The sequence below is a fragment of the Oncorhynchus nerka genome, linkage group LG24 (assembly GCF_034236695.1).
Source record: "Oncorhynchus nerka isolate Pitt River linkage group LG24, Oner_Uvic_2.0, whole genome shotgun sequence".
In the NCBI taxonomy this organism is placed as follows: Eukaryota; Metazoa; Chordata; class Actinopteri; order Salmoniformes; family Salmonidae; genus Oncorhynchus; species Oncorhynchus nerka.
In genome coordinates this window covers 92,756,981-92,893,823 of record NC_088419.1, presented here as the reverse complement: position 1 = coordinate 92,893,823, position 136,843 = coordinate 92,756,981, and the positions used below count along the sequence as shown (strand labels likewise).

The 136,843-nt window shown below is 45.9% G+C and overlaps 1 protein-coding gene across 1 annotated transcript; it reads left to right on the top strand.

The window, feature by feature from the left end:
- Positions 1-18,901: 18,901 nt before the first annotated feature.
- On the top strand, positions 18,902-109,594 carry hs2st1b (heparan sulfate 2-O-sulfotransferase 1b). The gene is made up of 7 exons (XM_065009448.1): positions 18,902-19,282; positions 98,633-98,865; positions 100,678-100,763; positions 105,607-105,745; positions 105,880-105,977; positions 106,642-106,799; positions 109,171-109,594. Exons 1-7 carry the CDS (start codon positions 19,159-19,161, stop codon positions 109,395-109,397), a joined length of 1,065 nt encoding a protein of 354 aa, XP_064865520.1. The 5' UTR covers positions 18,902-19,158; the 3' UTR covers positions 109,398-109,594.
- Positions 109,595-136,843: the final 27,249 nt, after the last annotated feature.

Sequence of the window (136,843 nt, the reverse complement as noted above, 5' to 3'; positions counted from 1 at the left end):
TTAAAATGTAATGCATTCATCTCGGATTTTAATTTGAAGCATTTCAAACAATATGTTTCTTGTTTTGATCAATTGCAAAGACATTGGCAACTTTGTATTTGTAGTCCACTTTGTTGTGAAGTTATCTGCGGTCACAGAGAGGCGGATAAACCATGTGATTCTGTGTATAAAGTTATGCGGGAGGGCAAATAAGCATCTAACGACACACGCTTGTTTTACGAGCGGTCTGCAATTACGACTGTTTTCAAGAGCAACATTAGTTTTGACACAGTTTTTAAAAACCAGAGGCGCAACATCGCGAAACTCTCGGGAACGCTTGTAAAGCAAACCAAACAGACAAGGCCGGGGTTTGAGAAGTCATTGAGAGGAATTAAAAATTATTCCTTAGTTGTTCTTTTTTTCAAAATCTAAAGGCACAACCTAGATTCGATCCAATGTCTTAAATCGGTAAACATATTATTACCCCAACCTCATAAAAGTGACAAACTGACACGTTTTCATTTTCGTCAAAAACAACTTATCGAAGGAGTGCCTTTGATTTGATGTCCTGAGCTTAGCCACATATAGAGCAATGAGACAGATATTTCACTGGACGTGTAAATGTGACGCTTCCGCATGGATTTTTCCACTCACTACCAAATATATGGTAGTGAGAGGAAGCGCACTTGCGGGCAGTGGGCGAGAAGATGGATCGAGATGGATTTTGGTCGATATTGTTACAAATGTTGTCATCGATGAAACATTTGCTCTTAATACAGTTTCCTGTTCTCAAATCTACAATCTGCTATGAACAGAGGTGTGTAGACTTTACCCTTTGCAAAAAAAAAAAAAAATCACGTTGTGTATGACTGCAAAGGTGAATTGGGTTATGGCACATGCGCACTTCCCCGAGTAAGCGTTCCCTAACGAAATATGCAGATGATGCTAGAACGCGCCAATAGGATCTCTCTATCGCGTACTTGGCTCTGCCCACAATGACTAATTTGGTGGTGGTCAGGCGGTGGTCTATCTTGGTTTAGTTATAAATCTTTGGCTTCGTAAGCCAACGTCGCCATGACGTTAACTATAAGCGTGACCAGGGATTTATATTGGAGAAGCAGTTTTATCCTATGTTCATACTGTACTGTCTTTGGTTTTGGGAAAGATTTAAGATGCTTCTACGTAGGTTCTATTGATGCATTTAGCCACAATATGCTTTTGGGAAACCAGGCCCAGAGTGAGGTTGTGCAGAAGGAATCAATGCGCTTTCAAATCAAATTGTATTGGTCACATACACATATTTAGCAGATGTTATTGTGGGTGTAACGAAATGCTTGTGTTCCTACCTACAACAGTGCAGAAATATCTAACAATTTACAAATTAATATACACAAATCTAAAAGTAAAAGAATGGAGTTAAGAAATATATAAATATTAGGACAAGTAATGTCACAGTGGCATTGAATGAAATACAGTAGAATAGAATAAAGTATATACATATGAGATGAGTAAAGCAGTATGTAACGTTATTAGAGTGGCCAATGATTCCATGTCTATGTATATAGGGCAGCAGCCTCTAAGGTGCAGGGTTGAGTAACTGGGTGGTAGCCGGCTAGTGATGGTTATTTAGCAGTCTGATGGCCTTGAGATAGAAACTGTTTTTCAGTCTCTCGGGTCCCAGTTTGATGCACCTGGACTGACCTCGCCTTCTGGATGATAGCGGGGTGAACAGGCAGTGGCTCGGGTGGTTGTTGTCCTTAATTATCTTTTTGGCCTTCCTGTGACATCGGATGGTGTAGGTGTCCTGGAGGGAAGGCAGTGTGCCCCCGGTGATCCGTTGGGCAAACAGCACAACCCTCTGGAGAACCCTGCGGTTGTGGACGGTGCATTTGCCGTACAAGGGGGTGATACAGCCCGACAGGATTCTCTCAGTTGTGCATTTGTAAAAGTTTGTGAGGGTCTTAGGCGCCAAGCCTGATTTCTTCAGCCAGTTACGCCTTCTTCACCACACTGTCTGCGTGGGTGGACCATTTCAGATTGTCAGTGATGTGTACAGCGAGGAACTGCCTCCTCCAATGGGCTGTTCTGTCCTCACTGCCTCCTCCAATGGGCTGTTCTCTTCCACACTGCCTCCTCCAATGGGCTGTTCTCTTCCACACTGCCTCCTCCAATGGGCTGTTCTCTTCCTCACTGCCTCCTCCAATGGGCTGTTCTCGTCCTCACTGCCTCCTCCAATGGGCTGTTCTCTTCCTCACTGCCTCCTCCAATGGGCTGTTCTCTTCCTCACTGCCTCCTCCAACGGGCTGTTCTCTTCCTCACTGCCTCCTCCAATGGGCTGTTCTCGTCCTCACTGCCTCCTCCAATGGGCTGTTCTCTTCCTGACTGCCTCCTCCAATGGGCTGTTCTCGTCCTCACTGCCTCCTCCAATGGGCTGTTCTCTTCCTCACTGCCTCCTCCAATGGGCTGTTCTCGTCCTCACTGCCTCCTCCAATGGGCTGTTCTCTTCCTGACTGCCTCCTCCAATGGGCTGTTCTCTTCCTCACTGCCTCCTCCAATGCTGAGAAGAGGGCCTGTCTTTCACTATCTATTCAATGGGCTGTTTGCAAGTTGCACTACATGAAGCAACTCACCACCATTTAGGTATTCCTCGCTCAACCCCAATACTATCCCATACAGAGCTACAGTATTAGACAGTGTTTCTAATAAAATACACAAATAGCTATTTAACAAGGGGAGGTGCACGATGATGATATTTGCACAAGATGATATTGTACAAGATGATATTTGCACAAGGGGCAGATCTACAGGGGGTAAGAAGGTGGAGGTGTTAGGGGTGTGTCCCATTCCTTCTGGTTATCAGACGGAGGGACTCATTTTGGATCGCTCTTAGTCTGGAACCGCCCCCTCGACCTTTCCGTGAGACGACAGGGTCATTAGAATCAGCCCTTAGGATCAATGGGACTCAGAAGGCCACCCATGGAGGAGTAAAAAGTTCTGATCAAATCACATTTTATTTGTCCCATGTTTCGTAAACAAGAGGTGTAGACAAACAATGAAATGCAGACTTATGTGTCCTTCCCAACAATACAGACTGACAGGCTCTTCCCAACAATGCAGATGTACGGGTCCTTCCCAATAATGCAGACTTAAGGGTCCTCCCAACAATGCAGACTTACTGGTCCTTCCCAACAATGCAGACTGACAGACTCTTCCCAACAATGCAGACTGACAGGCTCTTCCCAACAATGCAGACTTACGGCACATCCCAACAAGGCAGACTTACTGGTCCTTCCCAACAATGCAGATTGACAGGCTCTTCCCAACAATGCAGACTGACAGACTCTTCCCAACAATGCAGACTTACTGGTCCTTCCCAACAATGCAGACTTACAGGCTCTTCCCAACAATGCAGACTGACAGACTCTTCCCAACAATGCAGACTTACTCCACATCCCAACAATGCAGACTGACAGACTCTTCCCAACAATGCAGACTGACAGGCTCTTCCCAACAATGCAGACTGACAGGCCCTTCCCAACAATGCAGACTGACAGGCTCTTCCCAACAAGGCAGACTGACAGGCTCTTCCCAACAAGGCAGACTGACAGGCTCTTCCCAACAATGCAGACTGACAGGCTCTTCCCAACAAGGCAGACTGACAGGCTCTTCCCAACAAGGCAGACTAACAGGCTCTTCCCAACAAGGCAGACTGACAGGCTCTTCCCAACAAGGCAGACTGACAGGCTCTTCCCAACAATGCAGACTGACAGGCTCTTCCCAACAAGGCAGACTGACAGGCTCTTCCCAACAAGGCAGACTAACAGGCTCTTCCCAACAAGGCAGACTGACAGGCCCTTCCCAACAATGCAGACTGACAGACTCTTCCCAACAATGCAGACTTACTCCACATCCCAACAATGCAGACTGACAGACTCTTCCCAACAATGCAGACTGACAGGCTCTTCCCAACAATGCAGACTGACAGGCCCTTCCCAACAATGCAGACTGACAGGCTCTTCCCAACAAGGCAGACTGACAGGCTCTTCCCAACAATGCAGACTGACAGGCTCTTCCCAACAAGGCAGACTGACAGGCTCTTCCCAACAAGGCAGACTAACAGGCTCTTCCCAACAAGGCAGACTGACAGGCTCTTCCCAACAATGCAGACTTACGGGCTCTTCCCACATCCGTTTGCATGGTACGAGTCTCTGTGTCTTCGACTGAGCTTTCAGTCCTGACTGTGTCCAGTTCCCATTCCACTGAGACATTAACATCCCTTGGAACCCACAGTCTCACAATGTCCCCCCACCCTTCTCCTGAAGGGTAACCTAGGCAACTTTGGTTGTTTTTTTCCTCAGGAGTACCGTGTTTCTTTGAAGGGTAGTATGACTGACTAGGCACAAATAAGTCAGCGCTCATCTCAACTCAGTCTCTTGTCCCCGTGCCAGTGATTTGATGCTTTGAAACAACCCCAAAGTAAGGTTTGAGCCTGTTGTAGTTTACCACGGCACGATGTACTACTTCATACAGCACTTCTGACAGTTTATTTTCGCTAATTTTAAAAGGACCCTTTTTGAATTTCTTCATCAGTTTGAGTGACAACCCCCTTTTGTCCTCTGATTATCTCTAAGCCACACATTCATTTATCTTCATATCTCTGGGGTGTCACCTTGTAGATTAAAGTATCGCGTTTGTTTGCCTGTGGCTTTTAGGTGATTTCTCTTTACAGCTTCCCGTACAGTGCTTAAATTACCCTCGCACCTTTCGCACATACTGGCTGCATTCCAAACACTTAACAGACACACCCTATCCCCTCAGCCCTCAAATTAAGTGAACACTTCTGATGACGTATCATGACGTCTTAACGAGTATACACTTGCAGGGCATGGGGCGAGGGAGGAAGGAATTGTAACGGATGTCGTCTGGAGATAGAGAGGAGGACCAAGGTGCAGCGTGGTAAGTGTTCATGTCTTTTTAATAAACAAACTGAACACTGGAACAAAACAATAAACAATGTGAACAAAACAAAACAGTACCGTGTGGCCCAAACACTCACACGGAAACAAACACCCACAAACCAAAAGTGAAACCCAGGCTACCTAAGTATGATTCTCAATCAGGGACAACAATTGACAGCTGCCTCTGATTGAGAACCATACTAGGCCGAACTCAAAAACCAACATAGAAAAACAAACATAGACTGCCCACCCCAACTCAAGCCCTGACCATACTAAAACAAAGACAAAAACAAAGGAACTAAGGTCAGAACGTGACAGGAATTCATTATAAAAAATGGACCGCCCTTGCCTGGAAATTTATCAGCGTCGATTGTGTTTTCAGCCACCGGTAGCTTGTGGGTGCTTTATAGGTGCTACAGTCAATTATGATTGCATGTCTACATATATTACCTATATAATTATTAATATACGCCTACTGTATGATAGCTAGCAAATGAATTAGCTAACTAGCGTTAGCCTGCCTAGCTGGAACTTCTAAAGGAGACAAATGTTTTATTTCTACAATTTCCAAAAGATAACCAAACAAAAATATCATTACTTTTACGAGATGTGTTTGTGCATTAGTAGCACAATTTCTAACTTGTTTACATTCCTTTTAACTTATACTTGTATGTTGACTCCATATTGACGTTGAGATTTGTCTTAGACGTACAATCATCGCAAATTGAATTATGGAGTGTTTCAGGCCCCGAAGTGAACATAATTGTACACTCACAAACTCCATTAAAAAACGGCTTGGCTAAACATTTGGACTGACCACAAATATGGCCGCGGGGATTCCCCCAAGGGCATAATGGGAGGGTAGGTGGACGAGGGAGTGGCTTATATGAGTTTGAAACGCAGCCACTGAAAAAAAACATCATGTTTCCCTGCCTTTTGTTGTGTTCCCATAACCACATCAACCGGTAAAGTCATTTCAGCTACCAAACAGCACCCTGTGTGAACCCCTATGGAAGATTGAACACTACTCCTGTATGACATCACATATGGGGCGGCAGGTAGCCTAGTGGTTAGAGTGGAGGGGCGGCAGGTAGCCTAGTGGTTAGAGTGGAGGGGCGGCAGGTAGCCTAGTGGTTAGAGTGGAGGGGCGGCAGGTAGCCTAGTGGTTAGAGTGGAGGGGCGGCAGGTAGCCTAGTGGTTAGAGTGGAGGGGCGGCAGGTAGCCTAGTGGTTAGAGTGGAGGGGCGGCAGGTAGCCTAGTGGTTAGAGCGTTGGACTAGTGTCATGACGTTGGCCTCTTTGGGTTTAGCAAGCCCCATCCCCCTCTCCCTGCCTCCCCTCTTGCCTCCTTCAACTAGGCTGTTGTGGTCAGAGAGACGTCGTAAATTCCTGAGAAGACCCTGCCACATAGCCACACAGTAGAGAGAGAGAGTAGATTTTCATGGAGAACAAAGGAAATCCTTCCACCTCACAGAACTTGAGGTACAAACAAATTTCATGTTCCGGAGAAAGTATAATAGATCGGTGAAGAATCCAGCTACGAACTGGTCCGTTTTTCACAACTTGGGAAGCTCATGGGAGACGGTGTGGCCACATCACCATAACGCTGTTTATATAATAGCCTCAGATATGAGGTTTACATCTAATTGTTGTATAAGATGAATGAGTGAAGACGATACTGTTTGTATAATTGTGTAATATGATTTTGGACTGTTTAATGAAGAAAAATACAATTCCCTTTTGATTTGAACTAAATCAGAGGACCGCCCCTGAGCCCAGTTAGGGTCAGACATCCTGGGACAGTGCTCTTCCGCCCTTCCAAATAAAACCCCCACTCTGGTTTTCAATCAGCAGACCGAGCTTACCCCAATTACGAGATGGCTAAAGGTTGCAGACCATGTTTTTCTCCATTAGGAGGACAAAGGTTGTAGACCATTGCTGAATCTTTTAACCATACCATGTGATTAAACTCTTAGACTATCGATACCGACAGAATAAGAACAAGTCTTTGATTTTAATTACTAGTCTGCAGCTAGGAATTCGGTATCATTGCTGACAAGGTACAAATCTGTCGTTCTGCGCCTGAACAGGCAGTTAACCCACTGTTCCCAGGCCGTCATTGAAAATAAGAATTTGTTCTTAACTGACTTGCCTAGTTAAATAAAGGTAAAATGAAATTTTAAAACATTGAACACGAAGAACGACAACCGGCGAAACATCCATTTTATAACGAATGTCACTCTGAACAATCTCCTCTAACCACAATCGAGAGAGAGGGAGAGAGACGGACAATTCTACAAAATAAATTGACTTTTCACCAGCGATCAACACTGAGCGTAAATATATATATATTGATTGCAATTGTTCCCGAATTAGTGAGCGTTCATGTGCAAAGGATTAGCATTTCAATTGTTATAATTATCACTCTGTAGTGACTTCTTAGTCGACCCCCACTCCCCCTTTTGTCTAACAAGCCGCCGTGCCGGTTTAGCCCACTAGGGCACATTCTACCTATCATTTCATGTAACCACATTTAACTTGTTTGTTTTGTTTATGCATTTCTGTGAATTACTTAGTTAGTAATAAATAAATGATTTAAGACAATTGATGTATGGATGACTCATAGTTAAGACTGGGTTCGTTCATTCCAAACAATTTACGATGTTTGGAATGAGACTAACGTGAGGTAAAGTAAATACTGAATTAATTCGAAGACTAATTGATAAGATAAAATATCAGAAAAGTTATTTTAGGAAATGATAACTTTGTAATCTGAATATTTTTCCTTGGTGCCCCAACTTTCTATTAATTACGGTTATACATGATTAATCAATCTAATCGCGTAATAACTAATTACGGAGAATCTTTGATAAAAAAAAAAATCAGTCTTCAGTTAATGATGGTAAAGACACGAGATTTATGACTCCCCGTGTGAGGAATCTAAGAGAGAATTAGACTTTGCTGTAGAATTCTATATATCAATTTTGCAAACAGAATTGTACAAACAGACTGCTTTGTATACATTCAAACTGGTTGTGTGTGTGTGTTCCCATTCGAAGGGGCTCCAGAGCGCCTCCAGTAGTGGTTTTTAGCGTCAGAGCAATGAGTGATACATTCCAGATTTAGTCTGTTAGGCCAAACGGTACTATTTCTGTCGGTCAATATTAACTTCTAGAGCCAGTAAGGTTAGAAATCGGTGTCCGAGCCGAAGTATTTTTGTCCGCCTACCACACTACACCAGTGTGGACAGACTACAGGCATAGCCGTATTATGTACCGTGTCGCTCCGGTCAACACAACGCTAGCAGAGTATGCCGAATGGTTTAATGTGAGATGTCACTAGTAAACCCACCCTTTCCATGGTAAAAGGGACCCTATTTTGTGCTTAGAACGTATTATTTCTGAACAACGTCGGATTACGAGATGCTAAACTATCAGAGGGGGAACATGTTTCACTTCCTGTGTTCCGTTTAAATTCCTCCGCCTTGCGCGACGGAAGTCCCGCCCTATCCAGGTATGATTAATCATTATCATTGATTAATTCAATTTGCTTTTGCATTGATTAATTCAATTTGCTTTTGCAAATTCATTCACATCCAACTTCCACAGTATTGTCCAGTACTGATGGTTCATTAACATCTATAAATAGAATAAAATCGTTTTTGCAGCTCCCAATATATTCCAAAACCAAACTTTGGAAAATTAGGAAAAACATTTTTTTCCTTTCAAAATGTTCTAATAATGTGCAAGCTATCAGAGGGGGTAGTCCCCACTCGCCCGCTAATTAGTGAACCTCCACCCGCGAATGGATTGATCTCTGACCTCAGCAGCGATACCAACCGTAATTATGCCATTTGTGGAAAAGCAGACAACAACGCTTTCCAAAACCAACCATCGGGGGCAGGCCTCGTAAAGGTTCTCTCCAGTCTAGCCCTGATGTCTTTCCAAAACCAACCATCGGGGGCAGGCCTCGTAAAGGTTCTCTCCAGTCTAGCCCTGATGTCTTTCCAAAACCAACCATCGGGCGCAGGCCTCGTAAAGGTTCTCTCCAGTCTAGCCCTGATGTCTTTCCAAAACCAACCATCGGGGGCAGGCCTCGTAAAGGTTCTCTCCAGTCTAGCCCTGATGTCTTTCCAAAACCAACCATCGGGGGCAGGCCTCGTAAAGGTTCTCTCCAGTCTAGCCCTGATGTCTTTCCAAAATCAACCATCAGGCGCAGGCCTCGTAAAGGTTCTCTCCAGTCTAGCTCTGATGTCTTTCCAAAACCAACCATCGGGGGCAGGCCTCGTAAAGGTTCTCTCCAGTCTAGCTCTGATGTCTTTCCAAAACCAACCATCGGGGGCAGGCCTCGTAAAGGTTCTCTCCAGTCTAGCCCTGATGTCTTTCCAAAATCAACCATCGGGCGCAGGCCTCGTAAAGGTTCTCTCCAGTCTAGCCCTGATGTCTTTCCAAAACCAACCATCGGCACAGGCCTTGTAAAGGTTCTCTCCAGTCTAGCCCTGATGTCTTTCCAAAACCAACCATCGGCACAGGCCTCGTAAAGGTTCTCTCCAGTCTAGCCCTGATGTCTTTCCAAAATCAACCATCGGGGGCAGGCCTCGTAAAGGTTCTCTCCAGTCTAGCCCTGATGTCTTTCCAAAATCAACCATCGGGCACAGGCCTCGTAAAGGTTAGCCCTGATGTCTTTCCAAAACCAACCATCCAGGTCTAGCCCTGATGTCTTTCCAAAACCAACCATCGGGCGCAGGCCTCGTAAAGGTTCTCTCCAGTCTAGCCCTGATGTCTTTCCAAAACCAACCATCGGCACAGGCCTCGTAAAGGTTCTCTCCAGTCTAGCCCTGATGTCTTTCCAAAATCAACCATCGGGGGCAGGCCTCGTAAAGGTTCTCTCCAGTCTAGCCCTGATGTCTTTCCAAAACCAACCATCGGCACAGGCCTCGTAAAGGTTCTCTCCAGTCTAGCCCTGATGTCTTTCCAAAACCAACCATCGGCACAGGCCTCGTAAAGGTTCTCTCCAGTCTAGCCCTGATGTCTTTCCAAAATCAACCATCGGGCGCAGGCCTCGTAAAGGTTCTCTCCAGTCTAGCCCTGATGTCTTTCCAAAACCAACCATCGGCACAGGCCTCGTAAAGGTTCTCTCCAGTCTAGCCCTGATGTCTTTCCAAAATCAACCATCGGGCGCAGGCCTCGTAAAGGTTCTCTCCAGTCTAGCCCTGATGTCTTTCCAAAACCAACCATCGGCACAGGCCTCGTAAAGGTTCTCTCCAGTCTAGCCCTGATGTCTTTCCAAAATCAACCATCGGGGGCAGGCCTCGTAAAGGTTCTCTCCAGTCTAGCCCTGATGTCTTTCCAAAACCAACCATCGGCACAGGCCTCGTAAAGGTTCTCTCCACTCTAGCCCTGATGTCTTTCCAAAATCAACCATCGGGCGCAGGCCTCGTAAAGGTTCTCTCCAGTCTAGCCCTGATGTCTTGCCATCGGAGATTGGCATCTGTCCAATACCGCAGTGCACAGCTGAAGCACGAGCAGGTAATGGGAGACATAAAGGGACAGAGGGAGAGAACCGTGAAACCAATGACAAATGCAGGAATGGGAAAGATTCTGCTAGCTATGGAACTGCACTTGAAAACTGAACAATTAAATGTAATTGCAAAAACGTATGACGATGAACAAGCACAAGCTCTTCAACAAAATCGTCTTCTACAGGAACAAAATCAATTTAGCCAAAACTAAATACGATGATGTCCACGCCAAACTAGATACATCTGAAGAGTTATCTACAAACAGGAGCGCTCAACTTGATAACATGCATGAGGTTTTGTTGAACGTTACTCAGAGTAACACGATTCTACTCAAAACGCTGCAGACCAAAGACGATCAGTTAATGAACACAATGACAAAGTTGGATGACAAATCAGAAGAACTCATTGAAGTCGCTGACCAAATGAATGATGAGAGAACTCGGGTGATGAAGATGGAAATATTGATTTCTAAGCAAGCGGAGGAAATCTCCTCACTGAATCTCTCGCTCCGTACTCAAGACCTCTATCTGCAAACCACGACAGATAAGTTTGAGACCGAAAAGGAGCAAGTGTGACACTCACGTGTCCAAAATCAGCACTCTAAGCGCTGAAGTGGACTCTGCAATGCAGCAGAATACCACTCTTAGGTACCATCTGACGGTCATTAACAAAGACTGCCAGTTTATGGATCAAAGTTCTGTTCCTTCTTTCCACTAAAACCCATCTGATTGTGGGTTGTACAGAGTGGTTCGTGTTTTGTTCATTTGTAAAAGATTGCAGGCTGGCAGAGAGCCCCCCCCCCCCCCCCCCCCCAGAGCCCCCCATGACAAGGTCTATCACAGGCCGCCCTTTTGAGAGGGGAGCTGTAGACTTAATGAGCTTGTTTACAGAGACGGGACGAGGTAACAAACACATAATGGTCGTGTCAGATTACTTTACTAGGTGGTCAGAGGCACACGCCATACCCAATCAGGAAGCATTAACAGTTGCCAAGAAACTGGTAGAGGAATTTGTGTTGAAGCTAGGCGTATCCATAGTGACCAGGGGTGAAATTTTAAATGAACTATTTTTTTTAGAGAAAAGATGTAAAACGGACTCATTAAGTCTACAGCTCTCCTCTCAAAAGGACGGCCTGTGACAGACCTTGTCATGGGGGGCTCTGGGGGGGGGGGGGGGGGGGGGGGGGCACACAGCACTTACACCACTGCTTTATGGCCCTCTGCTAGCCTGGCCAGTTAAATCTTGCTCTAATTTTACTCGTTGAGTTTTTCAACACCTAAATAGCCCCCTGTTCTATCATTGTGGATAAAGGTTAAGTATCTCCTGTACGAGTTCCTCTGGTACAACCCCTCTCCAGATGATGTCATCTGTCTCATAGTTTTAAAAATCACTGGCTACTTTAATATATGGAACGCTATTATCACTTTAATAATGTTTACTTATCCCGCATTACCCATCTCATATGTGTATATACTGTATTCTATACTATTCTACTGTATCTTAGTCTATGCCGCTGTGACATTACTCGTCCTTATATTTATATATTCTTAATTCCATTCCTTTACTTAGATTTGTGTGTATTGGGTATATGTTGTGAAATTGGTAGATATTACTGTACTGTCGGTGCTAGAAACACAAGCATTTCACTACACCCACAATAACATCTGCTAAACACGTGTATGTGACCAATAACATCTGCTAAACACGTGCATGTGACCAATAACATCTGCTAAACACGTGTATGTGACCAATAGCATCTGCTAAACACGTGCACGTGACCAATAACATCTGCTAAACACGTGCATGTGACCAATAACATCTGCTAAACACGTGCACGTGACCAATAACATCTGCTAAACACGTGCACGTGACCAATAACATCTGCTAAACACGTGCACGTGACCAATAACATCTGCTAAACACGTGCACGTGACCAATAACATCTGCTAAACACGTGCACGTGACCAATAACATCTGCTAAACACGTGCATGTGACCAATAAGATCTGCTAAACACGTGCATGTGACCAATAACATCTGCTAAACACGTGCATGTGACCAATAACATCTGCTAAACACGTGCATGTGACCAATAGCATCTGCTAAACACGTGCATGTGACCAATAGCATCTGCTAAACACGTGCATGTGACCAATAGCATCTGCTAAACACGTGGCCAACTGGCACATTCTCTCTCTGTCTCTCTCTCTCTCTGTCTCTCTCTCTCTCTCTCTCTGTCTCTCTCTCTCTGTCTCTCTCTCTCTCTCTCTCTCTGTCTCTCTCTCTCTCTCTCTCTCTGTCTCTCTCTCTCTCTCTCTCTCTGTCTCTCTCTCTCTCTCTCTCTGTCTCTCTCTCTCTCTCTCTCTGTCTCTCTCTCTCTGTCTCTCTCTCTCTCTCTGTCTCTCTCTCTGTCTCTCTCTGTCTCTCTCTCTCTCTCTCTCTCTCTCTCTCTCTCTCTCCTCGTGTTTCTGGAAGAGGACTGCCCCCTACCTTCTAAGTCCTGCCTGCTCCGATCTGGTGAAAACCTCGTCTAAACGTTTCACATCCTCCTGGAATGTAGGACCAAACACTACGATGTCGTCTAAGTACACCAGACATGTTGTCCACTGTAAATCAGCCAGAACCAGGTCCATGAGACACTGGAAGCTGCTTGGAGCATTTGTCAACCCAAACCCAATGACCTGGAATTCAAAAAGCCCTCGCTTTGTCACAAAAACAGTTTTTCAGCCATCCTCGGGATGCATCTCGACTTTGCCGATACCCACTGGCTAAGTCTAAAGTGGAAAACCACTGAGCTAGCGAGTCCAAGGTCTCGTCGATCCTAGGAAGTGGATAAGCATCTTTAACCAGTGTTCTCGTTTAACCTTCTGTAAAATCGCACAGAACCTGATTGAGCCGTCCTCCTTTCTTACTAACACCATTGGTGGTGTCCATGGACACTGCCGGATGGGTTAACTTTTCCCCTTTCTAACATGTCCTGCAAATGCTTGTGAAACTCTGCTTCCAGATGAACAGGTACCCACCTCAACACTTGTTTGATAGGCCTGGTGTCCCCTGTATCAATCCTCGTGTCGCCCAAGTAAAAATAAAAAAATAAAAGAAATGACCAGTGTTAAATACATACCTTCCCACCAATTTCTTTTTACAGCTCTCAGCTGCACCTCAGTTAGCTGGCTGAAATCTATGTCCAGCTTTTGGATGAACTGTTTTTACGTCCCACTTTGCTGTGGAGGGAGAGTATGGCAGCTGGTTAGAATCCTGTAGTCTACCTATTTTTTTTTTCACTTTACGTTTTCTGTCCTGAAAAAAATAAATGAAAAATGCACAAATCCAGTCAGCATGTTTCGATGGCTCAAAATGGCGCTGCAAAGCCACTTTGGTGGGAAAATGGAGGGAGAAGTCGAAACAACCTGGGAACAGCAATCAAATAACCACCAACCGAACGACAGCTGGTGGTGGATCAGCCGGGTGCCACGGACAGACGGATTGACCAGCCGGTGCTCATGCCAGAATCTTTCGAGGGGAAGGAAAGCAAATGGACTGTTTGGATTAAACAATTTGAGTTAGCAGTGAAAGTGAATGCTGTTGTAATCGTTCTTTGTATCCTGAGGTTAAAGTACTACAAAATCTCAAAGAGTATTTCCTCTCAGCAACAGCATGAGAAAGTTCAAACTATTTGCTGCTCGCCTTCCATTCACTGCTGTTAACTCAAATGTGTTAATGTGTCAAATAGAGTCTAGTGTTTTCATGTGTGGTTTAGGCCCGGGCCATCACAGTAGGTGTGAGCAGAGCATGTTGAACATCTGATACATACATCTCAGGTCTTAGGTCAGCAACAGCCTGTCTCACTGCCTGTGTCACACCCTGATCGGTGTCACAGCCTGATCTGTGTCACACCCTGATCGGTGTCACACCCTGATCTGTGTCACACCCTGATCTGTGTCACAGCCTGATCTGTGTCACACCCTGATCGGTGTCACACCCTGATCGGTGTCACACCCTGATCTGTGTCACACCCTGATCTGTGTCACACCCTGATCTGTGTCACACCCTGATCTCTGTCACAGCCTGATCTGTGTCACACCCTGATCTGTGTCACACCCTGATCTGTGTCACACCCTGATCGGTGTCACACCCTGATCGGTGTCACACCCTGATCTGTGTCACACCCTGATCTGTGTCACACCCTGATCTGTGTCACACCCTGATCTGTGTCACAGCCTGATCTGTGTCACAGCCTGATCTGTGTCACACCCTGATCTGTGTCACACCCTGATCGGTGTCACAGCCTGATCGGTGTCACACCCTGATCGGTGTCACACCCTGATCGGTGTCACACCCTGATCTGTGTCACACCCTGATCTGTGTCACACCCTGATCGGTGTCACACCCTGATCGGTGTCACACCCTGATCTGTGTCACACCCTGATCGGTGTCACAGCCTGATCGGTGTCACACCCTGATCTGTTTCACACCCTGATCGGTGTCACAGCCTGATCGGTGTCACAGCCTGATCTGTTTCACACCCTGATCGGTGTCACACCCTGATCTGTGTCACACCCTGATCTGTGTCACACCCTGATCTGTGTCACACCCTGATCTGTGTCACAGCCTGATCTGTGTCACACCCTGATCGGTGTCACACCCTGATCTGTGTCACACCCTGATCTGTGTCACAGCCTGATCGGTGTCACAGCCTGATCGGTGTCACACCCTGATCGGTGTCACACCCTGATCGGTGTCACACCCTGATCTGTGTCACACCCTGATCTGTGTCACACCCTGATCGGTGTCACACCCTGATCGGTGTCACACCCTGATCTGTGTCACACCCTGATCGGTGTCACAGCCTGATCGGTGTCACACCCTGATCTGTTTCACACCCTGATCGGTGTCACAGCCTGATCGGTGTCACAGCCTGATCGGTGTCACACCCTGATCTGTTTCACACCCTGATCGGTGTCACACCCTGATCTGTGTCACACCCTGATCTGTGTCACACCCTGATCTGTGTCACAGCCTGATCTGTGTCACACCCTGATCGGTGTCACACCCTGATCTGTGTCACACCCTGATCTGTGTCACAGCCTGATCGGTGTCACAGCCTGATCGGTGTCACACCCTGATCGGTGTCACACCCTGATCGGTGTCACACCCTGATCTGTTTCACCTGTCTTGTGCTTGTCTCCAACCGCCACCAGGTGTCTCAGTTTTCCCCATTATCCTCTGTGTTTTTATACCTGCGTTTTCTGTTTGTCTGTTGCCAGTTCAGTCTTGTATTGTCAGGTCTTACCAGCGTGGTTCCCATTTTTTTCCTGTTCTCAAGTTTTTGTTTCTAGTCTTCCCGGTTCAGAACTTTTACTGACTCTGACCTGGTTACGAACCTCTGCCTGCCCTCCTGTACCTGGTCCACTCTGATCTGGTTACGAACCTCTGCCTGTCCTCCTGTACCTGCTCCACTCTGACCTGGTTACGAACCTCTGCCTACCCTCCTGTACCTGCTCCACTCTGACCTGGTTACGAACCTTTGCCTGCCCTCCTGTACCTGGTCCACTCTGACCTGGTTACGAACCTCTGCCTGCCATCCTGTACCTGCTCCACTCTGACCTGGTTACGAACCTCTGCCTACCCTCCTGTACCTGGTCCACTCTGACCTGGTTACGAACCTCTGCCTGCCATCCTGTACCTGGTCCACTCTGACCTGGTTACGAACCTCTGCCTGCCATCCTGTACCTGCTCCACTCTGACCTGGTTACGAACCTCTGCCTACCCTCGACCTGCCTTTTGCCTGCCCCTGTGTTATAATAAATAATCAGAGAATTTAACTATCCGCCTCCTGTCTGTATCTGGGTCTTATCCTGGGTCGTGATAGCCTGACAGTAAGCAGCAGATTACAGTGAAATATGCTGTAATATTTTTTAAGAGAAATGCCATGACAGTGGAGGTGCAACTTAGAAATAGCCCCAAAAAAACCCACAACCAATACATTTTCACCCGCGACATCGTTTTCAAAGTATCCCAATTTGGCGGGAAAACCGTGAACATGGCAACAATGCTTTCAAGACTATTCGAAACTCAAAACCTCAGAGTTAAAACATTTGAGTAGCTATATTTTTGCATAGAGGTTCCTATTGGTTGATTCTGATACCACAGATAGAACAATGAGACAGATATTTCACCGGATGTATAAATGTGAAGCATCCGCTTGGCTTTTCCACTCACCAAATATGGTGGTGAGAGGAAGCCCAGTGGCCGGCAGTGGGAGAAGATGGAATTGCACATGCGCACCTCACAGAGTAGGCGTTCCCTAACGGAAATATGCAGATGTACCAATAGGATCTTGCTAGCTCCTGCTTGGCTCTGCCCACCTCCTTGCTTGTTCTGCACACTATGACTCATTTAATTCACATTGGAAACGACAGGCTGTGGTCTATCTTGGTTTTGTTATAAAAAATCTTTGCTGATACTTTCCAAGTGTTAAACTTTTTGCAACAACTTTGCAATACGAAAATGGCAGAGTTCCGAGTTGTCTTGAATTTGGCATGAGAACGAACCAAGCGCTATTGTTACATCAAAGATGGTGGATAAATGATGACAGTTCACTCAGGCCGTTTACCATTGAATAAAATGCTAAATTCCGGTCTGCTCTCCCATAGTTCTTATTATACCCAGCGAGGAAGAGAGCCCTAACTAACAGTCCTAACCCGGAAAATCTGTCAATGAGAAAGTGTCAAATTTGGTCTACAACAAATAATGGCCTACTTGCTACCGGAGGTTTATTTGATTGAATATAAGTTTTGTAGTGCTTAAGATGTTGAGTGTACTGATATACAATGCCTTCGGAAAGTATTCAGGCCCCTTGACTTTTACCACATTTTGTTACGTTACAGCCTTATTCTAAAATGGAATAAATTGTATTTTTCCTTCATCAATCTACACACAATACCCCATAATGACAAAGCAAAAACAGGTTTTTTAGAAATCTTAACGAATGTACACACACACACACACATATATATATAGAGTGCCTTGCGAAAGTATTCGGCCCCCTTGAACTTTGCGACCTTTTGCCACATTTCAGGCTTCAAACATAAAGATATAAAACTGTATTTTTTTTGTGAAGAATCAACAACAAGTGGGACACAATCATGAAGTGGAACGACATTTATTGGATATTTCAAACTTTTTTAACAAATCAAAAACTGAAAAATTGGGCACACAACTGGCACATTCTCTATCTCTCTCTCTGTCTCTCTCTGTCTCTCTCTCTGTCTCTCTCTGTCTCTCTGTCTCTCTCTGTCTCTCTCTCTCTCTCTCTCTCTGTCTCTCTGTCTCTGTCACCCTGTTTTGCAAGGAGGAATGGGAAAAAAAAATTCAGTCTCTCGATGTGCAAAACTGATAGAGACATACCCCAAGCGACTTACAGCTGTAATCGCAGCAAAAGGTGGCGCTAGAAAGTATTAACTTAAGGGGGCTGAATAATTTTGCACGCCCAATTTTTCAGTTAAGTAATCTCAAAGCTTGCAATATTTCTTATATTGAGGAAACTCAAATTTAGCTCCTAACATCGTTACAAGTTTACACGGAACCCAAACTGGCTGCGCGCGTGCGCCATCGCGCATAAATGTATTTTGTCCCCCCACACAAAATGCGATCACGACACGCAGATTAAAATATCAACACAAGTTCTGAATCAATTATATTAATTTGGGGACAGGTCGAAACGCATTAAACATTTATGGCAATTTAGCCAGTTAGCATGCACTTGTTAGCTAATTTGTCCTATTTAGCTAGCTTGCTGTTACTAGCTAATTTGTCCTGGGATATAAACATTGAGTTGTTATTTTACCTGAAATGCACAAGGTCCTCTACTCCGCCAATTAATCCACACATAAAACGGTCAACCGAATCGTTTCTAGTCATCTCTCTTCCTTCCAGGCTTTTTCTTCTCTTTACTTTATATTATGATTGGCAACTTTCATAACTTAGGTGCATTACCGAAACTGGCCTCGATCATCTTTCAGTCACCCCCATGGGTATAACCAATGAGGAGATGAGATGAGCTTCTATAAACCAATGAGGAGATGGAAGAGGCAGGACTTGCAGCCGCGATCTGCGTCAGATATAGGAATGACTTGTTGGCGCACACAAGCAGTGTGGTGCAATAATTGAATAACATAGATTTCTAAATTTATTTTGCAATGCAAGAGGTGTAGTCAGCCTGTTACTATAATGTTCCTTCTTAATTGGCTTGGTAACGTTATAGAAAATGGTTTATTGTATAGATATGGCAACTAATCTCCTGCTGTGAAAAAAAACATGTTTTGCTCGTTTTCTGTCCTTTTTGGCGGTGCGGGTTTCGCGTTATCATTCTCTTGAAATGTACCTGTCCTGGCAACCCTGCTTGAATGCGCGCGGTGTGTATAGCAGGCTGCTTTTCACCGGAGCACGGATGAAACGACGGACGGAGCGGAGAGAATTTGGACTGCGAAGAGAACAAGACCTAACGTTGAACTGATTTGATAAGTGTCAGATATTAAATTAGTGGGTAGTATTAGTTAGTTTTTTAATCCCTTTATAAGTGAACGCTAGTCTCGGACATTCCCATCGTTTGCGTGCATTGATAAACACAAGACTTGACTTCACCCTGTCTCTTATGAATATTGAATTCGCGGTATGAATTGTTTACATCTGATAGTTTGATGGGGCTTTTAAGGATTATGATGCCTCCCAAGTTACAGCTTTTGTCTATTTTGGTTTTTGGAGTGTCGATGCTCTTCATTGAAAACCAAATCCAGAAATTGGAGGAGTCGCGGGCAAAACTGGGTAAGCATTTGAACGTTGTTGTGCACACGATATTTTATAAAATATCAACACTAGTTACGTGCTAAGTGTTTGTAAACATTGTGTTTGGAGAATTACAATAATCGATTTTAGTTTGGAAAGCTATCTTGGGGTTTTGGGGTAACGTTTAACTAGCTTAAGATAGCTTTCCAGCCAAGAGTGCAGTTTTGCATTCTAATCGAGCTAGCTTGCAGCTGGTTACCTAAAGGCAACTCAGTAGCTAGTTGACCGGCTACAATTTATCCCCTGTTCCCACATTTGGCTGATGTTTTCCAACAACAAACTAGTTAACTTAATACGTTTTAGTATTTACCAGAAGATACCCGAACCTACCGTTACGCTTTTTTTTACACTGAGCTGCACTGGGGTCAGAACGTAATCATGGTTTCATTAACACAAGAGATCAACATAGCAAATTGGTAGTGATGAACCAATGGAAGACCATCCCATTTCAATGACCGAAGGGGAGGGAGGGGGCATTGGGTGATGCTAATATGGGTGAGGGACATGGCAGGATCAAAGTTGGGGAGAGATTAACTTTAGGAAAATTGCGTTGCTATTGAAATTTCGAAGTTCACTAGTTTCCGGTAACTATAGTTTCCAGGCCATACTAGATTTACTGTTGATACATAGCACTACCAAGCTGTTGCTAGCACCAACATGAGGGTGACGCAAACGTGGCTATACAAATTTACGTGGAAAAGGATCTCGGCCTTCAGACACGATGGAGTCGGAAAACATACCGCAATGCAGAGATGTGATATGCCACTGTACTCCAAATTGTAACTTTATCCACACTGATACATAGACAAGATTGAAATACTGCTAGTTTTCCTTGAAAAATTCCCCTTTTGTCCTACTGCTAGCTAGCATGAGGTGGCTACTGCTAGCTAGCATGAAGATGAAAGTTGCCGTTTCGCCGGTAAAAATGTGCAGTGTTTCAATCTTCTCGTTACAGCTGCATTGTAACTCCGTTGGCTGGAAATCTGTGTCGTCTTGTTCAAATCAAGCTAAAGATGGAGCAGGAATGGCTCTCATATCTATGCGTGAAGTATTTTGATTTGAAGAAGCTAGCTGTCACAGCTATAGCTGTGTTGATATGTTGTTTCCCATTCCCTTAGAGGCAATTCTGCATCATGCAGTTGTCCCCACCTAGGTCTGATCCAAAAGATTTCCCCTTCCAACAAATAGAATGTCAGGTTATCGTTTCACCTGGGTATGATACTGCTGCAGAGAGAACACGCCCTATCCACATGGACAGGGCCGCTGTGGAGAGGGTCAAAAGGTTGGACATCACCGAGGACCTGTAACGGTCCCCTTCACACCGACAGCATGGTGATGAATGCTCAACAGAGCCTTGTTGAAGAAATTAGTCTTGGCCCCCCAATACCCTCCCTCACAAACTTACACAGATGCACCGTTGAGAGCATCCCGTCGGGCTGTATTACCGCATGGTAAGGCAATTACACTGCCTGAAACCGCCTTAAGGGTGGTGCGGTCAGCCAGACTCGTCATCGGGGGCACAATGCCCTCCAGGACATCTAAAGCAGCCAGTGTCATAGGAAGGCCAAGAAGATCTTCAAGGATCTCAGCCACCCGAGCCTCAGTCCTGTTCACCCCGCTACCATCTAGAAGATCTACAAGGACCTCAGCCACCCGAGCCACGGCCTGTTCACCCCGCTACCATCTAGAAGATCATCAAGGACCTCAGCCACCCGAGCCACAGCTTCTGTTCACCCCGCTACCATCTAGAAGGCGGAGATAGTACAGGTGTATCAAATCCAGGATCAAGAGACCTCTATCTCCAGGCCATCAGACTAGCCAGGCCTCCGCCCAGTACCCTGCCCTGAACCTTATTTTATTGCGCTTTATTTACCTAGGCAGGTTGGTTAATAAGAACAAATTCTTATTTACAGTGACGGCCAAACCCAGATGACGCTGGGCCAATTTGTGCGCCGCCCCTATGGTACTCCCAATCACTGGCCGCCCGGTTGTGATACAGCCTGGAATCGAACCAGGGTCTGTAGTGACGCCTCTAGCACTGAGATACAGTCCCTTAGACCGTTGTGCCATTCTGGAGCCCAGAACCTTAGACTCTACCCGGCTACCGCCCGGTACTCTACCCGGCTACCGCCCGGTACTCTACCCTGCCACCGCCCGGTACTCTACCCTGCCACCGCCCGGTACTCTACCCTGCCACCGCCCGGTACTCTACCCTGCCACCGCCCGGTACTCTACCCGGCCACCGCCCGGTACTCAACCTGGCCACCGCCCGGTACTCTACCCTGCCACCGCCCGGTACTCAACCCGGCCACCGCCCGGTACTCAACCCGGCCACCGCCCGGTACTCTACCCGGCCACCGCCCGGTACTCTACCCGGCTACCGCCCGGTACTCTACCCGGCTACCGCCCGGTCCGCCCGGTACTCTACCCTGCTACCACCCGGTACTCTACCCTGCTACCACCGGTACTCTACCCTGCTACCACACGGTACTCTACCCTGCTACCACACGGTACTCTACCCTGCTACCACCCGGTACTCTACCCGGCTACCGCCCAGTACTCTAGCCTGCTACCGCCCGGTACTCTACCCGGCTACCGTCCGGTACTGTACCCTGCTGCTGTTCAATGTACATAGAATCATTGAACACTGATCACTTTTAATGTTTACACACTGTTCTACACACTTTATATCTATATACTGTATTCTACACATGGCTCATCCTGTATAACTAACTACTGCTTGATATACACACATTTTCTATTCACATTAGCTATATACACACCATTCACACGTGTGTGTGTGTGTATATATGTATATATATACATGTATATTTATATATGTATATTTATATATGTATATTTATATATATGTATATTTATATATGTATATGTATGTATATTTATTTATATATATATGTATATTTATATATGTATATTTATATATGTATATTTATATATGTATATTTATATATATATGTATATTTATATATGTATATTTATATATGTATATTTATATATGTATATTTATATATATATATGTATATTTATATATGTATATTTATATATGTATATTTATATATGTATATTTATTTATATATGTATATTTATATATGTATATTTATATATATATATTTATATATGTATATTTATATATGTATATTTATATATGTATATTTATATATGTATATTTATATATGTATATTTATATATGTATATTTATATATGTATATTTATATATGTATATTTATATATGTATATTTATATATGTATATTTATATATGTATATTTATATATGTATATTTATATATATATATGTATATTTATATATGTATATTTATATATGTATATTTATATATGTATATTTATTTATATATGTATATTTATATATGTATATTTATATATATATATTTATATATTTATTTATATATGTATATTTATATATGTATATTTATATATGTATATATGTATATTTATATATGTATATTTATGTATGTATATTTATATATGTATATTTATATATATGTATGTATATTTATATGTATATTTATTTATATATATATATATGTATATTTATATATGTATATTTATATATGTATATTTATATATTTATTTATATATGTATATTTATATGTATATTTATTTATATATATATATATGTATATTTATTTATATATATATATATGTATATTTATTTATATGTATATATATGTATATTTATTTATATGTATATATATGTATATTTATTTATATGTATATTTATTTATATGTATATTTATATATGTATATTTATATATGTATATTTATATATGTATATTTATATATGTATATTTATATATGTATATTTATATTTATTTATATATGTGTGTATATTTATATATATATGTGTGTATATTTATTTATATGTATATTTATATATGTATGTATATTTATATTTATATGTATATTTATTTATATATGTGTGTATATTTATATATATATGTGTGTATATTTATATATATATGTATATTTATATGTATATTTATATATATGTATATTTATTTATTTATTTATATGTATATTTATGTGTATATATATATATGTGTTTTATATATATATGTGTGTGTATTTATTTATATTATATTCTGGACTCTGGTCCGGAAGATAATTTCCTGCAATTCTATCCATCTTGCCATGGGGATTTGTACTGTGTATTTAAATATGATATTCTTGACATAGCTCCAAACCATCTCTACTACTGTACATACCATTCTTAGTATCTCAACTACTGTACATACCATTCTTAGTATCTCAACTACTGTACGTACCATTCTTAGTATATGTTTTGTAAATTATTCACGTGTTGATTCAGGGCCTTCAGAATGTATTCATACCCCTCGATTTATTCCACATCTTGTGTTACAGCCTGAATTCAAAATGGATTAAATACTTTTTCTCTTTTTCCCAGCTACACAAAATAACCCATAATGACAAAGTGAAAACATGTTTATAGACATTTTGTAGAAGCACTTCTGACATTGACTACAGCTGTGAGTCTTTCTGGGTAAATCTTTTAAGTGCTTCCCACACCAGGATCGTTCAACATTTGCCCATTATTCCTTTCAAATTGGTTGTTGATCAAAAGCTAGAGAAACTATTTTCAGGTCTTGCCATATATTTTAAAAGAGATTTAAGCCAGAACTGTAACTCGCCCACTCAGGAACATTCAGTGTCTTCTTGGTAAGCATCTACAGTGTATATTTGGCCTTGTGTTTTAGGTTATTGTCCTACTGAAAGGGGAATTTATCTTCCAGTGTCTAGTGGAAAGCAGACTGAACCAGGTTTTCTTCTAGGATTTTGCCTGTGCTTAGCTCCCTTCCATTATAAAAAAAAAAAAAAAAATTATCCTGAAAAACTCCCCCAGTCCTTAATGATTACAAGCATACCCATAACATGATGCAGCCACCACTATGTTTGAAGATATGGATAGTGGTACTCGGTAATGTGTTGTATTGGATTTGCCCCGGACATGAGGCTTTGTATTCAGGACATAAAGTGTATTTCTTTGGCACATTTTCAGCAGTGTTACTTTCGTGCCTTGTTGCAAACAGGATGCATGTTTTGGAATATTAAAAAAAAAAGTTCAGTACAGGCTTCCTCCTTTTCACTCTGTCAATTAAGTTAGCATTGTGGAGTAACTACAATGTTGACCAAGCCATTAAACTCTTAACGGTTTTAAAGTCACCATTGTCCTCATGGTAAAATCTCTGAGCAGTTTCCTTCCTGTCCGGCAACTGAGTTAGGAAGGACGCCTGTATCTTTGTAGTGACTGGGTGTATTGATACACCATCCAAAGTATAATTCACAACTTCACCAGGCTCAAAGGGATATTCAATGTCTGCTTTACATTATTTTTTACCCATCTACTAATAGTTGCACTTCTTTGCGAGGTGTTGAAAAACCTCCCTGGTCTTTGTTTGAAATTCACTGCTCGCCTGAGGGACCTTACAGTTATCTGTATGTGTGGGGTACAGGGGTGAGGTAGTCATTCAACAGTCATGTTAAACTCTATTATTGGACACAAAGTGAGTCCATGCAACTTAGTATGTGACTTGTTAAGCACATTTTTACCCCTAACTTGTTTAGGCTTACCATAATAAAAGGGGTTGAATACTTATTGACTCAGACATTTGAAGCGGCAGGGTAGCCTAGTGGTTAGAGTGGAGGGGCGGCAGGTAGCCTAGTGGTTAGAGTGTAGAGACGGCAGGGTGGCCTAGTGGTTAGAGTGTAGAGACGGCAGGGTGGCCTAGTGGTTAGAGTGGAGGGGCGGCAGGGTGGCCTAGTGGTTAGAGTGTAGAGACGGCAGGGTGGCCTAGTGGTTAGAGTGTAGAGACGGCAGGGTGGCCTAGTGGTTAGAGTGTAGAGACGGCAGGGTGGCCTAGTGGTTAGAGTGTTGGACTAGTAACCGAAAGGTTGCAAGTTCAAATCCCAGAGCTGACAAGGTGCAAATCTGTCGTTCTGCCCCTGAACAGGCAGTTAACCCACTGTTCCTAGGCCGTCATGGAAAATAAGAATTTGTTCTTGACTGACTTGCCTAGTAAAATAAAATTTCAGTTTGACATTTTTTAAAATTAATTTCTTTCTCGTTGCACCCTCTATAACATCTGCTAAACTGTGTACACGACCAATAAACTATTTGTTTTGATCATGTCTTGTCAGTTGTCTGCGAAGGCGAAGCCATAACCATCCCAAAGGATCATCCTTCCTGTTCCTCTGAAGCGGGGTAGAGACAGAGCTGCTAGTCTAGACTAGCCGTCATGCTCCCCTTCGGTGTTATTTAATGTTGTAGAGACAGAGCTGCTAGTCTAGACTAGCCGTCATGCTCCCCTTCGGCTTTATTTAATGTTGTAAGTTACATTTATATTTTTTTAAATAAGGGAGGGTGGGGGGTGTTTGTGTGTGTAAATATAACAATCAATCGAGTATATCATGACTAATGAACCAATGAATAATGGACAGAAAGCATGTTTTAATTCAGATCTAATTTGTATTTGTCACAAGCTTCCTAAACAACAGGTGTAGACATAACAGTGAAGTGTTTAACTTTTCCAACAATGCAACCAAAACAACAAAAAAACAAGGTTAAAAAGATACAATAATTAGAACTAGTAACCCGAGGAATAAGTACACAGCTTTCAGACATCTGAATTTTCATTATGGATGAGATTGGGGGGGGGGGGGGGGGGGGGGGGGAGCTGAAATCCAATAATACTGTATTTAAAGGGGATTAAATGTGGACGGCTGCTGTATCTGGAGAGGTGAAAGGTGATGAATGAGCAGAAATGAGGAAAATCCCCATCGTGCTGCCAGTCTGTCACTATGGCCCAGTCTCTGACACATCAATGCCTGCGTCCCAAATCACACCCTATATTCCCTAATATAGTGCACTACTTTTGACCAGGGACCCCCTCTAGGTATTTCAAACTCTGAATAGGGGTAAACTGTACAGATACTTTTACATATAGTTCTACTATGCAGGCTATCAATACAAATGGATGTTTTTAATTAAAAAAAAAAAAAAAAAAAAGAGATCTATCTTTTTTTTTTTTTAAATGCATTTCACGTTATGATTTGCTGCACAGTGACGAGTAGGTCACGCTAGCTCATTGTGTGAAACGCATTGGAGCTACCATGAGCAGCTTCCTTGTGGTACTGCATATAATACATGCAGTACCACTAATACATTGCCATTAAGGCTATTGTTAAGGCCCACCACACCAGGAAGCTGCTGACACAACCCTGGAAACAAAGAGGATTATAATAATTGTTACTAGGTAGCTTAAGACCTTTGTTGGTCCCTGCTGAGCTGCAACAGATTGACGTTGGGAGTATCCTAGTACTTCATAGCAGTACTTCATAAGGGGGTTGAGCAGGGACTGGTTGAGGGCAGTGTCCAAGGATTAAGTTTGAGTGGGAGAGGAAGGCTCTATATTAATAGATGGTAGTAAGTAGGGCCGGGACGATACCTCAAGTTTTTGCTCTGATGGAGGGGCCTGGGTAGAGTTTTTGCTCTGATGGGGGGAAGCCTGGGCACAGTTTTTGCTCTGATGGGGGGGCTGGGCAGAGTTTTTGCTCTGATGGGGGGCCTGGGCAGAGTTTTTGCTCTGATGACGGGGTGGTCCTGGGCTATTTGGAGGGAGAAAGAAGAGCAGGATGTCCATATTGTGTTTGAGTAGACAATTACAGTGGCATTACCCATCATGCCAATGGGTCAACCCTTTTGACCAGATGTGACTATCCTTTCTGATTGAACAGGATTCATCTGCCCAGCGATGTTTGTAGAGTGCATTTTGCCATGTGCACTACTGATCATTAAGCCCCTCTTTTGTTGCTGTCCTAACAGCTTTTTGAAAGCACACAGATGACACAGGGGCCATTTACCTAGGATACATGGCTGAATTCACAAGAACAAGGCATGTGCTTTATATTTGAATATGTCTTAAGTCTGGTATGTGAGCTGCAATGGGTTTTATACTTGGCAAGGTTACTTAAAAAATAAATAACAAATTGTAAATTTCATTGTAAAACTGAACCCAATGGGGATGTTTCCTTCGTGTCCTCAATGCATTTCCCCACTTCTTTAGCAAGGGCTTTCGTTGTGGAGTGGATTGTCTTGGTACCCTGGCAAGTCTCCTTGGCAAAGTGGGCTTCATGGAGGGGAAGAAAGGAGTGAGAGGAGGGGGGGGGGGGGGGGAGAAGGTGGAGCGATTTGACAGACGCCTCTCACACGGTTCAGTAAAGCCCTGTTCTTTTCTGGGCCTGGTTTTCATGTCTGTTCAATCTGGATCTCTGCTCAGCAACCTTATCACGAAGACTGCAACTTTTCAGTTGAACCTGATTGGAGCCATTTTGTATTTTCTTGGATGGTTGGAATCCCAGCAAAATGCTCTCTGATTTCTTGTTTTAAGTGGTGCAGAGACAGAGGTAACTTTTTAATGTTTTGGTTCCATATATTTAAAACATCTAATTTTTCTGTATTTTTAAAAATAGTTTGAACTGTTCTAGGGTTAGGCTATTATTGCTGCACGACGAAGTTATCTCTGCGAATCATCGTAATGTTTGTGTCAATTAATCCTGTAAGGGATATGTTGTCAACTGGTGATTAGACACGGAAATAAAATACAAAATTCATCAAATAATAATTGTACAAACCCCATCTCTTGTCCCACTACTTGCCAGCCCCAAAATAAGGTTTTGTTTCTGTGTAACTGATTTTGAATTATTCATGTTTTTGCTCACTGTAACCAATCGTCTGAGCCCACTGGAGTAAGTTTGGTTTGTGATTGGCAGCACATCCATTATGATACTGGTTAGCTGAGTGATGAATGGAGGTGTGTGTGTGTGTGTGTGTGTGTGATTAATACGACTGCAGCAGGAGTATTGTCTTTCTGACTGTCAATAATAATCTTTTATCAGGAGGCTGGCTTTTGGTGTTAATCAGCAGTGCTTTGATAAACGAGCTGCCGGTCAAACTGCAAATGTAGTGGTGAGGAGAGCGATGCCAGGCCAGACCACACATCCTACTTCGACAGGACTTCTTAATCTGCTGCTGTGGGCAAACTACCAAACAAACTGGCACACCACGATGAGAGTTCAGGTTTGATTTCTACCGGTTTTGTCTTCTTCCTCTCAGCCTTGTGCAGTTTAGACTGGATGGACGGACGGACGGACAGAGACCGACCGAGACAGACGGCAAGTGGAGGATGGTCATCGTTCTCTTTTTTAGAAACAAATGACTCCGGTCTTATTGTAGGTTTTGGGTGTTTTGTCAAGTAACAAAGCCTAACACTTCCCCTTTCTAGGCAGATATGAGTAATTCATCTAAACTAGTGGAAGTGAGTGCATAAGCACTATGGAAGACATGGTACCCTAAATAATGAGTCTCTGACGGAAAAGAAAGGAAGAGTGAATGCCTCTTCTCAGCTGAAGGCATGCTGATTCCTGTCTCAAACACTCTGCATGGCCCCGAATGCCTCCTCCCTGTCTCAGCTGGGGCGGCAGGGTAGCCTAGTGGTTAGAGCGTTGGACTAGTAACCGAAAGGTTGCAAGTTTGAATCCCCGAGCTGACAAGGTACAAATCTGTCGTTCTGCCCCTGAACAGGCAGTTAACCCACTGTTCCTAGGGCCGTCATTGAAAATAAGAATTTGTTCTTAACTGACTTGCCTAGTAAAATAAAGGTAAAATTAAAAATGTAATTCCTGTCTAACTCTGTATGTCCATGTTCACATTCACTATCCCTCAATTAGGAATGTGACACATTATTTTTTTTTCTTAACGTTTAAACTATTTTTTTTATTTGTATTTTTAAATCTGGTTTTCTTGTAAAATGATAAATGATTGCATTCCACATGAATTCACAATGTTGCTGCTGTAACGGATGTGAAACTGCAAGCTTAGTTAGCGGTGGTGCTGGTGTAACGGATGTGAAACGGCTAGCTTAGTTAGCGGTGGTGCTGAGGTAACGGATGTGAAACGGCTAGCTTAGTTAGCGGTGGTGCTGAGGTAACGGATGTGAAACGGCTAGCTTAGTTAGCGGTGGTGCTGAGGTAACGGATGTGAAACGGCTAGCTTAGTTAGCGGTGGTGCTGAGGTAACGGATGTGAAACGGCTAGCTTAGTTAGCGGTGGTGCTGAGGTAACGGATGTGAAACGGCTAGCTTAGTTAGCGGTGGTGCTGGTGTAACGGATGTGAAACGGCTAGCTTAGTTAGCGGTGGTGCTGGTGTAACGGATGTGAAACGGCTAGCTTAGTTAGCGGTGGTGCTGGTGTAACGGATGTGAAACGGCTAGCTTAGTTAGCGGTGGTGCTGAGGTAACGGATGTGAAACTGCTAGCTTAGTTAGCGGTGGTGCTGGTGTAACGGATGTGAAACGGCTAGCTTAGTTAGCGGTGGTGCTGGTGTAACGGATGTGAAACGGCTAGCTTAGTTAGCGGTGGTGCTGGTGTAACGGATGTGAAACGGCTAGCTTAGTTAGCGGTGGTGCTGGTGTAACGGATGTGAAACTGCTAGCTTAGTTAGCGGTGGTGCGCGCCCGGGTATGGGCGAGGGGACGGTCTAAAGTTATACTGTTACACTGCTAGCAACAATATGGGTCTCATGGTGCATCCCGTTCAGATGGTTGCCCATTACACCTGTACTACCATTTGACTCACTATGCTGTGTTATTTTCTCCATGCACTTCCTATCGCTGAGTCTACCATTTTAAATTACACAACCCAGGCCTTTTATAGCCTATTATCTTGTTGGGCTATAACACAGAAAGTTATGTTTTGTGATAACTGCACAGTGATTTTAATTTTATGGAGGCAAAAAGTGGGATTTTTTTTTTTTTTTCTTGATAAGGTTCCCAATTTTAGTTTAAACGTTCACACCCCTACCTTCCATCTCAATCTCAGCTGGGTATCCCCATTCACTATCCCTCAATCTCAGCTGGGTGTCCCCATTCCATTACGTCATCAGCAACTTGACAGATTTTAATGTTGTATAATGGGCTAGTCATTGAGTGGTAAAACAGGCTACGTGGCAGATTCTGCAGGCGTTTCATCTGAGAGATCCTTCTAACCTGTTTTTATTTTATTTAATTTTTTGGGGTTGGGGGGGGGGACTTTAATAAGATACATGTTTAGTCCTGCTTGATAATGCTTAGGCATGGATCTCTGAGTGTATGTTTCTCTGAATGCGTTTGAATTTTGTCTGGTGAATTCCTTTATAGTTTGGGCCTTTAAATAAAAAAAACAAAATTAGTTTAGTAATTTGTCAAATGTATCCATAATTGATCATGCCCTTGCAGCCAGGCTACCGTACTGAATTGATGACCTATCACATTCCAGACACGATCAGGACTCTCGACTAGGAGCTGTGATTCTGAACTTGTTCCACTTCCTGCTATTACACACGTAACTTCTGATGGGGAACAACAAACTGTTTGTGCTCCAACATGACCCGGGACAGGACAGCTATATTGATCCAGAGAAGAGGGGAGTGATGGTGGCGATAAGGAGAGGGAGAGCAGAGATTACAGTGGCCTTCTCTTTCACCGGCTGACATCCGATCGCATCGCTTCTACAGGGCTACTCTGTGTCTGTTCTCTTCTACAGGGCTACTCTGTGTCTGTTCTCTTCTACAGGGCTACTCTGTGTCTGTTCTCTTCTACAGGGCTACTCTGTGTCTGTTCTCTTACAGGGCTACTCTGTGTCTGTTCTCTTCTACAGGGCTACTCTGTGTCTGTTCTCTTCTACAGGGCTACTCTGTGTCTGTTCTCTTCTACAGGGCTACTCTGTGTCTGTTCTCTTTTACAGGGCTACTGTGTGTCTGTTCTCTTTTACAGGGCTACTGTGTGTCTGTTCTCTTTTACAGGGCTACTCTGTGTCTGTTCTCTTCTACAGGGCTACTCTGTGTCTGTTCTCTTCTACAGGGCTACTCTGTGTCTGTTCTCTTCTACAGGGCTACTCTGTGTCTGTTCTCTTCTACAGGGCTACTCTGTGTCTGTTCTCTTCTACAGGGCTACTCTGTGTCTGTTCTCTTCTACAGGGCTACTCTGTGTCTGTTCTCTTCTACAGGGCTACTCTGTGTCTGTTCTCTTCTACAGGGCTACCCTGTGTCTGTTCTCTTCTACAGGGCTACCGTGTCTGTCTGCCTAGTTCTGTGTGCTGCCTTGAGCTTCAATTCTTTATTTCGGTTTACTTCACTAAAATACTCTCAAATCTTTAAAAAAAAAAAAAAAATAATCCTTTGGTCTTTTCTGAGCTTTAGAGGATGGTATTTTAGATATGGGGATATCTATGTAAAAGGACGCATGAGCATCAACATGTGAAGTCAAATGAAACCGAAGAGTCAAAATTTAAGGCATACATTTTTTTCAACCATTTTCTATCCTAAATGTGAGTAAGTCTTTGATTCTTGGGTCAAACTAATGGAAAAGGGGTCTTTTTTTAAAAGAAAATGTCTACTAGAAACAGTCTTAAAAGGTATTGGAAATACATCAACACACCATGTTGAAGTAAAGACCCCTGACAACTATTTTGGTTCGGACCAGCCTTGATTTGGCCCAAACAGACTTCTAGATTTGGTTCAGTCCAGATCTGAACCAGTCATAGATATTTGGAGAGCACAGTATGTTACAGGCGAGCACAGTAAAGTATAGTTCATTACACAGTGGAGTACCACACGAGTTGAGTACACTGTAATATTCTGAACTATACTGTACTTTAATGTCTAAACTTGTGAATGATCTATGATTGGTTCAGATTTGGTCCTGACCAACCCAATTTTATCTTGCTTGGGGGCGGAGCTCATTAAAATAATAGAATAATAACCAAATATGCGATTAACCACTTATTTGCACAGACTGGTCATGTGGAGTATAGTCTCTGTTGTTTAATTAGTACATAGTTAAAACCTGCATTTCAAGAAGGGATCCCTTCTTCTTAACTAAGTTACTAGAAATTAGCCTTTTAAAGCTGATATAAATAAAGATGTATTTTTTAAAAAGGTTTGTCACCTTTTTTGGACCTCACCAGTTTGCGTCTCTGAGGGTCATAAGCAAACAAGGAAAATGCTTCTCGTGGCTGGTGATTTTAATGCAGGGAAACTGAAATCTGTTTCACCTCATTTTATTATTACCTCGTACCCCTGCACATCGACTGGGTACTGCTACTCCCTGTATATAGCCATGGTATTACCTCGTACCCCTGCACATCGACTGGGTACTGCTACTCCCTGTATATAGCCATATTATTACCTCGTACCCCTGCACATCGACTGGGTACTGCTACTCCCTGTATATAGCCATGTTATTACCTCGTACCCCTGCACATCGACTGGGTACAGCTACTCCCTGTATATAGCCATATTATTACCTCGTACCCCTGCACATCGACTGGGTACTGCTAGTCCCTGTATATAGCCATGTTATTACCTCGTACCCCTGCTCATCGACTCAGTACTGCTACTCCCCGTATATAGCCATGTTATTACCTCGTACCCCTGCACATCGACTCAGTACTGCTACACCCCGTATATAGCCATGTTATTACCTCGTACCCCTGCACATCGACTAGGTACTGCTACTCCCCGTATATAGCCATATTATTACCTCGTACCCCTGCACATCGACTCAGTACTGCTACTCCCTGTATATAGCCATGTTATTACCTCGCACCCTGCACATCGACTCAGTACTGCTACTCCCTGTATATAGACATGTTATTACCTCGCACCCTGCACATCGACTCAGTACTGCTACTCCCGTATATAGCCATGTTATTACCTCGTACCCCTGCACATCGACTCAGTACTGCTACTCCCTGTATATAGACATGTTATTACCGCACTCCCTGCACATCGACTCAGTACTGCTACTCCCCGTATATAGCCATGTTATTACCTCGCACCCTGCACATCGACTGGGTACTGCTACTCCCTGTATATAGCCATGTTATTACCTCGCACCCCTGCACATCGACTCAGTACTGCTACTCCCTGTATATAGCCATGTTATTACCTCATACCCCTGCACATCGACTCCCTGTATATAGCCATGTTATTACCTCATACTGCTACTCCCGTATATAGCCATGTTATTACCTCTACCCTGCACATCGACTGGGTACTGCTACTCCCTGTATATAGCCATATTATTACCTCGTGTATATAGCCATATTATTACCTACCCTGCACATCGACTGGGTACTGCTACTCCCGTATATAGCCATGTTATTACCTCTTACCCCTGCACATCGACTGGGTACTGCTACTCCCGTATATAGCCATGTTATTACCTCGCTACTCCCTGCACATCGACTGGGTACTGCTACTCCCCTGTATATAGCCATGTTATACCCCTGCACATCGACTAGGTACTGCTACTCCCTGTATATAGCCATGGTATTACCTCGTACCCCTGCACATCGACTAGGTACTGCTACTCCCGTATATAGCCATGTTATTACCTCGTACCCTGCACATCGACGACTAGGTCCAGCTACTCCCCTGTATATAGCCATGGTATTACCTCGCACCCCTGCACATCGACTAGGTACTGCTACTCCCCGTATATAGCCATGTTATTACCTCGTACCCCTGCACATCGACTAGGTCCAGCTACTCCCTGTATATAGCCATGGTATTACCTCGTACCCCTGCACATCGACTAGGTACTGCTACTCCCCGTATATAGCCATGTTATTACTGTATATAGACATGTTATTACTACCCTGCACATCGACTAGGTCCAGCTACTCCCTGTATATAGCCATGGTATTACCTCGTACCCCTGCACATCGACTAGGTCCAGCTACTCCCTGTATATAGCCATATTATTACCTCGTACCCCTGCACATCGACTGGGTACTGCTACTCCCCGTATATAGCCATGTTATTACCTCGTACCCCTGCACATCGACTGGGTACTGCTACTCCCCGTATATAGCCATGTTAATACCTCGTACTGCTACTCCCTGTATATAGCCATGGTATTACCTCGTACCCCTGCACATCGACTAGGTACTGCTACTCCCCGTATATAGCCATGTTATTACCTCGTACCCCTGCACATCGACTAGGTCCAGCTACTCCCTGTATATAGACATGGTATTACCTCGTACCCCTGCACATCGACTAGGTACTGCTACTCCCCGTATATAGCCATGTTATTACCTCGTACCCCTGCACATCGACTAGGTCCAGCTACTCCCTGTATATAGACATGGTATTACCTCGTACCCCTGCACATCGACTCAGTACTGCTACTCCCTGTATATAGCCATGTTATTACCTCATACCCCTGCACATCGACTCCCTGTATATAGCCATGTTATTACCTCATACTGCTACTCCCCGTATATAGCCATGTTATTACCTCTTACCCCTGCACATCGACTGGGTACTGCTACTCCCTGTATATAGCCATATTATTACCTCGTACCCCTGCACATCGACTGGGTACTGCTACTCCCCGTATATAGCCATGTTATTACCTCTTACCCCTGCACATCGACTGGGTACTGCTACTCCCCGTATATAGCCATGTTATTACCTCGTACCCCTGCACATCGACTCAGTACTGCTACTCCCTGTATATAGCCATGGTATTACCTCGTACCCCTGCACATCGACTAGGTACTGCTACTCCCCGTATATAGCCATGTTATTACCTCGTACCCCTGCACATCGACTAGGTCCAGCTACTCCCTGTATATAGACATGGTATTACCTCGTACCCCTGCACATCGACTAGGTACTGCTACTCCCCGTATATAGCCATGGTATTACCTCGTACCCCTGCACATCGACTAGGTCCAGCTACTCCCTGTATATAGCCATATTATTACCTCGTACCCCTGCACATCGACTGGGTACTGCTACTCCCCGTATATAGCCATGTTATTACCTCGTACCCCTGCACATCGACTGGGTACTGCTACTCCCCGTATATAGCCATGTTAATACCTCGTACTGCTACTCCCTGTATATAGCCATGGTATTACCTCGTACCCCTGCACATCGACTAGGTACTGCTACTCCCCGTATATAGCCATGTTATTACCTCGTACCCCTGCACATCGACTAGGTACTGCTACTCCCTGTATATAGACATGTTATTACCTCGTACCCCTGCACATCGACTAGGTACTGCTACTCCCTGTATATAGCCATGTTATTACCTCGTACCCCTGCACATCGACTAGGTCCAGCTACCCCCTGTATATAGCCATGTTATTACCTCGTACCCCTGCACATCGACTAGGTACTGCTACTCCCTGTATATAGCCATGTTATTACCTCGTACCCCTGCACATCGACTAGGTCCAGCTACTCCCTGTATATAGCCATGTTATTACCTCGTACCCCTGCACATCGACTAGGTCCAGCTACTCCCTGTATATAGCCATGGTATTACCTCGTACCCCTGCACATCGACTAGGTCCAGCTACTCCCCGTATATAGCCATGTTATACCTCGTGCCCACATCGACTAGGTCCAGCTACTCCCTGTATATACATGGTATTACCTGCACATCGACTAGGTCCAGCTACTCCCTGTATATAGCCATGGTATTACCTCGTACCCCTGCACATCGACTAGGTCCAGCTACTCCCTGTATATAGCCATGGTATTACCTAGCCGTGCACCCCTGCACATCGACTAGGTCCAGCTACTCCCTGTATATAGCCATGGTATTACCTCGTACCCCTGCACATCGACTAGGTCCAGCTACTCCCTGTATATAGACATGGTATTACCTCGTACCCTGCACATCGACTAGGTACTGCTACTCCCCGTATATAGCCATGTTATTACCTCGTACCCCCTGCACATCGACTAGGTCCAGCTACTCCCTGTATATAGCCATGTTATTATACCCCTGCCATGGCTATACTCCCTGCACATGTATTACCTCATGTTATTACCCCTGCACATCGACTAGGTACTGCTACTCCCCGTATATAGCCATGTTATTACCTCGTACCCCTGCACATCGACTAGGTCCAGCTACTCCCTGTATATAGCCATGGTATTACCTCGTACCCCTGCACATCGACTAGGTACTGCTACTCCCCGTATATAGCCATGTTATTACCTCGTACCCCTGCACATCGACTAGGTCCAGCTACTCCCTGTATATAGCCATGTTATTACCTCGTACCCCTGCACATCGACTAGGTCCAGCTACTCCCTGTATATAGCCATGTTATTACCTCGTACCCCTGCACATCGACTAGGTCCAGCTACTCCCTGTATATAGCCATGTTATTACCTCGTACCCCTGCACATCGACTAGGTCCAGCTACTCCCTGTATATAGCCATGGTATTACCTCGTGCCCCTGCACATCGACTAGGTACTGCTACTCCCGTATATAGCCATGTTATTACCTCGTGCCCCTGCACATCGACTAGGTCCAGCTACTCCCTGTATATAGCCACACCCCTGCACATCGACTAGGTCCAGCTACTCCCTGTATATAGCCATGTTATTACCTCGTACCCCTGCACATCGACTAGGTCCAGCTACTCCCGTATATAGCCATGTTATTACCTCGTACCCTGCACATCGACTAGGTCCAGCTACTCCCTGTATATAGCCAGGTACCCCTGCACATCCAGCCAGCTACTCCTGTATATAGCCATGTTATTACCTCGTACCCCTGCACATCGACTAGGTCCAGCTACTCCCTGTATATAGACATGGTATTACCTCGTACCCCTGCACATCGACTAGGTACTGCTACTCCCCGTATATAGCCATGTTATTACCTCGTACCCCTGCACATCGACTAGGTCCAGCTACTCCCTGTATATAGCCATGGTATTACCTCGTACCCCTGCACATCGACTAGGTCCAGCTACTCCCTGTATATAGCCATATTATTACCTCGTACCCCTGCACATCGACTGGGTACTGCTACTCCCCGTATATAGCCATGTTATTACCTCGTACCCCTGCACATCGACTGGGTACTGCTACTCCCCGTATATAGCCATGTTAATACCTCGTACTGCTACTCCCTGTATATAGACATGGTATTACCTCGTACCCCTGCACATCGACTAGGTACTGCTACTCCCTGTATATAGCCATGTTATTACCTCGTACCCCTGCACATCGACTAGGTCCAGCTACTCCCTGTATATAGCCATGGTATTACCTCGTACCCCTGCACATCGACTAGGTACTGCTACTCCCCGTATATAGCCATGTTATTACCTCATACCCCTGCACATCGACTAGGTCCAGCTACTCCCTGTATATAGCCATGTTATTACCTCGTAACCCTGCACATCGACTAGGTCCAGCTACTCCCTGTATATAGCCATGTTATTACCTCGTACCCCTGCACATCGACTAGGTCCAGCTACTCCCTGTATATAGCCATGGTATTACCTCGTACCCCTGCACATCGACTAGGTCCAGCTACTCCCTGTATATAGCCATGTTATTACCTCGTACCCCTGCACATCGACTAGGTCCAGCTACTCCCTGTATATAGACATGGTATTACCTCGTACCCCTGCACATCGACTAGGTACTGCTACTCCCCGTATATAGCCATGTTATTACCTCGTACCCCTGCACATCGACTAGGTCCAGCTACTCCCTGTATATAGCCATGGTATTACCTCGTACCCCTGCACATCGACTAGGTCCAGCTACTCCCTGTATATAGCCATGGTATTACCTCATGTTATTACCCCTGCACATCGACTAGGTCCAGCTACTCCCTGTATATAGCCATGGTATTACCTCACCCTGCACATCGACTAGGTACTGCTACTCCCGTATATAGCCATGTTATTACCTCGACTAGGTCCAGCTACCCCTGCACATCGACTAGGTCCAGCTACTCCCTGTATATAGCCATGGTATTACCTCGTACCCCTGCACATCGACTAGGTACTGCTACTCCCCGTATATAGCCATGTTATTACCTCGTACCCCTGCACATCGACTAGGTCCAGCTACTCCCTGTATATAGCCATGTTATTACCTCGTACCCCTGCACATCGACTAGGTACTGCTACTCCCTGTATATAGCCATGTTATTACCTCGTACCCCTGCACATCAACTAGGTCCAGCTACTCCCTGTATATAGCCATGTTATTACCTCGTACCCCTGCACATCGACTAGGTCCAGCTACTCCCTGTATATAGCCATGTTATTACCTCGTACCCCTGCACATCGACTAGGTCCAGCTACTCCCTGTATATAGCCATGTTATTACCTCGTACCCCTGCACATCGACTAGGTCCAGCTACTCCCTGTATATAGCCATGTTATTACCTCGTACCCCTGCACATCGACTAGGTCCAGCTACTCCCTGTATATAGCCAAGTTAATTTCTAAGTTTTAATTGCTATTCATTATTCACTGTGTAGTTATTCCTCAATGCACTTTTTTAAATTGAAATGTTTTGTTGTAAAAGGACCTAATAAAATAAGCCTTTCTCACTTAGTCTTCACCTGTTGTTGATGAAGCATGTGACGAATACCACTTCATTAGCTTCTGCTCGTCTTGTGTTAGGGTTCTATTGTGCTAGACCTAAACAGATGGTGTGATGTCTCGTGTTAGGGGCCTATTGTGCTAGACCTAAACAGATGGTGGGACGTCTCGTGTTAGGGTTCTATTGTGCTAGACCTAAACAGATGGTGGGACGTCTCGTGTTAGGGTTCTATTGTGCTAGACCTAAACAGATGGTGGGATGTCTCGTGTTAGGGTTCTATTGTGCTAGACCTAAACAGATGGTGGGACGTCTTGTGTTAGGGTTCTATTGTGCTAGACCTAAACAGATGGTGGGAGGTGTTGTGTTAGGGTTCTATTGTGCTAGACCTAAACAGATGGTGGGATGTGTTGTGTTAGGGTTCTATTGTGCTAGACCTAAACAGATGGTGGGACGTCTTGTGTTAGGGTTCTATTGTGCTAGACCTAAACAGATGGTAGGATGTAGGGTTCTATTGTGCTAGACCTAAACAGATGTGTTTGTGGGTTCTATTGTGCTAGACCTAAACAGATGGTGGGAGGTGTTGTGTTAGGGTTCTATTGTGCTAGACCTAAACAGATGGTGGGATGTCTTGTGTTAGGGTTCTATTGTGCTAGACCTAAACAGATGGTGGGATGTCTTGTGTTAGGGTTCTATTGTGCTAGACCTAAACAGATGGTGGGATGTCTCGTGTTAGGGGCCTATTGTGCTAGACCTAAACAGATGGTGGGATGTGTTGTGTTAGGGTTCTATTGTGCTAGACCTAAACAGATGGTGGGATGTCTTGTGTTAGGGGCCTATTGTGCTAGACCTAAACAGATGGTGGGATGTGTTGTGTTAGGGTTCTATTGTGCTAGACCTAAACAGATGGTGGGATGTGTTGTGTTAGGGTTCTATTGTGCTAGACCTAAACAGATGGTGGGATGTGTTGTGTTAGGGTTCTATTGTGCTAGACCTAAACAGATGGTGTGATGTCTCGTGTTAGGGGCCTATTGTGCTAGACCTAAACAGATGGTGGGATGTGTTGTGTTAGGGTTCTATTGTGCTAGACCTAAACAGATGGTGGGAGGTGTTGTGTTAGGGTTCTATTGTGCTAGACCTAAACAGATGGTGGGATGTGTTGGTCCACAGGGGAAAGTCTTGGTTCATTTCATGATGTAGCCTCATGGGGGGGGGGAGTCTGCGTTTTCCAGTTGAAGACATAGTAGGGGGCATGTGCTGTAGCACCAACCTGTCCAAAGCCCATTTCCCCAAAGCATTGCATCGTGGGCACATCTCTCTAACTGATGATTTTTCCTGCAAACGATTAGACTAAATGTAAATCTCTCTCTCTGCTTATTTTACCCACTGCTACTCCCTGTATTGCTGTTTGGTACCTGTCGCTTTGTTTCAGGCGGAACATCAGCTGCTGTCGGATGATTTGTCCTTTATCTCCCACTGAGGTGGGCGGCCTAGTGGAAACAGAACCATTACACTCTTTGCTAAACTTAAAAAATGCACACCTTTTTTGGGGGTTTGATTTTGACTAAGAATTACAAAAAATATATATTTTTTTTAGGAAGAACAAAGCCGCAATGGATTTGTCATTGAGGCTAGGTTACTCAAATTAGCGTGGAAAATGCTGATGTCTGTTGACATCCCAGTTTTTCTCACCAATTTCAGTGAGCCAGTGAGTTGTACAGTAGATTGTACTTTTCTTAAAGCTTGGGCAGTAGCATCACTAAGCCAAAGCCTATTGGATTGAACACATCTGCTATGGTGAACCACTGAGGTGGTTATTGAAAGGACTCTATCTGGGACGCAACAAGTAAAATATGTCTGTGACAGCTGCTCAAATGATTTACGAGGTTGTGATTGGCCTTACCTCTATTTATGCCATCTGCTCTGTCTGTAGAACAGCACGGGAGCCTGCATACACCACATTATCCAATCTGCTCTGTCTGTAGAACAGCATGGGAGCCTGCATACACCACAATATCCAATCTGCTCTGTCTGTAGAACAGCATGGGAGCCTGGCCTGCATACACCACAATATCCAATCTGCTCTGTCTGTAGAACAGTATGGGAGCACGTCCTGCATACACCACATTATCCCATCTGCTCTGTCTGTCTGTAGAACAGCATGGGAGCCTGCATACACCACAATATCCAATCTGCTCTGTCTGTAGAACAGCATGGGAGCACGTCCTGCATACACCACATTATCCAATCTGCTCTGTCTGTAGAACAGCATGGGAGCCTGCATACACCACATTATCCCATCTGCTCTGTCTGTAGAACAGCATGGGAGCCTGCATACACCACCTTATCCCATCTGCTCTGTCTGTAGAACAGCATGGGAGCATGGCCTGCATACACCACATTATCCAATCTGCTCTGTCTGTAGAACAGCAAGGGAGCATGGCCTGCATACACCACATTATCCAATCTGCTCTGTCTGTAGAACAGCATGGGAGCCTGCATACACCACATTATCCCATCTGCTCTGTCTGTAGAACAGCATGGGAGCCTGCATACACCACATTATCCAATCTGCTCTGTCTGTAGAACAGCACGGGAGCCTGCATACACCACATTATCCCATCTGCTCTGTCTGTAGAACAGCATGGGAGCACGTCCTGCATACACCACATTATCCAATCTGCTCTGTCTGTAGAACAGCATGGGAGCCTGCATACACCACATTATCCCATCTGCTCTGTCTGTAGAACAGCACGGGAGCCTGCATACACCACATTATCCAATCTGCTCTGTCTGTAGAACAGCATGGGAGCCTGGCCTGCATACACCACATTATCCCATCTGCTCTGTCTGTAGAACAGCACGGGAGCCTGGCCTGCATACACCACATTATCCAATCTGCTCTGTCTGTAGAACAGCACGGGAGCCTGGCCTGCATACACCACATTATCCCATCTGCTCTGTCTGTAGAACAGCATGGGAGCCTGCATACACCACATTATCCCATCTGCTCTGTCTGTAGAACAGCACGGGAGCCTGCATACACCACATTATCCAATCTGCTCTGTCTGTAGAACAGCATGGGAGCCTGGCCTGCATACACCACATTATCCCATCTGCTCTGTCTGTAGAACAGCACGGGAGCCTGGCCTGCATACACCACATTATCCAATCTGCTCTGTCTGTAGAACAGCACGGGAGCCTGGCCTGCATACACCACATTATCCCATCTGCTCTGTCTGTAGAACAGCACGGGAGCCTGGCCTGCATACACCACATTATCCAATCTGCTCTGTCTGTAGAACAGCATGGGAGCCTGGCCTGCATACACCACATTATCCCATCTGCTCTGTCTGTAGAACAGCACGGGAGCCTGGCCTGCATACACCACATTATCCCATCTGCTCTGTCTGTAGAACAGCATGGGAGCCTGGCCTGCATACACCACATTATCCCATCTGCTCTGTCTGTAGAACAGCATGGGAGCACGTCCTGCATACACCACATTACCCCATCTGCTCTGTCTGTAGAACAGCATGGGAGCATGGCCTGCATACACCACATTATCCCATCTGCTCTGTCTGTAGAACAGCACGGGAGCCTGTCCTGCATACACCACATTATCCCATCTGCTCTGTCTGTAGAACAGCACGGGAGCCTGTCCTGCATACACCACATTATCCCATCTGCTCTGTCTGTAGAACAGCACGGGAGCCTGTCCTGCATACACCACATTATCCCATCTGCTCTGTCTGTAGAACAGCATGGGAGCCTGGCCTGCATACACCACATTATCCCATCTGCTCTGTCTGTAGAACAGCATGGGAGCATGGCCTGCATACACCACATTAGCCCATCTGCTCTGTCTGTAGAACAGCACGGGAGCATGGCCTGCATACACCACATTATCCCATCTGCTCTGTCTGTAGAACAGCATGGGAGCCTGGCCTGCATACACCACATTATCCAATCTGCTCTGTCTGTAGAACAGCACGGGAGCCTGGCCTGCATACACCACATTATCCCATCTGCTCTGTCTGTAGAACAGCATGGGAGCCTGGCCTGCATACACCACATTATCCCATCTGCTCTGTCTGTAGAACAGCATGGGAGCCTGGCCTGCATACACCACATTATCCCATCTGCTCTGTCTGTAGAACAGCATGGGAGCCTGGCCTGCATACACCACAATATCCAAATTGTAATGTCACTGTGTGAGTGGCGCAAATACTGTCTCTCCAATGTACTAGAAAAATGTATGAACGTTTTCACATATAATAATTAATGTAAGATCCTTGGGTGTGCCTTGAATCTTTTTACACAAATCTCCCATTGTCATCATCAGTCTGCAGCAATAGATGTGTATTTAATTAGCGTACGCGCACACAGAAGTCTAGCTCCAGGAAAACATCAGACTGTAGGTCAATGTTATGAGACTGACAACATCATTCATTAAAACACCTGTTTTTAGTTATAGATTTTGTCTGCGATGGATAATTTTATAATTTGAAGCATGCGGCTTGAATTGATTAGTCCTATTAATCATCATTATATCAATACAATGTGTCCTAGCCCAGTGTCCCAAATGACACCCTATTCCCGTTGTAGTGCACGAAGCCCATAGGGTTCTGGTCAAAAGTAGTGCACTACGTAGGGATTAGGGTGCCATTTGGGATACATACAGGTCTACTTGTTTCACTTGCTATTGTCTTGTTGGCTCTATGATTCATATGCTATGCTGCAGATATTTAACGGGGGGGGGGGGGGGGGCGAGTTAAGGAAGGAGGGAGAAATTAAATCAAATACTTTCTCTCTTTAGCAGCGCCTTGTAGTGATAAATAATTCAGGGAGAAGTCCATGGGGGACGTTGTTAAAAGTGAACTCCTCTCTGACAATAAGATACAGTTCCCTTATGTTGGTGTAGGCTACAGTAAGCAGAGGTTAGCTAATAAGGACCTTACGATACGACTGAACTCATCTCTGACTATAAGATACAGTTCCCTATGTTGGTGTAGGCTACAGTAAGCAGAGGTTAGCTATAAGGACCTTACGATACGAGTGAACTCATCTCTGACTATAAGATACAGTTCCCTATGTTGGTGTAGGCTACAGTAAGCAGAGGTTAGCTATAAGGACCTTACGATACGATATTATCACGATACTTCGGCACCGATATGCTTTACGTATTACGATGCTCTATGTGTGTTGGGATTGTGGATTTATTTGATGTTCCAATTATATTGCTCCCTATATAACGTCTGCTGCAGAGAGACGAGAGAGCGTGACGAAACCAGCTTTGATCATTCCAGGAAATAAGGTCTGAAAAGATTAAGAACAAGCGAGAGGGTGAAATCGAGACTTGGAGTCAAATATAGATATACAATAAAAAATATATATATTGATTTCCCCCAATTTGGCTAAGTGTTTACAGTCTTGGGATGTAATATCTGCAATAATACTATTAATTTCAACTGGATCTGATCAGTACATTTTCTTACAAAATGGTATTTAAATCCTTCCTATGTTTTTTTTAAATCACACTATTTGAGTGTATGGAAGGCATCTTTTCTGCCAGCTGTCCCTATGTTGAGCAGGTGTGTAAAATCTGCCTTCCATGCAGGGTTTCTCCAATCTGTTCGCTGTCCGTACATTCTGTACCTCTCCAAGATGGCGCTCCATCTCTCCCAGGTGAACAACCTGCTATCTGATTTATCACCTGGATCCATTTGCCCCTTGAATATACATTCAACTTTGACCCTGTTGTTGCGATCTTGCTCATGGTAACCTGACCGTGACGTTGGATCAAGATTTAAATTCCACCGACAGAATGCACTCCTTTCATTTCTTCATTCAGAACTGTAAGATAGCTTTTTTTTTGGTGCTTTTTTTCTCTCTCGCTGTACTTGTCAATAACTAACTTGTAATGTGTTCATTTTCCACATATGGTAAATAGAAAATTGGCTATAGTTAAACTGAAAAACAAATTCTTATTTACAATGACTGCCTAGGAACAGTGTGTTAACTACCTTGTTCAGGGGCAGAACGACAGATTTTTACTTTGTCAGCTCTGGGATTCGATCTAGCAACCTTTCGGTTACTGGCCCAACGCTCTAACCACTAGGCGACCTCCCGCCCCGTCTTACAAACTCAGCCAACTGAACATCTTAGCAAGTCTATCTAACTGGCTAGCCAGTCTCTCCACACAGCTTGTCCATTTCCTGAAACCTTCATAAATAATTATGTTTTTAATTTGATTTTTTCCAACATGCCAATGTTTATAAATCTGACTTTTTGGCTATGCACTCCCCTCAATGGGATATATATATATATAACACACACCAAAGTTTTAAATATTTATTAAAGTTGTGATTTTGCGTGCAAATGTAACATCCATCACACCAAAGTTTTAAATATTCTGGTTAAAAAGGTACCGCAACTGGGAGGGACAACCTGGGCTTTGTCGTTTTCAGACATTTGGTTGCAGTGTGACCTAATGAACACGTTTGATGAGACTGTGTGTGTGTGTGTGTGTGAGAGAGAGAGATTTTGGCTTGCCTTATCGGATATTGACAAATCAGCAGCACAAAAGGTGAACTTGAATAATGGTCATGTAAGCATTGGCAGCCGTGGGTAAGGCCTAAATGCCATCTGTGCAGATGCTGTTTACATTAGCTCACTATTATTATGATGAGATTATTATGATGGATTATTCTCCCGAGTCCCTCAGCGCTCTTAAAGAACTGCATCTCAGTGCTAGAGGCGTCACTACAGACACCCTGGTTCGAATCCAGGCTGTATCACAACCGGCCGTGATTGGGAGTACCCATAGGGCGGCGCACAATTGGCCCAGTGTTGTCCGGGTGTAGGCTGTCATTGTAAATAAGAACTTAACTGACTTGCCTCGTTAAATAAAGATAAAATAAAATGTAGATTTATAAAAAAATCTCTCCTCTCTTGGTCTCTGTGTCTCTCTCCACATTGGTGGCAGACCTCTCTCCCTTCCAAGTGGGTTTGAGTGTAAACCTTTTGGCCCATTTCCACACTAATAGACAAAGACGCGGTTGTGTAGCTAAAGCTTTGTTCATGCGGCATTCATGAATGACAAAGTTAAATGGACTTGAAATGTGGCCAATAGGAACGCAATAAAATATTATGAATGAAAGTAAATGTGATCAGACTTGAATTGGTTGTGTTTGTTGTTTTTGCACGTTTTCAGAAATGCATAGGTGTTCAATCAAGTTGTGATGGTAACTTGAAGAGGGATGGGCCCACCAGCATTACTGTTCCAACCTTGCTGCTGGTGAAGCATGATGAGGCCTAACCCCCCCCCATGGTCAGTGCTGATGAGGCCTAACCCCCCCCATGGTCAGTGCTGATGAGGCCTAACCCCCCCCTCCATGGTCAGTGCTGCTGAGGCCCCCCCCCCCATGGTCAGTGCTGATGAGGGCTATGGTTGCTCAGTGGACCAGATGAGAAACCACCCAGTGTATTTCAGTAGCTGTGAGGACCTGAAGATAGCGTTCAGTCCAGCAGACTGCTATGTCTTGTCTCAGAATGTAAAAAAAAAACACTCGTTAGCAACAAATATCTTTCATTTCAGTTTATGTATAAAAAAATTAGACTCCCAATATTCCAGTAAGAGAATATCAAAAGGGTAATAGGATAACCTGCTGTTTTTTAAAAATTGATCTGAATGACTGCTCCCTTGATTAGTCGTAAAATATCTACATTATTGTAAAAGTGACTAGCTTGCGTAGCGTGTCTTGTACCCCACCCCCACGCCTTTCAAGGTTAAAGACATGCATGAATTACTATACAGTTCTGACGGAACTAGACAAACTATTGACCGTTCTGTCAAACCTGCCCTTTTTTCTTCTGTCCGTAGATAAAGACTATTTCTAGTGAAGTGTAACTTTGGATGTTGGCTAACAGTGTTTTCCACAAGAACATAGAGTAAGTGGCCAGTCACATAGAGTAAGTGGCCAGTCACATAGAGTAAGTGGCCAGTCACAGAGAGTAAGTGGCCAGTCACATAGAGTAAGTGGCCAGTCACATAGAGTAAGTGGCCAGTCACATAGAGTAAGTGGCCAGTCACATAGAGTAAGTGGCCAGTCACATAGAGTAAGTGGCCAGTCACATAGAGTAAGTGGCCAGTCACAGAGAGTAAGTGGCCAGTCACAGAGAGTAAGTGGCCAGTCACAGAGAGTAAGTGGCCAGTCACAGAGAGTAAGTGGCCAGTCACAGAGAGTAAGTGGCCAGTCACAGAGAGTAAGTGGCCAGTCACAGAGAGTAAGTGGCCAGTCACAGAGAGTAAGTGGCCAGTCACAGAGAGTAAGTGGCCAGTCACAGAGAGTAAGTGGCCAGTCACAGAGAGTAAGTGGCCAGTCACAGAGAGTAAGTGGCCAGTCACAGAGAGTAAGTGGCCAGTCACAGAGTAAGTGGCCAGTAAGTGGCCAGTCACAGAGAGTAAGTGGCCAGTCACAGAGAGTAAGTGGCCAGTCACAGAGAGTAAGTGGCCAGTCACAGAGAGTAAGTGGCCAGTCACAGAGAGTAAGTGGCCAGTCACAGAGAGTAAGTGGCCAGTCACAGAGAGTAAGTGGCCAGTCACAGAGAGTAAGTGGCCAGTCACAGAGAGTAAGTGGCCAGTCACAGAGAGTAAGTGGCCAGTCACAGAGAGTAAGTCACAGAGAGTAAGTCACAGAGAGTAAGTCACAGAGAGTAAGTCACAGAGAGTAAGTCACAGAGAGTAAGTCACAGAGAGTAAGTCACAGAGAGTAAGTCACAGAGAGTAAGTCACAGAGAGTAAGTCACAGAGAGTAAGTCACAGAGAGTAAGTCACAGAGAGTAAGTCACAGAGAGTAAGTCACAGAGAGTAAGTCACAGAGAGTAAGTGGCCAGTCACAGAGAGTAAGTGGCCAGTCACAGAGAGTAAGTGGCCAGTCACAGAGAGTAAGTGGCCAGTCACAGAGAGTAAGTCACAGAGAGTAAGTGGCCAGTCACAGAGAGTAAGTCACAGAGAGTAAGTCACAGAGAGTAAGTCACAGAGAGTAAGTCACAGAGAGTAAGTCACAGAGAGTAAGTCACAGAGAGTAAGTCACAGAGAGTAAGTGGCCAGTCACAGAGAGTAAGTGGCCAGTCACAGAGAGTAAGTGGCCAGTCACAGAGAGTAAGTCACAGAGAGTAAGTGGCCAGTCACAGAGAGTAAGTGGCCAGTCACAGAGAGTAAGTGGCCAGTCACAGAGAGTAAGTGGCCAGTCACAGAGAGTAAGTGGCCAGTCACAGAGAGTAAGTGGCCAGTCACAGAGAGTAAGTCACAGAGAGTAAGTGGCCGGTCACAGAGAGTAAGTGCCCGGTCACAGAGAGTAAGTGGCCAGTCACAGAGAGTAAGTCACAGAGAGTAAGTGGCCAGTCACAGAGAGTAAGTCACAGAGAGTAAGTGGCCAGTCACAGAGAGTAAGTGGCCGGTCACAGAGAGTAAGTGGCCAGTCACAGAGAGTAAGTCACAGAGAGTAAGTGGCCGGTCACAGAGAGTAAGTGGCCGGTCACAGAGAGTAAGTGGCCGGTCACAGAGAGTAAGTGGCCGGTCACAGAGAGTAAGTGGCCGGTCACAGAGAGTAAGTGGCCGGTCACAGAGAGTAAGTGGCCGGTCACAGAGAGTAAGTGGCCAGTCACAGAGAGTAAGTGGTCACAGAGAGTAAGTGGCCGGTCACAGAGAGTAAGTGGCCGGTCACAGAGAGTAAGTGGCCGGTCACAGAGAGTAAGTGGCCGGTCACAGAGAGTAAGTGGCCGGTCACAGAGAGTAAGTGGCCGGTCACAGAGAGTAAGTGGCCGGTCACAGAGAGTAAGTGGCCGGTCACAGAGAGTAAGTGGCCGGTCACAGAGAGTAAGTGGCCGGTCTTTTTCAGAAGCAGCTCTATTTTGGTGGCCTCTGATACATTCTAAAGACTTGACTCTGTTCACCTGCCAGATTGGAACAATTTGTTGTGGTTTTGTGTAGAAAGACGTGACTTTATGATTGAAATGACTGAGAAATGGTATGAATTCAGTCTATTTAAGTCTCTAGACCAACACATTTAACCTTTTTGAGATTAGTCTTAGTTACTGTTTTACTGCAAGATATGAATTGCCACAGTGATGTTTGTTCTTCAAATTGTGTTTTATGAAAAAACTGAAACATTAGAGAAATAGACCACATTTAACTTGAAAAATGCATTTACAGGTTTTGTTTTTCCATTTTCCCCAGTTTCACTCTCAATCACTTTTTTTTTTATATTTATATATATATATATAAGGAAAAACAACTACATTTGGATGTTGTAAGTCCACAACAACGCTTAAACCACATCAGGCGACCACCTTTGTGGTCTGGGAAAAATCAGGGTGTGGTTACCCTTTTAAATAGTGTGCACCTAGGGTGTTTTTGTAGTGAACATATGATGGTAGAGTTTGCTTAACAAATACCAGAGGTTGGCTGAATAGTGAAATCTGTACTTAAGTGAAAGTAACCCTCTTAAGAAACTACTCAAGTAAGAGTAAAAAATAAAATAAAACTACAGAACCAATTTTGTTTTTAAACACCTTTTGGTATTATTTTGACAGCAAACGATAACAACTTAGTGCAATTTATTTTGTATTATTTATGCCTGCCAGCACCATCTTGCAGATGTCCTCCAGCACAGGTAGGCTGTACAGTTTCAATTACAGTCTTATTCAAAGTTGACTTAAAGTGGAACTGACAACATTTGAACTACTTTGCAGATATGAAACAGACAATTATAATATCAGTTAAACATATCAAATTCAGTTTTGTTACAAAACCAACTGAAAGGTTTTAAAAATAGATTCTATTTGCCTCAACATTCCATGACGTACACTAAGGCATTGTTGACAGAATATATGGATACAGTTTCATTCATGACTAATGTAATTCACCAATACATTTCTTGGTAGTGCAAAAGATATTGCTATCAGGTTGTCAGTCACAGCTGGCCTGGTACATGTGTTGCTGCCTCCATTCGGGATGCACTGTTTCAGTTCCAATGGCTCAATATTCTGGATAAAAACAGGACAAATGTAATTAGGGCTGACCAATGCCAATACAGTCAAACTAGCAAAGGCAATGATCACAAGTCAGTCATAACGTGGCTAATAGGCTAGCGCATCTATTTATGTAGCAAGCTAATAACACAGAGCCTAACGTTAACTAGTTAGCTGCTAGGAGGATATCATGTCATTGGAGGAGTGGGTGAGTGATTGACTTTTTTGGTAGCTATACAGTACACAGCTAGAGATGCAGGTGGGATTTGTTAACTGCCTGTTCAGGGGCAGAATGACAGATTTGTACCTTGTCAGCTCGGGGGATTGAACTTGTAACCTTCCAGTTACTAGTCCAACACTCTAACCACTAGGCTACCCTGCCGCCTAGCATCACTACTCTGGACACTTCTTACTCTGAACACTTCTGACTTAGAATATGTGGACAACTATGCATACCTAGGTGACTGGCTAGACTGTAAACTCTCCTTCCAGACTCATATTAAACATCTCCAATCCAAAATTAAATCTAGATTCAGCTTCCTATTTCGCAACAAAGCCTCCCTCACTCATGCTGCCAAACATACCCTTTTTAAAACGGACTATCCTACCGATCTTTGACTTTGGAGATGTCATTTACAAAATAGCCTCCAACACTCTACTCAGAAAGTTGGATGCAGTTTATCACAGTGCCATCTGTTTTGTCACCAAAGCCCCATATACTACCCAGCATTAGGACCTGTATGCTCTCGTTGGCTGGCCCTCGCTCCATATTCGTTGCCAAACCCACTGGCTCCAGGTCATCTATAAGTCTTTGCTAGGTAAAGCTCTGATTTCTCAGCTCACTGGTCACGATAACAACACCCACCCATAGCACGCACTCCAGCAGGTATGTCTCACTGGTCATCCCCAAAGCCAACACCTACTTTGGCCGCCTTTCCTTCCAGTTCTCTGCTGCCAATGACTGCAATGAATTGACTTACATTTACATTACATTTAAGTCATTTAGCAGACGCTCTTATCCAGAGCGACTTACAAATTGGTGCGTTCACCTTATGACATCCAGTGGAACAGTCACTTTACAATAGTGCATCTAAATCTTTTAAGGGGGGGGGGGGTGAGAAGGATTACTTTATCCTATCCTAGGTATTCCTTAAAGAGGTGGGGTTTCAGGTGTCTCCGGAAGGTGGTGATTGACTCCGCTGTCCTGGCGTCGCGAGGGAGTTTGTTCCACCATTGGGGGGCCAGAGCAGCGAACAGTTTTGACTGGGCTGAGCGGGAACTGTACTTCCTCAGTGGTAGGGAGGCGAGCAGGCCAGAGGTGGATGAACGCAGTGCCCTTGTTTGGGTGTAGGGCCTGATCAGAGCCTGGAGGTACTGAGGTGCCGTTCCCCTCACAGCTCCGTAGGCAAGCACCATGGTCTTGTAGCGGATGCGAGCTTCAACTGGAAGCCAGTGGAGAGAGCGGAGGAGCGGGGTGACGTGAGAGAACTTGGGAAGGTTGAACACCAGACGGGCTGCGGCGTTCTGGATGAGTTGTAGGGGTTTAATGGCACAGGCAGGGAGCCCAGCCAACAGCGAGTTGCAGTAATCCAGACGGGAGATGACAAGTGCCTGGATTAGGACCTGCGCCGCTTCCTGTGTGAGGCAGGGTCGTACTCTGCGGATGTTGTAGAGCATGAACCTACAGGAACGGGCCACCGCCTTGATGTTATTTGAGAACGACAGGGTGTTGTCCAGGATCACGCCAAGGTTCTTAGCGCTCTGGGACGAGGACACAATGGAGTTGTCAACCGTGATGGCGAGATCATGGAACGGGCAGTCCTTCCCCGGGAGGAAGAGCAGCTCCGTCTTGCCGAGGTTCAGCTTGAGGTGATGATCCGTCATCCACACTGATATGTCTGCCAGACATGCAGAGATGCGATTCGCCACCTGGTCGTCAGAAGGGGGAAAGGAGAAGATTAATTGTGTGTCGTCTGCATAGCAATGATAGGAGAGACCATGTGAGGTTATGACAGAGCCAAGTGACTTGGTGTATAGCGAGAATAGGAGAGGGCCTAGAACAGAGCCCTGGGGGACACCAGTGGTGAGAGCACGTGGTGAGGAGACTGATTCTCGCCACGCCACCTGGTAGGAGCGACCTGTCAGGTAGGACGCAATCCAAGCCTGGGCCGCGCCGGAGATGCCCAACTCGGAGAGGGTGGAGAGGAGGATCTGATGGTTCACAGTATCGAAGGCAGCCGATAAGTCTAGAAGGATGAGAGCAGAGGAGAGAGAGTTAGCTTTAGCAGTGCGGAGCGCCTCCGTGATACAGAGAAGAGCAGTCTCAGTTGAATGACTAGTCTTGAAACCTGACTGATTTGGATCAAGAAGGTCATTCTGAGAGAGATAGCGGGAGAGCTGGCCAAGGACGGCACGTTCAAGAGTTTTGGAGAGAAAAGAAAGAAGGGATACTGGTCTGTAGTTGTTGACATCGGAGGGATCGAGTGTAGGTTTTTTCAGAAGGGGTGCAACTCTCGCTCTCTTGAAGACAGGAGGGACGTAGCCAGCGGTCAGGGATGAGTTGATGAGCGAGGTGAGGTAAGGGAGAAGGTCACCGGAGATGGTCTGGAGAAGAGAGGAGGGGATAGGGTCAAGCGGGCAGGTTGTTGGGCGGCCGGCCGTCACAAGACGCGAGATGTCATCTGGAGAGAGAGGGGAGAAAGAGGTCAGAGCACAGAGTAGGGCAGTGTGAGCAGAACCAGCGGTGTCGTTTGACTTAGCAAACGAGGATCGGATGTCGTCGACCTTCTTTTCAAAATGGTTGACGAAGTCATTTGCAGAGAGGGAGGAGGGGGGGGAGGGGGAGGAGGATTCAAGAGGGAGGAGAAGGTGGCAAAGAGCTTCCTAGGGTTAGAGGCAGATGCTTGGAATTTAGAGTGGTAGAAAGTGGCTTTAGCAGCAGAGACAGAGGTGGAAAATGTAGAGAGGAGGGAGTGAAAGGATGCCAGGTCCGCAGGGAGGCGAGTTTTCCTCCATTTCCGCTCGGCTGCCCGGAGCCCTCTCCCTCATTTAACTTTAAGCGTCAGCTGTCAGAGCAGCTTACCGATCGCTGCAGCTCTACACAGCCCATCTCTAAATAGCCCATCCAACCAACTAACTACCTCATCCCCATGTTTGTTATTTTTTTCTGCTCTTTTGCACACCAGTATTTCTTACTTGCACATCTATCACTCCAGTGTTAATTACTAAATTGTAATGACTTCGCCAATGGCCTATTTATTGCCTTACCTCCTTACTTCATTTACACACACTGTATACAGACTTATTCTATTGTGTTATTGACTGTATGTTTGTTTATGTGTAACTCTGTTGTTTTTGTTGCACTGTTTTGCTTTATCTTGGCCAGGTCGCAGTTGTAAATGAGAACTTGTTCTCAACTGGCAACCTGGTTAAATAAAGGTGAAATAAAAATAATAAATAAATAAATAACCACGTTGCATGATTTATGGATGTCAAAGGGATATATATATATATATTGATTTTATTCAGTACATTTGAAACCTTTTTTATAAACTAGTCAACACTTGCTGTTCAGTTGTCAATCAACGCACAGTAAATAGTCTACTACGCGCCAGGACTCCGTGTGACTGGCTATGTGAAACACACGAAAGAAAATAAATGAACTTTTCAGAGAATAGTAATAATCTAAGTCGTGGAATTTGCCTCATCATTACCATTACTTACATTACATGGGACGTGCAAATTCACGAGCCTCGTGCTCGCTCTCCCTTCCGTGTAAGGGCATTTTGACTGCAACCACAGATCTGTATATAATGATGATGCTCATGTCTCTTCCCCCAACAATGGGAGGAGTTGTTTCAAAGGCAGGCTTATTTTGGACAGATTTTGGCGAGAGTGAAACCGCTCGTTTCGTCTCTTCCTCTCTGCTGCGTTACTGTGTCATCGCTCACTTTGTGACCTGACAGGCCCCTATCAATGGATCGCTAGAAGATGCATATTGTCCATTCTTAGTGGGAGAGGGCTTGACAGACGAGCGGATTGAAACCTCAATGAAAAGTAGTATGGTTTTCGAATGAAGTGGAAAATGTAGCCCGGCTGAAAATGAGTCTGTAACCGGCTGATGAGCCGACAGCCGGCGCTAATGGGAAAACACTGGGGTAAAGAAAGGAACCCTCAGTGAGATGATTGATGGCAGTGACACAGTATAATCTCCCACTCCTCTCCCTCTCTCTGTTACTCTGTGATCACATATCACTGTTAATGTTTGTCCTTCACTGAGGGAATAAGAGGTTGTTCACTTTACAGGGCATCTAATGCCCACTTCTGATGATACATGGCACATAGTGCATCCCAAATGGCATCCTATTCCCTAAAGAATGAACCACGGTTGACCCAGAGAGTCCTATGTGTCTAAAGTAGTGTACTGAATAGGGTGCTGTTTGGGACTACAGCAATGATGGCACTCTCTCTTTAGAGAGAGACAGAAAGCTCATCACACTTCAGGAAATCAATAGACCAATTAGACTACAGGGTTGTAAGTGGGTCAGGTTCACAGAACCCGATTGGTCATCGGCCAATTCCAGCTCATTCTTTCTTTTTTTTTTTGTGTTTCTTTTTTTTTGTGTTTCTTTTTTTGGGGGTCATTGTGTTGTGCATTTAGTGCCGTCTGGGACCTGCACTGTGACTACATAGGGTAGGACCTTCATCTGTAGAGCCCACTGATGAAAGCAGTGGCAGACAGTCTGGCAGACGGGGGGACTGTTAGTAGGGTGACAGCGAGTAGGGTGGCAGACATACGGACAGTTAGCAGGGTGACAGTGAGTAGGGTGGCAGACATACGGACAGTGAGTAGGGTGGCAGACATACGGACAGTTAGTAGGGTGGCAGACATACGGACAGTTAGCAGGGTGACAGTGAGTAGGGTGGCAGACATACGGACAGTTAGTAGGGTGGCAGACATACGGACAGTTAGCAGGGTGACAGTGAGTAGGGTGGCAGACATACGGACAGTTAGCAGGGTGACAGTGAGTAGGGTGGCAGACATAGGGACAGTTAGCAGGGTGACAGTTAGTAGGGTGGCAGACATAGGGACAGTTAGCAGGGTGACAGTGAGTAGGGTGGCAGACATACGGACAGTGAGTAGGGTGGCAGACGCAGGGTGACAGTGAGTAGGGTGGCAGACATACGGACAGTTAGTAGGGTGGCAGACATACGGACAGTGAGTAGGGTGGCAGACATACGGACAGTTAGCAGGGTGACAGTGAGTAGGGTGGCAGACATAGGGACAGTGAGTAGGGTGGCAGACATACGGACAGTTAGCAGGGTGACAGTGAGTAGGGTGGCAGACATAGGGACAGTGAGTAGGGTGGCAGACATACGGACAGTTAGCAGGGTGACAGTGAGTAGGGTGGCAGACATACGGACAGTTAGGGACAGTTAGGGACAGTGAGTAGGGTGGCAGACATACGGACAGTTAGGGACAGTGAGGGACAGTGAGTAGGGTGGCAGACATAGGGACAGTTAGGGACAGACCTCTCTTCCATCTTTACAACCATTGACTCTCTGTTTAGACCGTGACAGTTTACAATCTAAGGTCAAGTGATTTAGTCTCAACTTTCTCAACAGCCACACAATTAATTTATAATATTTAGACCTGCACTGTACCCTGGGATTCTATTAGCAACCCTGTGCATGTGAGTAATAGCTTCCTGATTGGTTGGTTTAGGAGAAGACGGGCTTGGCCTAATGGCAGGAGGTTTGCATCTCCTCCAATGTGTTTTAATAGCAGAAGGTGAAAAGTATGTGGAAACGCAGATGAAGTAAACGGAGGTTTTCCGAATCAGCAGCAGCGCCTCTCTCTGCGATTTGATGTAAAGATGAATAAACAGAGGAGAGGGATGAGGGATGAGAGGATGAGCCGAGGGGGATTGTAGTGGAGCGGGAGCTAAATGCCAGCCCTGTAATTAGTCCCAGCCGGAGAGGCTTCCTGGCGTGTGTTTGTGAGTGCGTGCGTCTACTGGCCACGTCTCCCATTTCCAGCATCGACAACCTCTTCTCTTCTTCATCCTTCATTGATCTCTCAATCCGCTGTTGTTGAAGCGAAACGCACAGTCACATAGCAACCAGATGCAATAGCCTCTAAGCCTCTTCTCAGTCTGGGCTTTCGTATGGCTTCTCATAAAGCTAGGCCTCTTCCCAGTCTGGGCTTTCGTATGGCTTCTCATAAAGCTAGGCCTCTTCCCAGTCTGGGCTTTCGTATGGCCTCTCATACAGCTAGGCCTCTTCCCAGTCTGGGCTTTCGTATGGCTTCTCATAAAGCTAGGCTTCTTCCCAGTCTGAGCTTTCGTATGGCTTCTCATAAAGCTAGGCCTCTTCCCAGTCTGGGCTTTCGTATGGCTTCTCATAAAGCTAGGCCTCTTCCCAGTCTGGGCTTTCGTATGGCTTCTCATAAAGCTAGGCCTCTCATACAGCTAGGCCTCTCATACAGCTAGGCCTCTTCTCAGTCTGGGCTTTCGTATGGCTTCTCATACAGCTAGGCCTCTCATACAGCTAGGCCTCTTCCCAGTCTGGGCTTTCGTATGGCTTCTCATAAAGCTAGGCCTCTCATACAGCTAGGCCTCTCATACAGCTAGGCCTCTTCCCAGTCTGGGCTTTTGTATGGCTTCTCATACAGCTAGGCCTCTCATACAGCTAGGCCTCTTCTCAAAAATGTTACCGAGTTCATATCAGGAAATCAGTCAATTGCAATAAATTCATTAGGCCTTGATCTATGGATATTTCATGACTGGGGATAAAGATATGCATCTGTCACAGATAGATAGGGGTGCACATTTTGGGGAATATTCAGAGATGGAAACTTTCTGTGGGAATATATGGCAATACATATTAATACCATTTTAAATGTAGATGTTTTGGCGACAGAAACAAACCTTTTACTTTATCATAAGTAGATATAATTCCAAATGATTAAATCCTTCCAATAAAAAGTTACTAATTGAACTTTAATTAAATGAGTTGACTTTTCACATGGGATGATTTCACTGAACAACAAAAGGGAATATTCAGTGATCCATCGCATCTCCCAGAAATGTTTTCAACATACATCTGTAAAATTATAGTCTAGAAACTAAAGCTTTGGTTGTCTTCCTCTCAGGCTTCCATGTCTTCTCCCTGGACCTCCTCAATGTCCACATCTTGAACATCAGACTCTGAGGCCTCATCTTCACTGTCACTTTCCAACCTTGTTGAGGATGGCTCTTTGTCAGGCTCAAAAAGCCTCAAATTTGCCCAGATGGCCACCTATTTTTTTTTCAACCCTTGTTGAACCAGTTGTGCTCTCAGGCGGCTGATGTCCGTGGGATTTGGAGGATGATGGAGGCAACAGGGGAAAGAGCCTCAGATCCACAAAGTCCCTTCCCACCAGGTGGCTGATGAGATATGTTGGCACGGCTGCCATATTGCATCTCCATCCCATACTTGGGGTCCAACATGTACGCTGGGCTTCAGGCAGAAGTCTTCACGCTTTTGGATGTATTTCAGAACTGCAGAATCCTCTGCTTGGAGCAACCGTGAAGTGGGCAGGGCAGTACTGATATCTTCTCTTACATCTGCAAGCAGAGTCTGAACATCAGACAGGATGGCATTGTCTCCCTCCATTCGTGCAATGGCTACTGCTATAGGTTTCAGGAGTTTCAGGCTCTCTCACAAAATACATCAGTCAGGAAGATCCTCTTGATGGGGCTGTCCATATCGGCAGACTGTGATTATGGCCATTTCTTGGAGAGACTCCTTCCCCTCCAGGAGACTCACACATGATGATGCTGGGCAGCTTCAATGTGGTGCTCTTATTCTCACTTTGCTTGGTGAGGTAGATTGCTGCTATAACTTGATGACCCTTCACATACCTAACTATTTCCTTGGCTCTCTTGTAGAGTGTATCCATTGTTTTCAGTGCCATGATGTCCTTGAGGAGCAGATTCAATGCCTGAGCAGCACAGCCAATGGGTGTGATGTGAGGGTAGGACTCCTCCACTTTAGACCAAGCAGCCTTCATGTTCGCAGCCTTGCCTTGACTGCATTCAGCTCATCTGCAGTGTAGAGACCGGTGTGTCTGTTGTCCCTTGTGTCTGTGCTCTTGTAGAATACTGGTTGGGGGGGTGGAGATTATGTAGTTAATTATTCCTTGCCCACGAACATTCAACCACCCATCAGAGATTATTGCAGTAGTCTGCTTTCTCTATGATTTGCTTGACCTTCACTTGAACTCTGAACTCTGCATCCAGCAAATGAGTAGATAAAGCATGTCTGGCTGGAGAGGTGTATGCTGGGTGAAGAACATTCAGAAATCTCTTCCAATACACATTGCCTGTGAGCATTTATCAGCATTTCTCTGACTACGTTCCTCCATTTGAGTCAAAACAACTTCTGATTCCAGGAGGACCATGAGCTGTTGCTATGTGTCAGATTCATCATTTTCACCTCGAATAGAAGTAGAGGGACTTTTGTCAGAGGTTGCTTGTTATGAGCGCCGAGGGAACTTAATGAACTTGGCCAGATGATTCTGCATCTTTGTTGCATTCTTCACATCTGATTTGGCACATTATTTACAAATATACACAGCTTTTCCTTCTACATTAGCTGCAGTGAAATGTCTCCACATCAGATAGTGCCCGTGGCATTTGTCTTTAAAGATTAGAGAAAAATGAGTAAAAAAAAACAACATATACAATTCCATGTACAGATAAATAGTTAAGCATTTAGATTAAACAATGCCTTTGTAAGATAAATGTTTTTAAATGAAAGGTGTATGGAAACTAATACCCACATGGTAGCAAAAACTAACTATCAGAAATTGTTAACAGGTTAGAAATGATTTAAACACACTTTGCTGTAGGCTACTATTTACTAGTTAACAAAAAATAATGTATGTCATATAAAATATATTCACCCAGTATTGTAATCAAAACTTACCAGAAAGCATGTAGTCCTTGGCTCAGACAGTGTCGTAGTGTGGGCTCAATAGCAAGATCTTGTGCAAGATCTTGAGAATCAGATGTACATGTGATGGAAGAATGCACTGTGCATGCAGTTGCCATTCCATTGAATTGGGGATAGTTTAACCAAAATATGCCACAAGACCTAGAATTGCCTTGTGTGTTTCCCACAAATAATTTCCCGGAAGGTTTCCGACCCTTTGCAACCCTAGTTAGTCACAGATACTGTACCTTAAAAAAAAAAAAAATGGGCCTCAGGATCTTGTCACGGTATCTCTGTGCATTCCAAATTGCCATCAATAAAATGCAAGTGTATTCATTGTCTGTAGCTTATGCCTGCCCATACCATAACCCCACCACCACCATGCAGCACTCTGTTAACAACATTGACAACAGCAAACCGCTCGCCCACACGACACCGTTGGACGCACTGCCAGATTCTCTAAAATAACGCTGGAGGCGGCTTATGGTAGAGAATTAACATTCAATTCTCTGGCAACAGCTCTGGTGGACATTCCTGCAGTCAGCATGCCAATTGCATACTCCCTCTACTTGGGACATCTGTGGCATTGTGTTGTGTGACAAAAGTACACATTTAAGAGTGGCCTTTTATTGTCCCCCCCAGCACAAGGTGCACCTGTGTAATCACGCTATTTAACCTCTTACCTCTACCTGGGACGCTTGCGTCCCAACTAGAGCTCTGGAAATGCAAATGTGCTACGCTAAATGCTAATAGTATTAGTTAAAACTCAAAAGTTCATTAAAATACACATGCAGGGTATCAAATTAAAGCTACACTCGTTGTGAATCCAGGCAACAAGTCCGATTTTTAAAATGCTTTTCGGCGACAGCATGAGAAGCTATTATCTGATAGCATGCACCAATACACTACAACAGAAAAGCACAGCAGGGGACGTAAACAAAATAATTAGCATTTCGGCGTTACACAAACCGCACAATAAAATAGAAAACAGTCATTACCTTTCACCATCTTCTTTGTTGGCACTCCTAGATGTCCCATAAACACTATTGGGTCTTTATTTCGATTAAATCGGGCCATATAAAGCCAAGATATCGTTATATGTAGACTGTGTGATAAACTAAAAAAACAGCGATTTCACAACGTAACGTCATTTTTAAAATTCAAAAAGTAGACGATAAACTTTCACAAAACACTTCGAAATACGTTTGTAATGCTACTTTAGGTATTAGTAAACGTTAATAAGCGATAAAATTCATCCGTAGGCGATGTACATATCATTAGCTGTCGTCTTGGAAAAAATTTCAGGAGAGAGCTCTTCCGGAATGATCTGGGCGGAGACCGGAGGTACGTCGTGCCCCTCTTTCGGTTCAACCAAGAATCAAAGAGGATTAAATTCACAAGATACTCGACTACATGGGGATGCTGTGGGAGTTGAATGCTCGGTCTTATCTAATTCGGCTCACTGTTAACAATTGCTGGAAGTGGCGCAAGGATATTTATTTCCATTTTCTGTGTTCAGGTTTTCCTGCGCTTTCCGATGTAACGCATGTTATGTAATAGCCACAGTCGTGATTTAACCAGTTTTAAAAACGTCCGAGGGTTTCCTATACACACGTTCTAACCATATGAACGTACTATATTCCTGGCATGAGTAGCAGGGCGCTGAAATGTTGCGCGATTTTTAACAAAATGTTCAAAAAAGTAGAGGGTAGGAGCAACTAGTTAATCAGCTTCTTGATATGCCACACCTTTTTGGTGGATGGATTATCTTGACAAAAGAGAATTGCTTTCTAACAGGGATGTAAACAAATGTGTGCGATTTTTGTTTTGAGAAATGAGCTATTTGTCTAGAAATGTCTGGCTTTGTATTTTCATTTCAGCTCATGAAACATGGGACCAACACTTTACATCTTGCGTTTATATATTTTTTTGTTCAGTGTACATTTAAACCCCCTGCCATGATCATTTTAAAAAGCATAGACTCTCAAATAGAACCCTGAGGAACACAATTTTCCTACCAGATTATGTTTTGATCAAGCATTATTGAATGAATACTCTGAGGGATACTGGTCATATCTCTTCTAACACAACACAGCCTGAGGACATGAGAACCTCGATGCGTTTTGACCCTGTGACTCCAGCCTGGTGTCTTAACACCCTCCACGAGGTGCCTGTTAATTGGGCCGGCTGGTCGGTGGCACCAGAGGCTCAGTGAGACATGGATCTCAACATGTCAGACTCCCCCAGAGGACAAGCTGTACAACGTGTCAGACTCCCCCCAGAGGACAAGCTGTACGACGTGTCAGACTCCCCCCAGAGGACAAGCTGTACGACGTGTCAGACTCCCCCCAGAGGACAAGCTGTACGACGTGTCAGACTCCCCCCAGAGGACAAGCTGTACGACGTGTCAGACTCCCCCCAGAGGACAAGCTGTACGACGTGTCAGACTCCCCCCAGAGGACAAGCTGTACGACGTATCAGACTCCCCCCAGAGGACAAGCTGTACGACGTGTCAGACTCCCCCCAGAGGACAAGCTGTACGACGTGTCAGACTCCACCCAGAGGACAAGCTGTACGACGTGTCAGACTCCCCCAGAGGACAAGCTGGGATTCAAACAACAACATAGCGGTCACCCTGCCACTAAAACCAATTATTTACCAATCCCAGATTTCTCCCTCTGATCTCAGCCTCCTGGTGACCCTGTTTTTTAAACCATGAACTGTCTGTGCTGCTGCAACAGTATTTTCAGTCTAGTCCTGAAGAAGTGTCTTCAGAGAACTGCTTTCTTACATCCTTTGTTTCCAGCTGTCAGCTGTGATCTTAATCTCTGAATTTTTGACCCAAATAGCACCCTATTCCCTATATGTTGGGCCTATAGGTCTACTGGTCAAGTGTAGTGCACTACTAATAGTAGGATGCTGGTCGGGACGAGGTCCCCTCCCCCCTGAGTGACACTGTCAACCCCTCACCTGATCCACAATTGCAGGCTTCGGGGACACGTTAGCCTCAGGTCTGGGGCAGGCATTGACAGGACAGCCAAAAAGGTGACATTAAGTGAAATGGACAAGTTTTTTTGGGGGGGGGGGGGGGGTCAAAGCTTTGTTAATTTTGGGACTCCTGTTTCATGCCGTTTCACCAGTGACGTTGGTCTGCATCCTGATTTTTGTTTCAGGCCATGATAATATGTGAACACTGTTTCACTGCATTTATCAAAGCATTTTTTTTTTTTTTTTAAGATTTCCTAGATTTCTGCTGAATCATTAGCCTTTTGCTCATTGCAGAAGGAAGGAACGTACAGAGCCCCTACGGCTGGATACAAGAAACAGAATAATTAGGCCAGAGCACAATAATGTAAGTGATTTTTTTCCCCCCCTCTTGTTCTCTGCTCCCAGCAGTGTTCTGTAATTTCATTAAGCTGTCTATTCCCCCCCCCCACCATGCTATACGGTGGCAAGTGTAACACTAATTGGGAACCAGTATTAGAGAGGGCTTGTCTTGTCTGGTGATTCGACAGGGTTCAGGGCAGGCTTGGCAGGGATTGAGGGAGGAGAGGGTGAGGATAGGGGTGAGGAGACTGGGAGGAGGGGGTTGAGAGAGGAGACTGGGAGGAGGGGGTTGAGAGAGGAGACTGGGAGGAGGGGGTTGAGAGAGGAGACTGTTCCTGTCCCCTGTCCCCCCTCCTGGATTAGGTCATGCTGAGGGATGGAACAGGTGGCTAGATGAACGTCCCCACTGCAGCAGCTCCAGATTTGGGACTAACATGACTAACATGATTTTGTCCTAAATTCACCTTGCTGACATGTTGGATTTGTCTGGTGAATTATGACCGTTGACCAGCTCTAGAAACATTAACTTAACGGAAAGCGCTAAAATATCTCTCCATGGAACCAGAACAAATTAAGTCTGAATAAATCAATAAATATGTCCAAATGCAGTTAGTCCTGAAGTTTCTCATTTTCCTAAGCAGCTCTGTCCCAAATCAACTTCAGAGTCACTGTGTTCGCCAATCACCGAGTCAATCGAAAGGACAAAACTAATTTAGGCGTTTTATTCATCGTTGCCTGTCCTCCACCTACCAGAATGCTGTGTGTCCTGGGTTAGAGGGTGTGTCCCAAAAGTAAGGGTCTGGTAAAGGTAGTGCACGATAGTGCACTCCAACACGATTGGGACAGTGGCACACATGTTCTGTTTTGGCTCTGTACTCCAGCACTTAGGATTTGAAATGATACAAGCTTTGATTTAATCATTGCATGCTAGGAATATGGGACTAAACTTTAAACTACACTAAACATTTGACTACTTTTAATACTTTATGAATGCCCTGTATATGTGCATTCAGACCCCTTGACTTTTTCCACATTTTGTTAAGTTACAGCCTTATTCAAAAATGGATCAAATATATATTTTTCCTCATTTAATTTACATGCAATAGCTCATAATGAAAAGACACAAAATAGGTTTTTAGAAATGTTTGCATATTGTTTTACAAATAAAAACCAGAAATACCTTATTTACATAAGTTGAATAATTTTGCACGCCCGATTTTTCAGTTTTTGATTTGTTAAAAAAGTTTAAAATATCCAATAAATGTTGTTCCACTTCATGATTGTGTCCCACTTGTTGTTGATTCTTCACAAAAAAATACAGTTTTATATCTTTATGTTTGAAGCCTGAAATGTGGCGAAAGGTCGCAAAGTTCAAGGGGGCCGAATACTTTCGCAAGGCACTGTATCACTAGCCACTTTAACTATGCCACTTTGTCTACATACTCATCTCATATGTATATACTGTACTCAATACCATCTACTGTATCTTGCCTATGCCACTCTGTACCATCACTCACTCATATATCTTTATGTACATATTCTTTATCCCCTTACACTTGTGTCTATAAGGTAGTAGTTTTGGAATTGTTAGCTAGATTACTTGTTGGTTATCACTGCATTGTCGGAACTAGAAGCACAAGCATTTCGCTACACTCGCATTAACATCTGCTAACCATGTGTATGTGACAAATAAAATGTTATTTTATTTGACACATACACACCCATACATACGTACACCATTTTCCTCTTCCCGCTCGGTGCTGCTCTCACCCCATCACCATCATTGCGTCTCTCAATACATACATTTTAAACAAATTTACAAACAGAAATTAAACAAAAAAAGCTCAGTTAAAACCAAGAGGTTAGGTTCCACACATGGAACGTACAGTGTAGTTCTGAAATACATAGATCCCCGCCATTCTAAGAGAATCCTTGCAGCATAACAGCTGATACCTCAGGTTCTAGGTCATTTAGATAAGGTTCCCATACTTTGTAGAACTGGACTGTTTTAGAATGCAATGTACATGTCAGATATTCCAGAGGCACCCATTCAAATAGTATCTTATGCCAATCTTTAATAGAAGGAACCTTATCACTAATCCACTGTAAAAGGATGTTTTTCCTCGCTGCGAAGGTAAGGATGTTGTAAAGCCTCCTTTTACAGACAGAAGTAACATGCCTACTAGGGACACCTAACAGTAAAGAAACTGGGTCCAATTCTAGATCAACCCCTAGGATCTTTTCAATTTCTTGCAGAACACCAGACCAGTATCTTTGTATTTTGGTACATGACCATAAACAATGTGTTAGGGTGCCTGTATCAGTTTTGCATTTAAGACACTGAGGGGAAGAGGAAGTGGGGCTAAAAGCATGTCTGCGATTTGGGGATATATGCAATCTGTGTATTATTCTTAATTGGATTGCTCTAGTACGGTTACATATAGATATTGTTTTTGCATATCTCCAAATGTCCTCCCACATCTCTTCGTCAATAGTAACAGACAATTCTTTCTCCCACACTTGTTTCACCCTCTGTGTGTTGACAGCCGAAAAGGACCTTAAAGTATCATAAAACAGACTTATAGACATTTTCCTTTGTGGGGAAAAAAAAACATTATTTTAATGACAGACATATCAGGGTTACCAATTAAGGTGGTGCTCTTCAGAATATAATGTCTTACTTGTAGGAAGCGGAAAAAGTCCTGCTTTGGGAGTCGATATTTCTCGACCATCTGCTCAAATGACAACAAAATCTTATCAGCTATAAGTCATTTAGCCTGCGTATGCCCTTATTAAGCCATAAGTTAAAGCCAGCATCCAGCAATCCTGGACTGAAATCTGGGTTGTTAAGAATTGGGGTAAGAGCAGAGGTTAGTTTGGACCTTCCCAGGAAGCGTTGAACTGACCTCCATACTTGGAGTGTGTTAAGTGTAACTGGATTATTGCAGTGTTCTTCTACAGACTTGAAACTTCTGAAAAATAAAAGATCCTGTAAGGGGTATTTTGAAAGAGAAGTCTCAATGTCTAACCAAATAGAGGAGTCATCATTTGTGATCCAGTCAGAAATATAACAAAGGTGGGCACACCATTGATAGAACCTGATATTGGGCAGGTCCAAGCCGCCCATAGAACTTGGCAGCTGCAATATTGCCATCTTAAGTCTTGGCTTGCGTTTACTCCATATAAAGGAACTTAGCCATCCATTTACATCCTTTATTACCTTATTGGAGAGTAATACTGGGATCATTTGGATTGGGTAAAGTAGTCTAGGTAAAACGTTCATTTTCAAGAGGGATATTCTACCCAACCAAGAAATCGGGAGAGAGTTCCAGCGCTCCAGATCCTGTCTTATTGTATCAAACAAGGGAACAAAATTGGCTTTGTACATTTGCTGGAATTTAAGAGTTACAAATATACCCACATACATGAAACCTGAGGGAGACCATTTAAAAGGGAAGGGGGGAGAAGTATTAGGTACAGAGTGTAGGCTACCAAGTGGCATAGCCTCTGACTTAGTAAGGTTAATCTTGTAGCCTGAGAATTCGCTGAATAATTCAATAATATTAATAAGAGATGTAATTGAAGTCTCGGGACTAGAGATGAATATCAGGACATCATCAGCATACAAGCTTATTTTATGGTGAACATCACCAATGAGCAGCTCCTGTATAGCAGGCGTTACCCTGATGGCCAGTGGTTCCATAACGAGTGCAAAGAGGGGGATAAAGGACAGCCCTGTCTGGTACCTCTGTGTATAGAGAAGCTATTTGACCTTAGCCCATTAGTAAGGACAGCCCTGTCTGGTACCTCTGTGTATAGAGAAGCTATTTGACCGGAGCCCATTAGTAAGGACAGCCCTGTCTGGTACCTCTGTGTATAGGGAAGCTATTTGACCGTAGCCCATTAGTAAGGACAGCCCTGTCTGGTACCTCTGTGTATAGAGAAGCTATTTGACCGTAGCCCATTAGTAAGGACAGCCCTGTCTGGTACCTCTGTGTATAGAGAAGCTATTTGACCGTAGCCCATTAGTAAGGACAGCCCTGTCTGGTACCTCTGTGTATAGAGAAGCTATTTGACCGGAGCCCATTAGTAAGGACAGCCCTGTCTGGTACCTCTGTGTATAGAGAAGCTATTTGACCGTAGCCCATTAGTTAGGACAGCCCTGTCTGGTACCTCTGTGTATAGAGAAGCTATTTGACCTTAGCCCATTAGTAAGGACAGCCCTGTCTGGTACCTCTGTGTATAGAGAAGCTATTTGACCGGAGCCCATTAGTAAGGACAGCCCTGTCTGGTACCTCTGTGTATAGAGAAGCTATTTGACCTTAGCCCATTAGTTAGGACAGCCCTGTCTGGTACCTCTGTGTATAGAGAAGCTATTTGACCGTAGCCCATTAGTAAGGACAGCCCTGTCTGGTACCTCTGTGTATAGAGAAGCTATTTGACCGTAGCCCATTAGTAAGGACAGCCCTGTCTGGTACCTCTGTGTATAGAGAAGCTATTTGACCGTAGCCCATTAGTAAGGACAGCCCTGTCTGGTACCTCTGTGTATAGAGAAGCTATTTGACCGTAGCCCATTAGTAAGGACAGCCCTGTCTGGTACCTCTGTGTATAGAGAAGCTATTTGACCGTAGCCCATTAGTAAGGACAGCCCTGTCTGGTACCTCTGTGTATAGAGAAGCTATTTGACCGTAGCCCATTAGTAAGGACAGCCCTGTCTGGTACCTCTGTGTATAGAGAAGCTATTTGACCGTAGCCCATTAGTAAGGACAGCCCTGTCTGGTACCTCTGTGTATAGAGAAGCTATTTGACCGGAGCCCATTAGTAAGGACAGCCCTGTCTGGTACCTCTGTGTATAGAGAAGCTATTTGACCGGAGCCCATTAGTAAGGACAGCCCTGTCTGGTACCTCTGTGTATAGAGAAGCTATTTGACCGTAGCCCATTAGTAAGGACAGCCCTGTCTGGTACCTCTGTGTATAGAGAAGCTATTTGACCGGAGCCCATTAGTAAGGACAGCCCTGTCTGGTACCTCTGTGTATAGAGAAGCTATTTGACCGGAGCCCATTAGTTAGGACAGCCCTGTCTGGTACCTCTGTGTATAGAGAAGCTATTTGACCGTAGCCCATTAGTAAGGACAGCCCTGTCTGGTACCTCTGTGTATATAGAAGCTATTTGACCGTAGCCCATTAGTTAGGACAGCCCTGTCTGGTACCTCTGTGTATAGAGAAGCTATTTGACCGTAGCCCATTAGTAAGGACAGCCCTGTCTGGTACCTCTGTGTATAGAGAAGCTATTTGACCGTAGCCCATTAGTAAGGACAGCCCTGTCTGGTACCTCTGTGTATAGAGAAGCTATTTGACCGTAGCCCATTAGTTAGGACAGCCCTGTCTGGTACCTCTGTGTATAGAGAAGCTATTTGACCGTAGCCCATTAGTAAGGACAGCCCTGTCTGGTACCTCTGTGTATAGAGAAGCTATTTGACCGTAGCCCATTAGTTAGGACAGCCCTGTCTGGTACCTCTGTATATAGAGAAGCTATTTGACCGTAGCCCATTAGTAAGGACAGCCCTGTCTGGTACCTCTGTGTATAGAGAAGCTATTTGACCTTAGCCCATTAGTAAGGACAGCCCTGTCTGGTACCTCTGTGTATAGAGAAGCTATTTGACCGTAGCCCATTAGTAAGGACAGCCCTGTCTGGTACCTCTGTGTATAGAGAAGCTATTTGACCGTAGCCCATTAGTAAGGACAGCCCTGTCTGGTACCTCTGTGTATAGAGAAGCTATTTGACCTTGGCCCATTAGTAAGGACAGCCCTGTCTGGTACCTCTGTGTATAGAGAAGCTATTTGACCGTAGCCCATTAGTAAGGACAGCCCTGTCTGGTACCTCTGTGTATAGAGAAGCTATTTGACCTTGGCCCATTAGTAAGGACAGCCCTGTCTGGTACCTCTGTGTATAGAGAAGCTATTTGACCGTAGCCCATTAGTTAGGACAGCCCTGTCTGGTACCTCTGTGTATAGAGAAGCTATTTGACCTTAGCCCATTAGTAAGGACAGCCCTGTCTGGTACCTCTGTGTATAGAGAAGCTATTTGACCTTAGCCCATTAGTAAGGACAGCAGCCTGAGGATCATCATATAGAACTTTCACCCATTTTATAAAGTTGTCCCCCAGACCAAATTTATTTAGAGCAAAGAATAGGTAAGACCACTCCACACGATCAAATGCTTTCTCAGCATCTAGGGAGAGCACAAGACCATCCACAGCACTTTGTTGGTAGGCTTGAATTACATTAAGAAGCCGCCTGACATTGTTGCATGACTTACGGCCCTTAATGAAGCCAGTTTGGTCTCCTTTCACAATTAGTGGCAGTGAGTCCTCTAATATTGTGGCTAGAATTCTAGAAAGCAATTTTCTATCCACATTCAGAAGGGAAATTGGTACAAGGAACAAGACTCATTTTTGGACATTTTCCCTTTTTGAGTGCGATTTTTAAAGCAGGATGATATTGGCTAGACTTTTGATGATGGAGATTTATGAGACTTGTTCTGTACTTGCAAGTACAATACTCCATGTTCTAATAGCTGGAGAAATGCATCCAGATTTGAAATGTTGTGGATGAAGTTGACTTAATTTGTTAAATGTTTTATCTTAAATAAGTGAAAGAGATGGATCGACAGCTGGACTCCACAGCAGGGTACCACAAGCTTTTGCCTAGGGGAAGATGTGTGCAGTGTCTGCTGGGAAGCTGACTGACTGTGACAGTGTGGCCATCACTATGGGTTGCAGTACAAATTACCCCCTATTTCCTATATAGTGCACTATTGTTGACCAGAGCCCGGTGGGGTGCCATTTTGGGACTGGGGGGGGTTCTCTGTACTGCTGAGGTGAGATGATAATAGAAACCATCTCTGGAATGGGTGGTCGTATATCAGTGTCGGCGTTTCAGGCTAGGTGCTATTGCTCCACCTTAGGTAGGCCTGAGATGCGTTTGTCAGGCTAGGTGCTATTGCTCCACCCTAGGTAGGCCTGAGATGTGTTTGTCAGGCTAGGTGCTATTGCTCCACCCAAGGTAGGCCTGAGATGCGTTTGTCAGGCTAGGTGCTATTGCTCCACCCTAGGTAGGCCTGAGATGCTTTTGTCAGGCTAGGTGCTATTGCTCCACCCTAGGTAGGCCTGAGATGCTTTTGTCAGGCTAGGTGCTATTGCTCCACCCTAGGTAGGCCTGAGATGCTTTTGTCAGGCTAGGTGCTATTGCTCCACCCTAGGTAGGCCTGAGATGCGTTTGTCAGGCTAGGTGCTATTGCTCCACCCTAGGTAGGCCTGAGATGCGTTTGTCAGGCTAGGTGCTATTGCTCCACCCTAGGTAGGCCTGAGATGCGTTTGTCAGGCTAGGTGCTATTGCTCCACCCTAGGTAGGCCTGAGATGCGTTTGTCAGGCTAGGTGCTATTGCTCCACCCTAGGTAGGCCTGAGATGCTTTTGTCAGGCTAGGTGCTATTGCTCCACCCTAGGTAGCCCTGAGATGCTTTTGTCAGGCTAGGTGCTATTGCTCCACCCTAGGTAGGCCTGAGATGTGTTTGTCAGGCTAGGTGCTATTGCTCCACCCTAGGTAGGCCTGAGATGTGTTTGTCAGGCTAGGTGCTATTGCTCCACCCTAGGTAGGCCTGAGATGCATTTGTCAGGCTAGGTGCTATTGCTCCACCCTAGGTAGGCCTGAGATGCTTTTGTCAGGCTAGGTGCTATTGCTCCACCCTAGGTAGGCCTGAGATGCTTTTGTCAGGCTAGGTGCTATTGCTCCACCCTAGGTAGGCCTGAGATGCTTTTGTCAGGCTAGGTGCTATTGCTCCACCCTAGGTAGGCCTGATATGCTTTTGTCAGGCTAGGTGCTATTGCTCCACCCAAGGTAGGCCTGAGATGCGTTTGTCAGGCTAGGTGGTGCTAGGTAGGCCTGCGTTTGTCCACTCCACCCTAGGTAGGCCTGAGATGCGTTTGTCAGGCTAGGTGCTATTGCTCCACCCTAGGTAGGCCTGAGATGCGTTTGTCAGGCTAGGTGCTATTGCTCCACCCTAGGTAGGCCTGAGATGCTTTTGTCAGGCTAGGTGCTATTGCTCCACCCTAGGTAGGCCTGAGATGCTTTTGTCAGGCTAGGTGCTATTGCTCCACCCTAGGTAGGCCTGATATGCTTTTGTCAGGCTAGGTGCTATTGCTCCACCCTAGGTAGGCCTGATATGCTTTTGTCAGGCTAGGTGCTATTGCTCCACCCAAGGTAGGCCTGAGATGCGTTTGTCAGGCTAGGTGCTATTGCTCCACCCTAGGTAGGCCTGAGATGCATTTGTCAGGCTAGGTGCTATTGCTCCACCCTAGGTAGGCCTGAGATGCGTTTGTCAGGCTAGGTGCTATTGCTCCACCCTAGGTAGGCCTGAGATGCGTTTGTCAGGCTAGGTGCTATTGCTCCACCCTAGGTAGGCCTGAGATGCTTTTGTCAGGCTAGGTGCTATTGCTCCAGGCCCTCAGGTAGGCCTGATATGCTGAGATTTTGTCAGGCTAGGTGCTATTGCTCCACCCTAGGTAGGCCTGAGATGCGTTTGTCAGGCTAGGTGCTATTGCTCCACTAGGCCTGATATGCTTTTGTCAGGCCTGAGAGGCCTGAGCGTTTGTCAGGCTAGGTGCTATTGCTCCACCCTAGGTAGGCCTGAGATGCGTTTGTCAGGCTAGGTGCTATTGCTCCACCCTAGGTAGGCCTGAGATGCGTTTGTCAGGCTAGGTGCTATTGCTCCACCCTAGGTAGGCCTGAGATGCTTTTGTCAGGCTAGGTGCTATTGCTCCACCCTAGGTAGGCCTGAGATGCTTTTGTCAGGCTAGGTGCTATTGCTCCACCCTAGGTAGGCCTGATATGCTTTTGTCAGGCTAGGTGCTATTGCTCCACCCTAGGTAGGCCTGATATGCTTTTGTCAGGCTAGGTGCTATTGCTCCACCCAAGGTAGGCCTGAGATGCGTTTGTCAGGCTAGGTGCTATTGCTCCACCCTAGGTAGGCCTGAGATGCATTTGTCAGGCTAGGTGCTATTGCTCCACCCTAGGTAGGCCTGAGATGATTTGTCAGGCTAGGTTTGCTCCACCCTAGGTAGGCCTGAGGTTTGTCAGGCTAGGTTGCTCCACCCTAGGTAGGCCTGAGATGCGTTTGTCAGGCTAGGTGCTATTGCTCCACCCTAGGTAGGCCTGAGATGCTTTTGTCAGGCTAGGTGCTATTGCTCCACCCTAGGTAGGCCTGAGATGCTTTTGTCAGGCTAGGTGCTATTGCTCCACCCTAGGTAGGCCTGAGATGCTTTTGTCAGGCTAGGTGCTATTGCTCCACCCTAGGTAGGCCTGAGATGCTTTTTTGTCAGGCTAGGTGCAATTGCTCCACCCTAGGTAGGCCTGAGATGCATTTGTCAGGCTAGGTGCTATTGCTCCACCCTAGGTAGGCCTGAGATGCTTTTGTCAGGCTAGGTGCTATTGCTCCACCCTAGGTAGGCCTGATATGCTTTTGTCAGGGTAGGTGCTATTGCTCCACCCTAGGTAGGCCTGAGATGCGTTTGTCAGGCTAGGTGCTATTGCTCCACCCTAGGTAGGCCTGAGATGTGTTTGTCAGGCTAGGTGCTATTGCTCCACTCTAGGTAGGCCTGAGATGTGTTTGTCAGGCTAGGTGCTATTGCTCCACTCTAGGTAGGCCTGAGATGTGTTTGTCAGGCTAGGAGCTATTGCTCCACCCTAGGTAGGCCTGAGATGTGTTTGTCAGGCTAGGTGCTATTGCTCCACCCTAGGTAGGCCTGAGATGTGTTTGTCAGGCTAGGTGCTATTGCTCCACTCTAGGTAGGCCTGAGATGTGTTTGTCAGGCTAGGTGCTATTGCTCCACCTTAGGTAGGCCTGAGATGCGTTTGTCAGGCTAGGTGCTATTGCTCCACCTTAGGTAGGCCTGAGATGCGTTTGTCAGGCTAGGTGCTATTGCTCCACCTTAGGTAGGCCTGAGATTCGTTTGTCAGGCTAGGTGCTATTGCTCCACCCTAGGTAGGCCTGAGATGCGTTTGTCAGGCTAGGTGCTATTGCTCCACCTTAGGTAGGCCTGAGATGCGTTTGTCAGGCTAGGTGCTATTGCTCCACCCTAGGTAGGCCTGAGATGCGTTTGTCAGGCTAGGTGCTATTGCTCCACCTTAGGTAGGCCTGAGATGTGTTTGTCAGGCTAGGTGCTATTGCTCCACCCTAGGTAGGCCTGAGATGTGTTTGTCAGGCTAGGTGCTATTGCTCCACTCTAGGTAGGCCTGAGATGTGTTTGTCAGTCTAGGTGCTATTGCTCCACCTTAGGTAGGCCTGAGATGCGTTTGTCAGGCTAGGTGCTATTGCTCCACCTTAGGTAGGCCTGAGATGCGTTTGTCAGGCTAGGTGCTATTGCTCCACCTTAGGTAGGCCTGAGATTCGTTTGTCAGGCTAGGTGCTATTGCTCCACCCTAGGTAGGCCTGAGATGCGTTTGTCAGGCTAGGTGCTATTGCTCCACCTTAGGTAGGCCTGAGATGCGTTTGTCAGGCTAGGTGCTATTGCTCCACCCTAGGTAGGCCTGAGATGCGTTTGTCAGGCTAGGTGCTATTGCTCCACCTTAGGTAGGCCTGAGATGCGTTTGTCAGGCTAGGTGCTATTGCTCCACCTTAGGTAGGCCTGAGATGCGTTTGTCAGGCTAGGTGCTATTGCTCCACCCTAGTTAGGCCTGAGATGCGTTTGTCAGGCTAGGTGCTATTGCTCCACCCTAGTTAGGCCTGAGATGTGTTTGTCAGGCTAGGTGCTATTGCTCCACCTTAGGTAGGCCTGAGATGTGTTTACCTTGTTGTCACCGTCTTCATACAGGGTTCCGAATGGTTGAGCTTCCCCCTTAATACCCACTGTTCTTGGATCATGTTGTACTAATTTGCACTACATGATACAGTCACTATGATTTGTCTTCACTTAAGAGTTCAGACTTGTTTTAACCAGGATTCCTCTCCATTTACTGTCACAGTAAAGCAATGTTCCTTCCTTCACATGTGTTCTCGGTGTCATATGTACCCCCACTCCTGATCATGGAATGCTACTTTCTTGATTTACTTTGGATGTTAAAAGAGCAGAGCATGCGTCCTGGCGGGGCACATTTACACTCTCCGTCTAGATAAAGGGGGAGTGGTGTGGAGTAGAGGCCTACCGATTTGAATCGGAATGGACGATTTTACTTAGGACCGATTTCAAGTTTTCATAACAATTGGTAATCGGCATTTTTGGACTGATTGTGGACCATTTTAATTTTATTTTAATTTTATTTTTTATGTACCTTTTTTATTTAACTAGGCAAGTCAGTTAAGAACACATTCTTATTTACAATGACGACCTAGGAACAGTGGGTTAACTGCCTGTTCAGGGGCAGAACGACAGATTTGTACCTTGTCAGCTCGGGGATTCGATCTTGCAACCTTCCGGTTACTAGTCCAACGCTCTAACCACCTGCCTTATATTGCACTCTACGAGGAGACTGCATGGCAGGCTGACTACATGTTATGCGAGTGCAGCAAGGAGCCAAGGTCAGGTGCTAGCTAGCATTAAACTTATCTTATAAAAAAACAATCAATCTTAACATAATCACTAGTTACCTACACATGGTTGATGATATTACTAGTTTATCTAGCTTGTCCTGCGTTGCATATAATCGATGCGGTGCCTGTTAATTTATCATTGAATCACAGCCTACTTCGCCAAACGGGTGATTTAACAAGCGCATTTGCGAAAAACGCACTGTCGTTGCACCAATGCACCTAACCATAAACATCAATGCCTTTTTTAAAAATCAATACACAAGTATATATTTTTAAACCTGCATATTTAATTTAATATTGCCTGCTAACATGAATTTCTTTTAACTAGGGAAATTGTCACTTCTCTTGCGTTCTGTGCAACAGAGTCTGGGTATTTGCAGTAGTTTGGGCCACCTGGCTCGTTGGGAACTGTGTGAAGTCCATTTATTCCTAACAAAGACCGTAATTAATTTGCCAGAATTGTACATAATTATGACATAGCATTGTAGGTTGTACAATAGAACAGCAATATTTATCCACCCGTTAGATAAAATACGTAACGGGTCCGTATTTCACTGAAAGAATATAACATTTTGTTTTTTTGAGAAATTATAGTTTCCAGATTTGACCATATCAATGACCTAAGGCTCGTATTTCTGTGTTATTATGTTATAATTAAGTCTATGATTTTATTTTTGATAGAGCAGTCTGACTGAGCGGTGGTAGGCAGCAGCAGGCTTGTAAGCATTCATTCAAACAGCACTTTCGTGCGTTTTGCCAGCAGCTCTTTGCTGTGCTCCATGCATTGAGCTGTTTATGACTTCAAGCCCATCAACTCCTGAGATTAGGCTGGTGTAACCAATGTGAAATGGCTAGCTAGTTAGCGGGGTGCGCGCTTCAATCGGTGATGTCACTCGCTCTGAGACCTTGAAGTAGTTGTTCGCCTTGCTCTACAAGGGCCGCGGCTTTTATGGAGCGATGGGTAACGATGCTTCGAGGGTGGCTGTTGTCGATGTGTCCCTGGTTCGGGCCCAGGTAGGGGCGAGTAGAGGGACGGAAGCTATACTGTTACACTGGCAATACTAAAGTGCCTATAAGAACATCCAATAGTCAAAGGTATATGAAATACAAACCTAAAACTTCTTACCTGGGAATATTGAAGACTCATGTTAAAAGGAACCACCAGCTTTCATATGTTCTCATGTTCTGAGCAAGGAACTTAAAAGTTAGCTTTCTTACATGGCACATATTGCACTTTTACTTTCTTCTTTAACACTTTGTTTTTGCATTATTTAAAACCAAATTGAACATATTTCATTATTTATTTGAGGCTTAATTGATTTTATTAATGTATTATGTTAAGTTAAAATAAGTGTTCATTCAGTATTGTTGTAGTTGTCATTATTACAAATAAATACATTTAAAAAGTCATCTGATTAAAAATCAGTATCTGCTTTTTTTTGGTCCTCCAATAATCGGTATCGGTGTTGAAAAATCATAATCGGCCGACCTCTAGTGTGGAGACTGAGAGACTAATTCTAAAGCAGCTCTCACACCTAAGTAGATTAAGCACTGGTGTTTGTGTTCTGGAACACTGGTGTTTGTGTTCTGGAACACTGGTGTTTGTGTTCTGGAACACTGGTGTTTGTGTTCTGGAACACTGGTGCTCGTCTTCTGGATCAACAGCAAGATGCCGACAGATAGTCGCCTTGCTTCGAGTTCTTAGGAAACTATGCAGTATTTAAAAAAATAAAAAATGTATTTTTTCTTACATTTAAATCTTAAGTCTTGTTACATACAGTCGAGAATAACTATTGGATATAAGAGCAACGTCAGCTTACCAACATTACAACCAGGAATACGACTTTCCCGAAGCGGATCCTGTGTTCGGAACCACCACCCAGGACAATGGAGCTATTTCCAGTAGGCAATCCAAAACAATGACACCGCATGAGGGGCAGACTAACTATACTAATTTAAATGGCAGGTAATAGGCACTTACTATACTAATTTAAATGGCAGGTAATAGGCACTTACTATACTAATTTAAATGGCAGGTAATAGGCACTTACTATACTAATTTAAATAGCAGGTAATAGGCACTTACTATACTAATTTAAATGGCAGGTAATAGGCACTTACTATACTAATTTAAATAGCAGGTAATAGGCACTTACTATACTAATTTAAATGGCACGTAATAGGCACTTACTATACTAATTTAAATAGCACGTAATAGGTGTAATATTTGTGTTGTGGAGAAATGACCAGGCAGGAGACGGGAGTACAGTTAGTTGTCGTTTAGTCAAAAACCCCTTGTGCTCTACAGTTCGCGGCATTCCAGTGCGCATGTGCATTTCCTATTAGGTGTAGTAACGTAACACTGCCGTAATGCATTACTGCTTAGTAACAGCACAGTAACTAATATAAACAGATGTAGATCCCAGATACTACACTCCTCCCCCATAGTGTTTAACTCCCAGAGAACAAGGTAAATATGTTAGGTAACTACTAATGCAATATCTGAACAATGCATTCTTAAACATTTTTCAACTACTGGGTTGAAGCTGACTTTTCAGAGCCCAGCACAAATCCAGGGGATTATTCTGCCCCGAAGATGGAGTTTGTGTCCTAATAACTAACCCAGGTAATGTCCTTTTTCTTCCCTTTTATCTAGGACATATTAAAGTGTTTGTTTTACTGTCCGTTACCTCCTTAACCAGCTCAACTCACAGGTCTAGCTTTTGAGGTGCCCTTCCATGTCGAATAGGATATCTCCGCTCCTCCTGGGCTTCCTGTGGTGGGCCAGGTTCGGGTGGAAGGTCAGGCTCTGTCTCTTCCGTACGTCCACAGTCAGGAGAATAGTCCTGGGGGTCGTTATTGTTCTCTTGGCATGTCTCTGCTGGGGCGTTGGACCGTAGCAGATGATCCACATGAACGTTGACCTGGCGATGACCAATTTGGACTTGGTAAGTCAAAGGTCCTCTGCGTTGCAAGATCACACCTGAGTTCCACAGGCGCTTGGGGTGTCTGAAATCACGTACCATCACCCTCTCTTCCTCTTTGAATTCTCTGACAGTCTTTGAGTGTCTGTCATGAGCTTTCTTCTCAATTTGAGCATAATTTTTCTCACTTGGTGACAGAGTCCGTGATGCAAATTCAATAGGGTGTTCTTCACCTGACGGTAGAACGTGTGAGATGACGGCTCCTACTCCGTATGGAGATGCATCACACGCGAGTCTCAGCTTCATCTCTGTGTTATAGTGGGCAAGCCACTTGCTCTTTAGCAGACGCTGTTTGCAAGTCTTGAATGCTTCTTCGCATTGTGGGGACCAATTCCACTTTGTATCGGCCTGCAGCAGTTGGTGAAGCGGATGCAACAATGTGGACAAGTTTGCCACAAACTTTCCGTAATCGTTCAGGAGCCCCAAAAATGACCTCAGCTCTGAGATATTTGTGGGTGCTGGTGCGTTTACGATTGCTTCCACCTTGCTGTTGGTTGGGTGCAGGCCTTGTGCATCAATCTTGTATCCGAGATACTCCACTGAGTCCTGGAGGAACTCACACTTGCTGCGTTTCATTCTCACTCCGTATTTCTCCAGTCTTGACATCACTTTGTCCAGCACTACAAGGTGCTCTCCAATGGTTGGTTCTGACACGAGGATGTCGTCCATGAAGCACACAACATGGTCTATACCGTCCAAGATCTGATCCATTGTTTGTTGGAATATCGCTGGAGCTGTCGAGATTCCATAGGCCAAGCGATTGAATCTGAATAGCCCCTTGTGTGTATTGATGGTCAGATACTGTTCTGACTCCGGATCCAGCTTCAGTTGCTGATAAGCGAATGCCAGGTCCAGCTTACTGAAAACCTTCCCACCAGCTAGAGTGGCAAACAGATCTTCAGCGTTTGGTAGTGGATATTCCTCTGGTAGTATGCAGCGATTTACTGTGACCTTGTAGTCACCGCACATTCTGACGGTCTTGTCTTTCTTTGGGACTACAACAATCGGAGCAGCCCAGTCGCTCCTCGCTACTTTCGTTATTATGTTATTCTTCTGTAGGCGGTCCAGTTCCTTCTCTACTGCTTCCTTAAGAGCATAGGGAACTGGACGTGGTTTGTGAAAGATAGGCTTGGTTCCTTCTTGCACTCTGACTTTTGCTGTGAAGTCTTGTATTTCACCGTAGCCATCTTTGAAAAGTTATTTGTGCTTCTCCAGCATGTTAGTGAGTGTAGCCTGACTCACTGGTTTGTCATTTCTCAGACTGAAGATTTCTCCCCAGTTCAACTTGATCTTTGTAGCCCGTTTCTGCCTAGCAAGGCTGATTTTTCTCCTTTAACAATGACAAGCGGTAGCGTCCACTCCTTCCCCTCATACCGGACTGGTACCTGGATCTGCCCTAACACAGGAATAGTGTCACCAGTGTATGAAGAAAGGCGGATGGACGCGGGCTGAAGAGGGCACTCTTTCAGTTTTTCTTTGTAGAGTCTCTCTGGAACCAGGGATACAGACGCTCCGGTGTCCAGCTGCATTTTTACTGGTTTTCCCGCTAACTCCATGTTGAGATAGATTCCATCTTTTAGTTGTTGAGCTGTGTACACTGTGAACAGTTCCACTACTGTTTCAGTTGTACCTTCCTCTTCTTGTGCTGCATCTGACACTTTGTGCGCTCTTGCTGTGCGTTTCGAGGCTTTACACACTCTCTGTAAATGTCCAACCTTTCCACAATTGTGGCACTTTTCCTTTTGGAATCGACATTCACTGTGCCGATGATTATCTCCCCCACATCTGTAGCAACTTGGCTTAGACCTTTGAGATGTGGGCTGCTTTGTTCTTGTGTAACCTTGAGGACGGGACTGAAAAAGTGTGACTTTTATGAGCTTTTTTCACCACGTGCATCACTGACCTTGTGAACACCTTTCTGACGTTCTGCATGTCCCGATAGCTCAATAGTATCCCTGTGGGCAAGCTCGAGTCCAAGTGCTATATCACAGGCTTTCTTAAAGGTCTCATTGTCCCCTTGACTCTGGTGACGTTGGTAAAATCTGAAACGTTCTGCAATGAGAATTGGCTTAGGCTTGAAATACCTTGAAAGAGTTTCAGTCAGTTCTGCATAGTTCAACTCCACTGCTTTCATTGGTTCAATGAGACCTTTCAGCAATCCATACTCAGTTGGACCCACAACACTGAGAAATATGTCTGCTTTCTTTCCATCTTTGATTTCATTTGCAGCCAGCCAACGCTCAAAACGCTCCAAATAGGAATCAGAATCCTCTTTGTAGCCTCAAACTCTGGTACTCGACCAATGGTTGCCATTTTCACAGTTAATTGTTCAGTTTCCTTATATTCCTTAATTTTCTGAATATTCATCTACTTCTTCACTTCAGAAGTTTCTGCAATTACTGCACTCATTTGTATTAATGTACACACTGTGTTACGTCCCTTCTTCCTTTTTTTTTCCTTCCTTGACAATATTTCTCCACTGAGATCGCCTAATTTTAATGGGTTCAATGACAGTTTCTTTTATTTAACCACCAGAGGGCAGTGTCGCTATTCTGGACTCCAATAGTCTTGCTACTTGGCAGCTCCTGAATACTATACTAGCAGTGCTAGCCTACTCTACTGGCGAAAGAAAATAAAAAATAACTGACGAATTACATACTTTTTTTTGAGTTTCATTACTCACGCAACATTCTTCCCTTCAAGCAATGTCCGTTTATGTAGTTTAATCACCTGGTCGCCACTGTGATATTTGTGTTGTGGAGAAATGACCAGGCAGGAGACGGGAGTACAGTTAGTTGTCGTTTAGTCAAAAACCCCTCGTGCTCTACAGTTCCCGGCATTCCAGTGCGCATGTGCATTTCCTATTAGGTGTAGTAACGTAACACTGCCGTAATGCATTACTGCTTAGTAACAGCACAGTAACTAATATAAACAGATGTAGATCCCAGATACTACACTCCTCCCCCATAGTGTTTAACTCCCAGAGAACAAGGTAAATATGTTAGGTAACTACTAATGCAATATCTGAACAATGCATTCTTAAACATTTTTCAACTACTGGGTTGAAGCTGACTTTTCAGAGCCCAGCACAAATCCAGGGGATTATTCTGCCCCGAAGATGGAGTTTGTGTCCTAATAACTAACCCAGGTAATGTCCTTTTTCTTCCCTTTTATCTAGGACATATTAAAGTGTTTGTTTTACTGTCCGTTACCTCCTTAACCAGCTCAACTCACAGGTCTAGCTTTTGAGGTGCCCTTCCATGTCGAATAGGATATCTCCGCTCCTCCTGGGCTTCCTGTGGTGGGCCAGGTTCGGGTGGAAGGTCAGGCTCTGTCTCTTCCGTACGTCCACAGTCAGGAGAATAGTCCTGGGGGTCGTTATTGTTCTCTTGGCATGTCTCTGCTGGGGCGTTGGACCGTAGCAGATGATCCACATGAACGTTGACCTGGCGATGACCAATTTGGACTTGGTAAGTCAAAGGTCCTCTGCGTTGCAAGATCACACCTGAGTTCCACAGGCGCTTGGGGTGTCTGAAATCACGTACCATCACCCTCTCTTCCTCTTTGAATTCTCTGACAGTCTTTGAGTGTCTGTCATGAGCTTTCTTCTCAATTTGAGCATAATTTTTCTCACTTGGTGACAGAGTCCGTGATGCAAATTCAATAGGGTGTTCTTCACCTGACGGTAGAACGTGTGAGATGACGGCTCCTACTCCGTATGGAGATGCATCACACGCGAGTCTCAGCTTCATCTCTGTGTTATAGTGGGCAAGCCACTTGCTCTTTAGCAGACGCTGTTTGCAAGTCTTGAATGCTTCTTCGCATTGTGGGGACCAATTCCACTTTGTATCGGCCTGCAGCAGTTGGTGAAGCGGATGCAACAATGTGGACAAGTTTGCCACAAACTTTCCGTAATCGTTCAGGAGCCCCAAAAATGACCTCAGCTCTGAGATATTTGTGGGTGCTGGTGCGTTTACGATTGCTTCCACCTTGCTGTTGGTTGGGTGCAGGCCTTGTGCATCAATCTTGTATCCGAGATACTCCACTGAGTCCTGGAGGAACTCACACTTGCTGCGTTTCATTCTCACTCCGTATTTCTCCAGTCTTGACATCACTTTGTCCAGCACTACAAGGTGCTCTCCAATGGTTGGTTCTGACACGAGGATGTCGTCCATGAAGCACACAACATGGTCTATACCGTCCAAGATCTGATCCATTGTTTGTTGGAATATCGCTGGAGCTGTCGAGATTCCATAGGCCAAGCGATTGAATCTGAATAGCCCCTTGTGTGTATTGATGGTCAGATACTGTTCTGACTCCGGATCCAGCTTCAGTTGCTGATAAGCGAATGCCAGGTCCAGCTTACTGAAAACCTTCCCACCAGCTAGAGTGGCAAACAGATCTTCAGCGTTTGGTAGTGGATATTCCTCTGGTAGTATGCAGCGATTTACTGTGACCTTGTAGTCACCGCACATTCTGACGGTCTTGTCTTTCTTTGGGACTACAACAATCGGAGCAGCCCAGTCGCTCCTCGCTACTTTCGTTATTATGTTATTCTTCTGTAGGCGGTCCAGTTCCTTCTCTACTGCTTCCTTAAGAGCATAGGGAACTGGACGTGGTTTGTGAAAGATAGGCTTGGTTCCTTCTTGCACTCTGACTTTTGCTGTGAAGTCTTGTATTTCACCGTAGCCATCTTTGAAAAGTTATTTGTGCTTCTCCAGCATGTTAGTGAGTGTAGCCTGACTCACTGGTTTGTCATTTCTCAGACTGAAGATTTCTCCCCAGTTCAACTTGATCTTTTGTAGCCCGTTTCTGCCTAGCAAGGCTGATTTTTCTCCTTTAACAATGACAAGCGGTAGCGTCCACTCCTTCCCCTCATACCGGACTGGTACCTGGATCTGCCCTAACACAGGAATAGTGTCACCAGTGTATGAAGAAAGGCGGATGGACGCGGGCTGAAGAGGGCACTCTTTCAGTTTTTCTTTGTAGAGTCTCTCTGGAACCAGGGATACAGACGCTCCGGTGTCCAGCTGCATTTTTACTGGTTTTCCCGCTAACTCCATGTTGAGATAGATTCCATCTTTTAGTTGTTGAGCTGTGTACACTGTGAACAGTTCCACTACTGTTTCAGTTGTACCTTCCTCTTCTTGTGCTGCATCTGACACTTTGTGCGCTCTTGCTGTGCGTTTCGAGGCTTTACACACTCTCTGTAAATGTCCAACCTTTCCACAATTGTGGCACTTTTCCTTTTGGAATCGACATTCACTGTGCCGATGATTATCTCCCCACATCTGTAGCAACTTGGCTTAGACCTTTGAGATGTGGGCTGCTTTGTTCTTGTGTAACCTTGAGGACGGGACTGAAAAAGTGTGACTTTTATGAGCTTTTTTCACCACGTGCATCACTGACCTTGTGAACACCTTTCTGACGTTCTGCATGTCCCGATAGCTCAATAGTATCCCTGTGGGCAAGCTCGAGTCCAAGTGCTATATCACAGGCTTTCTTAAAGGTCTCATTGTCCCCTTGACTCTGGTGACGTTGGTAAAATCTGAAACGTTCTGCAATGAGAATTGGCTTAGGCTTGAAATACCTTGAAAGAGTTTCAGTCAGTTCTGCATAGTTCAACTCCACTGCTTTCATTGGTTCAATGAGACCTTTCAGCAATCCATACTCAGTTGGACCCACAACACTGAGAAATATGTCTGCTTTCTTTCCATCTTTGATTTCATTTGCAGCCAGCCAACGCTCAAAACGCTCCAAATAGGAATCAGAATCCTCTTTTGTAGCCTCAAACTCTGGTACTCGACCAATGGTTGCCATTTTCACAGTTAATTGTTCAGTTTCCTTATATTCCTTAATTTTCTGAATATTCATCTACTTCTTCACTTCAGAAGTTTCTGCAATTACTGCACTCATTTGTATTAATGTACACACTGTGTTACGTCCCTTCTTCCTTTTTTTTTCCTTCCTTGACAATATTTCTCCACTGAGATCGCCTAATTTTAATGGGTTCAATGACAGTTTCTTTTATTTAACCACCAGAGGGCAGTGTCGCTATTCTGGACTCCAATAGTCTTGCTACTTGGCAGCTCCTGAATACTATACTAGCAGTGCTAGCCTACTCTACTGGCGAAAGAAAATAAAAAATAACTGACGAATTACATACTTTTTTTTGAGTTTCATTACTCACGCAACATTCTTCCCTTCAAGCAATGTCCGTTTATGTAGTTTAATCACCTGGTCGCCACTGTGATATTTGTGTTGTGGAGAAATGACCAGGCAGGAGACGGGAGTACAGTTAGTTGTCGTTTAGTCAAAAACCCCTCGTGCTCTACAGTTCCCGGCATTCCAGTGCGCATGTGCATTTCCTATTAGGTGTAGTAACGTAACACTGCCGTAATGCATTACTGCTTAGTAACAGCACAGTAACTAATATAAACAGATGTAGATCCCAGATACTACACTAGGCACTTCCTATACTAATTTTAATAGCACGTAATAGGCACTTACTATACTAATTTAAATGGCACGTAATAGGCACTTACTATACTAATTTTACTTAACATCTTGAGATGGGGAAACCATGTTTAAATGAAGTTGGACATTGCTCTTTATCACAATGTTAAAATTAGATCAAATCAAACGTTTTTTTTTTGTTGACCAAGTTACACTTCTCAAAAGGCACTGAATTGGTGAAATTCCCCTAACAGAGGCCCGCCAGCAGAAGACAGGGTGCCGGCAGGATGCCTGTTCTCAAACTGCAGCAGCAACAGAAGCACCCCGAACACACTTGCCAACGATGCTGAAAAAAAAAATCCTAGGAGAAACAGTGCGCACACACTGACAAGGCCATACCTGTAATTAACTTCCGTCAGACTGCGACAATAGAAACTAACTTCACTTGTAATTATGCCCCCTCTCTTTAAATGTTTTCATCAAAGGTTTAATCACCTGGAAACAGGTTTGTGCGTTGCGAAGGGGCAGGTTGTTTTAGATAATTGAGCCACGCTAACGAGGGAAGACGTGCGGTGCTCTGCTCGCTGGCCTGATGAGCCCACCCCCACCTCATTTTTGATTTTCAGAGTACAGAGCAGTTCTTCTAAATGCCTGCATGCAGAGAGTAGTGCAGTTTGGAGAGTAGTGCAGTTTGGAGAGTAGTGCAGTTTGGAGAGTAGTGCAGTTTGGAGAGAGTAGTGCAGTTTGGAGAGAGTAGTGCAGTTTGGAGAGTAGTGCAGTTTGGAGAGAGTAGTGCAGTTTGGAGAGTAGTGCAGTTTGGAGAGAGTAGTGCAGTTTGGAGAGTAGTGCAGTTTGGAGAGTAGTGCAGTTTGGAGAGTAGTGCAGTTTGGAGAGTAGTGCTGTGTGTAGTGCAGTTTGGAGAGTAGTGCAGTTTGGAGAGTAGTGCAGTTTGGAGAGTAGTGCAGTTTGGAGAGTAGTGCTGTGTGTAGTGCAGTTTGGAGAGTAGTGCTGTGTGTAGTGCAGTTTGGAGAGTAGTGCTGTGTGTAGTGCAGTTTGGAGAGAGTAGTGCAGTTTGGAGAGTAGTGCAGTTTGTGTGTAGTGCAGTTTGGAGAGTAGTGTGCAGTTTGGAGAGTGTAGTGCAGTTTGGAGAGTAGTGCTGTGTGTAGTGCAGTTTGAGAGAGTAGTGCTGTGTTTGTAGTGCAGTTTGGAGAGTAGTGCTGTGTAGTGCAGTTTTGCAGTTTGGAGAGTAGTGCTGTGTGTAGTGCAGTTTGGAGAGTAGTGCTGCAGTTTGTAGTGCAGTTTGGAGAGAGTAGTGCAGTTTGGAGAGAGTAGTGCAGTTGTGGAGTGAGAGTAGTGCTGTGTGTAGTGCAGTTTGGAGAGTAGTGCTGTGTGTAGTGCAGTTTGGAGAGTAGTGCTGTGTGTAGTGCAGTTTGGAGTAGAGTAGTGCAGTTTTTGGAGTGCAGTTTGGAGTAGTGCAGTTTGGAGAGAGTAGTGCAGTTTGGAGAGTAGTGCTGTGTTTGGAGAGTAGTGCAGTTTGTGCAGTTTGGAGTAGAGTAGTGCAGTTTGGAGAGAGTAGTGCAGTTTTGTGGAGTGTAGTGCAGTTTGGAGAGAGTAGTGCAGTTTGGAGTTTGGAGAGTAGTGCTGTGTGTAGTGCAGTTTGGAGAGAGTAGTGCAGTTTGGAGAGTAGTGCTGTGTGTAGTGCAGTTTGGAGAGAGTAGTGCAGTTTGAGAGTAGTGCAGTTTGGAGAGTAGTGCAGTTTGGAGAGAGTAGTGCAGTTTGGAGAGAGTAGTGCAGTTTTTGGAGTTTGGAGTAGTGCAGTTTGGAGAGAGTAGTGCAGTTTGGAGAGTAGTGCTGTGTGTAGTGCAGTTTGGAGAGTAGTGCTGTGTGTAGTGCAGTTTGGAGAGAGTAGTGCTGTGTGTAGTGCAGTTTGGAGAGAGTAGTGCAGTTTGGAGAGAGTAGTGCAGTTTGGAGAGTAGTGCAGTTTGGAGAGAGTAGTGCAGTTTGGAGAGAGTAGTGCAGTTTGGAGAGTAGTGCAGTTTGGAGAGAGTAGTGCAGTTTGGAGAGAGTAGTGCAGTTTGGAGAGTAGTGCTGTGTGTAGTGCAGTTTGGAGAGAGTAGTGCTGTGTGTAGTGCAGTTTGGAGAGAGTAGTGCAGTTTGGAGAGAGTAGTGCAGTTTGGAGAGAGTAGTGCAGTTTGGTAGTGCTGTGTGTAGTGCAGTTTGGAGAGAGTAGTGCAGTTTGGAGAGTAGTGCAGTTTGTGAGTAGTGCAGTTTGGAGAGAGTAGTGCAGTTTGGAGAGAGAGTAGTGCAGTTTGGAGAGTAGTGCAGTTTGGAGAGTAGTGCAGTTTGGAGAGTAGTGCAGTTTGGAGAGAGTTTGTGTGTAGTGCAGTTTGGAGAGTAGTGCAGTTTAGTGCAGTTTGAGAGTAGTGCAGTTTGAGAGTAGTGCAGTTTGGAGAGTAGTGCTGTGTGTAGTGCAGTTTGGAGAGTAGTGCAGTTTGTGTGTAGTGCAGTTTGGAGAGAGTAGTGCAGTTTGGAGAGTAGTGCAGTTTGTGTGTAGTGCAGTTTGGAGAGAGTAGTGCTGTGCGGTTTGGTGTAGTGCAGTTTGGAGAGTAGTGTTTGTGTGTAGTGCAGTTTAGTAGTGCAGTTTGGAGAGTAGTGCAGTTTGGAGAGTAGTGCAGTTTGGGAGAGTAGTGCAGTTTGGAGAGAGTAGTGCTGTGTGTAGTGCAGTTTGGAGAGTAGTGCGGTTTGTGTGTAGTGCAGTTTGGAGAGAGTAGTGCGGTTTGGTGAGTAGTGCAGTTTGGAGAGAGTAGTGCAGTTTGGAGAGAGTAGTGCAGTTTGGAGAGTAGTGCAGTTTGTGTAGTGCAGTTTGGAGAGAGTAGTGCGGTTTTGTAGTGCAGTTTGGAGAGTAGTGCAGTTTGGAGAGTTTGGAGAGTAGTAGTGCAGTTTGGAGAGAGTAGTGCAGTTTGGAGAGTAGTGCTGTGTGTAGTGCAGTTTGGAGAGTAGTGCAGTTTGGAGAGTAGTGCAGTTTGGAGAGTAGTGCAGTTTGGAGAGTAGTGCAGTTTGGAGAGAGTAGTGCAGTTTGAGAGTAGTGCTGTTTGTAGAAAAAGCAGTTTGAGAGAGTAGTGCAGTTTGGAGAGTAGTGTGTGTAGTGCAGTTTGGAGAGTAGTGCAGTTTGGTAGTGCAGTTTGGAGAGAGTAGTGCAGTTTGGAGAGAGTAGTGCAGTTTGAGAGAGAGTAGTGCGGTTTGGAGAGAGTAGTGCAGTTTGGAGAGTAGTGCGGTTTGTGTAGTGCAGTTTGGAGAGTAGTGCAGTTTGGAGAGTAGTGCAGTTTGGAGAGAGTAGTGCAGTTTGAAGTTGCAGTTTGGAGAGTAGTGCAGTTTGGAGAGTAGTGCAGTTTGGAGAGAGTAGTGCAGTTTGGAGAGTAGTGCAGTTTGGAGAGAGTAGTGCAGTTTGGAGAGTAGTGCAGTTTGGAGAGTAGTGCAGTTTGGAGAGTAGTGCAGTTTGGAGAGTAGTGCAGTTTGGAGAGTAGTGCAGTTTGGGAGAGTAGTGCAGTTTGGAGAGTAGTGCAGTTTGGAGAGAGTAGTGCGGTTTTGTTTGGAGAGCGGTTTGGAAGTAGTGTTTGGAGAGAGTAGTGCGGTTTGAGAGAGTAGTGCAGTTTGGAGAGAGTAGTGCAGTTTGAGAGAGTAGTGCAGTTTGGAGAGTAGTGCAGTTTGGAGAGTAGTGCAGTTTGGAGAGAGTAGTGCAGTTTGGAGAGAGTGCAGTTTGGAGAGAGTAGTGCGGTTTGGAGAGAGTAGTGTTTGGAGAGAGTAGTGCAGTTTGGAGAGTAGTGCAGTTTGGAGAGAAGTAGTGCAGTTTGGAGAGTAGTGCAGTTTGGAGAGTAGTGCAGTTTGGAGAGTAGTGCAGTTTGGAGAGAGTAGTGCAGTGCAGTTTGGAGAAGTAGTGCAGTTTGGAGAGAGTTTAGTAGTGCAGTTTGGAGAGAGTTTAGTAGTAGTGTAGTGCGGTTTGGAGAGTGCGGTTTGGAGAGAGTAGTGCAGTTTGGAGAGAGTAGTGCGGTTTGGAGAGAGTAGTAGTGCAGTTTGGAGAGAGTGCAGTGTAGTGCAGTTTGAGAGTAGTAGTAGTGCAGTTTGGAGAGAGTAGTGCAGTTTGGAGAGTAGTGCAGTTTGGAGAGTAGTGCAGTTTGGAGAGAGTAGTGCAGTTTGGAGAGTAGTGCAGTTTGGAGAGTAGTGCAGTTTGGAGAGTAGTGCAGTTTGGAGAGTAGTGCGGTTTGGAGAGTAGTGCAGTTTGTGAGTAGTGCAGTTTGGAGAGTAGTGCAGTTTGGAGAGTAGTGCAGTTTGTGAGAGAGAGTAGTGCAGTTTGGAGAGTAGTGCTGTGTGTAGTGCAGTTTGAGAGAGTAGTGCTGGTTTGGAGTGTGTAGTGCAGTTTGGAGAGTAGTGCAGTTTGGAGAGAGTAGTGCAGTTTGGAGAGAGTGCTGTGTGTAGTGCAGTTTGAGAGAGTAGTGCAGTTTGTAGTGCAGTTTGGAGAGTGCAGTTTGGAGAGTAGTGCAGTTTGGTGGGGGTAGTGCAGTTTGGAGAGAGTAGTGCAGTTTGGAGAGAGTAGTGTTTGCTGTGTGTAGTGCAGTTTGGAGAGAGAGTAGTGCAGTTTGGAGAGTAGTGCAGTTTGGAGAGTAGTGCAGTTTGGAGAGAGTAGTGCAGTTTGGAGAGAGAAGTAGTGCAGTTTGTGGTGCAGTTTGGAGAGAGTGCAGTTTGGAGAGTAGTGCAGTTTGGAGAGTAGTGCAGTTTGGAGAGAGTAGTGCAGTTTGGAGAGAGTAGTGCTGTGTGTAGTGCAGTTTGGAGAGAGTAGTGCAGTTTGAGAGTAGTAGTGCAGTTTGGAGAGTAGTGCAGTTTGGAGAGAGTAGTGCAGTGTTAGTGCAGTTTGGAGAAGTGCAGTTTGGAGAGTAGTGCAGTTTGAGAGAGTAGTGCAGTTTGGAGAGTAGTGCAGTTTGCAGAGAGTAGTGCAGTTTGGAGAGTGCAGTTTGGAGAAAGTGCAGTTTGGAGAGTAGTGCAGTTTGGAGAGTAGTGCAGTTTGGAGAGTAGTGCAGTTTGGAGAGTAGTGCAGTTTGGAGAGAGTAGTGCAGTTTGGAGAGAGTAGTGCGGTTTGGAGAGAGTAGTGCGGTTTGGAGAGAGTAGTGCGGTTTGGAGAGAGTAGTGCGGTTTGGAGAGTAGTGCAGTTTGGAGAGAGTAGTGCAGTTTGGAGAGAGTAGTGCAGTTTGGAGAGAGTAGTGCGGTTTGGAGAGAGTAGTGCGGTTTGGAGAGAGTAGTGCGGTTTGGAGAGAGTAGTGCGGTTTGGAGAGAGTAGTGCGGTTTGGAGAGAGTAGTGCGGTTTGGAGAGTAGTGCGGTTTGGAGAGAGTAGTGCAGTTTGGAGAGTAGTGCAGTTTGGAGAGTAGTGCAGTTTGGAGAGTAGTAGTGCAGTTTGGAGAGAGTAGTGCAGTTTGGAGAGAGTAGTGCAGTTTGGAGAGAGTAGTGCAGTTTGGAGAGTGCGGTTTGGAAGTAGTGCGGTTTGGAGAGCGGTTTGGAGAGTGTAGTGCAGTTTGGTGAGGGTAGTGCAGTTTGGAGAGAGTAGTGCAGTTTGGAGAGAGTAGTGCTGTGTGTGTAGTGCAGTTTGAGAGTAGTGCAGTTTGGAGAGTAGTGCAGTTTGGAGAGTAGTGCAGTTTGGAGAGTAGTGCAGTTTGAGAAGTAGTGCAGTTTGGAGAGAGTAGTGCAGTTTGGAGAGAGTAGTGCAGTTTGGAGAGTAGTAGCGGTTTGGAGAGTAGTGCGGTTTGGAGAGAGTAGTGCGGTTTGGAGAGTAGTGCAGTTTGGAGAGAGTAGTGCAGTTTGGAGAGTAGTGCAGTTTGGAGAGAGTAGTGCAGTTTGGAGTGCAGTTTGAGAGTAGTGCAGTTTGGAGAGTAGTGCAGTTTGGAGAGAGTAGTGCGGTTTGGTGCAGTTTGGAGAGAGTAGTGCAGTTTGGAGAGAGTAGTGCGGTTTGGAGAAGTAGTGCGGTTTAGTGCGGTTTGGAGAGCGGTTTGGAGAGTAGTGCAGTTTGGAGAGTAGTAGTGCAGTTTGGAAGTAGTGCAGTTTGGAGAGTAGTAGTGCAGTTTGGAGAGAGTAGTGCAGTTTGGAGAGGTAGTGCAGTTTGGAGAGTAGTGCAGTTTGAGAGAGTAGTCACGGTTTAGTAGGCGGTTGGAAGTAGTGCGGTTTGGAGAGTAGTGCGGTTTTAGTGCAGTTTGGAGTAAGTGCAGTTTGGAGAGTAGTAGTGCGGTTTGGAGAGTAGTGCGGTTTGGAGAGAGTGCGGTTTGGAGAGTGCGGTTTGGAGAGTAGTGCAGTTTGGAGAGAGTAGTGCAGTTTGGAGAGAGTAGTGCAGTTTGGAGAGAGTAGTGCAGTTTGGAGAGAGTAGTGCAGTTTGGAGAGTAGTGCAGTTTGGAGAGAGTAGTGCAGTTTGGAGAGAGTAGTGCAGTTTGGAGAGAGTAGTGCAGTTTGGAGAGAGTAGTGCAGTTTGGAGAGAGTAGTGCGGTTTGGAGAGAGTAGTGCAGTTTGGAGAGAGTAGTGCGGTTTGGAGAGGTAGTGCGGTTTGGAGAGAGTGCGGTTTGGAGAGTGTAGTGCGGTTTGGAGTAGCAGTTTGGAGAGTAGTGCAGTTTGGAGAGAGTAGTGCAGTTTGGAGAGAGTAGTGCAGTTTGGAGAGAGTAGTGCAGTTTTGAGAGAGTAGTGCAGTTTGGAGAGTAGTGCAGTTTGGAGAGAGTAGTGCAGTTTGGAGAGAGTAGTGCAGTTTGGAGGAGTAGTTTGGACAGTAGTAGTTTGTTTGGAGAGAGTAGTGCGGTTTGGGAGAGTAGTGCGGTTTGGAGAGAGTAGTGCAGTGCGGTTTGGAGAGTAGTGCAGTTTGGAGAGAGTAGTGCAGTGTGGAGTGGAGAGTAGTGCAGTGTGGAGAGTAGTGCAGTTTGGAGAGTAGTAGTGTAGTGCAGTTTGGAGAGTAGTAGTGCAGTTTGGAGAGTAGTAGTGCAGTGTGGAGAGTAGTGTAGTTTGGAGAGAGTAGTGTAGTTTGGAGAGAGTAGTGTAGTTTGGAGAGTAGTGCAGTTTGGAGAGAGTAGTGCAGTTTGGAGAGTAGTGCTGTGTGTAGTGCAGTTTGGAGAGAGTAGTGCTGTGTGTAGTGCAGTTTGGAGAGAGTAGTGCAGTTTGGAGAGAGTAGTGCTGTGTGTAGTGCAGTTTGGAGAGAGTAGTGCAGTTTGGAGAGAGTAGTGCTGTGTGTAGTGCAGTTTGGAGAGTAGTGCTGTGTGTAGTGCAGTTTGGAGAGTAGTGCTGTGTGTAGTGCAGTTTGGAGAGAGTAGTGCTGTGTGTAGTGCAGTTTGGAGAGAGTAGTGCTGTGTGTAGTGCAGTTTGGAGAGAGTAGTGCTGTGTGTAGTGCAGTTTGGAGAGAGTAGTGCTGTGTGTAGTGCAGTTTGGAGAGAGTAGTGCAGTTTGGAGAGTAGTGCTGTGTGTAGTGCAGTTTGGAGAGAGTAGTGCTGTGTGTAGTGCAGTTTGGAGAGAGTAGTGCTGTGTGTAGTGCAGTTTGGAGAGAGTAGTGCAGTTTGGAGAGAGTAGTGCAGTTTGGAGAGTAGTGCAGTTTGGAGAGTAGTGCTGTGTGTAGTGCAGTTTGGAGAGAGTAGTGCTGTGTGTAGTGCAGTTTGGAGAGAGTAGTGCAGTTTGGAGAGAGTAGTGCAGTTTGGAGAGAGTAGTGCAGTTTGGAGAGTAGTGCTGTGTGTGGTGCAGTTTGGAGAGTAGTGCAGTTTGGAGAGTAGTGCAGTTTGGTGGGGGTAGTGCAGTTTGGAGAGAGTAGTGCAGTTTGGAGAGAGTAGTGCTGTGTGTAGTGCAGTTTGGAGAGAGTAGTGCAGTTTGGAGAGTAGTGCTGTGTGTAGTGCAGTTTGGAGAGAGTAGTGCAGTTTGGAGAGAGTAGTGCCGTGTGTAGTGCAGTTTGGAGAGTAGTGCAGTTTGGAGAGTAGTGCAGTTTGGTGGGGGTAGTGCAGTTTGGAGAGAGTAGTGCGGTTTGGAGAGAGTAGTGCTGTGTGTAGTGCAGTTTGGAGAGAGTAGTGCTGTGTGTAGTGCAGTTTGGAGAGTAGTGCTGTGTGTAGTGCAGTTTGGAGAGTAGTGCTGTGTGTAGTGCAGTTTGGAGAGAGAGTAGTGTTTGTGTGTAGTGCAGTTTGGAGAGAGTAGTGCTGTGTGTTTAGTGCAGTTTGGAGAGTAGTGCTGTGTGTAGTGCAGTTTGGAGAGTAGTGCTGTGTGTAGTGCAGTTTGGAGTGGAGAGTAGTGCAGTTTGGAGAGAGTAGTGCAGTTTGGAGAGAGTAGTGCTGTGTGTAGTGCAGTTTGGAGAGTAGTGCAGTTTGAGAGTAGTGCAGTTTGGAGAGTAGTAGTGCTGTGTGTAGTGCAGTTTGGAGAGAGTAGTGCAGTTTGGAGAGTAGTGCAGTTTGTGAGTGTAGTGCAGTTTGGAGAGTAGTGCAGTTTGGAGAGTAGTGCAGTTTGGTGGGGGTAGTGCAGTTTGGAGAGAGTAGTGCAGTTTGGAGAGAGTAGTGCTGTGTGTAGTGCAGTTTGGAGAGAGTAGTGCAGTTTGGAGAGTAGTGCTGTGTGTAGTGCAGTTTGGAGAGAGTAGTGCAGTTTGGAGAGAGTAGTGCCGTGTGTAGTGCAGTTTGGAGAGTAGTGCAGTTTGGAGAGTAGTGCAGTTTGGTGGGGGTAGTGCAGTTTGGAGAGAGTAGTGCAGTTTGGAGAGAGTAGTGCTGTGTGTAGTGCAGTTTGGAGAGTAGTGCAGTTTGGAGAGTAGTGCAGTTTGGAGAGTAGTGCAGTTTGGAGAGTAGTGCAGTTTGGAGAGTAGTGCAGTTTGGAGAGAGTAGTGCAGTTTGGAGAGAGTAGTGCGGTTTGGAGAGAGTAGTGCGGTTTGGAGAGAGTAGTGCGGTTTGGAGAGTAGTGCAGTTTGGAGAGAGTAGTGCAGTTTGGAGAGAGTAGTGCAGTTTGGAGAGAGTAGTGCAGTTTGGAGAGAGTAGTGCAGTTTGGAGAGAGTAGTGCAGTTTGGAGAGAGTAGTGCGGTTTGGAGAGAGTAGTGCGGTTTGGAGAGAGTAGTGCGGTTTGGAGAGAGTAGTGCGGTTTGGAGAGAGTAGTGCGGTTTGGAGAGAGTAGTGCGGTTTGGAGAGTAGTGCGGTTTGGAGAGTAGTGCGGTTTGGAGAGAGTAGTGCAGTTTGGAGAGTAGTGCAGTTTGGAGAGTAGTGCAGTTTGGAGAGTAGTAGTGCAGTTTGGAGAGAGTAGTGCAGTTTGGAGAGAGTAGTGCAGTTTGGAGAGAGTAGTGCGGTTTGGAGAGTAGTGCGGTTTGGAGAGTAGTGCGGTTTGGAGAGTAGTGCGGTTTGGAGAGTAGTGCAGTTTGGTGGGGGTAGTGCAGTTTGGAGAGAGTAGTGCAGTTTGGAGAGAGTAGTGCTGTGTGTAGTGCAGTTTGGAGAGTAGTGCAGTTTGGAGAGTAGTGCAGTTTGGAGAGTAGTGCAGTTTGGAGAGTAGTGCAGTTTGGAGAGTAGTGCAGTTTGGAGAGAGTAGTGCGGTTTGGAGAGAGTAGTGCGGTTTGGAGAGAGTAGTGCGGTTTGGAGAGAGTAGTGCGGTTTGGAGAGAGTAGTGCGGTTTGGAGAGTAGTGCAGTTTGGAGAGAGTAGTGCAGTTTGGAGAGAGTAGTGCAGTTTGGAGAGAGTAGTGCAGTTTGGAGAGAGTAGTGCAGTTTGGAGAGAGTAGTGCGGTTTGGAGAGAAAAGTGCGGTTTGAGAGTGCGGTTTGGAGAGAGTAGTGCAGTTTGGAGAGTAGTGCAGTTTGGAGAGTAGTGCAGTTTGGAGAGTAGTAGTGCAGTTTGGAGAGAGTAGTGCAGTTTGGAGAGAGTAGTGCAGTTTGGAGAGAGTAGTGCGGTTTGGAGAGTAGTGCGGTTTGGAGAGTAGTGCGGTTTGGAGAGTAGTGCGGTTTGGAGAGAGTAGTGCAGTTTGGAGAGTAGTAGTGCAGTTTGGAGAGTAGTAGTGCAGTTTGGAGAGAGTAGTGCAGTTTGGAGAGAGTAGTGCGGTTTGGAGAGTAGTGCGGTTTGGAGAGTAGTGCGGTTTGGAGAGTAGTGCGGTTTGGAGAGAGTAGTGCGGTTTGGAGAGAGTAGTGCGGTTTGGAGAGAGTAGTGCAGTTTGGAGAGAGTAGTGCAGTTTGGAGAGTAGTAGTGCAGTTTGGAGAGAGTAGTGCAGTTTGGAGAGAGTAGTGCGGTTTGGAGAGTAGTGCGGTTTGGAGAGTAGTGCGGTTTGGAGAGTAGTGCGGTTTGGAGAGTAGTGCGGTTTGGAGAGAGTAGTGCGGTTTGGAGAGAGTAGTGCGGTTTGGAGAGAGTAGTGCAGTTTGGAGAGAGTAGTGCAGTTTGGAGAGTAGTGTAGTTTGGAGAGTAGTGCAGTTTGGAGAGTAGTGCAGTTTGGAGAGAGTAGTGCAGTTTGGAGAGAGTAGTGCGGTTTGGAGAGAGTAGTGCGGTTTGGAGAGAGTAGTGCGGTTTGGAGAGAGTAGTGCGGTTTGGAGAGAGTAGTGCGGTTTGGAGAGAGTAGTGCGGTTTGGAGAGAGTAGTGCGGTTTGGAGAGAGTAGTGCGGTTTGGAGAGAGTAGTGCGGTTTGGAGAGAGTAGTGCGGTTTGGAGAGTGTAGTGCAGTTTGGAGAGTAGTAGTGCAGTTTGGAGAGAGTAGTGCAGTTTGGAGAGAGTAGTGTAGTTTGGAGAGAGTAGTGCAGTTTGGAGAGAGTAGTGCAGTTTGGAGAGAGTAGTGCAGTTTGGAGAGAGTAGTGCAGTTTGGAGAGTAGTGTAGTTTGGACAGTAGTAGTGTAGTGCGGTTTGGAGAGAGTAGTGCGGTTTGGAGAGAGTAGTGCGGTTTGGAGAGAGTAGTGCGGTTTGGAGAGAGTAGTGCGGTTTGGAGAGAGTAGTGCGGTTTGGAGAGAGTAGTGCGGTTTGGAGAGTAGTGCAGTGTGGAGAGTAGTGGAGAGTAGTGCAGTGTGGAGAGTAGTGCAGTTTGGAGAGTAGTAGTGTAGTGCAGTTTGGAGAGTAGTAGTGCAGTTTGGAGAGTAGTAGTGCAGTGTGGAGAGTAGTGTAGTTTGGAGAGAGTAGTGTAGTTTGGAGAGAGTAGTGTAGTTTGGAGAGAGTAGTGTAGTTTGGAGAGTAGTGCAGTGTGGAGAGTAGTGCAGTGTGGAGAGTAGTGGAGAGTAGTGCAGTGTGGAGAGTAGTGCAGTTTGGAGAGTAGTAGTGTAGTGCAGTTTGGAGAGTAGTAGTGCAGTTTGGAGAGTAGTAGTGCAGTGTGGAGAGTAGTGTAGTTTGGAGAGTAGTAGTGTAGTGCAGTTTGAGTAGTGCATCAGTGAGTATGCAAACAAGCAGAGTGGGAGCCAGGAGCTGAGTTGAGCCTGAACTGTACCTGGGGACTTGGGACTGTGGAGGACAGACAGACTAGACAGCGGCAGCTCTTTTTTGATGTAGCAGTTTCTGAACTTCTGAGCCTTCTGCTGTGTATTCAGACTGCCTGCTTGCATCATGACCCAGTATGATCTATCTTACAATGTGATAGAGAGAGAGAGAGAAGTTATTTTTGATGTAAGCAGTTTTTCAGCCCTCCTACCCTCGGACTGATTTTGCTACCATGACCAGCTAGTGATACAGAAATAGTTTAGACCCTCAGGTCTCAGACGGCTGTGGTGTAAACTGAAACATCCTCTGTTACAGGATGAAGGAGTCCTTGGTCTTAGACAGCTTTTTAACAGAGAGACTATAGCTTCACATCCAGGCGGCTCCCAGGTTGATGCATGGTGCCTTGGGAAGCCGTGATCGATAATGGAACCTAGTTATTTTATGCACCAGTGGGCATCTATTTACTGTAGACGAAGGATGGCTCAATTAGCAGCTTTGTGTAATTACACCGTTTTTAGTTTGTACAGGGGCCATCAGCGGAACGTGTGATCAGTCCCGTCTGTTGTCGTTGTTAAAACATGCCTGTCCTTCACCCTCTCTATCCAACCCCTCTCTCTCTATCCCCTCCTCTCTATCCACCCTCCAACCCCTCTCTCTCTATCCCCCTCCCTATCCCCTCCTCTCTATCCACCCTCCAACCCCTCTCTCTCTCCAGCCCCCTCTCTCTATCCCCTCTCTCTATCCAACCCCTCTCTCTCTATCCCCTCCTCTCTATCCACCCTCTCTATCCCCTCTCTCTATCCCCCTCTCTATCCAACCCCTCTCTCTCTATCCCCTCCTCTCTATCCAACCCCTCTCTCTATCCCCCTCTCTATCCCTCTCTCTATCCCCTCCTCTCTATTCAACCCCTCCCTCTCTATCCCTCTCTCTATCCCCTCTCTATCCAACCCCTCTCTCTCTATCCCTCTCCTCTATCCCTCTCTATCCCCTCCTCTCTATCCAACCCTCTCTCTCTATCCCCTCCTCTCTATCCACCCTCTCTATCCCTCTCTATTCCCTCCTCTCTATCCACCCTCCAACCCCTCTCTCTCTATCCACCCTCCAACCCTCTCTCTCTCTATCCACCCTCCAACCCCTCTCTCTCTCTATCCACCCTCCAACCCTCTCTCTCTCTATCCACCCTCCAACCCCTCTCTCTCTCTATCCCCTCTCCAACCCCTCTCTCTCTATCCCCTCCTCTCTATCCAACCCCTCTCTCTATCCCCCTCTCTCTATCCCTCTCTCTATCCCCTCCTCTCTATCCAACCCCTCTCTCTCTATCCCCCTCTCTATCCCCTCCTCTCTATCCACCCTCTCTATCCCTCTCTCTATCCCTCCTCTCTATCCACCCTCCAACCCCTCTCTCTCTATCCCCTCCTCTCTATCCACCCTCCAACCCCTCTCTCTCTATCCACTCCTCTCTATCCACCCTCCAACCCCTCTCTCTCTATCCCCCTCTCTATCCAACCCCTCTCTCTCTATCCCCTCCTCTCTATCCAACCCCTCTCTCTCTATCCCCTCCTCTCTATCCACCCTCCATCCCCTCTCTCTCTATCCCCTCCTCTCTATCCAACCCCTTTCTCTCTATCCCCTCCTCTCTATCCCTCTCTCTATCCCCTCCTCTCTATCCACCCTCCATCCCCTCTCTCTCTATCCCCCCTCTCTATCCAACCCCTCTCTCTCTCTATCCACTCTCTCTATCCCCTCCCTATCCATCCCCCTCTCTCTCTCTGTCCCCTCCTCTCTATCCAACCCCTCTCTCTCTATCCCCTCCTCTCTATCCACCCTCCAACCCCTCTCTCTCTATCCAACCCCTCTCTCTCTATCCCCTCCTCTCTATCCACCTCCAACCCCTCTCTCTATCCCATCCTCTCTCTATCCCCTCCTCTCTATCCAACCCTCTCTCTCTATCCCCTCTCTATCCACCCTCCAACCCCCTCTCTCTCTATCCCCTCCTCTCTCTATCCCCTCCTCTCTCTATCCCCTCCTCTCTCTCTATCCCCTCCCTCTCTCTCTATCCCCTCCCTCTATCTCTCTCTCTATCCCCTCCCTCCTCTCTCTATCCCCTCCTCTCTCTCTATCCCCTCTCTCTATCCCCTCTCTCTCTATCCACCCTCCAACCCCTCTCTCTCTATCCCCTCCTCTCTCTATCCCCTCCTCTCTCTATCCACCCTCCAACCCCTCTCTCTATCCCCTCCTCTCTCTATCCCCTCTTCTCTCTCTATCCCCTCTTCTCTCTCTATCCCCTCTCTCTCTATCCAACCCTCTCTCTCTATCCTCCTCTCTCTATCCCCTCCTCTCTCTATCCACCCTCCAACCCTCTCCTCTATCCCCTCCTCTCTATCCCCTCCTCTCTATCCACCCTCCAACCCCTCTCTCTCTATCCCCCTCCTCTCTCTATCCCCTCCTCTCTCTATCCCTCCTCTCTCTCTATCCCCTCCTCTCTCTCTATCCCCTCCTCTCTCTCTATCCTCTCTCTCTATCCCCTCTTCTCTCTCTATCCCCTCCTCTCTCTATCCAACCCCTCTCTCTCTATCCCCTCCTCTCTATCCCTCTCTCTATCCCCTCTCTATCCTCTCTCTATCCAACCCCTCTCTCTCTATCCCCTCCTCTCTATCCACCCTCCATCCCCTCTCTCTCTATCCCCTCCTCTCTATCCCTCTCTCTATCCCTCCTCTCTATCCACCCTCCATCCCCTCTCTCTCTCTATCCCCCTCTCTATCCAACCCCTCTCTCTCTATCCTCTCTCTCTATCCCCTCCTCTCTATCCAACCCCTCTCTCTCTATCCCCCTCTCTATCCCTCTCTCTATCCCCTCCTCTCTATCCACCCTCCAACCCCTCTCTCTCTATATCCAACCCCTCTCTCTCTATATCCAACCCTCTCTCTCTATCCAACCCCTCTCTCTCTATCCCCTCCTCTCTATCCACCCTCCAACCCCTCCTCTCTATCCCATCCTCTCTCTATCCCTCCTCTCTATCCAACCCCTCTCTCTCTATCCCTCTCTATCCACCCTCCAACCCCTCTCTCTCTATCCCCTCCTCTCTATCCCCTCTCTCTCTATCCCCTCCTCTCTCTATCCCCTCCTCTCTCTATCCCCTCCTCTCTCTCTATCCCCTCCTCTCTCTCTATCCCCTCCTCTCTATCTCTCTCTCTATCCCTCCTCTCTCTATCCCTCCCCTCCTCTCTCTATCCCTCCTCTCTCTATCCCCTCCTCTCTCTATCCACCCTCCAACCCCTCCTCTCTATCCCCTCCTCTCTCTATCCAACCCCTCTCTCTCTATCCCTCCTCTCTCTATCCCCCCTCTCTCTATCCCCTCCTCTCTCTATCCACCCTCCAACCCCTCTCTCTCTCTATCCCCTCTCTCTATCCCCCCTCTCTATCCCTCTCTATCCCCCTTTCTATCCACCCTCCAACCCCTCTCTCTCTATCCCTCTCTCTATCCACCCTCCAACCCCTCTCTCTCTATCCCTCTCTCCCTCTCTCTATCCCTCTCTCTCTGTGCCCCCTCTCTCTATGCCCCTCTCTCTATGCCCCCTCTCTCTCTATGCCCCCTCTCTCTCTATCCCCTCTCTCTCTCTATCCCCCCTCTCTCTATCCCCCTCTCTCTATGCCCCCTCTCTCTATGCCCCCTCTCTCTATGCCCCCTCTCTCTATGCCCCCTCTCTCTCTATCCCCTCCTCTCTCTATCCCCTCCTCTCTCTACCCCCTCTCTCTATCCCCCCTCTCTCTATCCCCCTCTCTATCACACCTTCAGTGAAAAACACTGGGACAAGTAATTGACTATAGCCTGCTTATCTGGAGGCACTTGTCATAGAAGATGGAAGGCTATTGTGTCCACGTCCTGAGGCCTCCCCTGTTCCCTCTGCTGGTACACTGTGACACTCCAGTCTATCCAGCAGTACACTCTGTCTTCATCATTCATTCCCCCAGAAGCCCTTATTTATTGTGAAACCAGATCATTGCTAGCGACCATCGTTGCCTAATGTTGGCACAATAAATATTTTCTGAGCGTGAACCTTGACCTTCCTCTTGTCTCCCTCCTATAAGAGCGTACCATCGCCAGACACGAGGTGAGGGAGGTGGAGCAGCGCCACACCCAAGATGGCGTACGGAACACGCTGGCTGAGGCAGAGGACGTGGTTATCATATATAACAGGGTGCCCAAGACGGCGAGCACGTCGTTCACCAACATCGCCTACGACCTTTGTGGAAAGAACCACTTCCACGTTTTGCACATCAACACCACCAAGAACAATCCTGTCATGTCCTTACAAGACCAGGTGAGAACATGGCTGACACCTGCCACTTTATAAACACTCTTACAACGAGACACACCCACCAGCATTTAGAAACAGGAGGTGTTATGTAAGAGTGATGTCAGCCTGATTTGGAAGGAATTCGGCATGTACTTCACAAATGTCTTTTTGAATACATTTCAAAAAGATAATTTTCTAGGAGCCACGACAGTACTAATTTAAGGATTTATTGGGGAAACTTGAATACAAATCTGTCTCCTTAGCCCTCCGGCACTTATATTGCCTCATCAAGCACCTGATCAGAGAAACAGTTCGGCTGTGTCCTCCACAGTGTTTAGTCCTCCACAGTGTTTAGTCTGGTCTGACTGTGTCCTCCACAGTGTTTAGTCCTCCACAGTGTTTAGTCTGGTCTGGCTGTGTCTTCCACAGCCCTGACGTGTTTAGTCTGGTCTGGCTGTGTCTTCCACAGCCCTGACGTGTTTAGTCTGGTCTGGCTGTGTCTTCCACAGCCCTGACGTGTTTAGTCTGGTCTGGCTGTGTCTTCCACAGCCCTGACGTGTTTAGTCTGGTCTGGCTGTGTCTTCCACAGCCCTGACGTGTTTAGTCTGGTCTGGCTGTGTCCTCCACAGTGTTTAGTCTGGTCTGGCTGTGTCCTCCACAGTGTTTAGTCTGGTCTGGCTGTGTCCTCCACAGTGTTTAGTCTGGTCTGGCTGTGTCCTCCACAGTGTTTAGTCTGGTCTGGCTGTGTCCTCCACAGTGTTTAGTCTGGTCTGGCTGTGTCCTCCACAGTGTTTAGTCTGGTCTGGCTGTGTCCTCCACAGTGTTTAGTCTGGTCTGGCTGTGTCCTCCACAGCCCTGACGTGTTTAGTCTGGTCTGGCTGTGTCTTCCACAGTGTTTAGTCTGGTCTGGCTGTGTCCTCCACAGTGTTTAGTCTGGTCTGGCTGTGTCCTCCACAGTGTTTAGTCTGGTCTGGCTGTGTCCTCCACAGTGTTTAGTCTGGTCTGGCTGTGTCCTCCACAGCCCTGACGTGTTTAGTCTGGTCTGGCTGTGTCCTCCACAGCCCTGACTCCACAGCCCTGGCGTGTTTAGTCTGGCTGTGTGCATTTGTATTCCTGACTGTCACTGCGACTCCTGTTGAGAACATGGAGAACGAGCAGAAGGAATGCCTGGGAGCCTCTGGCTAGAGCCGTGATGGTGTTAGTTCAGTCCTCTGCTCTGCCAAGGTAATAACCTGTCTGTTGTCACAGCAGTCTCTTCCCTGTGCAGACGATACGACACGGGTGGGGAGAATCTGAGCATTGTTAAATGTCACCTAGATAGATGAGAGAAACTCGTAGCCACAAGGGACTGTAGTGTGGATTGCACATAAATCCAATTCGATCTTTGATGTTCTTTTTAAACGTATCTGTTTGGATAAGAGTGTTAGCCCAAAATAAGAAATAGGAAAATGGGAACGTTAAGAAAACCTTTCAGTTTGAAGAAGATGATGTTAATGGGGACAGGAAGGAAGTTGTTTTATTATTTATTTTTATTTTTTATTAACCTTTTTATTTAACTCGGCAAGTCAGTTAAGAACAAATTCTTATTCACAATGACGGCCTAGGAACAGTGGGTTAACTGCCTTGTTCAGGGGGCAGAACGACAGATTTTCACCTTGTCAGCTCGGGGGTTTCAATCGTACAACCTTTTCAGTTAAAAGTCCCAATGCTCCAAACCACTAGGCCACCCTGCCACTCTAATGTACTTGTCCTCGTGTCTGTGTCAGACACGCATAGACGACATGGATAACAAACTAATCAGCTTGTGTGATTAGGACTGTTGATTTGTGCTTCCAGGTGCGCTTTGTCCGTAACGTGACGTCCTGGAGAGCGATGAAGCCTGGGTTCTACCACGGACATGTGGCTTTCCTCGACTTCTCCAAGTAAAACTCTCCACAACATTCTTTACTTTAAACCATATCCAGATGAGTAACAAACACATTTTATATGACACATGAAGAAGGTCTTGACTTGGTGCTTTTATTCATTTATTTACTGATGTAGATTTTTTTTTTTACTCCTCTCATCGCTTGTATACTTCTCCTACTGTGGGATTCATCTTTGCTCTTCATTTTCTCAAAACGGCTGCTGCCACCATGTGGCTGAAAGTGGAACTTGTCCTGTATTTGTGAAATGCATTGGACGTGACTCAAAAGCTCCAAAGATGTTCAGCTATTCTTTTAGCAGTTCACTTCTGTTGTCATTAGACGTTCCCCTAACTGTTGTCATTAGACGTTCCCCTAACTGTTGTCATTAGACGTTCCCCTAACTGTTGTCATTAGGCGTTCCCCTAACTGTTGTCATTAGACGTTCCCCTAACTGTTGTCATTAGACGTTCCCCTAACTGTTGTCATTAGGCGTTCCCCTAACTGTTGTCATTGGGCGTTCCCCTAACTGTTGTCATTGGGCGTTCCCCTAACTGTTGTCATTGGGCGTTCCCCTAACTGTTGTCATTGGGCGTTCCCCTAACTGTTGTCATTGGGCGTTCCCCTAACTGTTGTCATTGGGCGTTCCCCTAACTGTTGTCATTGGGCGTTCCCCTAACTGTTGTCATTGGGCGTTCCCCTAACTGTTGTCATTGGGCGTTCCCCTAACTGTTGTCATTGGGCGTTCCCCTAACTGTTGTCATTGGGCGTTCCCCTAACTGTTGTCATTGGGCGTTCCCCTAACTGTTGTCATTGGGCGTTCCCCTAACTGTTGTCATTGGGCGTTCCCCTAACTGTTGTCATTGGGCGTTCCCCTAACTGTTGTCATTGGGCGTTCCCTAACTGTTGTCATTGGGCGTTCCCTAACTGTTGTCATTGGGCGTTCCCTAACTGTTGTCATTGGGCGTTCCCTAACTGTTGTCATTGGGCGTTCCCCTAACTGTTGTCATTGGGCGTTCCCTAACTGTTGTCATTGGGCGTTCCCTAACTGTTGTCATTGGGCGTTCCCTAACTGTTGTCATTGGGCGTTCCCTAACTGTTGTCATTGGGCGTTCCCTAACTGTTGTCATTGGGCGTTCCCTAACTGTTGTCATTGGGCGTTCCCTAACTGTTGTCATTGGGCGTTCCCCTAACTGTTGTCATTGGGCGTTCCCTAACTGTTGTCATTGGGCGTTCCCTAACTGTTGTCATTGGGCGTTCCCTAACTGTTGTCATTGGGCGTTCCCCTAACTGTTGTCATTGGGCGTTCCCCTAACTGTTGTCATTGGGCGTTCCCCTAACTGTTGTCATTGGGCGTTCCCCTAACTGTTGTCATTGGGCGTTCCCCTAACTGTTGTCATTGGGCGTTCCCCTAACTGTTGTCATTGGGCGTTCCCCTAACTGTTGTCATTGGGCGTTCCCTAACTGTTGTCATTGGGCGTTCCCCTAACTGTTGTCATTGGGCGTTCCCCTAACTGTTGTCATTGGGCGTTCCCTAACTGTTGTCACTGTTGTCATTGGGCGTTCCCTAACTGTTGTCATTGGGCGTTCCCTAACTGTTGTCATTGGGCGTTCCCCTAACTGTTGTCATTGGGCGTTCCCTAACTGTTGTCATTGGGCGTTCCCTAACTGTTGTCATTGGGCGTTCCCTAACTGTTGTCATTGGGCGTTCCCCTAACTGTTGTCATTGGGCGTTCCCCTAACTGTTGTCATTGGGCGTTCCCCTAACTGTTGTCATTGGGCGTTCCCCTAACTGTTGTCATTGGGCGTTCCCCTAACTGTTGTCATTGGGCGTTCCCCTAACTGTTGTCATTAGGCGTTCCCCTAACTATTGGGATTAGGTGTTCCCCTAACTATTGGGATTAGGGACAGGTACACCACTGTTCAAACGTTTGGGGTCACTTAGGAATGTCCTTGTTTTGTCTAGTTAAAATAACATCAAATTAATAAACTTGTATTAGCTAACACAACGTGCCATTGGAACACAGGAGTGATGGTTGCTGATAATGGGCCTCTGGACGCCTATGTAGATATTCCCTAAAAATCAGCCATTTGCAGCGACAATAGTCATTTACAACATTAACAATGTCTACGCTGTATTTCTGATCAATTTTATGTTGTTTTAATGGACAATTTTTTTTTGACATTTTTAAGTAACCCCAAACTTTTGAACTGTGGTGTTTAGTCCTAACTGTTGTGATTAGGTACAACGCATTCGGAAGGTATTTCCACATTTTGTTAGCCTTATTCTAACATTTATCAAATAAAATCCTCATCCGTCTACACGCATTACCCCACAATGACAAAGCGAAAACAGGTTTTTAGAATGTTTTGCAGTTATAAAATATAAACAGACCTTATTTACAGAGTGGCCTTGATCAGAGAGGTGACCAAGAACCCGATGGTCACTCTGACAGAGTTCCTCTGTGGGGATGGGAGAACCTTCCAGAAGGACAACCATCTCTGCAGCACTCCACCAATCAGGCCTTTATGGTAGAGTGGCCAGACGGAAGCAGCTACTCAGTAAAAGGCGCATGACAGCCCACTTGGAGTTTGCCGAAGGTCACCTAAAGACTCTCAGACCATGAGAGACAAGATTCTCTGGTCTGATGAAACCAAGATTGAACTCTTTGGCCTGAATGCCAAGCGTCACGCCTGGAGGAAACCTGGCACCATCCCTACGGTGAAGCATGGTGGTGGCAGCATCATGTTTTGGGGATGTTTTTCAGCAGCAGGGACTGGGAGACTAGTCAGGATCGTGGGAAAGATGAACAGAGCAAAATACAGAGAGATCCTTGATGAAAACCTGCTCCAGAGCACTCAGGACCACAGACTGGGGGCGAAGATTCACCTTCTAACAGAACAACGACCCTAAGCACACAGCCAAGACGATGCAGGAGTGGCTTCAGGACAAGTCTCTGAATATCCTTGAGTGGCCCAGCCAGAGCCCGGACTTGAACCTGATTGAACATCTCTGGAGAAAACAGCTGTGCAGCGACATTCCTCATCCAACCTGACAGAGCTTGAGAGGATCTGCAGAGAAGAATGGGAGAAACTCCCCAAATACAGGTGTGCCAAGCTTGTAGCGTCATACCCAATAAGACTCCAGGCTGTAATCGCTGCCAAAGGTGCTTCAACAAAGTACTGAGTACAGGGTCTGAATACTTATGTAAATGTCATATTTCAGTTTTTACTTTTAATACATTTTCAAACATTTCATTTGCTTTGTCATTATGGAGTATTGTGTGTAGATTGATGAGGGGGAAAAAACGATTTAATCATTTTTAGAATAAGGCTGTAACGTAACAAAATGAGGGAAAGGTGTAGGGATCTTATTACTTTCCGAATGCACTGTATATTCAGGTATATTCCTAACTTGTGATTAGGTACAGGTATATTCCTAACTATTGTGATTAGGTACAGGTATATTCCTAACTTGTGATTAGGTACAGGTATATTCCTAACTATTGTGATTAGGTACAGGTATATTCCTAACTATTGTGATTAGGTACAGGTATATTCCTAACTATTGTGATTAGGTGCAGGTATATTCCTAACTTGTAATTAGGTACAGGTATATTCCTAACTTGTAATTAGGTACAGGTATATTCCTAACTTGTAATTAGGTACAGGTATATTCCTAACTTGTAATTAGGTACAGGTATATTCCTAACTTGTAATTAGGTACAGGTATATTCCTAACTTGTGATTAGGTACAGGTATATTCCTAACTTGAGATTAGGTACAGGTATATTCCTAACTTGAGATTAGGTACAGGTATATTCCTAACTTGTGATTAGGTACAGGTATATTCCTAACTTGTAATTAGGTACAGGTATATTCCTAACTTGTAATTAGGTACAGGTATATTCCTAACTTGTGATTAGGTACAGGTATATTCCTAACTTGTGATTAGGTATAGGTATATTCCTAACTTGTGATTAGGTACAGGTATATTCCTAACTTGTGATTAGGTACAGGTATTCTCCTAACTATTGTGATTAGGTACAGGTATTCTCCTAACTATTGTGGTTAGGTACAGGTATTCTCCTAACTATTGTGGTTAGGTACAGGTATTCTCCTAACTATTGTGATTAGGTACAGGTATTCTCCTAACTATTGTGATTAGGTACAGGTATTCTCCTAACTATTGTGACTAGGTACAGGTGTTCTCCTAACTACTGTGATTAGGTACAGGTGTTCTCCTAACTATTGTGATTAGGTACAGGTGTTCTCCTAACTTGTGATTAGGTACAGGTATTCTCCTAACTTGTGGTTAGGTACAGGTATTCTCCTAACTATTGTGGTTAGGTACAGGTATATTCCTAACTTGTGATTAGGTACAGGTATATTCCTAACTTGTGATTAGGTACAGGTATATTCCTAACTTGTGATTAGGTACAGGTATATTCCTAACTATTGTGGTTAGGTACAGGTATTCTCCTAACTATTGTGGTTAGGTACAGGTATTCTCCTAACTATTGTGATTAGGTACAGGTATATTCCTAACTTGTGATTAGGTACAGGTATTCTCCTAACTATTGTGATTAGGTACAGGTATTCTCCTAACTATTGTGATTAGGTACAGGTATTCTCCTAACTATTGTGATTAGGTACAGGTATTCTCCTAACTTGTGATTAGGTACAGGTATTCTCCTAACTTGTGATTAGGTACAGGTATTCTCCTAACTTGTGATTAGGTACAGGTATTCTCCTAACTTGTGATTAGGTACAGGTATTCTCCTAACTTGTGATTAGGTACAGGTATTCTCCTAACTTGTGGTTAGGTACAGGTATACTCTAACTATTTTCCCTCTGATAGGTATGGGGTGAGAGGTAAACCCGTTTACATCAACGTGGTCCGGGACCCCATCCAACGCCTCGTATCATACTACTACTTCCTGAGGTTTGGAGATGACTACAGGCCTGGCCTTCGACGGAGAAAACAAGGTGACAAAAAGGTATTGTTGTATACATATACAAATAGTTACACAGTAACATACTGGTTTTCAATTGTGTTTTAAAATGTCTTATCGCCCTAGTGAGTGTATATGAAGCTCTATTTCTGGTGTGTGTTTGTGTGTGTGTGTGTTAGACCTTTGATGAGTGTGTGTCAGCAGGTGGTTCTGACTGTGCCTCTGAGAAGCTTTGGCTCCAGATCCCGTTCTTCTGCGGACACTACTCAGAGTGCTGGTGGGTACCAACATGGCTGCCAGTGGTGGGTGGGAGCCAACATGGCTGCCAGTGGTGGGTGGGAGCCAACATGGCTGCCAGTGTTGGGTGGGAGCCAACATGGCTGCCAGTGGTGGGTGGGTGCCAACATGGCTGCCAGTGGTGGGTGGGAGCCAACATGGCTGCCAGTGGTGGGTGGGTACCAACATGGCTGCCAGTGGTGGGTGGGAGCCAACATGGCTGCCAGTGGTGGGTGGGAGCCAACATGGCTGCCAGTGGTGGGTGGGAGCCAACATGGCTGCCAGTGGTGGGTGGGAGCCAACATGGCTGCCAGTGGTGGGTGGGAGCCAACATGGCTGCCAGTGGTGGGTGGGAGCCAACATGGCTGCCAGTGCTGGGTGGGAGCCAACATGGCTGCCAGTGCTGGGTGGGAGCCAACATGGCTGCCAGCGCTGGGTGGGAGCCAACATGGCTGCCAGCGCTGACCCACTTATCCCCATTGCACCGGCTGGGGCCTAGGGGACTTTGGTCAATGTGTTAGTAATCAGAACACATTGATAACGTAATAATTAAGTCATTTGTTGTCGTTAAACAGTGTGTAAACCACAGATATATCTTATTAAATGAGTTTTCTATATGTAATTACCATGGTGTGAACTGTATGTTGTGTGTATGTGTACTATAGGAATGTAGGCAGCAGGTGGGCCCTGGATCAGGCCAAGTATAACCTGCTGAATGAATATCTACTAGTCGGGGTGACAGAGGAGCTGGAGGACTTTATCATGATGCTGGAGGCAGCCCTGCCCCGCTTCTTCAAGGGTGCCACAGGCCTCTACAAAACAGGTACTGTACTGGCACATCATGTATCCTGGTTCCTCTCACTTAGCATCAGCAGATAAAACCCTGTCAGTGTTCTAGCCTTGTCTCTTTGGCGCCATGTCCTTCTGACCGACCCTGGTCTGCAGCCCACTCTGCTCTTTTCCTGGTAACAGCATTTAGTACACTTGGGCAGAATAACCTACTATATTTAGGGCACTTGGGCAGAATAACCTACTATATTTAGGGCACTTGGGCAGAATAACCTACTATATTTAGGGCACTTGGGCAGAATAACCTACTATATTTAGGGCACTTGGGCAGAATAACCTACTATATTTAGGGCACTTGGGCAGAATAACCTACTATATTTAGGGCACTTGGGCAGAATAACCTACTATATTTAGGGCACTTGGGCAGAATAACCTGCTATATTTAGGGCACTTGGGCAGAATAACCTGCTATATTTAGGGCACTTGGGCAGAATAACCTGCTATATTTAGGGCACTTGGGCAGAATAACCTACTATATTTAGGGCACTTGGGCAGAATAAACTACTATATTTAGGGCACTTGGGCAGAATAACCTACTATATTTAGGGCACTTGGGCAGAATAACCTGCTATATTTAGGGCACTTGGGCAGACCAAGTGAAGGAGTAGCCTGTTGGATAGATACAGTGGTTGCTCCACTAAAAGTTTTTGCAATTATGCTGCGGTACTTAGAGGTAATTTGTGGTTTAGTACGGTACCCTGCATCACCACTTCATTGCTTCAGACCACCACAAGGGGGAGGTAGAGTACTGATTATGCTTTTGGGTCATTTACATTACATTTACATTTAAGTCATTTAGCAGACGCTCTTATCCAGAGCGACTTACAAATTGGTGCATCCACCTTATGACATCCAGTGGAACAGCCACTTTACAATAGTGCATCTAAATCTTTTAAGGGGGTGAGAAGGATTACTTTATCCTATCCTAGGTATTCCTTAAAGAGGTGGGGTTTCAGGTGTCTCCGGAAGGTGGTGATTGACTCCGCTGTCCTGGCGTCGTGAGGGAGTTTGTTCCACCATTGGGGGGCCAGAGCAGCGAACAGTTTTGACTGGGCTGAGCGGGAACTGTACTTCCTCAGTGGTAGGGAGGCGAGCAGGCCAGAGGTGGATGAACGCAGTGCCCTTGTTTGGGTGTAGGGCCTGATCAGAGCCTGGAGGTACTGAGGTGCCGTTCCCCTCACAGCTCCGTAGGCAAGCACCATGGTCCTACTGTGTCTCTAACTGACAATGAATGGGTGGCATAAACCTCAATAGAAACTGATAATTGTGCACGACTTCAGTATTACTTAATAAATAAATACATTTTATTTTGTTAGGATTGTTTTGCTCTTACTGTAGTACTGTAGGCCACTCCCGACCAGTCACGTTGTACAGCGCCTAAGACACTGCAGCGATCTAAGACGCTGCATAGCAGTACAAGCTGTGTTGCTACAGATGCTGGTTCAATACCCGTGCTGCCCTCAACTGGGAGACCCATGAGATGACTAGGTTTTTGTGTGTGTTTTTTTCTCGCTTTAAAAACAGAAATAAATAAAACTTTATTTACAAATGAGTAACAATATCTCACCCCATGTTCAAGAATGGCCTATTTCTCGCTCATTTTACAGTGTTTGAAAACGAAATCATCTCCAAAATATTATTTTTTTTATTAGCAGGACAATATATATTGGTCATGGCTCAGGAGTGACGCACAATGGGACTGCCTTGCAGTTCTCCAGCTGTATCCACTGAAAGCGTGCGAGGTTCAAGGCACGAGGGCAGAGGGCACAGGATGGGCCGCAGAGCCACGCACAGAAGACAGACCGAGGAGGAGGGTGGACTCCCACCCTGCCATACTGGGTAGCACAGAGCAACACTTTAAGGGGCGTTGCACTAATAATGGGGCTGACTAGGGAAACATTCCGGCTGTTCAACAGGTAGCTGGACAGTAGACTTGCCAAGATGGAGGGTAGTGGGAGAATTCTATCGTCAAATGTATTTCTAAGTTAGGTTCTAAGTTGTTGTTGTTTATCACATCTGAACGTGATTGGGAGTCCCATAGGGAGGCGAACAATTGGCCCAGCGTTTCTCTCTCTCTAAAAACAGAAAATGTTTTGGCCTTTATTTACTTTTTTAAAAAGCAAGTCAGCGATTTTGTAATCTGAATAATCTCCAAATATCGTTATGTATTGTCAAGTTGATGGCACAGTCATATAGCCGGCACCTATATAAAGCTGAGTGACTCCCTCATTCATTGCTTTGAATCAAAATAAACAAGTACTGTGCGGCTGCAATACGCTGCAACTTTTAAAGGACGAACCACTGTAGACCCTAACCGATCCTCTCCTGTTCCCGTGTGCTCCCAGGTAAGAAGTCCCACCTGCGTAAGACCACAGAGAAGAAGCCACCCACCAAGGAGTCCATCGCCAAGCTGCAGCAGTCCGACATTTGGAAGATGGAGAACGAGTTCTACGAGTTTGCCCAGGAGCAGTTCCAGTTTGTCAGAGCCCACGCCGTCCGGGAGAAGGACGGGGAACTCTACCTGCTGGCACAGAACTTCTTCTATGAGAAAATCTACCCCAAAGTGAACTAGGGTGGAACTGGGTTAACATCAGGCCAGGTGGATGGTGATGAGGTCTGGGTTAACATCAGGCCAGGGGGATGTTGATGAGGTCTGTGTTATCAGGCCAGGGGGATGTTGATGAGGTCTGTGTTATCAGGCCAGGGGGATGTTGATGTGTTGAGGTCTGGGTTAACATCAGGCCAGGGGGGATGTTGATGAGGTCTGTGTTATCAGGCCAGGGGATGTTGATGAGGTCTGTGTTATCAGGCCAGGGGGATGTTGATGTGTTGATGAGGTCTGTGTTAACATCAGGCCAGGGGGGATGTTGATGAGGTCTGGGTTAACATCAGGCCAGGGGGGATGTTGATGAGGTCTGTGTTATCAGGCCAGGGGGATGTTGATGTGTTGATGAGGTCTGGGTTAACATCAGGCCAGGGGGGATGTTGATGTGTTGAAGAGGTCTGGGTTAACATCAGACCAGGGGGTGTAGAGGTCTGGGTCAACATCAGGCCAGGGGGATGTAGATGTGTTGATGAGGTCTGGGTTAACATCAGGCCAGGGGGATGTTGATGAGGTCTGGGTTAACATCAGGCCAGGGGATGTTGATGAGGTCATCAGGCCAGGGGGATGTTGATGTGTTGAAGAGGTCTGGGTTAACATCAGACCAGGGGGGTGTAGAGGTCTGGGTCAACATCAGGCCAGGGGGATGTAGATGTGTTGATGAGGTCTGGGTTAACATCAGGCCAGGGGGGATGTTGAAGAGGTCTGGGTTAACATCAGACCAGGGGGGGGGGATGCAGATGAGGTCTGGGTTAACATCAGACCAGGGGGGATGCAGATGAGGTCTGGGTTAACATCAGGCCAGGGCGATGTTGATGAGGTCATACACACTACTCTCTGTGCTAGTTCAGACTTCAGAGCCTGACCATTATTCACCCTGTTACACACGTTACAGAATGCCATAATAACAATGTGTCTGACGTGTGGATGGGGACCTACTGTGTAGCTGTACTGTGTCTGGGGGGGAAAGGGGATACTGTGCTGGTTTCATTGGTTCCTTGTTCTTCACTGTAGTTGTTGACTTCTACAAGGTATTTGAACAGGTCTCAAATCCAACATGGTGTCCTGTACTTCTCTGTAGCTGGCCACTTCTACAGGTTATTTAAGCCAGATCGAACATGGTGTCCTGTACTTCTCTGTAGCTGGCCACTTCTACAGGTTATTTAAGCCAGATCGAACATGGTGTCCTGTACTTCTCTGTAGCTGGCCACTTCTACAGGTTATTTAAGCCAGATCGAACATGGTGTCCTGTACTTCTCTGCAGCTGGCCACTTCTACAGGTTATTGAAGCCAGATCCAACATCTGACCAGGTCAGAGGTCAATAAGCCCCCCCCTCCACTGGGGACCTGCCTTGTGGTCTTCAGGCTCCAACTCAAAATGGCTGCCCAACCACATTTACATTTAAGTCATTTAGCAGACGCTCTTATCCAGAGCGACTTACACAACCACATCGGATGACGTCCAGCAAAAGATTTTTGTCTATTTTACGTTTCGTTTAAAAAAAAAAATTAAATCAAAACAACATATGAGAAGGTCAATTCAAAAGAAAACAGGAGTATGTCAGAAATTGGTACGTTTGATCTGTGGAACAAAACACAGTTTGCTGGCTCGTGCCAGAAGGCCAGTTTGCTGGCTCGTGCCAGAAGGCCAGTTTGCTGGCTCGTGCCAGAAGGACAGTTTGCTGGCTCGTGCCTAAGCTGGGTGGCTGTGAAAGGGAGGTACTGTACTAACAAGGAGGAAAGGGTGGCTTCAGCTCGGTGTGATGCTGAGTGGCTTCAGCTCGGTGTGATGCCGAGTGGCTTCAGCTCAGTGTGATGCTGCTAGCACTGTCAGTGGCTTCAGCTCGGTGTGATGCCGGGTGGCTTCAGCTCGGTGTGTTAAGGGCTGTTCATCTACATTGTGTGTGTACAGTCGTGGCCAAAAGTTGAGAATGACACACATGCATTTTCATTCTGCTGCCTCAGTTTGTATGATGGCAATTTGCATATACTCCAGAATGTTAAGAGTGATCAGATGAATTGCAAAGTCCCTCTTTGCCATGCAAATGAACTGAATCCCCCAAAAACATTTCCACTGCATTTCAGCCCTGCCAAAAAAGGACCAGCTGACATCAATCATGTCAGTGATTCTCTCGTTAACCTCTTACCTCTACCTGGGACGCTTGCGTCCCAACTAGAGCTCTGGAAATGCAAATGCACTACGCTAAATGCTAATAGTATTAATTAAAACTCAAAAGTTCATTAAAATACACATGCAGGGTATCAAATTAAAGCTACACTCGTTGTGAATCCAGGCAACAAGTCAGATTTTTAAAATGCTTTTCGGCGACAGCATGAGAAGCTATTATCTGATAGCATGCACCAATACACTACAACAGAAAAGCACAGCAGGGGACGTAAACAAAATAATTAGCATTTCGGCGTTACACAAACCGCACAATAAAATAGAAAACAGTCATTACCTTTCACCATCTTCTTTGTTGGCACTCCTAGATGTCCCATAAACACTATTGGGTCTTTATTTCGATTAAATCGGGCCATATAAAGCCAAGATATCGTTATATGTAGACTGTGTGATAAACGAAAAAAACAGCGATTTCACAACGTAACGTCCTTTTTTAAAATTCAAAAAGTAGACGATAAACTTTCACAAAACACTTCGAAATACGTTTGTAATGCTACTTTAGGTATTAGTAAATGTTAATAAGCGATAAAAATCATCCGTAGGCGATGTAGATATCATTAGCTGTCGTCTTGGAAAAAATTTCAGGAGAGAGCTCTTCCGGAATGATCTGGGCGGAATTAGTGAGCCGAATTAGATAAGACCGAGCATTCAACTCCCACAGCATCCCCATGTTGTCTAGAGTCTTGTGAATTGAATCATCTTTGATTCTTGGTTGAACCGAAACAGGGGCACCGCTTACCTCCGGTCTCCGCCCAGATCATTCCGGAAGAGCTCTCTCCTGAAATTTTTTCCAAGACGACAGCTAATGATATTTACATCGCCTACGGATGATTTTTATCGCTTATTAACGTTTACTAATACCTAAAGTAGCATTACAAACGTATTTCGAAGTGTTTTGTGAAAGTTTATCGTCTACTTTTGAATTTTAAAAATGACGTTACGTTGTGAAATCGCTGTTTTTTTCGTTTATCACACAGTCTACATATAACGATATCTTGGCTTTATATGGCCAGATTTAATCGAAATAAAGACCCAATAGTGTTTATGGGACATCTAGGAGTGCCAACAAAGAAGATGGTGAAAGGTAATGACTGTTTTCTATTTTATTGTGCGGTTTGTGTAACGCCGAAATGCGAATTATTTTGTTTACGTCCCCTGCTGTGCTTTTCTGTTGTAGTGTATTGGTGCATGCTATCAGATAATAGCTTCTCATGCTGTCGCCGAAAAGCATTTTAAAAATCTGACTTGTTGCCTGGATTCACAACGAGTGTAGCTTTAATTTGATACCCTGCATGTGTATTTTAATGAACTTTTGAGTTTTAACTAATACTATTAGCATTTAGCGTAGCGCATTTGCATTTCCAGAGCTCTAGTTGGGACGCAAGCGTCCCAAGTAGAGGCAAGAGGTTAACACAGGTGTGAGTGTTGACGAGGACAAGGCTGGAGATCACTCCGTCATGCTGATTGAGTCCGAATAACAGACTGGAAGCTTCAAAAGGAGGGTGGTGTTTGGAATCATTGTTCTCCCTCTGTCAACCATGGTTACCTGCAAGGAAACACGTGCCGTCATCATTGCTTTGCACAAAAAAGGCTTCACAGGTGTTGATAATGGGATATGATGAAGGGTGAGTTGGTCAAGGATCGATGCAGACAAGGTGGTAGATTGTACGACAAGCGACAGTTTTATTCAGAGTGAAGATATCTGGTACAGCGTATATACGGGCCCCTCTGTTAGCTCATCAGAGACCAGCAGAAAAAAGCCCTGCTAACAGTGAGTACAAGCTTCAAATACAGAACAGAAAGTAGGTTGATTCTAGGAGATCGGTTCTTCGGATTGGATCAGGCTGGGGTGTAGTCATCCGGCATTGGCTCAGTTGTCTGTCCGTCATCGTAGAATCCTGCCATGCCTGTTCTTGGTCGTCACACCATGTTCAGCTAAAGAGGAGATTTGGTGTGTGCGCTATCCTCAGTCACACAATGTTCGGCTGGGAGGGAGATTATGTGTGTGCGCTAGTTTGTCTCCAAGTCTAGGCTTTCTGCCAATGTGTGGGTGTCTTATCTGGGTGTCCTCGGCAGCTAGTGTGTGTAATGTGTGTGCGTCGTCCCTGTCCTCGGGAGTCAGTGTGTAATGTGTGTGCGTCCCTATCTTCTGGGGAGTCGGTGTGTGTAATGTGTGTGCGTCGTCCCTGTCCTCGGGAGTCAGTGTGTAATGTGTGTGCGTCCCTATCTTCTGGGGAGTCAGTGTGTGTAATGTGTGTGCGTCGTCCCTGTCTTCGGGAGTCAGTGTGTAATGTGTGTGCGTCCCTATCTTCTGGGGATGTTGTGGCCGAATTGACGGCTAGCACCTGTGGCTAGGAGTATCCTGTTGTGACAGTGTTGTGGATGATTTAAGTGAGTGTGTGTGTGAGAGATATCCTGTATGGGGCCTAACATGTTTTACTGTGAAAATACGTTGTCTCAGCTATAGCAATGTAATGTCACCCACATAAGAATTAGCAGTCCCTTACAAATCCCTCTCTTCACGTCTCCCCAGAGACGTGACACAACCTAACTAGATTCAGACATCAAAGACAACTTTTCCCAAAGGGGCTATGAAAAAGGCACAGCATTAAACAGAAATAGATATATATGTATTACCACCATGTTCTCCACTCAATCCCACTATGTACTAAGTTGGCTACCAGCCACCTAGGAACTTACAACCCTCACTTAACAGAGCGGAGAACAACAGCTCAAAATAAAAGTAAAATGATTGTCCACATAAGCCAACTTTTTCCAGTAGGAAAAAGTTGTGATTCCCTCTCTTCACATCTCCTAAGAGATGTGATATAGTCCAGATACCTTACTCCAAGCAAAATCGAAAACATAATCCAAAAAGGAAAAATAGCCTAAACTAGGTAAGTCTATACGGAAATGGCCCACAAAGAAAAATAATTGCCCCCTCTTCCCATCCCAGATGGGACACGACATACAATGGAGAAGCTTAATCAATAAAAGCAACTGGATCCGCCTCCTAAAATGGCTGAAAAAACTGAAAGATGGGTCTCATGCTCCATACCGTTATCTCGCGCCCGGCTCCTGTTATCTAACAAAAGACCGCTTGTTCTCGCAACCCCACGCTCTGAATGTGCCCTCCCTTCTGTATTTTTCCAGCATGAGAAAGTTCCATGGCCCTGATACTTTTAACAATGTTTCAAATCAGCTAGGTAGTATAACACATGCATACATCCACCCAAGGCAACAGCAGATAATATTCAATCATATATATGGTAATGGCTATAATGTAAAATAACCCCAAGGGTGTGAACAAAAATGAACAACAGCTCATTCAAAAACAGAACAAAAGAAAATGGTGTGAAATGTATGTCCCCCTTTTGACACCCACAAAGGGTGTCACTTATCAAAAACAGGATAAAACTTTATTGTTATTGACATGTAAGATGTAGGATAAAACTTTGGTCATGGAAAACAGAGTAAAGAATTATTAGAAACCATCTGGTCCTCTCAGCTACTCCTATCCTGTACCAGGTGGGCTCCTTGCCACCCAGGGACTCTAAACCTTTACAACAGGGAGAACAAACATACTGGAAAGAAAACCTATCATAAACATGTATAACAAGGAACTGTGGTGGTGTAAAATGTATTCTACTACCTCACCCACAGCATACCATGTGTCATCCTCAGTCAGTCCCATCCTCCCCTGAAAGCATGCTTCAGTATCGGCATCTCCAACTGGAGCATCAAGCAAAGGCATCATGCCTGAAGCCTTCACCATATCTGTAACAGATTTCTTAAAACACGGTATGATGCAAGCAGCACATCACATCAATAACAAATAATACAAGAATTAGGGTCAGAAATCCAGTAACCACCATACCAGTGTACTTACCAAACCAGGCCAAGAGAACAGACTCCTCCACCCCCCGTGGACCTCATCTTAGCAGATAGTGCATCAAGCCCGCCTTAGATATACTACCATCTGGACTGGTATTATTAGGAATATACGTGCGACATTGTTTACCGAACATCTTGCAGACGTCCCCCTGACTGGCAAGAAGCATGTCCAAGGCAAGTGTATTCCGTTTGGAAACCCCAAATGTGGCCCCAAGCTGTTCAGACATACCAGTGAGTGCATCACGGGAGTAATTCACAAAACGCTGTTGATTATAGTAGATATAATTAATCCATGCAGTCTGTCTAGCATCCACTATGGCTGGACCCATAATAGGTAGTAAGTGCCAGAGTCCATCATTCCTACCCAAGGCCTGAAACTCATGAGGAACCCCCACTGGCACTCCCAACAGGTTCGTGTGTATGTCAACTACATCCTCTGTCCATGGAGCACTACATCTATGTCTCCCATGGGATGGAATGTTTTCAGGTCCCCTGGATACAGAACCCAACAGCGGTTCAGCAGCAACATCAACAATGGTCAGTGGAATTATCAAACTGGTCAGACCACACGTACCTTGCCATTCTCCTCCAAGAATGGATCTCAGCACTCTTTTGGCTCCACACATCCACCACACATCAGCCAGACCACTAGTTTGGTTTAGGCCTGTAACTGGCCAAGTGGAATTAATGGTTATGTTACTACTGCAATCAGCTTCAGGCAATCTCCCATAATCAATGCCATTACCTGTACCCGTGATGCACTTGTAATTTCCACCATTTGCCTCAACACCCCAAGAGGCCCGATGAGGAGGTACTGCAGGAAACACAAGGCTCAAAGAGGAACAGAGGGTTGAATTGGGCTTAACCTGGTAAAAACATCTCAGAATACACAACCACCCCTCTCCTTCTCCCACAGCAAATGGGTGTGTAGCCAGAACAGGTCTAGCATGACTACAAATAATGCAGTCCTTTCTTCTCAGGGTTTTAGCTGTGTACCTCATATAAGACAGCCACAAATTGTCCCTACCATCAAAACCAGTCTCAGTTCCTAATTGATCAATAGCCGAATAGTCTCTAACATTAATTACCTGAATGGTATTTTTAACACAGTGGTGGTAGAGGAGTGTGTCCGGTTACCTCTGGTCTTGGCAGTACCTTAATAGAAAACACACCCATCATGTCTGTCCTCGTCCTTTGTAGTCCAAGGGTGTGAGTGCCTGCATCAGAGAGCTTAATAGTTTTGATGGTTAGTAGGATTTCATCACCTTTACAAAGTTCAACATTGCTCCCAGGTTTCCCCATATCATGGAAAACCTATCCACCTTTGTGGGATCCCCTATGCTATAAGGATACCCTCTTCTCCAATCCTAGAACTGTCCGAAATCGGTTATCATGTAATCTCTACTCTAACTTCCTGTCTACCCAGATCTAGGGATCTCTTATGCTTATTTTGGAACAAAATACACATCACTTAGCCAGAGCCAGACACATCTTCACTTCTTTCTGAATCGCTGTATCTCCAGCTCACCGCATGAAGAGGAATAAACAGACTCACCCCATCGCGACGTCCCCCAAAGGTTAACTCTCTAGCCCTCGCTATCTCCCTGCTTGCTAATTCGGCCTGCTAACGGCTAGCTTGTCAAGCTCCGGTCCGCTAACTGCTACCTTGTCTAGCTCGGGCCTACGAACTGTTAGCTTGTTAGCACAGGCCTGCTAACCATCTGAACCACCGCGTCCCAATCACTCTCTGACCCCATTTACTTTCTATCTCTTTTTGATTTTTTATTTGTTTATACCTTCCCAGAAACCTGCCTCACCCAATGTGATACGGAATCGCTATTACTTTTACTCTTATTTTTATTTTTATGACACACTCAAGAACCTCCAGACGCTAACCAGCTAACTAGCTACAAGCTAGTTAGTCATTGTTAGTTTTTTTTCAAACCTGGATAACACTCGCCAGCCCAGCCCCCCTGCCCATCCACCGCTGCCCCCTGGACACTGATCTCTTGGCTACATAGCTGACGCACGCTGGACTGTCCATTAATCACGGTACTCCTTTCTGCTTGTTTGTCTTACCTGTCGGCCCCGTTGCCTAGTCAACGCCATTTTACCTGCTGTTTGTTGTGCTAGCGGATTAGCCTCGCCTACTGTTTTTAGCTAGCTTTCCAAATTCAACACCTGTGATTACTGTATGCCTCGCTGTATGTCTCTCTCAGATGTCAATATGCCTTGTATACTGTTGTTCAGGTTAGTTATAATTGTTTTAGTTCACAATGGAGCCCCTAGACCCACTCTGCATACCCCTGTTACCTCCTTTGTCCCACCTCCCACACATGCGGTGACCTCACCCATTACAACCAGCATGTCCAGAGATGCAACCTGTCTCATCATCACCCAGTGCCTGGGCTTACCTCCGCTGTACCCGCACCCCACCATACCCCTGTCTGCGCATTATGCCCTGAATATATTCTACCATGCCCAGAAACCTGCTCCTCTTATCCTCTGCCCCCAACGCTCTAGGCGACCAGTTTTGATAGCCTTTAGCCGCACCCTCATACTACTCCTTCTCTGTTCTGCGGGTGATGTGGAGGTAAACCCAGGCCCTGCATGTCCCCAGGTACCCGCATTTGTTGACTTCTGTGATCGAAAAAGCAACAACAGTGTGTGAATGCAGCAGCAGTTTGTCGCTATGACTCAACAGTGTGTGAATGAGGCAGCAGTTTGTCGCTATGACTCAACAGTGTGTGAATGAGGCAGCAGTTTGTCGCTATGACTCAACAGTGTGTGAATGAGGCAGCAGTTTGTCGCTATGACTCAACAGTGTGTGAATGAGGCAGCAGTTTGTCGCTATGACTCAACAGTGTGTGAATGAGGCAGCAGTTTGTCGCTATGACTCAACAGTGTGTGAATGAGGCAGCAGTTTGTCGCTATGACTCAACAGTGTGTGAATGCAGCAGCAGTTTGTCGCTATGACTCAACAGTGTGTGATCAACGTTGACCAGAAATGAGACTTGTTGTTGTTATTATTATTATTATTTACCCCAGCCAGTCCCAAATGGCGCTCCACCCCTCTCCCTTGGCCCTAACCCTTTTTGTGTTTGCGGATCAGAAAGGTCTGGTATAAGCAACGGTATATCTTCCACCATGTTGCATACACCGTACAAATGTACAGGCGTGGTTTGGCCCGCGGGGAAAGGTGCAAATCGGGACCGTCAAGTCACATGGTTTATGCCTAAGAATTATTGTTTATTTTTTTGGTAACAGGGTCTTGCACTCGTTAGAGAGCGAGCTACGCTAAGAAGAAATACTCATCAGAGGTTTAATAGTGCCTTCATCATATCATTATTTTATTTCCCAAATTACACCCTATTCCCTGTTTAGTGCACTACTGTTCACCACTGCCCTATGGGGCCCTGGTAAAAAAAGGAATAGGGTGCGATTTGGGATGCATTTTATACACGACTCCTAAGCCACTTTGATATATGATGTCATTTTCCCCTTCACTTATTTTTCTGAATGTTGTGCTCATTCATTTGACACAATTATCTGTTCTGCCAGTATACCACTTTTTTTTTTTTTTTTCATATCAATTTCTTATTGTAAACAACCTAAAACATTTGAAATAAATACTGAACTGTTTCACAGTCTCCGCTGGTCTTCTGTTTTTAAGTGTAAACATTCGGTTAATTAAATACATCCTTTTGTTGAAGTTTTCCTGTTTTGATAAGCAATATCCCATGAATAAAAACGGTAGAGTTCAAAACAAAAATACTGCTGTAAAAACCATTGTGTTGGGAGAAGTTCATCCTAGCCTTCCATCATGTTTTCATATGTAATGCATGTTTGTCTTTAGCTCACTTACCTGAGAGATACTTCTCAATGTTTTCTGTCTTTTACATTGACTCTTTCCTGTTGAATTTACAACAAGGATGTTTTTATTTTTAATTTACAACAAGAATTTGCTATAAGCTGGAAGTCATTCTTATTGTTTCAGCCTTTCTCCAGGTGCAGAAAAAGACCCGTTCAAAAAGTGGCATTGTCTTTTTTTCTTTATTTTTTACCACTGTTTTGAACAGATTGACATCATGATTTAAAAAAAAAAAAATCCAACCGCAAGCTAGTTAGTAAATAACAGTCAGTCAGTGCCTCTTCCTCTGTGGTGCTGTAGAAGTGATGCTGTCAGTCAGTGCCTCTTCCTCTGTGGTGCTGTAGAAGTGATGCTGTCCGTCAGTGCCTCTTCCTCTGTGGTGCTGTAGAAGTGATGCTGTCCGTCAGTGCCTCTTCCTCTGTGGTGCTGTAGAAGTGATGCTGTCCGTCAGTGCCTCTTCCTCTGTGGTGCTGTAGAAGTGATGCTGTCAGTCAGTGCCTCTTCCTCTGTGGTGCTGTAGAAGTGATGCTGTCAGTCAGTGCCTCTTCCTCTGTGGTGCTGTAGAAGTGATGCTGTCAGTCAGTGCCTCTTCCTCTGTGGTGCTGTAGAAGTGATGCTGTCCGTCAGTGCCTCTTCCTCTGTGGTGCTGTAGAAGTGATGCTGTCCGTCAGTGCCTCTTCCTCTGTGGTGCTGTAGAAGTGATGCTGTCCGTCAGTGCCTCTTCCTCTGTGGTGCTGTAGAAGTGATGCTGTCCGTCAGTGCCTCTTCCTCTGTGGTGCTGTAGAAGTGATGCTGCCCGTCAGTGCCTCTTCCTCTGTGGTGCTGTAGAAGTGATGCTGTCCGTCAGTGCCTCTTCCTCTGTGGTGCTGTAGAAGTGATGCTGTCAGTCAAATAAGTCTAAATCATAAGCTTAAAGAGAGGATGCTGCACTGGAAATGTAACAGAACAACAACTGTAACAAGGGAGGATGCTGCACTGGAAATGTGACCTCAACTGTAACGAGAGCCTTATTTAATCACTATGGAAACAGTAGCCGTCCTATAAATTCACACCAATGGCATAGGAAATAAAGCTTAACAAGTCTGACCTTTTTAACAGTTTATAGAAGAGGCAAAACATAGGACTCTTATTAACAATAGCCTTGAATATTATCAGTATGAGCTGTTGATCCCTGCCCACAGACAGAAACTAAAACAAGAAGCTCCCACGCTGAGGTCTGTTCAACGCTGGTCCGACCAAGCTGATTCCATACTCCAAGACTGCTTCCATCACGTGGACTGGGATATGTTCCGCACTGCGTGCAACAACAACATTGACGAATACGCTGATTCGGTGTGCGAGTTCATTAGAACGTGCGTTGAAGATGTCGTTCCCATAGCAACGATTAAAACATTCCCAAACCAGAAACCGTGGATTGATGGCAGCATTCGCGTGAAACTGAAAGCGCGAACCACTGCTTTTAATCAGGGCAAGGTGACTGGAAACATGACCGAATACAAACAGTGTAACTATTCCCTCCGCAAGGCTATCAAACAAGCTAAGCGTCAGTATAGAGACAAAGTAGAATCTCAATTCAACGGCTCAGACACGAGGTGTGGCAGGGTCTACAGTCAATCACGGATTACAAAAAGAAAACCAGCACCGTCACGGACCAGGATGTCTTGCTCCCAGGCAGACTAAATAACTTTTTGGCCCGCTTTGCGGACAATACAGTGCCACTGACACTGCCCGCAACTAAAACATGCGGACTCTCCTTCACTGCAGCCGACGTGAGGAAAACATTTAAACGTGTCAACCCTCGCAAGGCTGCAGGCCCAGACGGCATCCCCAGCCGCGCCCTCAGAGCATGCGCAGACCAGCTGGCTGGTGTGTTTACGGACATATTCAATCAATCCCTATCCCAGTCTGTTGTTCCCACATGCTTCAAGAGGGCCACCATTGTTCCTGTTCCCAAGAAAGCTAAGGTAACTGAGCTAAATGACTACCGCCCCGTAGCACTCACTTCCGTCATCATGAAGTGCTTTGAGAGACTCGTCAAGGACCATATCACCTCCACCCTACCTGACACCCTAGACCCACTCCAATTTGCTTATCGCCCAAATAGGTCCACAGACGATGCAATCTCAACCACACTGCACACTGCCCTAACCCATCTGGACAAGAGGAATACCTATGTGAGAATGCTGTTCATTGACTACAGCTCGGCATTTAACACCATAGTGCCCTCCAAGCTCGTCATCAAGCTCGAGACCCTGGGTCTCGACCACGCCCTGTGCAACTGGGTACTGGACTTCCTGACGGGCCGCCCCCAGGTTGTGAGGGTAGGCAACATCTCCACCCCGCTGATCCTCAACACTGGGGCCCCACAAGGGTGCGTTCTGAGCCCTCTCCTGTACTCCCTGTTCACCCACGACTGCGTGGCCACGCACGCCTCCAACTCAATCGTCAAGTTTGCGGACGACACAACAGTGGTAGGCTTGATTACCAACAACGACGAGACTGCCTACAGGGAGGAGGTGAGGGCCCTCGGAGTGTGCTGTCAGGAAAATAACCTCACACTCAACGTCAACAAAACTAAGGAGATGATTGTGGACTTCAGGAAACAGCAGAGGGAACACCCCCCTATCCACATCGATGGAACAGTAGTGGAGAGGGTAGTAAGTTTTAAGTTCCTCGGTGTACACATCACAGACAAACTGAATTGGTCCACCCACACAGACAGCATCGTGAAGAAGGCGCAGCAGCGCCTCTTCAACCTCAGGAGGCTGAAGAAATTTGGCTTGTCGCCAAAAGCACTCACAAACTTCTACAGATGCACAATCGAGAGCATCCTGTCGGGCTGTATCACCGCCTGGTACGGCAACTGCTCCGCCCACAACCGTAAGGCTCTCCAGAGGGTAGTGAGGTCTGCACAACGCATCACCGGGGGCAAACTACCTGCCCTCCAGGACACCTACACCACCCGATGTCACAGGAAGGCCATAAAGATCATCAAGGACAGCAACCACCCGAGCCACTGTCTGTTCACCCCGCTATCATCCAGAAGGCGAGGTCAGTACAGGTGCATCAAAGCTGGGACCGAGAGACTGAAAAACAGCTTCTATCTCAAGGCCATCAGACTGTTAAACAGCCACCACTAACATTGAGTGGCTGCTGCCAACACACTGACTCAACTCCAGCCACTTTAATAATGGGAATTGATGGGAAATGTAAAATATATCACTAGCCACTTTAAACAATGCTACCTAATATAATGTTTACATACCCTACATTATTCATCTCATATGTATATACTGTACTCTACATCATCTACTGCATCCTTATGTAATACATGTATCACTAGCCACTTTAACTATGCCACTTTGTTTACATACTCATCTCATATGTATATACTGCACTCAATACCATCTACTGTGTCTTGCCTATGCCGCTCTGTACCATCACTCATTCATATATCTTTATGTACATATTCTTTATCCCCTTACACTTGTGTCTATAAGGTAGTAGTTTTGGAATTGTTAGCTAGATTACTTGTTGGTTATTACTGCATTGTCGGAACTAGAAGCACAAGCATTTCGCTACACTCGCACTAACATCTGCTAACCATGTGTATGTGACAAATAAAATTTGATTTGATTTGTGTAAGATGGTCTCCTGAAGATGAGATTGGTGACACCTCTTGCACCGTCTGTGCCACCCCCAGGGGATAGATGTAAGGTGAATTTGTCACTAGATACTGATCTTGGGTCAGTTTAGCATTTTCCACACGAATGGTTAAGGTTTTTGGATTGTGGGAGGGGGAAACTGATCCTAGATTTGTACCTAGGGGACTACCTAACTTCACCCAGCTTTGGGGAAATGTGCCAGTGGTCCCTACTCCTCAGGCCTTTCACGATCTAGCAGTCCCCGTCCAACACAGAGGCCCCAACCAATCTGATACGCCCACTGTGTGGCCAGCAACACATGACTGCATCCCAAACGGCTCCCTTTTCCCTACATAGTGCACTACTTTAGACCAGGGCCCTATGGCTCCCTATTCCCTACATAGTGCACTACTTTAGACCAGAATGGCTCCCTATTCCCTACATAGTGCACTACTTTAGACCAGAATGGCACCCTATTCCCTACATAGTGCACTACTTTAGACCAGAATGGCACCCTATTCCCTACATAGTGCACTACTTTAGACCAGAATGGCACCCTCTTCCCTACATAGTTCACTACTTTAGACCAGAATGGCTCCCTATTCCCTACATAGTGCACTACTTTAGACCAGAATGGCACCCTATTCCCTACATAGTTCACTATTTTATGTCAGGGCCCTATGGCTCCCTATTCCCTACATAGTGCACTACTTTTGACCAGGGCCCTATGGGTAAGTAGTGCACTGTATTAGGAATAGAGTGCCATTTGTGTGTGTGTGAGGGGGGGGGGGGGGGGGGTTAGTAGAACAGTCACAAGGAGAGCCAGAGCAGCCGTCTCAGAAAATAGAAACTCAATTACCAGTTTAGCTGTAGGCAACATGGCGTGTTGGTTGTGTTCATTAACCTCATCCAATAGGATAATTACTGCTTCTCAATTAAAAACACTGTCTCTCTCTCTCTCTACAGTGTATTGATGTCAGCTGATGAGTTCTCTGAAGGGTAATAGGGGAATGGAAAACCAAGTGAATGTTTCCACTGTGGGTTTTTCTATGTTGCTGATTTATTTTTTACTTCTGAGCTTTTAATGATGGATTGTTTGTTTTTGTGTGTGATTTAATGATAATGATATTAATCTACCAGTTTTTGCTATTTAGCTTTTAATTATTATTTTTTTAATAACAAACACTGCTTTGTTTTTGTTTTATATAATGCTAAAATAACCCCCCCCTTCAACGGTCACAGATCAATAGGAGTAATAGCCTTCTTGGACAGCCTTCTCTTATTTAATCAATCTGAATTCTGTAAATAGCCGCAATTGTTCTGGTTAGTTGATTTGATTCTGTGTGCTGAGATTTGAATGGTTTCACTGTTCCATTTTAAAAAGGCCTTTTGTTGACTTTAGTCTTAACGCCACTAGAGGGCGCTAAGAAACCACTGAACCACTACACGACCCTGTTCATTCTCTAAGCTAGTCGGTCTGCTTTCCCTGGGACTGTTCACTGGTCTGTTAACCAGCAGACCTCATTAAGGCACCTGTACAGAGCAGAGCCAAATGGAACAAACGAATAGGGTATCACCATTAAGAATACAGATTGAGCCATTACGGCTCAATTGGTTCTGGGCCCTAATGGAGATCTCTATAAATAGGTTATCTTCTTGGTCTTGGACAATTTGTGCAGCTGCACTCTCAGGGCATTGCATAATGACACAGCTCCATTTTAAATCCAGGGTTTACGGCATAAATAGGTTGTTCCCATGATTTCGCTATTTATTGCAAGAAGGAAGAAGGAAGTTTTAACAGCAGCAGTAAAAAGGAAGTTTTAGCAGCGTCTCACCTCTCACAAACAGCTTTACGGAACCGGAGGTACAAAACGAGGCTACCTCTCTGGGAAATGATTGCTAGTACAGTGTTGACTGTGATTTGGACAAGACCTTTCATTGATCTTAACGATCCTATTGAGTTAATGAGCTCCTAAACGGTGACCTCATTCAGCTAGTGACAGTTGACCTGACTGGTATCCACTAGCTATGTAGCCGTAACCCTCTGGACTATTTTTTTTTTTTACTTCAGTGGAGTGTGTCAGATCCTTATATTTGGATCGCAATATGAGGCTCTTGACCAGGGGAGACTCGCCCAGCTAGTTGACCAGGGGAGACTCACCCAGCTAGTTGACCAGGGGAGACTCACCCAGCTAGTTGACCAGGGGAGACCCAGACAGCTAGTTGACCAGGGGAGACTCACCCAGCTAGTTGACCAGGGGAGACTCACCCAGCTAGTTGACCAGGGGAGACTCACCCAGCTAGTTGACCATGGGAGACTCACCCAGCTAGTTGACCAGGGGAGACTCGCCCAGCTAGTTGACCAGGGGAGACTCGCCCAGCTAGTTGACCAGGGGAGACTCGCCCAGCTAGTTGACCAGGGGAGACTCGCCCAGCTAGTTGACCAGGGGAGACTCGCCCAGCTAGTTGACCAGGGGAGACTCGCCCAGCTAGTTGACCAGGGAGACTCGCCCAGCTAGTTGACCAGGGAGACTCGCCCAGCTAGTTGACCAGGGAGACTCGCCCAGCTAGTTGACCAGGGAGACTCGCCCAGCTAGTTGACCAGGGGAGACTCGCCCAGCTAGTTGACCAGGGGAGACTCGCCCAGCTAGTTGACCAGGGGAGACTCGCCCAGCTAGTTGACCAGGGGAGACTCGCCCAGCTAGTTGAACAGGGGAGACTCACCCAGCTAGTTGACCATTTGAGACCCGCCCAGCTAGTTGACCAGGGGAGACCCGCCCAGCTAGTTGACCAGGGGAGACTCGCCCAGCTAGTTGACCAGGGGAGACTCGCCCAGCTAATTGACCAGGGGAGACTCGCCCAGCTAGTTGACCAGTTGAGACTCACCCAGCTAGTTGACCAGTTCGAGTCTCACTCACCCAGCTAGGTGACCAGGGGAGTCTCACTCACCCAGCTAGGTGACCAGGGGAGTCTCACTCACCCAGCTAGGTGACCAGGGGAGTCTCACTCACCCAGCTAGGTGACCAGGGGAGTCTCACTCACCCAGCTAGGTGACCAGGGGAGTCTCACTCACCCAGCTAGGTGACCAGGGGAGTCTCACTCACCCAGCTAGGTGACCAGGGGAGTCTCACTCACCCAGCTAGTTGACCAGGGGAGACTCACCCACCCAGCTAGTTGACCAGGGGAGACTCACCCACCCAGCTAGTTGACCAGGGGAGACTCACCCACCCAGCTAGTTGACCAGGGGAGTCTCACTCACCCAGCTAGGTGACCAGGGGAGTCTCACTCACCCAGCTAGTTGACCAGGGGGGTCTCACTCACCCAGCTAGTTGACCAGGGGAGACTCACTCACCCAGCTAGTTGACCAGGGGAGACTCACCCACCCAGCTAGTTGACCAGGGGAGACTCACCCACCCAGCTAGTTGACCAGGGGAGACTCACCCACCCAGCTAGTTGACCAGGGGAGACTCGCCCAGCTAGTTGACCAGGGGAGACTCGCCCAGCTAGTTGACCAGGGGAGACTCGCCCAGCTAGTTGACCAGGGGAGACTCACCCAGCTAGTTGACCAGGGGAGACTCACCCACCCAGCTAGTTGACCAGGGGAGACTCACCCACCCAGCTAGTTGACCAGGGGAGACTCACCCACCCAGCTAGTTGACCAGGGGAGACTCACCCACCCAGCTAGTTGACCAGGGGAGACTCACCCACCCAGCTAGTTGACCAGGGGAGACTCACCCACCCAGCTAGTTGACCAGGGAGACTCACCCACCCAGCTAGTTGACCAGGGGAGACTCACCCACCCAGCTAGTTGACCAGGGGAGACTCACCCACCCAGCTAGTTGACCAGGGGAGACTCACCCACCCAGCTAGTTGACCAGGGGAGACTCACCCACCCAACTAGTTGACCAGGGGAGACTCACTCACCCAGCTAGGTGACCAGGGGAGTCTCACTCACCCAGCTAGGTGACCAGGGGAGTCTCACTCACCCAGCTAGGTGACCAGGGGAGTCTCACTCACCCAGCTAGGTGACCAGGGGAGTCTCACTCACCCAGCTAGGTGACCAGGGGAGTCTCACTCACCCAGCTAGGTGACCAGGGGAGTCTCACTCACCCAGCTAGTTGACCAGGGGAGACTCACCCAGCTAGTTGACCAGGGGAGACTCACCCAGCTAACTGACCAGGGGAGACTCACCCAGCTAGTTGACCAGGGGAGACTCACCCACCCTGCTAGTTGACCAGGGGAGACTCACTCACCCAGCTAGGTGACCAGGGGAGTCTCACTCACCCAGCTAGGTGACCAGGGGAGTCTCACTCACCCAGCTAGGTGACCAGGGGAGTCTCACTCACCCAGCTAGGTGACCAGGGGAGTCTCACTCACCCAGCTAGGTGACCAGGGGAGTCTCACTCACCCAGCTAGGTGACCAGGGAGTCTCACTCACCCAGCTAGGTGACCAGGGGAGTCTCACTCACCCAGCTAGGTGACCAGGGGAGTCTCACTCACCCAGCTAGGTGACCAGGGGAGTCTCACTCACCCAGCTAGGTGACCAGGGGAGTCTCACTCACCCAGCTAGGTGACCAGGGGAGTCTCACTCACCCAGCTAGTTGACCAGGGGAGTCTCACTCACCCAGCTAGTTGACCAGGGGAGACTCACCCAGCTAGTTGACCAGGGGAGACTCACCCAGCTAGTTGACCAGGGGAGACTCACCCAGCTAATTGACCAGGGGAGACTCACCCAGCTAATTGACCAGGGGAGACTCACCCAGCTAATTGACCAGGGGAGACTCACCCAGCTAATTGACCAGGGGAGACTCACCCAGCTAATTGACCAGGGGAGACTCACCCACCCAGCTAGTTGACCAGGGGAGACTCACTCACCCAGTTGACCAGTTGAGACTCACCCAGCTAGTTGACCAGTTGAGACCCACCCAGCTAGTTGACCAGTTGAGACCCACCCAGCTAGTTGACCAGGGGAGACTCACCCAGCTAGTTTACCAGGGGAGACTCACCCAGCTAGTTGACCAGGGGAGACTCACCCAGCTAGTTGACCAGGGGAGACTCACCCAGCTAATTGACCAGGGGAGACCCACCCAGCTAATTGACCAGGGGAGACTCACCCACCCAGCTAGTTGACCAGGGGAGACTCACCCACCCAGCTAGTTGACCAGGGGAGACTCACCCACCCAGCTAGTTGACCAGGGGAGACTCACCCACCCAGCTAGTTGACCAGGGGAGACTCACCCACCCAGCTAGTTGACCAGGGGAGACTCACCCACCCAGCTAGTTGACCAGGGGAGACTCACCCACCCAGCTAGTTGACCAGGGGAGACTCACCCACCCAGCTAGTTGACCAGGGGAGACTCACCCAGCTAGTTGACCAGGGGAGACTCACCCACCCAGCTAGTTGACCAGGGAGACTCACCCACCCAGCTAGTTGACCAGGGGAGACTCACCCACCCAGCTAGTTGACCAGGGGAGACTCACCCACCCAGCTAGTTGACCAGGGGAGACTCACCCACCCAGCTAGTTGACCAGGGGAGACTCACCCAGCTAGTTGACCAGTTGAGACTCACCCAGCTAGTTGACCAGTTGAGACCCACCCAGCTAGTTGACCAGTTGAGACTCACCCAGCTAGTTGACCAGTTGAGACTCACCCAGCTAGTTGACCAGGGGAGACTCACCCAGCTAGTTGACCAGGGGAGACTCACCCAGCTAGTTGACCAGGGGAGACTCACCCAGCTAGTTGACCAGGGGAGACTCACCCAGCTAGTTGACCAGGGGAGACTCACCCAGCTAGTTGACCAGGGGAGACTCACCCACCCAGCTAGTTGACCAGGGGAGACTCACCCACCCAGCTAGTTGACCAGGGGAGACTCACCCACCCAGCTAGTTGACCAGGGGAGACTCACCCACCCAGCTAGTTGACCAGGGGAGACTCACCCACCCAGCTAGTTGACCAGGGGAGACTCACCCACCCAGCTAGTTGACCAGGGGAGACTCACCCACCCAGCTAGTTGACCAGGGGACACTCACCCAGCCAGCTAGTTGGTCTACTACACCTGTTGTATTCGGCATTTCACTGTAAGGTCTACTACACCTGTTGTATTCGGCACACGTGACAAATAAACGTTGATTTGATGTTCAATTGTCCACCCTCAATACATAAGGTTTACATTCACAAATGTCAAAGGTTATTTTCAATTGAAGTTCAAATCTAATAAAGCAAATAAATCTCAATCAGCCCATTTCCTGTAATAACAGGACAACGATGGTATCCTGCATCAAGATATCTGCAAGAAATTCAAAATGAATATGGGAGGAAGACCGTAATTTGACCTTGGTAGAAGACACTTCTTTCCCCCTCTCTATCGATCAATTCAATATAATAATATAATTCAATTTAATGGGCTTTATTGGCATGGGAATCATATGTAAATTGATAATAAACAAAAGTGAAATAAAAAAAAATGAAAAGATTACACTCAAAGTTCCAAAAGAATAAAGACATTTCAAATGTCTAACTCAACCTCTCTTTTTTTCCTCTCCCATTTTTCTCTCTCTCTCATTTTTTTCTCTCTCTCTCTCTCTCTCTCTCTCCTTATTTTTCTCTCTTCTCTCCCATCAGCTGACAGGGCTGACTGCACAAAGCCAAATGTCAGCCTGGGCATGTTCTCCTTTGTGGCTTCCACCAAATTGTGCTGAAAAAAACGGTTCATTACCCAAAGCTTTTAACACAGTGCACATTAGTGACATCTGCTGGCCAGGAATAAATATCAGCTTGCCATGCTCATAGGCTGATTGTTAATTAATAGGCGAATGACATTCCAAGCACTCGCTATAACAGTAAAAGAGGAGAGAGGTAACATTATGAAGCTGCCCTAGAAATACCGGCTATGCTAATGAGGTCACGTTATGATACTACCCTATAAATACCTGCTATGCTAATGAGGTCACGTTATGATACTACCCTATAAATACCGGCTATGCTAATGAGGTCACGTTATGATACTACCCTATAAAAACTGCTATGCTGATGAGTGAGATAGGAAGCGATGCGAATTATGTGTTTACAAGATTAATTAAAAAAATGACGAGCCATTACATTCAGACCTGTCTTCCTGATTTGAACTTTCGTAAACTACATTTCCCATTGTATCAACGTTTTGGTGTGAGCATTGGATAGGTGTGAGCAATGGATAGGTGTGAGCATTGGATAGGTGTGAGCATTGGATAGGTGTGAGCAATGGGTAGGTGTGAGCAATGGATAGGTGTGAGCATTGGATAGGTGTGAGCAATGGATAGGTGTGAGCATTGGATAGGTGTGAGCAATGGATAGGTGTGAGCAATGGATAGGTGTGAGCAATGGATAGGTGTGAGCATTGGATAGGTGTGAGCAATGGATAGGTATGAGCATTGGATAGGTGTGAGCAATGGATAGGTGTGAGCATTGGATAGGTGTGAGCTTTGGATAGGTGTGAGCTTTGGATAGGTGTGAGCTTTGGATAGGTGTGAGCATTGGATAGGTGTGAGCATTGGATAGGTGTGAGCTTTGGATAGGTGTGAGCAATGGATAGGTGTGAGCATTGGTTAGGTGTGAGCATTGGATAGGTATGAGCATTGGTTAGGTGTGAGCATTGGATAGGTATGAGCATTGGATAGGTGTGAGCAATGGATAGGTGTGAGCAATGGATAGGTGTGAGCATTGGATAGGTGTGAGCATTGGATAGGTGTGAGCATTGGATAGGTGTGAGCATTGGATAGGTGTGAGCATTGGATAGGTGTGAGCATTGGATAGGTGTGAGCAATGGATAGGTGTGAGCTTTGGATAGGTGTGAGCAATGGATAGGTGTGAGCAATGGATAGGTGTGAGCAATGGATAGGTGTGAGCAATGGATAGGTGTGAGCAATGGATATGTGTGAGCAATGGATAGGTGTGAGCAATGGATAGGTGTGAGCAATGGATAGGTGTGAGCAATGGGTAGGTGTGAGCAATGGGTAGGTGTGAGCAATGGGTAGGTGTGAGCATTGGTTTGGTGTGAGCAATGGATAGGTGTGAGCATTGGATAGGTGTGAGCATTGGATAGGTGTGAGCAATGGATAGGTGTGAGCATTGGGTAGGTGTGAGCATTGGGTAGGTGTGAGCATTGGGTAGGTGTGAGCATTGGATAGGTGTGAGCATTGGTTTGGTGCATTCTGTTAGAATGTGGGGTTCACATCCCACATCCTACCTCTCCTTTTTTTCTCCCCAGGTTTAAATGATATATTTTTGAAAGGTGCATCAGTGGTATTTTGTAGGATGCTGAAGACAAAAGGTGATCATAGGTTACAATAAAATACAATTGAACAACAATGGGAAAGACGGTGTGGTTTCACAAAGTAATGTTTAAACCGTAGCCAGGATTAGATCTTGTGCCTATGCTGGTGTCTGCTCCCTGTCTCTACCTGTTCAGGTGCTGTAAACTGAATCAAATCTAAGTCAATTGGTAAGTTTCAGTAGAGGTCGGCGTATGAAAGAAACTTTGCATCGGAGAAAAAAAAGGCACCGGCACCACGGCGAAATCAGGGGGGTCAAACTAATTGAACATTTACGCTACAGATGGATATATCGGTCCAGGACTAGAAAAGGACCGCTGCAATACTTTTGAGGGGGTGCTGCAGTACCCTCAGTACCCCCTACGTCCTGCAGCTATGAATAAATACAACATAGCCACTGCTCCACATGGCTAAACCACATGGCTAAACCACATGGCTAAATCACATGGCTAAACCACATGGCTAAACCACATGCCTAAACCACATGGCTAAATCACATGGCTAAATCACATGGCTAAATCACATGGCTATATCGGTCCAGGACTAGAAAAGGACCGGTGCAATACTTTTGAGGGGGTGCTGCAGTACCCTCAGTACCCCCTACTTCCTGCAGCTATGAATAAATACAACATAGCCACTGCTCTACATGGCTAAATCACATGGCTAAACCACATGGCTAAACCACATGGCTAAACCACATGGCTAACCACATGGCTAAACCACATGGCTAAACCACACATCTAAACCACACGGCTAAACCACACATCTAAACCACACGGCTAAACCACATTTCTAAACCACAGGGCTAAACCACAGGGCTAAACCACATGGCTAAACCACACGGCTAAACCACAGGGCTAAACCACACGGCTAAACCACACGGCTAAACCACAGGGCTAAACCACACGGCTAAACCACACGGCTAAACCACACGTCTAAACCACACGGCTAAACCACACGGCTAAACCACACGGCTAAACCACAGGGCTAAACCACACGTCTAAACCACACGGCTAAACCACACGGCTAAACCACACGCCTAAACCACACGGCTAAACCACACGTCTAAACCACACGGCTAAACCACATGTCTGGTGAGAAATTGAGAAAAATAGCTCGGCTAAGTCTGTAAGTCGTTCAGCAGAGGTGGATGTTTTGGAAGCCACATCGGGATCCACTGATTGAGGGATCAAATAAAATCTAAATTGTATTAGTCACATACGCTGAATACAACAGGTGTCTGGTGAAATGCTTACGTACGAGCCCCTAATCAACAATGCAGTTAAAAAAAAATACAGAATAAGAATAAGAAATAAAAGTAACAAGTAATTAAAGAGCAGCAGTGAAATAACAATAGAGAGACTATATACAGGGGGTACAGTTAGAGTCAATGTGGAGGCTATATACAGGGGGTACAGTTAGAGTCAATGTGGAGGTTATATACAGGGGGTACAGTTAGAGTCAATGTGGAGGCTATATACAGGGGGTACCGGTACAGAGTCAATGTGGAGACTATATACAGGGGGTACCGGTACAGAGTCAATGTGGAGGCTATATACAGGGTGTAACGGTACAGAGTCAATGTGGAGACTATATACAGGGGGTACAGTTAGAGAGTCAATGTGGAGGCTATATACAGGGTGTAACGGTACAGAGTCAATGTGGAGACTATATACAGGGGGTACAGTTAGAGAGTCAATGTGGAGGCTATATACAGGGAGGTACTGGTACAGAGTCAATGTGGAGGCTATATACAGGGGGGTACCGGTACAGAGTCAATGTGGAGGCTATATACAGGGGGTACCGGTAAAGAGTCAATGTGGAGGCTATATACAGGGGGTACCGGTACAGAGTCAATGTGGAGACTATATACAGGGAGGTACTGGTACAGAGTCAATGTGGAGGCTATATACAGGGAGGTACTGGTACAGAGTCAATGTGGAGACTATATACAGGGGGTACAGTTAGAGTCAATGTGGAGACTATATACAGGGAGGTACTGGTACAGAGTCAATGTGGAGGCTATATACAGGGAGGTACTGGTACAGAGTCAATGTGGAGGCTATATACAGGGGGTACTGGTACAGAGTCAATGTGGAGACTATACACAGGGGGTACCGATACAGAGTCAATGTGGAGACTATACACAGGGGGTACCGATACAGAGTCAATGTGGAGACTATATACAGGGGGTACCGGTACAGAGTCAATGTGGAGGCTATATACAGGGGGTACCGGTACAGAGTCAATGTGGAGGCTATATACAGGGGGTACCGATACAGAGTCAATGTGGAGACTATACACAGGGGGTACCGGTACAGAGTCAATGTGGAGACTATACACAGGGGGTACCGATACAGAGTCAATGTGGAGGCTATATACAGGGGGTACCGATACAGAGTCAATGTGGAGACTATACACAGGGGGTACCAATACAGAGTCAATGTGGAGACTATACACAGGGGGTACCGATACAGAGTCAATGTGGAGGCTATATACAGGGGGTACCGGTACAGAGTCAATGTGGAGGCTATATACAGGGGGGTACCGATACAGAGTCAATGTGGAGACTATACACAGGGGGTACCGATACAGAGTCAATGTGGAGGCTATATACAGGGGGTACCGGTACAGAGTCAATGTGGAGACTATATACAGGGGGTACCGGTACAGAGTCAATGTGGAGACTATATACAGGGGGTACCGGTACAGAGTCAATGTGGAGACTATATACAGGGGGTACCGGTAGAGAGTCAATGTGGAGGCTATATACAGGGGGGTATCGGTACAGAGTCAATGTGGAGACTATACACAGGGGGTACCGGTACAGAGTCAATGTGGAGGCTATATACAGGGGGTATCGGTACAGAGTCAATGTGGAGACTATACACAGGGGGTACCGGTATAGAGTCAATGTGTAGGCTATATACAGGGGGTACCGGTACAGAGTCAATGTGGAGACTATATACAGGGGGGTATCGGTACAGAGTCAATGTGGAGACTATACACAGGGGGTACCGGTACAGAGTCAATGTGGAGACTATACACAGGGGGTACCGGTACAGAGTCAATGTGGAGACTATATACAGGGGGTACCGGTACAGAGTCAATGTGGAGACTATACACAGGGGGTACCGGTACAGAGTCAATGTGGAGGCTATATACAGGGGGTACCGGTACAGAGTCAATGTGGAGGCTATATACAGGGGGTACCGGTACAGAGTCAATGTGGAGACTATACACAGGGGGTATCGGTACAGAGTCAATGTGGAGACTATATACAGGGGGTACCGGTACAGAGTCAATGTGGAGACTATACACAGGGGGTACCGGTACAGAGTCAATGTGGAGACTATATACAGGGGGTACCGGTACAGAGTCAATGTGGAGACTATACACAGGGGGTACCGGTACAGAGTCAATGTGGAGACTATACACAGGGGGTACCGGTACAGAGTCAATGTGGAGACTATATACAGGGGGTACCGGTACAGAGTCAATGTGGAGACTATACACAGGGGGTACCGGTACAGAGTCAATGTGGAGACTATACACAGGGGGTACCGGTAGAGAGTCAATGTGGAGACTATACACAGGGGGTACCGGTACAGAGTCAATGTGGAGACTATACACAGGGGGTACCGGTAGAGAGTCAATGTGGAGACTATACACAGGGGGTACCGGTACAGAGTCAATGTGGAGACTATACACAGGGGGTACCGGTACAGAGTCAATGTGGAGACTATACACAGGGGGTACCGGTACAGAGTCAATGTGGAGACTATACACAGGGGGTACCGGTACAGAGTCAATGTGGAGACTATACACAGGGGGTACCGGTACAGAGTCAATGTGGAGGCTATATACAGGGGGGTACCGGTACAGAGTCAATGTGGAGACTATACACAGGGGGTACCGGTACAGAGTCAATGTGGAGACTATACACAGGGGGTACCGGTACAGAGTCAATGTGGAGACTATACACAGGGGGTACCGGTAGAGAGTCAATGTGCAGGGGCACCGGTTAGTCGAAGTAGTATGTACATGTATGTAGAGTCATTAAAGTGGCTATGATAACAACAGAGAGTAGCAGCAGTGGAAAAGTGTGTGTGTGTGTGTGGGGGGGGGGTCTTATGGATTGGGAGTAGAAGCTGTTTCGAAGCCTCTTGGACGTAGACTTCGCTTGCCGTGGCTGGGGTATTTGACCACTTTTAGGGCCTTCCTCTGACACCGCCTGGTATAGAGGTCCTGGATGATTTCCTGGGCCGTACGCACTACCCTCTGTATTGCCTTGCGGTCGGAGGCCGAGCAGTTGCCATACCAGGCAGCGATTCAACCAGTGCTCTCGATGGTGCAACTGTAGAACCTTTTGATGACTTGTCAAATCTTTTCAGTCTCCTGAGGGGGAATAGGTTTTGTCGTGCCCTCTTCTTGACTGTCTTGGTCTGCTTGGACCATGTTAGTTTGTTGGTGATGTTGACACCAAGGGACTTGAAGCTCTCAACCTGCTCCACTACAGCCCCTTCGATGAGAATGGGGGTGTGCTCGGTCCTCTTTTTCCTGTAGTCCACAATCATCTCCTTTGTCTTGATCACGTTGAGGGAGAGGTTGTTGTCTGACCTCCCTATCGGCTGTCTCATCGTTGTCGGTGATCAGGCCTACCACTGTTGTGTCATCTGCAAACGTAATGATGGTGTTGGAGTCGTGCCTGTCCAGGATCCAGTTGCAGAGGGAGGTGTTTAGTCCCAGGGTCCTTAGCTTATTGATGAGTTTTGAGGGCACTATGGTGTTGAATGCTGAGCTGTAGTCAATGAATAGCATTCTCACATAGGTGTTCCTTTTGTCCAGGTGGGAAAGGGCAGTGTGGAGTGCAATAGAGATTGCATCATCTGCGGATCTGTTTGGGTGGTATGCAAATTGGAGTGGGTCTAGGGTATCTGGTATAATGATGTTGATGTGAGCCATGACCAACCTTTCGAAGCACTTCAAGCCTACAGACGTGAGTGCTATGGTTCGGTAGTCGTTTAGGCAGTTAACCTTTGTGTTCTTGGGCACAGGCACTATGGTGGTCTGCTTAAAACATGTTGGTATTACAGACTCAGACAGGGAGAAGTTGAAAATGTCAGTGAAGACACTTGTCAGTTGGTCAGCGCATGCTCTCAGCACACGTCCTGGTAATCCGTCTGGCCCAGCGGCCTTGTGAATGTTGACCTGTTCAAAGGTCTTACTCACATCGGCTGCGGCGAGCGTGATCACACAGTCTTCCACAACAGCTGGTGCTCTCATGCATGTTTCAGTGTTATTTTCCTTGAAGCGAGCATATAAGTAGTTTAGCTCATCTGGTACGCTCGTATCACTGGGCATCTCTTGGCTGTTCTTCCCTTTGTAGTCTGTAATAGTTTGCAAGCCTGCCACATCCGACGAGCGTCAGAGCCGGTGTAGTCATATTCGATCTTAGTCCTGTATTGACGCTCTGCCTGATTGATGGTTCGTCGGAGGGCACAGCGGGATT

Coding starts and splice junctions, on each gene's coding strand:
- hs2st1b (XM_065009448.1), top strand. CDS start 19,159: ATGGGGCTTTTAAGGATTATGATGCCTCCCAAGTTACAGCTTTTGTCT. Junction 19,283..98,632: donor GGAGTCGCGGGCAAAACTGG/GTAAGCATTTGA, acceptor CCCTCCTATAAG/AGCGTACCATCGCCAGACAC. Junction 100,764..105,606: donor GCTTTCCTCGACTTCTCCAA/GTAAAACTCTCC, acceptor TCCCTCTGATAG/GTATGGGGTGAGAGGTAAAC.